Source organism: Hakea prostrata, unplaced genomic scaffold (genome assembly GCF_041222555.1).
Source record: "Hakea prostrata isolate BN-2017 unplaced genomic scaffold, UWA_Hpros_2 contig_111, whole genome shotgun sequence".
Classification (NCBI taxonomy): Eukaryota; Viridiplantae; Streptophyta; class Magnoliopsida; order Proteales; family Proteaceae; genus Hakea; species Hakea prostrata.
In genome coordinates, this window is record NW_028291230.1 from 39,624 (window position 1) to 179,383 (window position 139,760).

Here is a 139,760-nt window from a genome sequence, read left to right on the forward strand (position 1 = left end):
CTGTTGCCTAGGATTGATTTGCCGATAGATGCAACTGCAGGAAATGAAACCTTGAGTTTCATGGATGCTTACTCAGGGTATAATCAAATCCTCATGAGTAGGAAGGATGAAAAGTTTACGGCTTTCATGACTAATCATGAAAGTTTTTATTATAAAGTCGTGCCATTCGGCCTGAAGAATGCAGGGGCTACTTATCAAAGGGCCATCAACAAAATATTCAAGGATTTGATCGGGAAAAATGTCGAAGCTTATGTTGACGATATGCTGGTAAAGAGCATTGCAAGAATGAAACATATTGAAGATTTAACAGAGGTATTTTCGGTACTACAAAAATACCAGATGAAGCTGAATCCGGAGAAATGCACCTTCGGACTCTCGTCAGGCAAATTCTTGGGCTTCATGGTATCACAAAGGGGTATTGAGGCTAATCTAGCCAAAATACAAGCCTTGATTAACATGGAGGCCCCCAAAACTGTTCGGGATGTACAATGCTTGATGGGGAGAGTAGCCGCTTTGAACCGTTTCATCTCACAATCAGGAGAAAAGTGTCTACCTTTTTTCAAGGCTCTCAAAGACTTGAGGGGAAACAAGGAGGCAAAATGGACTAAAGAATGTCAGAAAGCTTTCGAGGAACTAAAGGAGACACTAGGAAGACCACCGCTATTATCTCGACCCAAGAAGGGAGAAGTCTTGCAGCTATATTTAGCGGCATCCCCTTGGCAGTCAGCGCAGTTCTTGTTCGGGAAAAGGACAAGAAACAATGGCCAATTTATTATGTCAGTCACGTACTACTGGACGCGGAAACACGATATTCTCAGATCGAGAAGCAGGCTAGAGCTCTTATGATAGCAGCTAGAAAACTACGGCCGTATTTTCAAGCTCATTCCATCGAGGTATTTACTACTTTTCCTCTTAGTAAAGTTCTTCGTAAACCTGATTTATCTAGAAGAATGGTGGCATGGTCGGTTGAACTCAGCGAGTTCTAAGTAAGCTTTAAACCTCAAACAACAATCAAAGCTCAAGCACTAGCCGACTTTGTAGTAGAGACTACTGCACCCATGGAAGAAGTTACCGAGCCCACTATCCCAACAGTGTGGGAGGTATATGTGGATGGTTCAAGTAACAAAGATGGAGTAGCAGCTGGAATTCTCTTGAAGAGTCCAGCAGGATTTATTATTCGGAATGCACTAAGATTTGCATTCGAAGCAAGTAATAATGAGGCGGAGTACGAAGCCCTAATAGCTGGACTTAGATTGTCAAAAGCTTTGGCAATAGCAGACGTAACTATTTATAGTGACTCTCAGCTTATTGTCAACCAAGTACAAGGGGACTATGGTATTAAGGAACCCCGGTTACAGAAATATCAAGAAATTGAGCAAGTATTGCAGAAAGAGTTTAGAAATCTGAAAGTATGTCAGATTCCAAGAAAAGAAAATACAATGGCAGATGAGCTATCCCGATTAGCCAATGCCAAAGAGAAGAATTTAGACCCTTCGGTCTACATCGAAGAAATAACATTTCCAAGCTATCACGAGAAGGAAATTTCCTATATTGAAGCGGAGCGTTGTTGGATGGATCCAATAGTTGAATATCTGAGAGATGATAAATTACCTGAGGATCCGAAAGAGGCAAGATTAATCAAATTACGATCAGCATGATTCATTATGCCGAATGGGAGGCTGTACAGAAGATCTTACTCTGGACCCCTCTTGAGATGTTTGGGTCCCAAGGGATCGGAATCAGCCCTAGCTGAGGTGCATGAAGGAATTTGTGGTGCTCACATGGGTGGTCGAGCCTTGGCACACAAAATTCTAAGGCTTGGATTATACTGGCCTAAGCTCCAATAGGCTGCTATGGAATACGTTCACCAATGTAGTAATTGTCAAGTCCATGCTATGGTATCTAACCGCCCAGCTGAAACCATGACTTCGATTTTAGATCCCATCCCTTTAGCGATGTGGGGAATCGATATCATGGGCAAATTCACCAAGGCGTTGGGCGGAAGAGAGTATCTTATAGTAGCAATCGATTACTTCACCAAATGGGTCGAGGCTAGTGCCTTGGCAACCATCACTGAAAAAAAAAGGTGGAGAAATTCGTGCTCGAGTCAATTATATACCGGTTCCGAATGCCAAAAATAATCGTTACCGATCATGGACCCAATTTGACTATCCACAATTTGAACAATTCTGTGGAACTTATTTGATCGAGCATTGTATGTCATCAGCGGCATACCCCCAAAGCAATGGTCAAGTAGGGGTTACATACCGAACACTACTTGAAGGAATAAAGAGAAGACTCGAAGCTGATAAAGCCTTGTGGGTCGAAGAATTGCAGAATGTCCTGTGGGCCTACCGAACTACGGTTAGGACACCTACAGGAGAATCTCCTTTTAAACTGGCCTACGGATTTAAAGCATTGGCACCTGTGGAAGTAATGGCTGGAACACTACGGGACAGAATTTGAAGAAAAAGTGAATGAACAAGGACTGCTTGATAGCCTTGATTTATTGGATGAGGTTCGTGCAAAAGCAATAGCACGAACTCAACATTATCAACGAAGGATAGCGTCGCATTATAATTCCCGAGTAAAGAACCGTCGGTACTCAGCAGGAGAAATGGTATTGAGAAATACCTTAGCTTCAGATCCACATCATCAGAGGAAATTGGACCCTTCATGGGAAGGACCATATATGGTTATTAAATCAGTCGGTTCGGGGGCTTACAAGCTAAAGATCATGACAACCCAGAAAGAGTTGGATCGTTCGTGGAATGCCAGGCATCTAAAGAAATATTATCCCTGAAGATTACCATTTTCGTTCATGATGTAACCAATTTCAAACTCAATCAATACAATTCTCAGTTTTCAACATACTGTCTTTTGATTGGGGGCATCATACAACACACTCAAGAACAGATCCAGCAACAGAATCACAAGGCATCGGTTTAAAACCCATGTGGGACCTTCTACAAGGCATCGGTTTAAAACCCGAGTGAGTTCCTTCTCAGACTTATTGAATTTCTCCGAAAATTCTTAACTAAAGGCATCGGTTTAAAACCCAAGTGAGTTCCTTCTCAAACTTATTGAATTTCTTCGGAAAACTCAAAGTGAAGGCATTGTTTTAAACAACTAAGACCTACTGCAACAATGACTCAAGTGACTGACAAAGTTCAAAGATGAAGTTTAGTTCTTTATTTCTTTAAACAACCAGAAGAGGCCAACCTTTACATCAAGCATCCATATGAGACAACAAGTGTTGGGATACAATCTTCTCTCGGTCAAGGAAGAAAGACGTCATTAAGAAGTTAAACAAGATCAAAGGAGCTTTGCCAGAAGTAACACAGAGTCAAGAAGCAACACGAATACAGGAAGAAGAAGAAGAAGAACAGGATCGAGAAAACATATATTATCATTTGTTTTTTCCTCTTAAGGATTGCGAAGCATTCTGTAAGTACAAATCCTCTACAATTCCATACTCTTTATCCAGCTTGACCAGGAGAAGTCTGATCTTTGATCGAACCTGCAGTCAAGGCAAGATCTTCATAACTAAATCCTTGGAGAGGAGCATAAGGAGGAGAATCATCAAGATAATGCATGATATCCGGATCTGGAGGTGGAAGGTTTGTCATATCCTTGGTCCAGGTAGGCAAAGGAAGTCCCAGCTTGGCAAACACTTCAGGATGACAATTGGCACAGTGGGGAGTCGTGTTGAAATAAGGATTTCTCCTTAATATCGATTCCCATACTTCATTTTTGCCATCCTGGTATGCCTGCAAGTTATAAGCGTTCAGCATATCAACAAAAGGCTTACTCTGCAAATATTTGAAGATGCAGGCCCTACAAACATTAGTTGGGAGGGACTCGGGCAAAGGGATAACAGCTTGCCTTTGGGGTAACTCTTCTGACTCTTTCGCCCTTGACTTCCCTGCTTTCAGTTCCAGCCGACGAATCTTATCTCTAGCACCATCCAAATCCAAACGAAGATGCTCGATCACGGAATTCTTCTCTTTAGCAACCTCCCAAGCTAGGTTTCCAAGACGAGCAATCTCAGCATCTTTGGCTTTGGAGTCTTCCCGAAGCCTGGAAACTTCATCACTCAGTCTATTGAGTCTAGAGGCTGCTTCCACTTGGTTGAAGTTACCAGTAAGACTCCTGCAACAACTTCAGAGTTAGTCATGAGCAAAAGAAGAGTCTTCAGAACAAAAAAAAAAAAAAAAAAAAAAAAAAAAAAAGGTAATGAAGAGAAACTTACATCACCAGTGATTTCATAAAATCAATGTCTGGGATCGTGGAGAGGGCTCTACTCTGGGCAGGCATTTGAACAGCAGTACACCATTCCAGTGCTTTGTCAAAATCGCTTGTCATCAAGCCAGACCTCTTCGACGAACAAGAAGGATGAGCTACATCAACAGCCAACCTATGGCTCTTCCTAGTGGAAAAATTCTCCGGCTCCAGAGAAAGAGAGACGGAGGATGCCAAGCAAGCTCTAGAGTTGGAAATAGAAGTGGCACCAACAGGGACCGCATCTTCCTCAAATGCCAACATAGTTGCCTCAGATGCCCGAAGGGTCTTCATCAGGGAAGACTGAACAGTCTCTACAGCAGGGGCATCAGCAGTACAAGCAGCAACTGAGGGAGCCACATCATCCTTATGAGACCGAGCGGTCTCTTCAGGCAGAGGGAGCGTGGGAGAAACATCAGCAGAAACTGTGGGAATCTGATATGAAGATTCACCAACAGGAGTCTCTTCGCGTTTAGATGATTCGCCAACGGCAACCACCTCGGAAGAAGAAACCGTCGTCGGTGCAGAGGCAGTCTTCTTGCAGGAATTTGCCCTAATAAAGTCCAAGTTAATTCTGGGAGGCACTACAAAAAAAAAACAGTGTTAGTACAAGAATCCAACAAACATACAGAAAAGGGAAAACCCTAGATCTCTGTTAAAGCGTGAACTACTCTGAACTTCCGTCATAAGTAAACCCCAAGTATGAATGCTGTGGAACTTACTCAGGGAGAAGAAAAGGTTAGTAACATCAACAGAAAACAAGACTTACTCGTTCAGATTCTGATCGAAGATAGTGTTGGAGGACAAGAGTACGGACACAACAGAGGAAGACGGAATGTCGTTTTGCAAATCTACCAGACTAAAATAACTTGCAGATAGTGAGACAAGGGTGAAGTACCCTTGAGGGGTTTAAATAGCCTCAAAGAAGAATGCGATGTTTGAAAGCCTAAGGCAACCAAGGGACTAGATCGAAGAGACGCTTCGAATTCTTCAAAAGGCAGGATCAACGGTCAGGGGAAAACGGCGCTTCAAATTCGAAAATTAAACAAAGTTTCCACATGGAACAATATGCACTTGATACGAGGATACTACCAATCGTCGCACCACCATTAAATAAAGTATTTCCAACTCCTTGGGAGGAGTGATGGATATACGAATGCAGGGGAACGTTTGGACTTCGAAATAAATGAAGGAATAGTTGGGGGTAGTCAGAGGCTGAATGCATCTTCATGATATCCTGAACGTTATCCCCCATTAAGGCACAAGTTAATCTACGTGATAACTTGTATCATTTACGTTTTGTTCCCAGAACAATATCATGAATATGAGATGAAGAAGTATTAAGGCAGTCATTGAAAAAATTCGAGATAAAGAAGACGATTTATATTTCATTAAGATCGTGGAGGGCCAACCCTTACAAAAAGAAAGGAAAATATGATTTCCTATGATTCTTCCTCATTATTAGCTGAGGAGTCCTTATCAGGGTCTTTTTCTGAAGTAGGCTGTGGAGGTTCTTTGAGAAGAGGCGATGAATCGGCAAGAAACTCCTCAATATTCGGGTCTGCTGGAAAGGGATCCTCCTCTTCCAAGGCCCAGTCGGGAAATTCCAACTTAAGCTTTCTGAAGGTTTCCTTGTGACACACTTCTCTAAAGGGAGCTGTGTCGAAGGAGGGGTTAAATGCAAGAATTTTCTCCCAGACGTCATTTTGGCCCACTCAGTAAGCTTGAAGGTTGAAGGAGCCCAACAACTTGGAGAAAGGAACATTGTTCAGGTACTTCTGAATGCATTTCCTCTGAAGATCTGGCTTGATATGTTTGGGTTCGCTGGGAACTGCCATTTTCGATAGACGTTCATTTTCCAAGGACTTAAGCTCAAGGCTCTCACCAAGGGCAATAGCCTCCTTTTTATGCTTCCTAGCCTCACGTTCAGCAGCATGGGCACGAGCAATTGACAAGTCAAGTTCCTTCCTTAAGGAATTCAGCTCCTCATCCTATTTCGCCTTCAGCTCTTCGGCTGCTTTCTTCAGCCGGTCTACTTCAGAATTGGCCTTTGCCAAATTCTCTTCACAGGTCTGCAGTAAAGAGCCATTGCGACTAACTCGGTTCAGCGCTTCCATGCGTTGATAAAAGCTCAACACGGCATCAATGGAAGGCCAAGGAGATTATCAGAAAAGCTCATGAAAAGATTACAAAGCAATTGATGGAAGATCAAAGAAACAGTACCTTGTGGAGTGACGAACGAGAACGTCATCCTCCAAGGCTTCGAAGGCCTAACGATCGGCAAGCAAAAGACTGAGAGAGATCCATTCGGCGGCCTTCTCAGAATCCTGTGTTGCCCTATCGGTACGCGTCAGCGTCCATTAAGGCATAAAGATCTCCTCGGAGTCTTTATTCTTTTTGGATTTCTTCGGGGCGGAAGCATCTGCTGAGTCATGCTTCCTCTTAGTTCGAGCGGGAGAGGGGATATCTACCTCTTCCATTGGTTTCTTCCCTCTCCTTGAAGCCTCAACCACTGGCTTCAAATTCCTGATACCCTTGTAGGAAGGGATTGGAGGAGGTACAGAAGTTACCTGTTCAGCTGTTAAGGCTCGAGGGGACCATTGTTCAGCAGTCACAACAAAGAAGGACGAGAGTCAGAATTGAAAGAATTCACAGTATCATCAAGAAAGTAAAACTTGGTGGTTAGGAAGCTCACGCTGAGCCAACCCCCAATACTGAAGTATGGAGTTGTATTCCATCTCATATCCGTGTATCTCTTAATACCATGGAATTGACTTGATCTTCCTTACGACCATTCGGTCTTCTTCGGATAAGGGAAGGACCCGGTTACCCTCAGAGTATGAAGTATACTGTTTCCAGACGGTCGGGAAGTTAAGATCTGACTGAGGCACTCGGTAGAAAAAATACCGCTTGCGCCGTCCTTTATGATTGGAAGGGCAGGTTCCTTTGGCAAGAATGCTACCCGTCTAGTCAAGCTCCACTTTATTGCGCTTGGAAAGTACAACCCAACCGGGAGGATGGGAAATAGAAAGAACATGAAAATGTACAAAAAGAGGAAGAGAAGGCGTGATGCCAAGTTCAAAGCACAAACCCAAGAAGCCGACGATGAGACGCTAGCTATTGGGGAGAAACATTCTGGGACAAATGTCCCAATGATTCAAAATGGCTGCAAATAGTGGATTAAAGAAAGGAAAGTGAACCCCGCTTTCCAGAGCATCTATATACAGAGAAAACTCACCCGAAAGGGTTGAGTCGGCTCTCTCATTAGATTTGGGAGCCCTAAGATGGTATGAAGAGGGAAAGTCAAAACCCTGGACGGCTAAGGGAAGATTTTCCTCGTTATAGGATGAAGCAACAGAATCAGGTCCACCAGCGGATTTGGTAGGTGGTCTTGACTACCCAGAAGACTCAGCAATCACCTTAGGAGTCATGGATGGTCCAGACCCAGGAAGGGCGGAAAATGTCTCAGTTTTTTCTTCTACTCTTTGTTGGCTAACTTCTGCGAAGTCACACCAAAGAGCAGTTAGGGTTTTGTTGTCACTATTCGACTGCTCGGAGGGGAGAGAAACAAAGGCCTCATTGCCACTATAGCTTTTACCGGCGCTTGGCACAGGGGAAGTCTTAGAGGAAACCCTACTATCTTCCATTACTAAAAGGTCTGAGTGCGGTTTCCAGAGAAAAAGAAACCTGGAGCTAGAAAGTAAACTTTGCAAAGAGATCAGTAAACTTACTGATTCACTGAGGCAGAGAGCTCGAGAACGAAAGAATCGTAAAGGCGCGAAGAAGACAACGAGGTTTCAAAATTCCAGACAAGAAGAATGAAACCTACGAAGACAATGAACCACTTTTAAGCACCCGCACGAGTGTTCGAGGACGTGAACGATCGAGATTAATTCGGCATCAACGATCAAGATTTGAAGACGGTTCGAAAGTTTGAACTCACGAATCCAAAACAGGTGTTCAGAAACCGTCGTTTTGATTGCGTGAGCCACGATAGATTCAACTGCAGGAGGATGCGTAGTGGCACCCTCACAATGCTCGAGGAAAAAGCGACACAACCGCATTAAATGTGAAATGACGTTTAATGGGTTGTGCAAAGACTATTACTTGACGAAGAGCCCAGTTAAAAACCAAGCCCTCGGGATCGACCGAACGCTTGGTCTGGGGGGCTCGTGATATGGAGAAAATATGATCGAACTTGGTTCATTCTTGGTTCGACCCTTGACTCCGGTCGGGACGAAGGGAATCGACTCGCTTCCGAGCGAGCCGGGTTTAGGAGATAGCTTGCTGAGGAAGAAAACTAAATTAACCACAAGCACGCCTTAATCCAATACTTTTGAAGCGGGTTAATTAACCTAATGACGGCTAGCAGAGTTCGGCGGCTGTCAATCATCGCTATCATATGGATAACCACCAAATAACGATCGGGTTATCCTAAGGAGTCCTCTGCTAGTCCAAACTAGTAGAAATCTATCACTCAATGAATCTATCTGTTAAGATCCAACGATTATCCGAAGAAGGCTCAAATACATCCAACGAAGAAGATTCGAAGGTACACTCTATATAAGACATCACCTATTCACAAGGTGAGGACGGACGAAAACACTCAGATGCTTACTATCTGAATCGTATTCCAGTTATTCATTTCTTAGCTCTGTGTTCTATCAGAGCCGTTTGTGATTAAGTTCATCAACTGACTTAGCCTTAGGAGGTGGACTCCCGACCCCAACGGTCGGGCCACATTTAACGCTTTGTTTTGTAGGTCATTCTCAGGAGATCTAAGGGTTGAGCAGATTTTGGACGCATCAGTATGTCTAAAATGTTCCCTCGTTGTCATCATATCATCATCACTGTCAGCAATATCTAATACTTTTATTTTCTTTATTAACAGTAAAGAAATGTCAAGAATACTTGAAAAGAAAGGACATCATCTGAGGTGTACAATTGATAAAGTCAGAATCATTTGGGTATTCTTCAAAGAGATTTTCTTTCTTCTTATTTTCATTTATGCAATTTTTGCAGATGATATCATTCAACATGCTGATCTTCATCAACAAATGAGGTGGATTCCAGAACATCAACATCCACCATTTTGAAATTCTAGAGGTTTGCCCCAGATGAAATGAATTAAATCTAACAGGTACATCTTAATTTAACAGAACTATTCAAATTCAACTCAAGTGTTGTGGAAAAACAGCCTAACTCGCTGGTAATAGCATTTATCATGAATTGAGACTCCAGTCTTCTAGATTTAACTCTCTTGGGCTGTCAATGTGCTCTTCCAAATCCAATCCAATTCATAGCGTACTGCCGGGCTGTGTAGCCCCTACACCAATGGGAGGGGGTTAATGAGAATGCAAAAGGACATGCATCAAGGATGAGATTTTTCGTTTTAATAGAGGCAGGGTGGTCATTTAACTCTTCCAGTGTCTGGATACAGTTGCCATGGAGCCTGGAGCCTGACAACTTTTTCAAAATACATATGTAGGAATTTTGTATATAACCCACACTGCATCACGGAAGAAGGTTACAGATGAAACAGACAACCATACTCAATCATCCAGATGGCCTAATTAGCTTGAATTAAACCATAAACCAGCAACATCTGAGGGTTTATCAAAGACCATCAGCATAATCCAGCAACTTACATTAGTCATACAAAAAGACTGCGTTATTCTGTAAATGAAACTATGCCACAGCCTTGTGGGAGTAGTTCAGAAGAATCCCCACATCAGGAAGAATGACTATTGAGGTGATGAACCTCTAGGATAGATGTTTACCCACTACCTGTGGTACCTGTATCCTAATGAAAAGATGATATTTCTTGCAAACCTTTTATTATAACGACTTTTTCCTCCTTCTGCAACTATAATACAATCATGACCCAACACAATCAGTAAGGCCATTGCCTTCCAAAAATTGGAAACCTGAGCACTCAACTCCAGCTGTAGATGGATTAATGAATTCAAGAAAAAGAAAGAACAGATACCCCTTTAATGATTTCTCACCTCATTTATTTTCCTTTCTTTTTCTTTATAAGGAGGTTAGAAGAAAAAATAAATTTGCTATGAAGGTTTCTAAGAGTATTTCTGAAGAATACTCACATAGTCACATCACATCAGGAAAAAGATGATACAAGGCAATAATCATTTAATATAACTACCACCACTCTTCCTCCTTTGGTGACAACTATCATACACTCAACAATAATAATGCCATTTCAAAAACAAATAGGAACTCTCTTCTCTCCAGATTAATCAAAATTCAAGAAAATATGGTAATTTTAACAAAACCCACCTCTAATTGCCAAAATCTGTCTTAAGCCATCTTTCATCCACACCGCTTGGAGAGAAGAACAAGGAATACAATTAAGAAAACAATAGAAGAAAGCCCAATTGCCACTCCAAGAACTATCTTACTTGGGCCATGTCTATGATCACTCGAGGGTGGACTTGAATCATCATCTGAACTATCGTCGCTGCTGCTATCGTCAGAAGACCCAGTAGAATCGTATGAATCGTCCGGCGGGGGTGAGACAGGTAGCCCATCTTTATCGCAGGGAGCAATCCCAAGCTTTAACTTCGAAGATATAGTGGTGTGGTTGTAGCAGAGATTGCTGTTACCACCAATTTTGAATACGGCTAACCTCTTTATGAAAGAACCATTGAAAGGCATGACACCATTGAAGTTATTGTTTTCAAGATTGAGATATTTCAACTCTTTCATTTTGGTAAGGAACCTGGGAATCGTTCCATTGAACTGGTTTGAGCTCAAATCAAGATGAATTAGACCTGGTATGTCCGACAGAGAGTCGGGCACCTGGCCGGACAATGAATTTGATGCACACGAGACGTTTCTGAGCGACAACATGTCTCCTATCGAAGTGGGTAGCTCGCCAGTAAGAACATTCGAAGAAAGATTCAGGAATTCAAGATCCGAGAGAAGAGTTATCGAAGTGGGTACCTTTCCTTTAAGTCGATTTCCGGATAAATCGATGTGGGTAAGGTTCAAGTGCCATCTTTTGGGAAGAAAACCAGTGAGATTGGTGTTGGAGATTGTAACAGATCTGAGCTTTTTCATGTTCCCCAGAATGAATGATGGTCCGCGAGTATTAATCGACACTTGTGAAACCGTTAGAGATGTAAGATTCGCGAGACGGCTGAGCCAAACACCTGTTAACTTGTGGAGACTACTGATGCAGGTGAAGGAGCGTAGACTGGAAATAAGTTCCTGTGGAAAGTGAACAGGTGGGATTGGGCAGTCGAGAAACTGGAGATCTTGCAATGTGCTTAGGGATTTTAAGGCGGTGATGGACATTTGAACATCGTCGGAGCAGTTGATGAGTCGCAGTGAGACAAGGTGCCTGAAAGGTTTTCCAGAGTCGCAGAGAGTGGCATTGTGGAGGGAGGGTTGAAAGCAGGGATCTTTGGCTGTTGGGATATTGAGTGAACGGAGTGCCTGCAACTGTTTGGGGTCAAGCTCTGAACGAACAGATGGAGAAGGTGAAGATTCTGGAGGCAAAGGAAGAGAAGGGGAAGGTGAAGGTTTTGGGGGTTTTGACGGTGAGGGAGGAGAAGGGGATGGTGAAGGTTTTGTGGGTTTTGAAGGTGAGGGAGGAGAAGGGGATATTGAAGGTTTTGTGGGTTTTGAAGATGAAGGCGGTTTTACTGGAGAGATTTCAGGTGGTGGCGATGATGGATCTGGTGAATGTGAGGAGGAAGCAGAGTAGGAGATGTTGATGCTGTAAGATAGGAGGAACAGTACGATTAGGGAGGTTCTTGAGGTTTTGGGTTCCATTGCTCAGAGTTCAGATACACATAGGCTCTACCAAGATCAGCTCTAATGGATTCTTTCCATCTTGATTCTTTTCTTGGATTGATTTCAGTTGAGTGCTAAACAACAGCACACTGGGGGAGAGAGAGAGGGGGGGGGGGAAAAAAAAAAAAGAGGGGGGGGCGGCCTTTTTTTTTTTGGTGGGGGGGGGGGGGAGAGGGAGGGGGGGGGGAGGAGGCGGGGGGGGGGGAAGGAAGGGGAGAAGAGGGGGCGGCGGGGGAGGGGGGGAGGGGGGGGGGGGGGGGGGGGGGGGGGGGGGGGGGGGGGGGGGGGGGGGAGGGGGGACAAATGGAATTTGTTTTGTTTTTGTTGTTTTTGTGTTGTGGGGGGTGGGGGGGGGGGCGGGCCCCCCCTAATCGGACGGCTCGGATGATCCTTCTAATTAAATAATCAAAAAATCCCTTTACCCCTTTACGTTTACCGTGTGAACAGGGTTTTATGAGTTCGGTTCGGTCTGATGCAAACCAAACGGTCCATCTGAGCGGTTCGACTGGGTATAGTAAATGTAATTAAACGTGTATTCCATACTACCAGCCTATACGTATATACGGTTGTACAAGAACCGTATATACAACCAGACTCAAAATCGTAAGAAGCTAAAAACCAACCCGCCCATTTCATTTTCATTTCTGCCTTTCGTTGTTGGCTGATTCGAAGTTACAACGAAATCGCAGCAGAGAGAAGAAGAAGAAGAGGAAGAAGAGGAAGAAGAAGCAGGTGTTCATCGCAGAGGAAGAAGAAAGCAGGTGTTCATCGCAACGATTTCTTTTCGTTGTTGGCTGATCTCAAGTTACAGCGAAATCGCAGAGAGAGAAGAAGAAGAAGAGGAAGAAGAGGAAGAAGAGAAGAAGAAGCGGTGTTCATCGCAGAGAAGAAGAAGCAAAGCGGTGTCATCGTAGTTGAGAAGAAGCTTGAAGCATCGTTAGTTGAGTTCGAAGAAGAAGAAGAAGCAGCGGAGAAGAAGAAGAAGCATCGGAGAAGTAGAAGAAGCATCGGAGAAGTAGAAGAAGCAGCGGAGAAGAAGAAGAAGCAAGGAGAAGAAGAAGAAGGACACAGAAGCTCCATCTGCGATTTAGAGAAATCGATTTCGGATTCTGGTATTGTCTCGTCTCCTCTCGTCTCTGCGATTCTTCTTTCAAAAAGGTAATAACCAACTCATAAAACCCTTACCATGGAAATTCCTGATGATGTGGTCGAAACCCTGATTTGGTCGTTGCTTAAAGATGAAAAATGCTCTGTAATAACTTGATGTGGTCGAAACCCTGATTTGGTCGTTGCTTAAAGATGAAAAATGCCTCGTAATAACTTGATTTGGTCGGTTTTCTTTAGTATTTGTTGTTTTACCTTTTTGTGGGGTTGTGGAGGGGTTTAATGTTGTTGTTCTTTTAGCATTCAAATGTAAGTATAGATCAATGCAAGGTAAATCGTAAGTTTGTAAGTCAAATAATGACACTAATGTGTGGAATGGATATTGGAACTCCAAATATAGACAACAAATACTAGTCATAATACCAATGATTAGTAGTAGGTGCAGACAATTAGTAGACTGTACAATGAAAAAGAAACATATAAAACCACCTGGAAATAAGGAAGCAATGCCTCTTCTCTGGAGGCATTTTTGACTCATCAAAATCCTGAGCCACATTTGGAGACTGGTCTGTTGATGATCCTTTACCCCCAAAGAAGTTGATGATCCTTTACCCCCAAAGAAGTTGATTAGAAAATCAAGTTGATCTTCATGAAGATGCACTAGCATAGGAAGGAATGCAATGGTTAACCTGGATCGAAAAACCAAAACATAGCCATGCTTCAGAAACTTATAATCAGTTCACTGTCTACTGGACAACGAGGTTGGAATCTATATTGTACATCCAAAACTGTTGTCATGGTTTTCAGTAGGTCATATGGTACTCTATTATTGTTGTAAATGGAATCTGAAATCCAATTACACTAGCACCTTTCTGTGTACTGCATAAAATTGATGCATTTGGGTAAACTTTTAGAGTGTCTTAATGGTTCTCATTTCAATTGGTAAATCCTGTAGAGAGAATGGTTAGTTTAAATTTTTCGAGCTGCTATTTTGAACGGTGACCTTGTATAATGAAGGGTCACGGGTGTATCCGGGTTGTCATTTGTCTCCTTCTTCAAGTGGGTTTAATTGGTGCAATTTGTTTATCTATTTATTGTAAGTATTGTCTTCAACAAGTTTACCCCTGGGTCAGTTGTTTGATAGGTGTGGTTAGTGGCACATTTCCTTTCTAAAAGTATGTCAATAACACTTGTGCATGACTAGCATAACAGTCTTTTCCTTAGAGATGACATCTATTGCAGCTTGATGAAGTTTTATCTTCGCCAATTAGTTTGAGTTGGTATTATTGATGAAGTTTTATGCTGCCAATTAGTTTGGATTTGCATGTTGAATGTGATTAGCCAACTTAAAGTGTTCGAAAGTACAGATTAGCTTATTGGGGATAATTTTCTGCATCATCTTTAATGGAGCATCATTGTGGTCCCTTCCGAAAGAAGCCTGATCGGCTTATACTGAGATACCTGAGAGATTTGCTGCCAATTCTATTATGTATGGTTGATGCACATGGTTAGGTTGTTTCTATGAATAAAATTTTATGGTGCCGACCTTTGAATGACAAACCCTTTCCTACCACTCTTCCGATTGCCATCGTTTCTACGAGATGTTTAAATATGAGTTGATAGTGATCAAACCTGTTTTGTCAAGTAGTAGTTGTTATATATTGTATTCCAAGATCTCTTACTTTTGTGATATTTTTCTTATTCTTCTTTAATGTGGTGTCTTGTTTAACCATGTTGTTGAAGGAATGTGGTTCACTTGTATTTGCAATCTTTAGGATTTGTTTTCACCTTTGTATTGCTCCCTGCCCTTCCACCAAAGAATAGAAAACTTATCAGGCTTCAGAAGTCAGTAGAATGTTTGAGTGGAATAGAGCTGTATCATCCTGGGTACTGTATCAGTTGCGAATTTATCCCTAACAAATTCTATTTCCTTTGCTTTGCTGTTTCAGTGCGAATTTTGCTTCTTCTTAATTTTTTTTTGTTTATTTGAAATTGTTCACTTCCGGCTGCTTTGGTTTCTCAAAATATAGAAGTGGTTACTTTTGTGTCTATGTTAGTTTGTTAAGTTGTAGAGGTTATTCTACTTTTCTTGAGTGTGATTCGAGATACGTGTGTTAATGATTTTCTCATTGTGTGTTCTTTTATGTGGATTTCATTTTTTGACCTAAGTTTAAGCAGTTGACAGTGTATTTTGTTGAGTCGATTACAATGTTCACTAATATAATTTGTTTGTGGTTTTTAGACCTCCTAAATGAGTACGACTTGTGGTTGAATTAGTCTAAAATTTTATATTTCACTCGCACAAAGCCACAATTAGCTCCACCAAAGTTGTTGTATGTGAGAATTAGTATGGAAGCCTTTGCCGCCTCACTTTTGCCTCCCTCTATTCTTATTTAGGAAAAAGAAGGTTGGAGCTTCAACCCAGAATTCGTTTTTGAAAACCTTCCTCCCCATTGTCGTTACTATGAAGTCTTTGATCCACCCCGCTTTTGCTTGCTCTAGTAAAGGCTGGCAATTAACTGTTCCTCCCTAGTCCCTTGGCCCCTGATGCCACTACAAACCATTCCTCCCGTAAAATCCATTAATCCCTCCCTGTACCTCCCTGAACCACTCCCTTCACTCGCTGTACACCCACTCGGAATCTCCCGCCTACTTGTCACCCCCTTCCCTATCGGAGAGTCGAGTAGGGGAAGCCACCGACACCGTTAATGCCAGCAGAGTCATTGTCCATGGCTAGAAACAATGCATGGCCACTCTACCATTGCTTATGATTAGCTGCTACCCCCGACATTGCTCCATAGGGCCTTATCTCTTCAGCTGACTCCCTACGTATCCCTAAAAACAACCCTCTAGCGTACTGTATAGAAGGTTGGACTGCAACAGTTTATTGCAAAGTGCTGAGGTCAATCAGATTTCGGATTGCATCCGCCCCTGATGCCAGATTCCCCCGATACAAGTGTTTTTATCTCTTTGTAGGTTGTGACACCACTGAGTCACCGGCCTTTACTCTCCTTCAGGAAGACCATATTGCTATTAATTATCTCGTAGGATCTATTGCAATTTCAATTTTCAGCTCTCCCTCTGAAGAAATCAGTTCTACCTTATGAGACATCGTTGTGTCTTTGACCGAAGCACTAGTTATAGATGCTCCATTGGCATCTGTACCCTTGTCATCCACCTCAAAGAAGAATATCATGTTGGCCTTGTCGCCCCTGCAATCCTCAGTCCAGCACAAGGTTCGTGCAAGATTATTGTTGCTCCCCCATCCCTCCTTTCTCTCTCTCTCAAACACCCTATCTAACTTCTCGGGCTTCTTCCGTGTTGCGTACTGTCAATGGGCGTAACCCACAACCCCGCTCCTCCTCCCAACCCACGCATATTCATTTACAAAAAGTGTGTTGAGTAGGTTTGGTTTCAGTACACTTCTGTTGGATTCATAAACAGTTTCTTGTTCTATTTTGAGTTTATACAGTTTAATAGACCATATTTATAACATATATATTGGTATGTTCTACTTAAAATCACTATACTATACATGGTTTGGTTAGGGAATAAGTAATTTAGTACTTTACGGTTTGGCTTTTGCCTTAGATACTGAATCTATAATGAATTGTATTTGGTTTGGTTTTTGTTGGTTTTTGTTTTAAAAAGTCAATTCTGGTTCCAAATTTACTCCCATTGAATTACCTAATAAGAAGAGGTAGGCATCATTGTGAACACTGGAATATGTCATTTTCATGGAAACCGAGGTTGTCAAAATCGTTAGCATACTTCTGAGCAAGGGTGGGCAGATATACATACTTTTGTGGGATCCAATTGTATGGCTGGGCGTGTCTTTGTTTTTCGCATTCTCGGTATTATGTAAATTCATGGCCTCCTTATGGGGTCTATTTAACTGCATTTCATGTATTCATGTATAGGTTGACATCTTTGCTTTCTGGCCCTTGTCTGTTACTCTATCAGGAAAAGAAGAAACCCCTTTGTGGGCTGTATCCATTCTTTTGTTGTTTGTTGGTTGTACTGTTACTCTATCAGAAAAAGAAGAAACCCCTTTGTGGGCTGTATCCATTCTTTTGTTGTTTGTTGGTTGTATTTGGCATTTCTCGAATAGAATCAAAAAAAGTGTGTGTTGTTTAATAGGGAATACTTTTATCTCAGCCTACTGAATGTGTAGTTGAACTGTTGTATTGCACAAAGCAAGAAGCTGTTGAGATTGTTGGATGCAAAACCTTGACTTATTTATTGTGATTAGGTAGTTGGAAATCTTTCCATCAATTTCTGCAATTTGGAAAAATTTTACAGTTATGTAAGTTATTTAAGTCTTGATGTAAATGTCTCATCTTCTAGGGATTAGCTCATCTAGCAAGGACATACCTCATAATTAAAGAGGTCAAGAGAGAGAGGGGAAAAAAGATGTAGGCTTTTGATGTGTGCTACTAACAAGGTTCGAAATTTCTGTTTATCCTGCCATCTTGCCCTTCAGCGAAATGACTGAACCTTTTGATGATGCAACTTCTGTAGGACAATATTGAGATATATGTGGTTTTCATTCCCAGGGACCTTGGTCATCACCCATGCACTCATATTCTGGAAATTTTGATTTGGATGAAGTCCTTTCATGTGGATGGCTATAGTATAATTGATTTCTGTTAATGCATACCTTCGTATAAGATCCTATCTTTAGCATATTCATTGTTCAAACCAATGCATTTTATTATTTTGGATATACAACTATTTAGTGGAGTGTCGTAATTCTCAATGGAGTCATTTACAATGACGAGGTTATGAATAAATTTTGAAAACAGAAAATTTGAAACAATGATAACATCCATTATTGGGCAAACATAAGTTGGTTTCCCAGCAGGGGAGCAATAAAAATGGTGGTGACGAGCAATGTTGATGATATTGTGGCATTTAATAATTTGGTTGTTTGTTGTCATACCGATTTTGTGATTTGGACTTCCTTTATTATTTGCTTTTGATAGGTGATGATGCCGTGGATGTACTTTGGCCTAGGTTAAGATTATTATAAGTGCGAATAAATGTTTTATGAGCTACAAATTATAGTGATGTACCTTTAGTATCATGTGGAATGCTGAAGAAGTGGGGCCTCAGCCTAAGATACTGAAATGCTGATGTTGTTATGCAACTGTGGATATTTTATCACTTCATTCGTTAATGTTTAGAACTTAAAGTACTTCACTTTGATAATTTTGTGATCAAACCCGTTTTTGTGTTAATGGGTTTTATTTTAACTTGGTAGGGTTTGTACATTTGAAGCATTTTTGTTGTTAACATTAGAGGGTTATTTCCCGTGTTTGTGATGTGTTGAGTGTGGGTGGACGCTTGGCACATGGGCGTGGAAATGTTTGTCTATAATATGACTTGTTTGGGCTAGGTTTCAATCCAGGCCAATGGTTGGCATCGAATTTTGAATAACTAATGTCTAGACTGAATGTTTTTCATGCTTAGATTGTTTGTGTTCTCTCTTTAATGTTGTCTCATGACTCTCATCTCGTATAATTAGTATTTGTTTTGTTATACTTTAGTTTCATGTTAATAAAATGTTGTTTACCTAATACGTTTTGTTGCATCTATGCGAGCAAAACCACCATAAGTCTCACTTTGAAATGGCTCCTAAGGCAACCACACAAATGAAGGCCAAAGGGGCTAAAAAAGGGAAACAAAAGCAACAAAGAAGGCGAGGCTTCATATTTGGTGGATGACGAAGCAAAAGCGCCATTTATTCCGATTAATAAGCTAAGTATAGAAGAAGGAAGGGATGTAGACATCCCTTCTTTTTCGTAGAGGAGGTGTAGCAGATATGTTTAAGCAGCATTGGGTGGGATAACATCCTAAAGTTACCTCCTAAGTGTTATTACCAGTTGGTTAAAGTGTTTTATTCCAATTTGAGATTCAAGGAGGAGGAGGGAAACTTATATGCCCTGTCCAATGTTAAAGGGGTGGAGATTGCCTTGAATATTCAAGAGCTGGGTGAAAGGCTAGGAGTCTCAAGTGAAGGACAAAAATATTTTTGGGAGCCTAGGAAGAAGTTTGATCACCTCATTGATGTTGGTCGGACTTATAGTGATATAATGGTTCACTACACGGGTAACACCAGCGTGAAGTTGAAGGACCTGAAACCAATTCCTCATGCAATTGCTTACATAGTGCAACACAACATTATCCCACGAAGAGGTCACCGTGAACGGCTGAGTTCTTTTGAAGCCTATGTCACCCATTGCATTCATTCAGGGAGGCAGCTCAACATGCCGTACATTATTCTCAGAATGATGAAGTATGCAAAAGATGCCCACAATCGTGCTCTCCCATATGGTCGGCTGCTTACCCAAATCTTTACTACCTATGGGATTGATCTTGAGGGGGAGGATTGTGAAAGTGGGAAGAATAAGAAGAAGAACAATGAAGTTAAAATCCATGGAAAAAAATTCCATCTTGAGATGGCGGATGTAGGAGTGCAGCCTCCAGGTGTAGGAGCACAACCTGCTGTTGATCCATACATGACTGGAGATGATTTTGAGCGTGTTGAGAACAAATTTTCAAATATGTCAAGACATGTGCGGAAGATTCTTCGGCGCGTGGATCAAGTCGCCCATAAGCCGGGCATCCCGTATATTCCGGACTCCTCACCACCTTCTCGCTGAATCAAGGATTCGGATCCGAATCGAATAGGTTGACTATTCAGATTAAATGTAATTTGGATGTTTTGCTGAATGGGATTCTTTGTTTCAATCCTTAGAACAATGCTTATTTAATACACAGATAAGAATTTGTAGTAAGGTTCCCAGTTGCTGTTTCTTTATATTCCTTATATTTTGATATTTGAGTATACTATGTGTGATATTTCTTATATTTTGATATTTGAATATACTATGTGTGGAATTCATGGATTACATCCATATACACACCCAAAATTCCTGTTAAGCTAAGATTAAATGTAATGAGATAGGTTGATTGAGTTTATCTCCCCATACGGAATGTATGAAGTAATTTTAGGCAAAGTTGGGGTTTGTTACAGTTCAAGTGGTGTTTGGTAATTCGTATGGTTGGCAAGTGATGAAACCGTGCATTAACATGAGACTTTCACTACCTTGTCCGATTTCGGAGCAGCATTGTCCGATTTTTTCAAATTTATTTGCAATAAAATTGTGTTCTCCATAGAATTGTATGTTTTGCTTATAGTGATAGACGCGTCAATGCGGAAATGGAATTTTTTTCCTCTTGTGTAGTTAACACTAACATTGCTCCGTTCTTAAACGAACTAACCCCTCCAGTCTCGTGATCCGTTAAATTAATATGGTTGTTTCCGTTGAAAAGGGAATCAATAAGATACTCCCTCTTTCCATCAAAACTCCCGGGGTTGAAACAAGACTTCAAACATAATCACTCCATTTTCCACTTCGTGTTGAGAGTTATAAATACGTTGAGGAACTTTAAAAGGGAACCACCCCCTTTCATCCGATGAACAGAGAGCAAATGGGCCAGTTCCCTTTAAAGGGAACCAGCCCCTTTCATCCGATGAACACAGAGGCGAACGGGCCCGTTCCCTTTTAAAGGGAACCAGACTCGTAATATGATGAACACAGAGGCGAACGGGCCAGCTCCCCTTTAAAGGGAACCAGACTCGTAATCTGATGAACACAGAGGCGAACGGGCCGTTCCCTTTTAAAGGGAACCAGAGACCGTAATATGATGAACACAGAGGCGAACGGGCCGCTCCCTTTTGGAAAGGGAACCAGCCCTTTCGTCCGATGAACACAGAGGCGAACGGGCCAGCTCCCTTTAAAGGGAACCAGCACTCGTAATATGATGAACACAGAGGCGAACGGGCGCAGTTCCCTTTTAAAGGGAACCAGCCCCCTTAATCCGATGAACACAGAGAGGCGAACGGGCCGCTCCCTTTTAAAGGGAACCAGACTCGTAATATGATGAACACAGAGGCGAACGGGCCGCTCCCTTTTAAAGGGAACCAGCCCTAAATGATGAACACAGAGGCGAACGGGGCGTTCCTTTTAAAGGGAACCAGACCGTAATCCGATGAACACAGAGGCGAAACGGGCGTTCCCTTTAAAGGGAACCAGCCCCTTTTAAAATGATGAACACAGAGCAATGGGCGCTTCCTTTTAAAGGGAACCAGACCGTAATCCGATGAACACAGAGGCGAAACGGGCCGTTCCCTTTTAAAGGGAACCAGCCCCTTTTAAAATGATGAACACAGAGAGAATGGGGCAGTTCCCTTTAAAGGGAACCAGCACTCGTAATCGATGAACACAGAGGCGAACGGGCCAGATCCCTTTTAAAGGGAACCAGCCCCTTTTAAAATGAAGAACACAGAGAGCAATGGGCCAGCTTCCCTTTTAAAGGGAACTGAGACCCGTAATCCGATGAACTCAGAGGCGAAACGGGCCGGTTCCCTTTTAAAGGGAACCAGCCATTTCATCTGTGAACACAGAGACCAAATGAGCTGATTCCATTATAAAGGGAACCAACCCCTTTATTCAATGAAGAGACATGGTACAATATGACATGATGTCTCCTCCACTCTACTTATCTTTTATGGATCAAGAATGTTAAAATCAATATGAGTGCTTCCTTTAGCTTGTTGGATATCAAATTTATTTTGCTGACATTGCTAAGCCGGATAAGATGTAACCAAAATTCCAGCTGAAAGATCATCGGAATGCTTTAACAAAGTGTGTTTGAATGATCCAGACATCGCCCCTCATCCTTATATACAAAGTACTACCACTATGCATATACAAAAAAAAATTGTGAACCAGCCCCAACATAGTTGAATGATACAGATATTGTCCCTCATCCTTTGATACAAAGTACTACCACTATGCATATACAAAAAAAAATTGTGAACCAGCCCCAACCTAGTTGAATGATACAGATATTGTCCCTCATCCTTTGATACAAAGTACTACCACTATGCATATACAAAAAAAAATTGTGAACCAGCCCCAACCTAGTTGAATGATACAGATATTGTCCCTCATCCTTTGATACAAAGTACTACCACTATGCATATTAAAAAAAAAAGTGGTGTTGTAACCAATATAGTTGAATGATACAGATAATGTCCGTCATTGTTTGATACAAAGTACTACCACTATCCATATACAAAATAAAGGGGAATACAAAATGTTTGAATATGATAAACCCATGTATGTCCCTCATTGTCTGAAAATGAGACACTCGTTCTGCATCCTCAAATGTCACCAACGCAAAGATTGAATTTTGGGACGATGGTACGTGGCCGTATAATCCAACGACAAAATAGAAGCAAATAATAAGTTTGAAATTAAGATAAAAGAGCAATACAAACACAAAACATCAGCTAATGCAATTACCTTATATGAAGAATTATCGAATGACTTACACCAAGTTGAACCGAATTTTGGGAGGAAGGTACGTGCAGTATAATCCAACGACAAAATAGAAGCAAATAATAAGTTTGAAATTATTTGCATAAATGAGCAATAGAAACGAGAGATTATCACTTAATACATTTACCTTAGATGAAGAATTATCAGTACTCACACCAAGTTGAACTGAATTTTGGGAGGAAGGTACGTCCTGTATAATCCAACGACAAAATAGAAGCAAATAATAAGTTTGAAATTATTTACATAAATGAGCAATAGAAAGGAGAGATTATCACTTAATGCAGTTACCTTAGATGAAGAATTATCAGTACTTACACCTAGTTGAACTGAATATTGGGAGGAAGGTAAGTGCTGTATAATCCAACAACACAAATAGTTAAGAGTAATTGTGCAACATCAGTAAAATTATATGAACAATGTCAATGTTTGGCTGAAAAATAAAATAAATTTACCCGAGTTGAGCATGTGTTATAGCCGCCAAACATTGACAAATAATCGACTCGGCAATGATACTTGTATGGAGCCCCGTCCTTCAACTAGGTTGACAAGCCCTCTTCTTTTTACTTTTTTCATGCCAGGGCTTGATTCTTTTTCCGGATCCCCTTTTCTGAGACTGTTTTGGTTTTAACTGTAAAATTCTGTACGCTTCACCATTTACTTCGGAGGGTTGGTCAGTATGTGAAGGAACGTCTACATGTTCTAGATCGTTGACAATCCCATTCAGATGCTTACATAGTATGTTATAACCAAAACTTGTTTCACAAGCTTGGTTAATGACTTTCAAAAATGACGGAGTAATTAGCCTAGTTCGCTGTACGCAACTTACTTCTCCATCAGCCTCAAACCTTGCATCCCCTTCTCTTCGTGTCCCGTCAAGTATGTGCACATCTCGGGCTGATTTTCTCCATCTCATTAAAAAATATTTTATCGGAATGCACATGAGTTGGAGATAATGGAAAACTCTTAACATATGGGCACAACAGATCCCAACATTCTCAAATTTCTTACAACTACATGTTACGCTTTCGGTCTCTGTATTACGCAATACTCGTATGCTTTCCCCGTAAAGGAACCAGTTGCATCCGCCTTCAAAATCACATATTCAACATACATATTTGCGACATTCGGCTGTTGATAGCGTGACTATCCACCAACTCAAACTCCTTCAAAAACTCTTTGAATATAGTTGGAGTATATAATCGGTAAGCTTGATTCAACATAGGTTTCAACGAATGTGCACCCCCAAGAACTTCGTTACGTGCATCAAATTCCTTTTTCAATTCATTTGCACGTTTTGCGTCCACAACATCCTCGGAAATGTCTCATAAACCTTAGAAGATCAAGTTTGCGGCCAAGACATTGTTTCAAATCAGCATTCAAACTTTCAGCCAAACTGTGTGCTCCTCACACCTAGTGTGAAACAGCTTCTTCATGTAACAACATGCCCATTTCTCCCTTATTTCATATGTTCTATCTAGCCAACTAGTGTTTAGAACCCCTTGATTTTCTCTTAAATTGGTCCATGCATATTCAAATTCAGCAACTTCTGTATAATGGTATATGCATTTGTTCAAAATTTTGAAGAACCGTGACTTGTCACTCATCAAATATCCATGGTGTTTCTTTGCATTTTGCAATAGATGCCAAGTGCACAATGCATGGTGGTATTAGGTGCAACCTCAGTTAGTGCCCTCGCCATTGCAGCATCCTGATCAGTGAAGATTGTAATTGCCTTCTTATCACCGTTAACTCCAAAAAAAGTTCGAAATAACCATACAAATGACTCAGTGGTCTCATCATATAGCAAGGCAGCTCCAAATACGACCAGAGTCCTATGATGATTAAATCCCACAAACACACCCAATGGTCTATTTTCTTTGTTTGTGCAGAACGTAGTATCAAACACAACCACATCACCAAATAGTTGATAATCACATTGCATCTGTGGATCAGCCCAAAATATATTAGTCAATTTGTCCTCACTGTCCATCTGTACAGAATAAACAAATGCAGGGTTTAAGTTTCGTTGATTGTCTAAGTATAGCATCAAGCTCCCGGCATCCCCATATGCCAAATCACGCTGCCGTTTGTTATTCAAATAGTTTTGCAAATCTTTCTTTGTGAAGCCAAGATTTTCATTGCCCCCTGCTTGCAAACCCATCAAATTAAATGTCATTCTTGTTCCCATTCCACTTCTGTCAGCCATTGCTATTTCCGTGGCTTGGGTACTTGATATTGCACGCTGGGATCGCATCAAATGTGCAGCTTCTTCAACATGAAGAACATGGTTGTGTTCATCCACAAATTTGTCAACTACTAATCGTCCTTCATGATCTCTTTTTACAATCATCCTTGCTAAACAGCCTGTTCTAGTTTCAGGACGATGTTGTTTCCCTTTCCCCTCTCTTTCTATTCGGTATCCTTCTTTACTACACAAGAAACAGCGTTGCACGATGACACTCTTATCCGTCGTGCTCCCGTGTAAATAACTCTTCCGAACACTGAACCCACTCATGCGCCCATACTTATTATAACAGTCATAGGCTTCATCAAATGATTTAAATTCCATGCCTAATCGAGGTGTCACATTGTCATCCATTGTTTGATGAAACTTTCATAGTAAACCACAAGTACACATTAATAAAAGTTAGGAATGGCCCGAAGATTTAAGATTCATAAACAACAAAGATGAAGCCTTAAGGTACAATATGACATGACAACTTCCGGGAACACAAATTTCTCGATGCATAAAACTGATAAGTAATTAAGTCGATGAGACAACGGTGCAATTTAAAATCGTATCACAAATTCATTTAATAAACTGAATAACAACGACTTACACAAAGACATATGGACCCAAAACCAGGAAAATATAGAAGTCATTCGCTTTCATATGTAATGTGCACAATAAATATGGAAATGCATGAGAATTATAAATATCAAATTATCTAATATGAGAAATTTCCTTTATAATGGTAGCTCAGCTACAATATAACCATTTAACCATGATATAGTAGTAGACAAAATTGGGTTGTAGAATGAGTAAAAGTAGAATAACCAGTACAGATATGTTGAACACAAAATCCAAATAGATGTATAAACAATCCTACCGATACAATTTACGGTCATACAAAGAATTAAAACACCGTACAAAATGGTCATACAAACAAATCCCACGTAACATATATATAAATTGTTGGTCATGACGAGATTTGCGGGGAAGTATAACATACCAATAATGGTCGTAATAAGATCCGGACGGAAATACAACTAGGTGCAAACGTATATGTGTATTCAACATGAATAAAATAGGATACACATATATAAAATTCAATCAAATAACAAACCATATCATTTTGTTCAATGTTAACTAAACGAATTGATGTTTAAACTAATACATGCAACATCAACTTGGTCTACTTCTATTATCTACGAAAATAAATTAATCTTCTTAATCCTTAAACCAAGCCATATATATATAGTAGAGTATCAGAAATCACATCATATATTATTGTCCAGGAAAATCATTTAATGTGAATAGACGAAGTGAAAAAGTTGGGCATGTTGTGGACCAACGAATCAATGGATATTTGAAGTTTCATGGGTCACATTTCATAATATGTGGATTAAAGACAAATATAAATATGAGCAGCATAAATAGTGGCGTTTGTTATTCAAATATCAAAACGAAGCCACTCTCTATACCAAATAACAGAAACAAAATGATCGGACTCACCAACTGCAATTTGAATGAGGTAAACGCCACCACTGAGTTGTTACGAGCCTTGCTCCGCCTCAAAACAGAGGCTCAAATGGAGTTCGTTAAGATTGTAGTGGTACTTGAATAATATTGTGGGAGAAACGTGAGAGCAGCTGATAATATGTACGATTTTGTTGTGTAAAACTTTCTTCCAAATCCAGAGTGACACCTGAATAACCACCCACTGCATTCACTTCTTTTTTGCTTCAACGAATACAAGTTTACCCAGATAACCAAAACCAGTGCTTCAATCGATTCCAGAGAGCAAATGGAAAATCACTAATGTGTTTATACAGACAGAGAAGAAAATTTTCATTATACAGAAACCAAGACCAAAAATTGCAATTTTGCTTCTGAGGTGACAACTGACAAGTAATGGCTCCCCAGTTTGGCGCCATTTTTTTGTTCACATCATTGTAATAGTGGCTTACCATGGTTAGTGAAACCCAATCAAATTGATCGAATCACCGTCGGCCAGTCTGATGAGGGTAAAAGAGAGCAGGGCTGGACTAAATTTGGGCTCAATAGAGTACACAGTATGTGGACACATGAACAATTTGATTCAGTATTCATATGGGCCTGGGCCTAGCCCATATTTACAACAAATAAATAGCTCATTTAATGTTTCCTTCTCCATTTGAATTATCAAGTTCAATCGTATCCTCTCTCTCACCAAAGTTGCAGATTTCAGCCCTAGAAGCAGCAACGAGGAGGCTAAATGTAAATATTCCCGGTTACCATATACAAGGAGAAGAAGAAAGGTGTTAAGGTTATGAAGAAGGGGTCGGAACGTTTTAGAGCAAACGCTCCGGTATCTGGTGTTAAGGTTATGAAGAAGAATAAACAGCCCTCCACGGCTTCCAGATTCGACTCTTCCATCTTTCCTTGCGCTCTTACTTCCTCGCTTCTTCGTGTCTCACTTGTTAAGAATATTTTGTTCGGCTAACAGGTAAGATTTACCTTATCAATCCACATGTTTATCCGAGAATTTCGGAATGTTAACCTAAATTATTTTGGGTGTTGTTCAAGAATGGAATCGTGTATGGGAATTGGTGTCAAAATAGCATGTTTTATTAAGTACCACCAAAGATAGTTGTACATAGCATTCTTTAATTCCCATTACTTTTTAATTGATTAGAAAGTTAATCAAGATGAACCAAAGTCAGTGCACGTTTAAAATTTGTAAAAAAACTGTTTTTGTTCTGGATGAATTATTATAGTAATAATAATAAAATTACTAATAATTATAAACCAGTTCACTCATGCCTGTCATGGTTGTTCTTGGGTTCAAGTTGTTGTGTAATTTCTCTCAAACAATTACTTGGAATTCACTTCTCCTGATACCTGTGATTATGAGTCTACCAATATCAGAGCCAATCACATCCACTTTTGGTACAAACAATCTTCCCTTACTTTCCGCTGTGAATCAGATGCTTTTTGAATAATGTAAACCAACTCCCGTTGCATTTGGTTTCAGCTTCTTACTATCCCGTAACAATTCACACCGGGTTTACTCGCAATATCTACGTATATGTGTACTTGAAAGTCTGCGTTTAAAATAATACATTGTCTTCGCAAAGGGGCAACATTTGTATAGGTCTATATAAAACTCAATAACTAATGTGTTTTCAAATTTTCATTTTGCTGCAGTTCAGTGATACGAAACAAATAAATGGGTGGATGCTATTGTGAAGATGGGTCATCTACAAGTATGGAGCAACCAACTCCATTATGCTATTGCGGGCAAGGGAGGATGTTGCTCCTCACTTCACATACAAAAAAAAATCCAGGTCGGAGATTTTATAGGTGCCCAAATGGTGTAAAGCATCCATTTTCTTTTATTTGGGTAGATCAGATGTGTGGCGGTGAAGCGAAGAACGTATGTACATTCTACAGCTTCAACGTCTTACGAAAGTGTGAATAGTCGAGGACATGAGGTGAGAATGGAACCAAAATTTGACGACCGACGTCGCAATCCGATGAATTTGGATGCTGCAAGGCGAACCCTTAATCATGAACGGCAAAATCAAAGATTGTTGGACAAAATTACATTGGAACATCTTGTAATTTTGTTCTTATGTGTTTGGCTATTCTTACTTTCTTGTTATGTACTTTATTCAAGAAACATTTAACCCCCGGACGCTCAATGTCACTACTGTAACATATACGGTAGGACAATAATAAACTGGATGGGTAGTTCAGTACTTTATTTCAAAAAAATGTACTCTATCTATGTCAAACACTTATCACAATGTATTTGTAGGGTTGGAAGTAGTTGTCAAAACAAGTTCACCTCTAATGTATGATATTGCACCGAATCAATTATATAATACGTTGATATATATTGTCCATATGAGAGTTAAGCGGTGATGAAACACATAATTCAACCCATATATGGTTTAAATTTTTTAAATTATTGATTCCCTTTATTAGTGTTACATCTGTGGCTTTAAACATTACTGTAAGTCTTCAATTTATAATTTCAGTGACTATAACAGTGTGATGGAACATATTAATTTCACTACGAACCCAACTCAATTCACCGCTGCTTTGTTATGTGAACACATACCAAAGGGAATGATTATCTTTTAAACGGCAGGAACCCGTTTCGTCTGGGAACACAGAGAGCAAATGGGCCGATTCCCTTTTAAGGGGAACCAGCCCGCTTCGTATGTGAACACAGAGACAGAAATGGGCCGATTCCCTTTTAGGGAAAGGGAACCAGCCCGCGTATTTGAACACAGAACACAGAGAATGGGGCGCCCCTTTAAAGGGAACCAGCCCGTTCGTCTGGGAACACAGACAGAAAATGGGCCGATTCCCTTTTAAGGGGAACCAGCCCGTTCGTATGGATGAACACAGAGAGCAAATGGGCCGATTCCCTTTAAAGGGAACCAGCCCCCGTAACTGGGAACACAGAGCAAAGGGCCACCCTTTAAAGGGAACCAGAGATGTGAACACAGAAAGAAATGGGCGTCCCTTTAAAGGGAACCAGCCCGTTTCGTCTGGGAACACAGAGAGCAAATGGGCCGATTCCCTTTTAAAGGGAACCAGCCCGTTTCGTATGTGAACACAGAGAGAGCAAATGGGCCGCTTCCCTTTAAAGGGAACCAGCCCGTTTGTCTCGGGAACACAGAGAGCAAATGGGCCGATTCCCTTTTAAAGGGAACCAGCCCGCTTCGTATGTGAACACAGAGCAAATGGGCCGTTCCCTTTTAAAGGGAACCAGCCCTTGGGAACACGATGAACACAGGAAATGGGCCGATTCCCTTTTAAAGGGAACCACCCGCTTGCCCGATGAACACAGAGAGCAAATGGGCCGATTCCCTTTTAAAGGGAACCAGCCCGCTTCGTCTGGTGAACACAGAGAGCAAATGGGCCGATTCCCTTTAAAGGGAACCAGCCGTCTCGCCGTGAACACAGAGACAAATGGGCCGATTCCCTTTTAAAGGGAACCAGCCCGTTTCGTTCGTGAACACAGAGAGCAAATGGGCCGATTCCCTTTAAAGGGAACCAGCCCGCTTCGTCGATGAACACAGAGAGCAAATGGGCCGATTCCCTTTAAAGGGAACCAGCCCCCGTTTGTCCGATGAACACAGAGAGCAAATGGGCCGCTTCCTTTTAAAGGGAACCAGCCCCGTTCGTCTGAGGAACACAGAGAGCAAATGGGCCGATTCCCTTTTAAAGGGAACCAGCCCGCTTCGTATGTGAACACAGAGAGCGAACGGGCCGCTTCCCTTTTAAAGGGAACCAGCCCGCTTCGTGTGTGAACACAGAGAGCAAATGGGCCGATTCCCTTTAAAGGGAACCAGCCCGTTTAGTCTGTGAACACAGAGAGCAAATGGGCCAATTCCCTTTAAAAAGGAACCAGCCCGCTTGCCTGTGAACACAGAGACCAAATGGGCCGATTCCGTTTTAAAGGGAACCAGCCCGTTTCGTTTGTGAACACAGAAAGCAAATGGGCCGATTCAACATTTAAAAGGGAACCAACCCGCTTCGTTTGTCAACACAGAGAGAAAATACGTTGACGAACTTTAAAAGGGAACCAAGTACTCTCTTCATGAGAACACATACACCAATGGGGTTGGTTCCCATTTCATCCGGAGATCAATAAGTATCAAATTCCCTGTTACGAAAAAGAACAAATAACACTTTCAATAGGCGAAAATGCCGTTCACATATGAATGTATGCTTTATTTGCATTGTAACAAAAATGCGTGAACCTGTCGGTGCGGCAAGATATTCAATTCACTTGTTAACAAAGAAATTAACCGATCGGACAATGTAGTCAAATACTAATGTGAATGTGTTGTTTCATCTAAGTCCATGTAAGAGAATTTATTTACATTAACTACGGGGATATAAAAGAAAAGAATCCAATCAAGGAGAAGGTTTAGTGAACATATTAAAATGGATCCTAGATCAACTCAGAGGGGTAACAACGAATTGCACACATAGAAGAATCAGCTGTGGTGCCTTTCATGGGGTGGTGATTCAACGTGGTGTTGTATCTGGACACAGAGTGCAACACAAGTGCTGATCAAATATCCACAAGACAAATATTGAACCACATAAGGTTTTCCATGGAGGTTCAACTTTCTCCCCTCCTCGTGTGTCACCATCGGATTCACCACCTATCATAGAGAAAGAAGGTAACCAAGTACTAAATTGTTAGTACACGTAATGAATAGAAAAATCCAATAATCTGAAATGTAATGTGTCCGTATTAAAGAAACGCCCGCAACAGCAGAAGAACATTCTCACCACAATATCAAAGAAGAACACAAGTCACCCGGCCGATTCCCCGCTGGTAATCGAACATGTGTTAGCAAAAATTGGATTTTATAAATTAGACATATTGGAAGTATCATAATTGTTTCACTATGGCATTGAACATAATGATTTCTTCTATATTTGATAATTAGGTTGCTTTTTAGTTCCTACTTCTTAATACCGGACCACTAATGATGACAATATTGCATGGCAACAAGGATTCCTGATCAATGCAAGAAAACAAAAGACAATGTGTAACAACTATAATGAAGTCATTGTTGGAGGAAAGGCATGGTTGAAAGGGGTTGGTTCCATTCAAAAATACGACATTTGATAATGTTGATCCTTGAATAAATATATTGGAGAAAATAAGTGATGCTCCTACTTATCACCCAAATAGTAGATATCATGGTTTACCGCTGAATTAAACAAACTTTGTGAATGACACACCAAAAACCGGCAAGTTTAATGCAAAGAATGCGATGAATAAGCTCAACCAATTGAAATAGCAAGAAAAGGGCAAAAAGGCCAACAATCACAATAACCGCTTGGATATTTGAAGATGGGGATAATACAATCCTAAACCCGTAAGTTTGTAAGTCAAATAATGACACTAATGTGAGGAATGGATATTGGAACTCCAAATATAGACAACAAATACTAGTCATAATACCAATGATTCAATATTCTCAAGCAGAGGTGCACACAATTAGTAGACCGCACAATGAAAAAGAAACATATAAAACCACCGGAAATAAGGAAGCAATGCCTCTTCTACGATAGCACCTTCCTCAGAAATGACTGGTCTTCTCTCGAGGCATTTTTGACTCATCAAAATCCCGAGCCACATTTGGAGACCCGGTCTATTGATGATCCTTTAACCCCAAAGAAGATGATTAGAAAATCAAGTTGATCTTCATGAAGATGCACTAGCATAGGAAGGAATGCGATGGTTAACCCCGGATCGAAAAACCAAAACATAGCCATGCTTCGAAACTTATAATCAATCGCTCGGACAACGAGGTTGGAATCTATATTGTACATCCAAAACTATTGTCATGGTTTTCACTAGGTCATATGGTACTCTATTATTGTTGTAAATGGAATCTGAAATCCAATTACACTAGCACATTAAGGCCAAAAGTTGAAGGTCATAAATCACTACTCTTAATCTAGGGCCTTCTAGGTTCAAGATTCCAATTAAAATGCTTCGTGTGTTTTAATGATGCAAAACACAAAACAACTTCAATTCGAAATAGCCATTACCGTAAACAAGAATCCAATACCAATTCAAGCCATTATTGCACAACAGCTTTATCTTTCATATGCCAACTACCCCAATGAGGAACATTTAAGTATCTAAGCAAAAGATTTGAAGTAGAGGCTTTCAAGAGAAAACCCACAAAGTTAAGAGCCGCCCAAGATTGATTGGGGACATAATGCTTGAAAAATGTATTTAACCATATTAGTAATTGAGATGATGCCTCCAAGGTTCCAATGATGCAAAGTATTTATTATACCGTTTTTATAAAAGGACAAATCAAAAGGACCCCAAAAAAAAATTAAACCTCACAAACAGATTGTGAAAGGGATCATGGCCAAAATGGTATTTTGTTTTACGGTTAATGTAATTTACGTCTGTGTTTTCTTCTACGGTCAAACAATTGACTTTTTATGTTACATTTAGGCGGGCTAGGAGTAGAACCAAGGTTAGGGATAGGGACAGGGCAACCGCCCCCACCGGGCCTAATCAAAGAATATCAAAGTGTTTGGGCTTGCTTGGCCCGGTTGGGGTCGGGGGGGGGGGTGAACAAAGACAAGAATTTTAGGCCTTGAGTCAAGGCCGAGGCTGGAATGGGCTTTTAGCTAAGAGCATTTGGGGCTGGATTGGGTTTTAAAAAGCCGCACCAGCCCCGTCTCCTCGTTGCAGCCCCATATTCATGTTTTTATCATTACTTAAAACCCGGAACCGCTGGTAAATGCCTCAAAAATTGCACTTTACAGATGAAATTTTAAATTAAATATATCCAGCATCAAAGAGGTTAAAAGCTAAGTTGAGAGCAGAGAATAAACGAAAAATCTAAATCTGAACATACCGGTACTCCTCAACAGGAGTAGAAGGATCTGGTATGACAGATTCCAAATCCAACCTGAAAGCTTTGGCAGAGGACTCTCTAGGGTGATCCTTTGAATGATAATCTCCTAAAACCTTCAACATTAAAAGGATAAGCATTATTCAAATGTCTGAATCATATAAATGAGAGTGTCAGTATAAATTAAACTTCAAGCATAAAATGTGATAGAGATATACCAACTTCCAGGGTGCTCTCTTGCTGCTATCAAGAAGATGAAAATCCTGAACTGAAAGAGAAAGTTTTGACATGCATATTTCACCATCAGGAAACATATCATACCGAAGATCCATCTTACATAATTCAAGCTCTAAACAAACAAGAGCACTCTCGCCACTTGTATTCATGGTGCTTGTGGTAAAGTGCACTCCTCCCCGAGTCATCCCGACCGGCCCCATCATACATTCGCCACCTCATGCCAATATTCTTGAGAAGTAGTCTTCCCTTTGCCTTGGAGATTCCACCCGAAGTTGTAGATGGAACCTCACTTTCTAAGAACTGGAATTCTTCGAGATGGTCACCTACATGTGAAATATGGTTATCTAAAATTATCGGTGAGGTATCCCGATACCATCCACTACTTCCATTTCCACCTTGGGCCACACCCCTTGATTTGTATCCAAAGATTCGAGGCAAGGACCGGTTGGTTGCAGATAACTCTGATGGAGGGCATGATTCGGATAAGTAATAGCCTTCTCTAAATTCTGGAAAACCCTCACCATGTAGGGATGATGCATGAGGGATTCCCACCCCTCGTCCTGACATTGATTCATTAAAAGATAAACAATGTGAAAAAGCTCCAAAGATGACACATATGTAAATCATCTCCAACCAGCGCTCCATCAAGGGAAAAACAGAATTGGGATCCACAGGTATTACATGTGCTTGAACTGATCTTGTCAACATGAAATGCATCCTCACATATCTCATCCATCAGACCCACCACAGAACCACAGTTTGAGTCTAGACTTGAAGCATGGTTTCCAGGAGGTGATGAGGCAGCACTGCCTTCAGAGATTATTGTCTCAGAAATCAAATCATCCCTATCAAGTGCCTGCTGAACATCATTCCACCTAGACTGCAAATGCACAACTGATTCATCCACATCAGGTGCAAAAAGGTGCTGCAGTTGAGCAACCAAATGAAGAAGACCAGATGTTGTATCATGGCAAGTCTCCAAGTTAATATGAGATTCAGAACATTCTACTTCCCATAAGAGGCCATTCTTACAGTTTGTTCTCAACATTGCTTCTACAAGTGCCTCCCTAGCCACTTTAACATAACCCATCTTGCGAAGATGTTCCACACTGTAGGTACTTTTAGCATTCTTGGATCCAGATAATGCACAAAGAAGAAGCCCTAGATCTTGCACCCTTATTTTGTAATCACTGTCTATAGAATTTGACGTAGTTTGATTAGAAATATTCAATGAAGCAGCAGCCAATAGACATGCCACATACAGTTGTCCTGACTCTTCACCGGTCACCAAATTTTTTATGTAGGGCTCGTAACTCAAAGCAGCATCCACCAAGTTAAAGGCAAAAGTCACTTCATAAGGTGAATCATCCACAACTGATTCCTTGTTTGAGTTCTTGCTCTGTGTCATCAGAAGGTAAGCTGAAAAACTAGGTTATTGAATTCAACCAATCCAAACGACCACCTGGTGCACCTATTGTACCGCTTCTGATGGTTATAGACGTAATACATTGGAAACTCTGGGGGTCCCAGAAGTGCACAACAGCAGTACCAGCAGAACCAGCAGATAATACATTGGCACCTTCACCATCACCACGGCCAATTGTAGAGTTGCTACAAGAGATTAGCAGAAGCTCCTTAGATGGACCTCCCGTGATTGAACCCCAAAGTCCACATTCGCCATGGCCCAACCAAACAAAATTTAGCATCACTAATCCCTCCAATATTTGCAACAGATAATAACTCAAACTTCGTACTTTCAACTTCAAACTATAACAGAGCCCTGGAAGTTCCGTCTGCAAGGAAGATTTTATATCCTCCACCTTATCTTATCCACATCAATCAAGTATTTCGACTGCATTCACATTCAAGCAAGGATCGACAATTGTTCCTCGCTTCTCTCCTTGGATTGTCACATGGAGCAGCACTGTTATCACTAGCCATGAATGTTAAACCATCTAAAATCTGACTAAGAAGGCAATGTATATCCTTATACTGAGAATTGTTAAGGTGGATTGAAACAGAAGTAAGATGGAAATGCAGGAAAAATGCAGAGCTCAAAATCATCTCTTGTCGTGTATGAGAATGTGTATTCTCCACATCCTTCATAGTGGTTACAGATGCAAATTCAGAACCATAATCCATCACCTTATTTCGACTCATTGAACACTGGGCAGTAGCTAAGGACTGACCCTTCTTCGCCATCCAAGGACCAGTAACAGGACCCTCCTGCGAAGACATAGTAACGCCAGGATAACGACCTCTCCTGCTAATTACTGAGAAAAACTTATGGGCAGAGAAAGCATGCTTCTGGATGAGTGAGTCATTGCCAATAGGAACTTTACAAGAATTAATGAAATAAAGAAAAATATTCCCAAACTCCAAATGGATGGAACCAGAAGCCCTGCATTTAATCGCCTTTTGACTGCCATCTTGAATTTTTTCCTTTGTCACTGGTGTACAGAAGTCAATTGCAATAAACTGATCCCAGGAAGTATAGCATCCGAAATTAAGAAAATTGCAATTATTACCTGCAACTATTATTTAATAAGGAAAAGTGGATAGATAAATTCTTGTGAGCACAACAATTACCTGCAATATGAGAACTGCATCTCCACATTTTGCATTTACATAGTGTAAACTTTTGTCATCACATTCATGCTTTTGCTCTTCATCATGAAAGGAAAGTACAAGAGAAATCCCATTAACAGTTGCCTTTAGGTTTGTCTCGACATGCTTCTGATCTGCACATGTATATGATAATAAAATAGATAAAGAAATAAATACGCATGGGTTACCCCAGAACAATAATCAAGTGTCACATGTTAAGAACACAGGGACCTCAGGACATAAGATGACAGTGTGGATACCGATATTAGAATGTTGATCAAGAACATACCAGTGGGAATTTGCAATGATCCAGAAGCAAGACTGGATGCAGCAGTTATTGCGCTCAAAACAGAACATGTCAAGTTCCATATACCACTGTTGGCCAATGCTGACTGAGAATTCCTCATTCCATCAAAGCATTCAAAAAATTGATCTATGCTGCAAATAACAGAAAGGCATAATAACTTCTGTTAATAACTGGTGAGCTTGAGGTTATGCTAAACTACCCTTGACTAATACATAAACTACCCTTGACTAGGACTCAGACACTACAACTACTTGATGTATCTTCATGGTAAAATCTAACTTTCTCTTTGGGGTTTGCAAACTAGTCTCAGTTAGGCAGATGGACATTTGCAATTTTCTTTCAAATAATTAAGAGTAACTAAACATATTCAGCTCTAAGGCATATCTACTTAATCACATCATACAAATGGACACTGTTATTTAAATTAAACTTTATAAGCAGAAGGCTGCTAATAAGTTCCTTGCAAATAACATTACCTTATCCTTTTATGATTTGAGGAACTCAATCATTCAGCAAGCTATTTAAAGATTCAGCAAGCTATATAAAGAATCAGAAGAACCATCTGAGTGCTCCGATAAATCCGAAAGCTGCAAGTCTTTTGCAATTTGATCTACGCGCCGACGGATATACCGTACATCACCCCTGAGGATAGCAAATTCTCTCTCAAATCTTGACAATCTAGCTCCATCCGGCTGATCAACACCCTCACCAACCGGTGCTCCTACATTTGCACCCTCTGCTCCTACATCTCCCAATGGTATTCCAAACCGAAAATTACTGGCAGATATTTTTGCATCTTTCTTCTTCATCTTCTTCTTCTTCTTCTTCTTCTTCCCCACTTCAGAATCCACCGCTGACAGATGAATATGATAATGCTCAAAAATGTGTGTCGTCGATTTGCCATAGGGGAGAGCCCGATTAGGTGCCAATCTAGCGCATCGCATCATTTTCATAATGATGTACGGTAGGTTCAACTTGTTACCTGTATGCACACAATAGGTGACATAAGCTTCAAATGAATTTAAGGTGTCATGGTGACCACTGCGAGGTACAACATTGTGTTGCACAATGTATGCAATGGCGTGCGGAAGTGGTTTCAGCTGCCTCAACTTCACATGCCTCGTGTCACCCGTATAATTCAGCATTATATCCCTATATGTCACATCCACATTAATCAAGTCATCGAACTTCTTCTTAGGCTCCCAGAATACTTTTGCACCTTCATTTGAGATTTGTAGAATCTCAGCTAACTTACAAATATCAAACTTTATTTGCACCCCTTTAACTTTGCTTATGGCTCCAATCTCTTCCCCAACTCCTTGGACAATCAAATTCTTATAAAACTCTTTCACCAAGTCCTCATAACACTTGGTATTTACCTCAAGTATTTTTTCCCAACCGATCTCTCTAAATGGCTGCTAGACCTACAGACCTCGAAAGAAGGAATGTCCACTTCCCTTCCTTCAGCTATAGCTTGCTTATTTAATCTTCTGGGATTGCATTGGGGATCATCATCATTGAACCAGCCCCTTTCTTCATCAGCTTCTACCACTGATTTCCCCTTATCCTTTGCCATAGCCTTCCGCTTTGATGGCACATGCTTTCCAGTTGCTGCCATCTTACGGCCCATATACTACTCCAACTCTAATTGCTGCACATATCAAAAAACATATTGGATAATCAACATTTAACACAAATTAAAGTAAACTATAACAAATTTAACATGCAGCCCTAAACTGTAAAATAATAAACAAAAGGGTCCAACCAAATTTAACACAAATTTAACATGCAGCCCTAAACCGTAAAATAAAAAACTAAATGATAGATGCTGTGGCTAATCACATTCAACATGCAAATCCAAACTAATTGGCAGCATAAAACTTCATCAATAATACCAACTCAAACTAATTGGCAGCATAAAACTTCATCAATAATACCAACTCAAACTAATTGGCAGCATAAAACTTCATCAAGCTGCAATAGATGCTGTCTCTAAGGAAAAGACTGTTATGCTAGTCATGCACAAGTGTTATTGACATACTTTTAGAAAGGAAATGTGCCACTAACCACACCTATCAAACAACTGACCCAGGGGTAAACTTGTTCAAGACAAGACTTACAATAAATAGATAAACAAATTGCACCAATTAAACCCACTTGAACAAGGAGACAAATGACAACCCAGATACACCCAGTGACCCTTCATTATACAAGGTCACCGTTCAAAATAGCAGCTCGAAAAATTTAAACTAACCATTCTCTCTACAGGATTTACCAATTGAAATGAGAACCATTAAGACACTCTAAAAGTTTACCCAAATGCATCAATTTTATGCAGTACACAGAAAGGTGCTAGTGTAATTGGATTTCAGATTCCATTTACAACAATAATAGAGTACCATATGACCTAGTGAAAACCATGACAATAGTTTTGGATGTACAATATAGATTCCAACCTCGTTGTCCAGTAGACAGTGAACTGATTATAAGTTTCTGAAGCATGGCTATGTTTTGGTTTTTCGATCCAGGTTAACCATTGCATTCCTTCCTATGCTAGTGCATCTTCATGAAGATCAACTTGATTTTCTAATCAACTTCTTTGGGGGTAAAGGATCATCAACAGACCAGTCTCCAAATGTGGCTCAGGATTTTGATGAGTCAAAAATGCCTCCAGAGAAGACAAGTCAGTTTGGTGGGAGTGATATCGTAGAAGAGGCATTGCTTCCTTATTTCCAGGTGGTTTTATATGTTTCTTTTTCATTGTACAGTCTACTAATTGTCTGCACCTACTGCTTGAGAATATTGAATCATTGGTATTATGACTAGTATTTGTTGTCTATATTTGGAGTTCCAATATCCATTCCACACATTAGTGTCATTATTTGACTTACAAACTTACCAGTTACCTTGCATTGATCAGAATCCTTGTTTGATCAAGAAAACATTAATGTCTATACTTACAGTTGAAGGCTAAAAGAACAACAACATTAAACCCCTCCACAACCCCACAAAAAGGTAAAACAACAAATACTAAAAGAAACCGACCAAATCAAGTTATTACAGAGCATTTTTCATCTTTAATCAACGACCAAATCAGGGTTTCGACCACATCATCAGGAATTTCCATGGTAAGGGTTTTATGAGTTGGTTATTACCTTTTTGAAAGAAGAATCGCAGAGACGAGACGAGACGAGACGAGACGAGACAATACCAGAATCTGAAATCGATTTCTCTAAATCGCAGATGGAGCTTCCCGCTTCTTCTTCTTCTTCTCCGCTTCTTCTTCTTCTTCTCCCGCTTCTTCTTCTCCTCCGCTGCTTCTTCTTCTTCTCCGCTTCTTCTTCTTCTCCGCTCGCTTCTTCTTCCTCTTCGATCTCAACTAACGATGCTTCTTACGGAAGCTTCGAGTAGCCAAAAACGAAAACACCCTAACAGGTCTTCTTCTTCTTCTCTCTCCTGCGATTTCTCGTAACTTCAGATCAGCCAACAACGAAAACAGAAATGAAAATGAAATGGGCGGGTTGGTTTTTAGCTTCGTATATTTGTTACGATTTTGAACTGGTTGTATATACGGTTACCGTACAACCGTATATACGTATATTGGTAGTATGGAATACACCATTAATAACATATACTATACCCGCCAATAACCGCCCGGATGGACCGGTTGGTTTGCATCGACCGAACCGAACAGATGGAACTCGTTCACACGGTAAACGTATATAGGTAAAGGGTTTTTTTCATTATTTAATGAGAAGGATCATCCGAGCCGTCCGATTAGATCGGCCCGGGGGGGGGACGGCCCCCCCGCCGGGGGGGTAACCCCCGGGAAAAGGGGGGGGGGGGAAAAAAAAAGGGGGGGGGGGGGGGGGGGGGGGGGGGGGGGGGGGGGGGGGGGGCGGCCTCACCCCCACCCCCCCCGGGGGGGGGGGGGGGGGGGGGGTTTTTTTTTTTTTTTTTTTTTTTTATAAACAAAAAACCCCAAAAAAAAAGAAAAAAAAACCCCCACTTTATGTTTGAAAAACAAAGACACCCCAATGTTGAGTTTTGATTAAATACTTTAGTCCAAACTGTTAGCAAAGGCCGTTAAGTCTCTGTTTATAGTTTTTTAATTCCCAAAATAACCTTGCCAAAATCTGAAATCAGAATGGAGATGAGGTTCTTTGTTTTGGTCCTGGTTTCTAGGGCTTCACCGGCGATTGTGTTTTTCGTTTCTGCTTACTAATTGCTATTTTTGTTTAGTGAATCTACTGCTGCTTCGTTATTTTTGGTTTGAAAATTTGATTGTTGTTCTTAAATCGGCTCAAGGCTTTTTTGATTCGTGCCTTTCTCGGTTGGGATCTATATCTTCGTCTCCGTTTACTATGCAATCCTGCTTTGCGAGTCTGGTTCGAGATCTGGTGGAGTTACGCTTTGCGAGTCCGGGTTTGACATCCGGTGTTGCATTTTCTAGTATCAACACCGGCTTCTTTGGAAGCCCTGCAACCCTAGATCTCTGTTCTAAGGGTTACGGGGAATCTCTGCCTGAAGGAGGAGCTGGCGTCTGCCAAGTTCGCGGGTGAGAAATTGTTGGCGGTAGCTGCGTCATCCTTTTCTTCCTCTTAGTTCACCTATACAATTTGTTGCACCAGAAATGACTTTACTAATGGCCTACTTGCACACGATCAATTCTTCCATTTAGCTGTAGTTTGTGTGTAGACCTGATGATGCTTTGACCTTCTCTCCTTCGCCAATGACTATCTCAGACCCAGTTCTTTCAGCCCAAACTTCGAGCTGATCACTAGTGAAGAAGGTGAATTTGATCGAAGCAGAGTCCTAGTGAGGAAAATGGTGATAAATAAATCTATAACCTCGACCACAACGGCTAGATCCCTCATACCCACTTGGAATTTGCAAGAGGAACCTGAAGTGCAGCAGATTGGACAAAAATTATTTTTGATTCGGCACCATTCCTGCAACAAGGAGCTTGGTTAATAAGAACGATTTATTGGCCCTTCAAAGATGGAATCCGAACACTGTACCTCATCAACTGCAGTTTAATTCTTTTGAGATATGGGCAAGTCTAATCTACCACCAAATTTATATTCTATTGAGATGGCTAAGCTACTTGCAAACAAAATCGGATTATGCAAGAGAGCAAAAATCTTATCAAAACTCAATGACTTCAGCAGATCACTGGCAGTGGAAGTTCTTATGAGATTGGATGCTCCTATTCGTCCAAGAATCAAAATCAAGCCAAGAGAAGCTGTCTTCCTGCCTCCATTGAAACAAAATGCCATGATTAAAGCCGGTTTCCATAATTTTAGTTCCAGATTTAAGCTTCCCGGCATAAATGTCGTCTTGCAAGCGTTCTACGACCTTAATCGTGATTTTTGGACCAAAATCAGATACTGACGGAGCTTCTTTTATCTACAGATTCGATAAGTATCGGCAAGATTCCAGTAGAGAAGTAGCTACGACATCGATCTTTCTCTTCAAGTTCTTCGGTATATGCTAGGTTTTTTCTCATTTTAGAAAAACCAGAGAAGATTTTATCAAACATCTTTCTTCGCTTTCTCTTTGATCAATCAACCTAGCTAACATACATGAGGGTATAATAGTCTTTAAGATTATACAACTAACCATGTTAATGGAAAAGGACTTATGTGTTTTTCAAACATAAAATGGGGTGTCAGTGCTTTTACTCCTCCATTTTGGGGTGCCAATGCAATTTACTCTATTATATATAACTCTACTTAACCAGTTGCGGGGGAAAAATGTAATATATGACATGTGTTCATAACATGTAATGTTAAGTAAGAGAAACAGTAGGCACTTCAAGAAGTTTGACACTTCTTAGAAAAAAAAAAGGAAAATTTTAGGAACATCTCAAAATAAACAATAAAAATCACAAATATTCAATAATATATTCAGTTGGCAAGCACTCTAAAATGTCTCTTAAAATAGTACAATGGTACACTTCGTTAATAGATTCCGTATAGTTATGGTTAGATAATTTATAGTTCTTAAATTACTCTTAACGTTGTTACTTTTTTATTAAGGATAATTACTATTGGTCCCCTGTACTTTGATTTTATTACTACTGTATCCTTTGTACTTTTCAAAATTACTAATCCAACCTTCAACTTTGTCTATAATTACTATTGCCCCCTACCGTTAAGTTCCGTTAGTTAACTGATGATGTGGCATCTTTATATTTTCTCAAAAACCCCAAAATACCCTTATACTTATCTCTTTACTTATTTACCCTTTTGTCAAGTTACAGTAGTACCCTTAATTAACTGTGGACAAAAAAATAACTATAATCCGTATTATTCTCCAAAAAAAAAAACAAAAAACAAAAAAAACAAAAAAACAAAAAAAAACAAAAAAACAAAAAAAAAAGCAAAAAAAAGCAAACAAACAAACAAAACAAACAAACCACCAAATAAAGAAAGAATGATTGAATAAAACTCAAATAGAAACTGAAGATGAAGGAAAATCGAATTCAACTCAAATTGGAAACAGAATATCACCTAAAATTTTTTCAAAATAAATGAAGTTTAGTGAATGTGGGAAATCAAATCGGATTTGGATTTTTCCCATTTCATTAATTCAAAATAAATGAAGTTTAGGGTAAAATTGACATTTAATATGGTTTTATAAATGGGGTAGCATCGTCTTTTGATTTCTTAATTTTAATGAAGGGCAAATTAGACATTACATATTCAAACTTAACGGCAACTTAACACCATTATAAGGAAGGGGGGCAACAGTAATTTCGTAAAGAACAGGGTTTTATTAGTAATAAAATCAAACTACAGGGGCAACAATAATTATCTCTTTTTTTTTATTATTATTATTATTATTTAGTCTTGTGACTTTATAGTATTATCTTTAACCACTTATTTGTAATTTCTTATTTTATAATTTTAGGATGTTTTCTTTTGATACATGTCATCCATCTCCTTCATTTTATTACCAAAAACCCCCCAAAAAAAAATCATCTATGTTCCATTGTTCCGACTAAAATGAGGGGAGAAGGACGGTTATGAAATCTATCTTCTAACACTAGAAGAGATCAGAGAGGAAATGGAGATGGGGTCTGAAATTTAAATCTTCAAAAACAAAAGTTGAAAGAAAAAAGAAATTGTTAACTAATGAAAGAAATCAAGTGGGTACAATGATAAAGAGAAATTGAAAGTGCTTTCAGAGAACAGGTGAGAAAGGCTGTAGGAATTCTTCCAGTCAAAGCAATTGTGCTTCATTTGCATACTTAGATCCTTTTGGGTCAGTGACGGTTAGATTTTAGAAAATGCAGAGATTAGCAGTTACCAGACCTCTTCGAATATCATAGAGAACACCTGTAAGTGTAGGAGAGAGAGAGAGAATGGGGGTAGGTGGAGTTATATTAGTTCTACGAAGAAGAAGAAAAAAATAAGATCAAGTTCAAGCAGATAGGAAATGGGATACTTAATTTCATAAATTAAGGATGACCCATAAATATCTGGTCTGCCATGTTTTGGTACTGGACTGTATTGCTTTATCTGGTAGCAATTTGTCAATCGCCAAACACTTAGGCTGCGTTTGTTTGCTGAATATAGGTAGGGTGGAAAAATTCTTGAAAAAAGTGTAGATTTCTTACTTTTCATTTAAATCCCAAAATGGCAGATTATTTGGTTGATTGGGGTGGGAAAGTGAAAGACATGTGACAGCCCAACTTTCCCACCCCAAGCCATTTTAAAATCCCACATATTTGGTGGGACTTTGTCGGTGATACGGAGAAATTATGATCAGACCGGGTTCATACCTGGTCCGACCCTCGACCCCGGTCGAGACGGAAAGAACCGATTCGCTCCCGAGCAAACCGGATCCAGAAGATGGCTTGCTGAAGAAGAAAGCTTACTCGGCTGCAAACGTGCCCTAATCCTACTTATGGATTAGGGTAATCACCCTAATGATGGCACACTCGAATTGACGGCTGCGGATAATCATTATCGAAGGGATAAACATCGTATAACCTAAAGGTTATCCCAGGAGTCCTCTACTAGTCCAAACTAGTAGAAGTCTATTGCTCAACGGATCTCACTGATAAGATCCAACGACTACCCGAAGAAGGCTCAAGTGCATCCAACGAAAGAGATTCGAAGGTACACTCTATATAAACCTCACTACCATCAAGGTGAGGGAGATCGAAAAAAGGATACTATCTGAGACTCAGGTTCAGATACATACTGATAGACCTAAACTATCAGCGATCTGCTATCTAGATCACCTTTCCCAGTTCTTCATTCCGTAGCTCTGCGCTTCTAGCAGAGCCGTTTGTGATTAAGTTCATCAACTGACTTAGCCTTCGGAGGTGGACTCCCGACCCCAGCGATCGGGCCACATCTAACGCTTTCATTTTGCAGGACATCACGTGGAGATCCAACGGCTGAGCAGATTTTGGACGCATCAATTGGCGCCGTCTGTGGGAAACGACTTGAAAAGCCATGGTGACTAGATCAGCAGCCGCAGCAGCCGCTGCACAACGCAATTCCGGTGTTCAGATACCTGGAGTGAATAATCCAGATATTCCCCAGAAAAGTCAAAATCCTATCGAGGTGGATGGTGGCCAGGGAGGACGTAATCCTCCTCCTGATACAATCCAAGATCAATTGGATCAGGTAAAGATTCAACTCTTGGAGGTGAGCCAAGCACTCCGCATGCTCACCAGACGAGTGGTTTTACCACAAGAGCCTGATCAGCGTGATTCAGGGAGACATGCATTGCCACGTGACCAGAGACTGGCTGAAGACCGGAATATTGATCAGAATTTCCGTGAAGGAGACCGAGGACTTCGGAGGATCGATGATCAACCGAGGCGAGACGATCGGTTCGACAGACCGCAAGAGAGTACAACCGATTCAAACACAAGGTTGGATACTGGGGGTAAGAACTCACTCACCCACTGTCAAAAGAACCGTTCGTGATGATCGAGCAGTTCGTGACGAGAGGAATGCTCGGGAAGGACGGGCTGTTCGTGATGATCGAGTAGCACGGGATGATCGTGTTAATCGAGGTCGTGATCATATTGCTGAAGATCACCCGACCTAGATTGGTCAAGAATTGGCCAACATCAATGAGAAATAAGGGCAGTTGGCTAAGGGAAGAATAACTGAGGATATTTACTCAGTCATTCAGAAGACTCCCTTTGCTGAGCCAATTGCGGGATATCGGTTTCCCCATAACTTCCATTTGCCTACCTTCTCAACATTCGATGGCTCCGGAGATCCAACAGCTCACATCGGCTATTACCAATAGACCATGGCAGTTTCAAGTAATTCTGATCAAATTTTATGCAGGGTTTTTGGTTCTTCTCTAATTGGAGCAGCACAAAAGTGGTTTTCTAACCTCCCCTCTGGAAGGATCGTAAACTTTGACGAATTGGCGCGCCAATTCATAGGGCGATTCCCCGAGTGGAATACGAGTCAAGAAAACGGAAGAAACCTTGTTCTATGTCAAACAAGGAAAGAGCGAATCGATCAGAGAGTTTCTTAAAAGATTCAACAAGGTGACGATGGAGATAGAAAACTTGGATGAACAAGTAGCAAGAACTGCTCTATTCACGGGACTCACTAATCAGAAACTCCTGGAGTTATTACTACAGGATATTCCTGCGACTTATGCTTGAGTTGGTACAGAGATGCCGAAGCGTGCTGAAGTCATGGAGATTCTAGATGCGCGCCAAGGAGATAATAAAGTCTCCAATAAGGAACAAAAGGCTCCTAAGCAGAAGCAGAAGCCAAAGAAAAATGTTCGCGATCGAGTTGGAAAATCCCAGCCTTGGCGCCAAAGGTCCCCCAGTAAAAGTGAGTACACTCCATTGAATGCTCCTCGGGCTGATATTTTGAATATCCTCAAAAGAAAAAATATTTTAAATTGGCCGCCTAAAATTCTTTTGAAACCCGGAGAGCAGCAGGATCGGGAAAAGTATTGCCGATTCCACAAGGACTATGGTCATTATACTAATGATTATCGTCATCTGAAGGCAGATATTGAGAGATTGATATCTCAGGGACATCTGTCCAGTTTTGTTAGCAGGAGAAGGGAGGAGCCACGTGAGCCACGTGCGGCTGCTCCAAAGAGGGATCGTTCGGTTAGTTCGGAACGATCAAGGGAGGCCCCAAAGTCTAAGAAGGGCAAGGAGGTGATTGAAGCTACTAGGTCACCGATCTTTACCATCTTCGGAGGACCAGAGCCCGAATCACTCCGGAGTCTGAAAACAAAATCCAAATTTGTTGGAACCGGAGAGACGCAGAAGCGGAAGAAGCTGAATGGTGAAGATTCTATCACCTTTAGCGAGGAAGACGAAAGAGACGTTTGTTTACCTCATGATGATGCTATAGTCATCAAGGTAGAGATTGCACGGCGGGAAGTGCATAGAGTTTTGATTGACACAGGGTCTGCAGCTGACCTAATTTCTTACGAAGTGTATCAAAAATTGAAGGTGGATCAGGACTTGATGAAACCTTCATCCACACATCTATATGGCTTTGCAGGGTCATCTGCAGTGGCAGAAGGATCGGTCCAGCTGGATTTATCCATTGGAAGTTTTCCTAAGGAAACAACTGTCCGAATAAATTTTTTGGTGGTTCGAGAACTACCAGCCTATAATATGATTCTCGGGCGACCATCTTTATCCAAGATAGGAGCTATTGTTTCAACAAAACAAATGAAGATAAAATTCCCGACTGATATGGGAATTGGTCAAGTCTCCTCTGACCAAGAGATCTCTCGGCAGTGTTATGTTGCCTATTTAAAGGACAAGGAGGGTCCGAGGAAGGTAACTGCCCTCCCCATAGAAGTTCGAGATGATCGGGAAGAGACAGAGATGCAAAGGCCTGAACCAGTGGAGAAGCCGGAGCAAATTCAACTGTGTACCGAGGATAAGAAAAAGATTACTTATATCGGGTCCGAACAATTTGGAAGAGTTTAAAGATGAGTTGAAGTTATTTCTTCAACAGAATAAAGATGTATTCGCATGGTCTGCTGAGGACATGCCCGGAATCGATCGGGCCATTGCAGAGCACAAACTCTGGATAGACCCTAAGGCGAAACCAGTGATACAGAAAAAAAAGAAATTTCTCCATTGAAAAGTATGAAGCCGTTCAAAGTGAAGTTGAAAAACTTAAGAATTCTGGTTTCATAGAACCAATTGAGTGCCCAACTTGGTTGGCCAACGTGGTGATGGTGAAAAAGGCAAATGGGAAGTGGAGGATGTGTACAGACTACACGGATCCAAACAAAGCTTGCCCGAAAGATTGCTACCCGTTGCCTCGGATTGACCTCTTGATAGATGCGACTGCAGGATATGAAACTTTAAGTTTAATGGATGCCTACTAAGGGTATAATCAGATCCTTATGAATAAGGAGGATGAGAAGTATACGGCTTTCATGACTGATCGTGGGAGCTATTATTACAAGGTCATGCCTTTTGGCCTAAAGAATGCAGGAGCAACATATCAGAGGGCCGTCAACAAGATTTTCAAAGAGCTGATACGAAAGAATGTTGAAGCTTATGTTGACGACATGCTAGTGAAAAGCTTTACAAAAGCAAATCATATTGCAAATTTGATCGAGGTTTTCTCAAGACTAAGGAAACATCAAATGAAGCTAAACCCGAGAAAAATGTGCCTTTGGAGTCTCCTCGGGCAAATTTTTGGGCTTCATGGTATCACAGAGGGGAATTGAGGCTAATCCTGCCAAAATACAAGCTCTGATTGATATGGAGGCTCCCAAAACCGTTCGGGATGTACGGTGTTTGACAGGGAGAGTTGCTTGCTTTAAATCGATTTATCTTCAAGGCACTTAAAGAGACTGAAGGGCGGTAAGGAAGCAAAGTGGACTGAAGAGTGCCGAAAGCTTTCGAGGAATTAAAAGAAGCACTTGGACAACCACCGATCTTGTCCAGGACAGAGAAGGGGGAAATATTACAGCTATATCTAGCGACGTCCCTTTCGGCGGTCGGTGCAAGTACTTGTTCGGGAGAAAGATAAAAAACAGTGGCCGATTTACTATATAAGCCACGTGTTGTTAGATGCGGAGACGAGATATTCGCAGATTGAGAAGCAGGCTCTGACTCTCATGATGGCCGCCGGGAAGCTAAGGCCATATTTTCGAGGCTCATCCAATTGAGGTATTTACAACTTTTCCTCTTAGTAAAGTTCTTAACAAACCTGATTTGTCCGGAAGGATGGTGTCCCGGTCGGTTGAGCTCAAGCGAGTTCCAAGTGAGTTTTAAGCCCGAAGCGCAATCAAGGCTCAGGCATTAGCCGACTTTGTAGTAGAAACTACTGCTTTGGTGGAACCCACCATTGAGGATCCCATTATACCAACCACTTGGGAGGTATATGTGGACGGTTCGAGTAATAAAGATGGAGCAGGAGCTGGAATTCTATTAAAAAGCCCAAAGAGGATTCATTATTCGATATGCTTTGAGATTCGCATTTGATGCAAGTAATAACGAAGCGAATATGAGGCTCGATAGCGAGGACTTCGGTTGTCAAAAGCATTAGCTATTGCGAGACGTTACTATTTATAGTGACTCTCGACTTATAGTCAACCAAGTCCAGGGGGAGTATGGCATTAAAGAACCACGCTTGCAAAAATATCGGGAGATAGTGCGGGCATTTCAAAACCAATTTCGGAATTTGAAGATATCTCGGATTTCGAGGAATGAAAATTCAGTGGCGAGATGAGCTATCCCGACTAGCCAATGCCAAGGAAAAGAATCTAGACCCTTCGGTCTACATTGAAGAGATAACTTTTCCAAGTTATCATGAGAAAGAAATTTCTTATATTGAAGCGAACGTTGTTGGATGGATCCAATAATCGAGTATCTAAGGGATGACAAATTACCCGAGGATCCAAGTAGAGGCAAGGTTGATCAAGATTCGATCAGCTAGATTTGTCATTGCGAATGGGAGACTATACAAAAGATCTTATCTTGGACCCCTTATGAGATGTATAGGCCCCGAAGGAGCAAAATCAGTTTTGGCTGAGGTTCATGAAGGAATTTGTGGAGCTCACATGGGTGGCCGAGCCCTGGCCCACAAAATTCTAAGACTTGGGTTATATTGGCCTAAGGTCCAAGAGGCTGCTATGGACTACGTTCGTCGATGTGGTAAGCTGTCAAATTCATGCTACGATATCGAAGCGCCCGGCGGAAACTATGACTTCAATTCTAAATCCCATTCCCTTTGCAATGTGGGGAATTGATATCATGGGCAAATTCACCAAAGCATCAGGTGAACGGGAATATCTGATAGTAGCAATTGATTACTTCACAAAATGGGTAGAGGCCAGTGCACTGGCGGCAATTACTAAGAAGAAAGTGGAGAAATTTGTGCTTGAATCAATCATATATCGCTTTGGGATTCCAAAGATTATTGTCACCGACCATGGTACTCGGTTCGACTCGTCCACAATTTGAGCAATTCGTGGAACATATATGATCGAGCATCATATGTCCTCGGTGGCATACCCCCAAAGCAATGGACAGGTAGAGGTTACTAACCGAACGCTACTGGAAGGAATAAAGAGAAGACTCGAAGCCGACAAAGCTTCTTGGGTCGAAGAACTTCATAATGTCTTGTGGGCTTATAGAACTACGGTTCGAACACCCACAGGAGAAACTCCATTCAGGTTGGCATATGGATCCGAAGCATTGGCACCAGTGGAGATAATGGCAAGGACGTTACGGGATCGTGAGTTCGAGGAAAAAGCAAATGAACAAGGACTGCTTGATAGTCTTGATTTGTTGGACGATGTTCGGGCAAAGGCAATAGCACGAACTCAACATTATCAAAGAAGGATAACGTCTCATTATAATACTCGAGTGAAGAATCGTCGGTACTTAGCCGGAGATTTGGTGTTGAGAAACACCCTAGCTTTCGACCCGCGTCACCAAAGAAAATTGGACCCTTCCTGGGAAGGACCTTATATGGTTGTGAAACCGGTCGGTTCAGGAGCTTACAGGCTGAAGAACGTCAATACCCAAAAAGAGTTGGATCGTTCGTGGAATGCCAGGCATCTCAAAAAGTTTTATCCTTGAGGATGATTTCAATTTTGTTCGCGATGTAATCATTTTCAACTCAATCAATGCAATTTTAGGCTTTCAACAAACTATCTTTTGATTGGGGGGCATCATACACCACATTCAAGAACAAGATCCAACTACAAGGCATCGGATGAAAATTCGTATGGGTCCTTCAACACTTATGGAAATTTTTTGAACCTTCTTAAGTCGAGGCATCGGATGAAAATCCGAGTGAGTTCCTTTTGCAAGGCGTCGGTTTGAAACCCGAGTGACTTCCTTCGAGACTTATTGAATTTTTGAATTATCCTTAAGTCAAGGCATCGGTTTAAAACCCGAGTGAGTTCCTTCTCAGACTTATTGTATTTCTCCGGAAATCCTTAAGTAAAGGCATCGGTTTAAAACCCGAGTGAGTTCCTTCTCAGACTTATTGTATTTCTCCGGAAATCCTTAAGTAAAGGAATCGGTTTAAAACCCGAGTGAGTTCCTTCTCAGACTTATTGTATTTCTCTGGAAATCCTTAAGTAAAGGCATTGTTTCAAACAACTAAGACCTAATGCAACGGCGATTCAAGTGGCTAGCAAAGTTCAAAGATAAAGTAATTTCTTATTTCTTCAAAAGATCCAAAGAGGCCAGTATCAAAACAATTACAAGAGCTAGATACAATCTTCGATCAAAGAAGAAAGTCATCATAGGTGACTGTTAAGAAGTTATACAAGATCGACGCGACTTTGCTAGAACAAACATATGAGTCAATCATTGGTGGGGAGTCAAGGAAAAGAAGAGAAGAAATGAGGATTACAAAAATATTTCGGCATGCATAAAATCCTCCGCAATTTCATACTCTTTGTCCAGCTTGTCCAAGAGAAGAATGGTCCTCGACCAAACTCGCATTCAGTACAAGCTCGTCATAATTGACTTCTTCCAGCGGAGAATAAACAAGAGAATCTTCCAAATATTGCATAATATCTGAATCGGAAGGTGGAGGATCAATCTTATCCTTGGTCCAGTCGGGAGGAGGAATACCCAGGTCGGTAAATACTTCAGGATGGCAAACAACACTGTAGGGAGTCGTATCAAAATGAGGATCGTTCCTTAATATTGATTCCCATACTTCGTTCTAACCATCCCGGTACTCCTGCAAGTTATAAGCATTCAACATATCAACAAAAGGCTTACTGTGTAAATACTTGAAGACGCAGGCTCTGCGAACATCAGTTGGAAGGGATTCGGGCAAAGGAAAGACAGCTTGCCTTTCGGGTAACGTTTGAGATCCTTTGGCTCCGACTTTCCAACTGCTCGTAGCAGTCGCCGGATCTTCTCCCCGGCATCATCCAAGTCCGACCGAAGACGACCAATCATCGAATTTTTTTCTCCCTGCCACCTCCCAAGCTAGATTCCGAAGGCGAGCAATCTCAAGCATCTTTAGCTTCGAGAGATTTCCGAAGCCTAGAAACTTCATTGCTCAATCTCATCGAGCCTAGAAACCTGCTTCCACTTGGTTGTGGAAGTTAACAGCAAGACTCCTGCAAACAACTTCCGAGTTAGCAAGGAGCAGAAAAGTAATTTTTCAGAATTAGAGGATAATGAAGAAGACTTACATCACCAGTGACTTCGTAAAGACTTCATCCGGAAGTTTGGAAAGAAGCTGCGCTCTCGAAGTCATTCGAGCAGCAGTACACCATTCCAACGCTCTGTCAAACTCGTTTGACACTAATTCGAGCAAAGGATGAGAAGGATGAGCTACACCAAGAGAAGGATGAGCTTCATCACTTGTCACCCGACGGCGCTTCCTAGTGGCAAAATCCTCCAACTCGGAAGGCGAGGAGGAGGATGCCAAACAAGCACTAGAGTTAGAAATAGGAGCAGCACTGCTGGGACCACACCTTCATCGACGCCAACATAGTTGCCTCGGATGCCCGAAGAGTCTCCTTCGGGGGTGCACCAATAGGCTCACCAGCAGGAGCGCCGGCAGTACCATCGGCAACAGAGTGATCAAGATCTTCCTGGGAAAGACGAGCGATCACTTCGGGCAAAGGAGGCGCAGGGACGGCATCAACGAAAGCTGCGGGAATCGACTTGAAGATTCACCGGCAGCGATCGCCTTATGCTTGGAGGATTCACTAGCTGAAACCACCGCACGGCCCCAACCACCACCGACGGAACGATTTTCTTGCAAGATTTTGCTCGATAAAGTTCGGGTTGATCTTGGGAGCCACTATGCAAAAAAAAAAAAAAAAAAACCAGCCGTATCGATACAGAAATAAACGACAACAACAGGGGGGAAACCCTAGTTTTCTATAACTTCTGACAAAACAATAAACTAAACCCCAAGTATAACTACTATGCAGTTTACTCAAGGGGGAAGTGGGGAAAGAGATGAGTAATCAAAAAACTCACTTTTTCAGAAGTTGATAGAGCTGTTGTTAGAGTACGAGGAATACGGAAGCAGGCCGAAGGACGAAAGGTCGCTTTGGCACTTTAGCAAATCTAACTTGCAGAAGTCAGGATAGATGGAGAGTACCCACGAAGGCTTTAAATAGCCTCAGGTACTAAGACGACGGTTGAAGGCTAAGGACAACCGACGACCTAGATCGAAATGACGCTTCGAAATCCGCAGAAAGCAAGATCAACGGTCGAAGGGATGCCACATGGAAACATGTGGAAGCGAGCACCTGATGCAGAGATACCTCCAATCGTCGCACCACCATTAAAATAACGGATGTATTTCCGATTCATTGGAAACAGTGAATGGTATACAAAGGCAGGAAAATGTTTGAACTTCGCAGAAGGGAAAACGTGCGGACTTTGCAATAAATGAAGTAGTGGGGAAGATTAATGCATCTTCCCGAAACGCATCTTCACAATTTTTCTACAAGATTATTATTCGGCGAGGAATGAAAAGTAAAGTGATAAGTTTTATCATTAATACTTTGATATTCAAGGCAAGATTTCGGCAGGAGACGGGGAAATTTAGAGGCCAACATGAAAAAAGAAATGTCTATTCATTAAATTGAGGGTAAATCTTTACAAAAAGACAACTCCCTAAGCCTTTTCTTCATTGTTGCCCGAGGGACCCTGGTCGGGAGAACTTTTCTCAGGATCATGAGAAGAGCCTTCCTCAAGAGTAGCATCGGCTGAGTCCTCTACAGCAACAACTTGAGACTCGGCTTGTGATTTCTCCTCTGGAAGTGCCGGCTCGTCATTCAGGTATGCCTCATATTGAGGGTCAGCTGGAAAAGGATCATCTTCTTCCTGATGTCACGCCCTCCCAGCCGGTACCCTATCTGGCATACCCGAGAGTGTGATCCATAGCCCGAAGATCAGGTATCGAGTGATCAACCTCCCACATAAACAATAACATAATCATGAACAATCATAACAAGAGTGCGGAAGATAAATCATAGATCCAATAAAGAAAGAATGAATCATAAATGAATCAGAATAATAGATATAATCAGAGTATCAAACAGATAAGTAAAGTGAGGCAAAAATCCCACTTTACAACCAGCGGAAAAGTAGCTCTAAAGAATAAACTAGACAAAACCTAATCCCAGTAGCAAGTACATTGGGTAACTAAATTGTTCTCCACTTTATAGACAACATCCTTGTAAGTGTAAATCTCATAAATGGCACAAGGACGCTTCCACTCAATGGTCGGACTAAGCATCGTACGGAGCATAACTACTCGCGGGATCTTCAGAGTAATTGTGGTAACCGCAATCACCTTCCCCGGAGATATGCCTCTTCGCCTTGCGCTTCTTCATAGGGACCGTCATAGTACTCGGTACTGCAGGATAGTCTAACAACATTGTACAATAAAGGAATGAGTTTCAAAGAAACTCAAGAAGGCGATTAAAATCCATAATAACATAAATGGCAGGATTCAGAACAAACATAAATGCAATATGATATGAGACAAGCAATGAATGAATGAATCTAACTCTATGTATGCTGGTCTCTATTGGCAGACATGCTTTAAGTCATAGCACCATACTTCTTTAGGAAAGTCCACTCACATCCTCAACCATTAAAGATATCTTGGATTCTCTCACGGATCATTTCACCGGTCTTGAGCAGCCGATTGGTAATGGGTCCTTCATCCCTCGGGACAAACCTTGGCGGGGGTTAAGTCAACACACTCTCTCACAACCATTTGGTATAAATACTGGCGCATGTCGGGGTAAAACCTAGCCAAATGCAAGTCTTCTACTTAGTTACATCAAGTCGGATCCAGATACGTCCATTCCTCATCCCTGACGATCCTTTCCGGTATCCTTCACACTAGAGTCCTCATAGTCCCTGACTACGGACTCACCAACCCTATTGATCATCCACATATGGTAAACGGGAAGCTCTCACGTCCTCTCACGGGTTGGTTACCGGTCTTAAGCGCCCGTGAGCCCAAGTCTAACCATATGCAACCCTACCAATAAATGGCCCCCACAATGTGATTCCTGTCCTCTCACGAGTTGGTTACCGGTCTTGAGCGTCCATGAATCCCCATTGCTACTACGGGTCGTTCGGTCTCAATACCCCTCCGATTAGGGTCTGACATAACAGGACATCCTAGCCAAACACTACTAGACAATCCTAGATATGTCATCCAACAGTTTAGGAAGGTGTCCGGAGGGCATCTCCGGGAAACATCCCATAATATTCCCGTAGTAGTCCAAGGACAGAAGTGTCAAAAGGACACCTCTCCTTTCCAAACCATACTTAAGCATACACATGCATCAATTCATATCATCACATATATGGTAACTTCATATATGGAAAGAAATCAATAATTACAATAACTTGTATAACATTGGTAAGTAAATCATACATGAATCAATTCAATATGAATAAGTAATGCTACTGTAATCAAAGTTATGCAACAGTAGTATATCATTGTAAGAATCTAATTTAGGAATCATATCTATGATATTCAAATATAGAAACTAGATTCATGCTATCTATGTAATTAAGGAAATAACCATCCTTACCTTTTATAACTCGCAAAGGAATCCTAAGAAATCAAGTAAGATCTCGGCAAACTTGAGAAGAAGGTCCTAAACAAGTATATACAACATATTAGGAAAGATCCCTAACAGAAAAGATACCAAAACATCCAACATAGACCAATTCTGGAGTTGCTGTACTCATTGGTCGAGTGGATTGGTCGACTGGTCCAATCGACCAATCAGTCGACCAATGCAGACAGTAGCCTAAAAAAAACAGAGTTTTAAGATATGAAATCCGAATTTGGTGGTTCAAAAGGGTACTAATCAAGGGTAGACTACATCAGTAGTATTCTAACATATAGGGGACCTCAAAACACTAATCCAATCAAGATATCAAGATCCAAATTAGGAAACAAAAAGTTACCATAATTAAATCAACCATGGATCTTGATGAATTTGAAATAGAAAACAAAGACAAGAACAATAGGAGGATGGATCATTGCTTCAGGTAAAGGTATCATGAAAACATACTTAGATCTTCATGGAATAAGGCTTAGAAGCATAAATCTAAATAAGGAAATAAAACCTACCATATATGTAACTACCATGCATCATGAAGAACACATAGTAAGGTAGAAGAGAACAACTAGAGATTTATAGATTATGGATCATGGAAGGAAAACACAGTAATTAACTACTAACATGATCAACATAGAAGATCCAAAGAGATCAGAATTCAGATTAGAAGTTTAACAAAGATTAGATCATGGTTTGATCATGATTCCTTCAAAAGCTTGCAATGATCATGGTTAAGATCATTGTTCTAGCCTCAAATCCTTAGGATGATCAGGAGAACATGTTCAGAGATGTTTGCAACAGAGAATGCAGCATCTCTTCTACTGTCTCAACTCAAAAAGAAAAGAAAAACAAAGATGGAGGAGAAGAAGAGAGAGTAGACATACCTTTTGATGCAAAAAGAAGAGTTTCGACGAAGATCCGTCAAGAAAACACCAAGGATGCAAGAGAGATGACTTGCAAGAGGTCTTTGTCTGTTCAGAGAGTTTGGAGGCAGCAAATACGAAGTGGACTTGAGATTGGACTTAAATAGAGCAAGAACAACCTAATTGCCAAAGACAACACTCATTGGTCGAGTGGATTGGTCGACTGGCCCAATCGACCAATCGACCGACCAATGCCGACAAAGAAGACCAAAACAGGAATTGAAGGTCCAGATCAAATCCAATCCTAAAGGGGTTTTGCACACAAGTCAAGTGACTTACCTAATAGGTAGAAATGCCTTCAAACCACGATAGAGAGCACTCCAAGTCCATCAACTAATCAGATCTTCATCAGGATTCAGTTTCCATAAATAGAACCTCATCATCAACTTTCATGGATTCAAAGCCGACACCAAGTCCTCTACCGGGATGGCCCAAAGCTGACTTCTTACTTTACTTCGGGTCATCGGACCTACAAATAACAAGGTTTCCGGGTCAAGGTTAGGGCTGGGTTTTACATTCTCCCCCCTTAAAGAAATTTCGTCCCCGAAATTGAAAGCGTACCTGTGCTTCCAAAGAGGTAAGGAAACTTCTCCTTCATATCTTCTTCCTTCTCCCAAGAAGCTTCTTCAGGGGTATGGTTCTTCCACCGAATCCTCACCAAAGGAATGGTGCGATTCCGCAGCTGCTTGTCCTTCCTATCCAAGATTTCGGCCGGTTCTTCATCATAGGTCAAATCAGCACTAAGTCCTTCAGGTGCTTGCTGCAAAATGTGTTCCGGATTCTCTATGTATTTTCGGAGCATCGAAATATGAAACACATTGTGCACACCAGCAAGAGGCGGAGGTAATGCTAATCGATACGCAACAGGTCCAACCTTTTCCAAAATCTCGAAAGGTCCAATGTAACGAGGGCTAAGCTTTCCCTTAACATTGAATCTCATCACACCCTTCATTGGTGAGACCTTTAGAAAGACTTTCTCTCCAACTTGAAATTCCAAATCGGTCCTTCTCTTATCAAGCATAAGATTTCTGTCTCGATCAAGTACTTAATCCTTTCTCTTATCATATCTACCATAGCACTTGTAGCTTCAATCATCTCGAGACCTAAGACTTTTCTTTAACCTATCTCTCACCAAAGACAAAGGTGTCCTACAAGTACTGCCATACAAAGCCTTGAATGGAGCCATGCCTATTGTTGCTTGATAACCGTTGTTATAGGCAAACTCAACCAAAGCTAGGTGTTCATCCCAATTACCACCCATATCCACCACACAAGATCCGAGCATGTCTTCCAATGTCTGAATTGTCCGCTCGGATTGTCCATCGGACCGTGGATGATGAGCTGTACTCAAGTTCAATTGGGTTCCCAAGGCCTTCTGCAAACTATTCCAAAACCTTGAGGTGAACCTAGGATCACGATCCGAAACAATACTCAATGGCACACCATGCGACGAACCACATTATCCACATAAAGCCTTGCTAGCTTATCCAGAGTATGAGTGATCTTCATAGGAATGAAATGGGCTGATTTGGTCAACCTATCAACAATCACCCACACAGTGTCATTGCCTTTACTTGTCCGAGGCAAGCTAGTCACAAAGTCCATGGAGATATCCTCCCACTTCCAACTAGGAATAGGAAGAGGCTGAAGTAATCCAGATGGAGGTTGTCGAACGGCTTTCACACGTTGGCAAGTCTCACACTTGCAACAAAATCATCAACATCCGCCTTTAGACCAATCCACCAAAAATGTTCCTTCAAGTCCTTGTACATCTTGGTGCTTCCCGGGTGTACACAAGAAAGACCGACTGGTGTGCTTCCTTCAATATTTCTTTCTTAACTTCTTCGTTTGTGTGCACACACAGTCTTCCTCTAAACAACAAAGCACCATCCATGGATATACCGAAGTCGGGGTCCGACTCAGGATTCGAAGAAATCTTCTCAACTTTGATCCAAAACTCTTGATCAGAACTCTGCAGAGCAACAATCTTATCTCTAGGACCAGATCTTGCCGTCATGGCAGAAAGAATAAATTCAGAATTCTCAGGAACGATTTCCAAATCAAAACTCTCAATAGAAGACCACAATGGTAAACTCAAAGCATTCAAATCCAAAGTCTTCTTCTGGTTCTTCCTACTAAGAGCATCAGCAACAACATTTGCTTTCCCAGGATGATACCGAATATCACAATCATAATCAGAGACTAGTTCCAACCATCTCCTTTGTCTAATGTTCAACTCCTTTTGGGTAAAGAAGTATTTCAAACTCTTATGATCCGTGAAAATGGCAATCTTCTCACCGTAAAGATAATGTCTCCAAATCTTCAAAGCAAAGACAACGGCGGCAAGTTCTAGATCGTGAGTGGGGTAATTCCGCTCATAATCCTTCAATTGCCGAGAAGCATAGGCTACGACCTTGCCATGTTGCATCAGTACACAACCCAAACCAATCTTTGACGCATCGGTATAAACTGTCATACCACCGGAACTATCAGGTATAGTCAAAACCGGGGCACTTGTCAATCTATCCTTCAACTCTTGGAAATTCTTCTCACAAAGCGTCGACCAAACAAACTTGTCTTCTTTCCTGGTCAACTTAGTCATAGGAGCAGCCAACCGAGAAAAGTTCTCAATAAACCTTCGGTAGTAACCCGCCAATCCAAGAAAACTTCTTATTTCCGTTACTGACTTCGGTCTCTCCCAATCAGCCACAGCTTGGACCTTTTCAGGATCGACACGAATACCTTCGGCTGAAACTACATGACCAAGGAATACCACTCTCTTAAGCCAGAAATCACACTTGCTAAACTTAGCGAACAACTTCTTTTCTCGCAACCTTTGCAAAGTGAAACTTAGATGACTCGCATGCTCTTCTTCGCTCTTCAAATAGATCAAGATGTCATCAATGAAAACAATCACAAACTTATCAAGCACATCATGAAATACTCGGTTCATGAGGTCCATGAACACCGCAGGAGCATTGGTCAATCCGAAGGGCATGACTCTAAACTCGTAGTGACCATACCGCATTCGGAAAGCTGTCTTGAAGATATCACTAGACTTCACTTTCAATTGGTGATATCCGGACCTTAAGTCAATCTTTGAGAACACAACTGCACCCTTCAACTGATCGAAGAGATCATCGATTCTGGGCAGCGGATATCTATTCTTGATAGTCAACTTATTCAACTCACGGTAGTCGATGCACAAGCGCATACTACCGTCTTTCTTCTTGACGAACAAGACCGGAGCTCCCCAAGGTGACACACTAGGCTGCACGAAACCTCTATCTATGAGCTCATTCAACTGATTTTGCAACTCTTTCAACTCAGTAGGAGCCATCCTGTACGGAGCTTTAGATACCGGAGCAGCACCAGGGACGAGATCAATAGAGAATTCGATATCTCTCGTCCGGAGGCACCCGATAGATCATCGGGGAAGACATCAACAAAGTCGCAGACAACTCGACTTCATCGACTCTTTTCTCCACTATACCCTTGCCTTCAGATGAAGCATCATCCACTAGGGCATAGACTTGCATCAAGTGCAGAAAGCACCTTCTTATAAACCCTTCTCTTTTCACCCTGAAATTCAAAGACCGGACTTCCACAAATATGGAACTGAATCTTCTTTGAGTAACAAAGGAACACAGCTTTGTGGGCTGTCAACCAGTCAATCCCCAAAATAACATCGAAGTCCTTCATGTCAAGAATCACAAAATTGGCTTCCAAGTTCTTCTCACCAATCAACACAGGTCATTTAGATAACCCCTTATCTAATTTCACAACAGACCAGTAGGGTGTACTAATCAATAAACAACTAGACAACTTCTCGGGGCTTAGGTTAGTCTTCTTGATGAATGCAGATGACATGAACGAATGAGATGCACCCGTATCAAATAAGACAAATGCGGAAATAGAAGCGACTAACAATGTACCTGTAATCACATCATGGCTTGGATCCGCTTAGCACCGGAAATACTGAAAACTCTACCGGAGGGAGGAGCAGGAGCACTCTTCACCACCGGGCAAGGCTGCTGGGCAGGCCGCTTCGGACAGCACGAGCAAAATGACCAGCTTGCTTGCAGAGAAGCAAACAGGATTGCTGGATCCAACAGGGGTGGCTGCAACAGAGGGCTTCGAACAAAAGGCCTTGCACTTGCACTTGCACTTGCACTTGCACTTGCTGGTGGTCGGTTTCCGCCATACCGTCTAAACCGGCCGGGCTGCTGAAAACCCGTGTTCGACCTACACTCTTAGCCCGAAAGGTAGGAGTGGGGTAGGGTGTAGGTCTCACAAAACGATGGTCATTACGATCCACCAAACCAGAATTCCTTGACTGCCAAGGCTTTTGCACACGAGCACTTTCCTTCTCTCGTTTCTTCCAACTTCTTCGATTTCTCGCACCACTTGAGCATAGCTCACTATAGGCTGGACCGTGAGGTAAGCTTTAATGGCAGAACGCAGTCCTTTGAAGAACTTCTTTGCTTTGGCGAGGTCTTCCTTCAAAGAATCTGGAGCAAAGAAATGAAGCTCCTCGAACTTCGTTGGTACTCCAACACAGACAGAGTTCCTTGAGTCGGAATCATAAACTCAGCTTCCTTCGCATCCTTCACCGCCTCGGGAAAGTAGTTCATACAAAAAGCCTCTTTGAATAACTCCCCAAGTTACAACTCCCGCATGCAAACCTTCCAAAACAGACGAGTGGAGATCCACCATGCATCAGCCTTCTTGTTGCAACTTCGTTCAAAGCAAACAAAATCTTCCGAGCTTCCGAGCATTGCAGATGTCGGAAAGCCTTCTCCAACTCACGAAGCCACTTGTTAGGAAACAAGGGGTCCTTGGTAACTCCAAGAAAGTGGGTACTTGCATCTTCGGAAAACTCTCCATCGAAGCAGTATGAGGAGTTCCAGCTAAACCTCCCGCATTCAGATGCGGCATGAGGATTCACATTAGCACCAGCCCGGGTCTCATTATGCGGAGTCATGAAACCCACCAACATCTCGGTTGAACCGAGTCGCTTGTTGCTGCATCATATTGCCCATAATATTGGCAATATCTCCTGAAACTTCCAACATTCGGGGCACCAGGTATCTCATGGGTACCCCGATCAACATTTGGTATCCCACCACCTCCATGAGGTACTTCACCACCTCCCCGAGGTACTTCACCACCTCCATGACCACTGGATTCACCACGCCCACTTCTCAAAGTAACCATTCGCAAAACCGAGAACATCAAAATACCGAATTTCGAAGATTCAACATAAACCACAAGTCCAAATGATTTGAAAACTTAAATCATGCTCAAATATATCCATATAGTCATCAAACAATATTCCATAAGGAAAAAAATCACATTTTCCAAAAATTCAACAGCAAACGAGGTCTCTGTGACCATTGGTCGAGTGATTGGTCGACTGACCCAGTCGACCAATGAGTCGACCAATGCAGACATGCAATGCGAAAATTCGCATTATAAGCCTCATTTTCACATTCCAACCTCATTCTAACTTCTTCCAAAGGTGAGAGAGCTCTAGGGAAAAATCTCCAAGAGTTCCCACAAGTGTTCTTGAGGTGATTTAGTGCTTCAACAACAACACCACAACACACCATCTTCACAAACAAGGTAAACCTCTTAATCTTCCTTCCATTTTCATCTTCTCATGCTTGCATTTCAATAAAACCATGCTTTACTTGTATCCAATGCTAGAAATCATGCTTAGGAATGCTTAGAAACATATTCCTTAGGTTTTAAACACAATGCCATGCATAGACAACAAGTTTTAACACATTGGTGCTCATCTCGCAAAGTTTTATACCGAAATCGATATCTTTAGAAAAATTTCGTTTTCTCTCAAATCGCTTGAAATTTTCGCACGAGATCAAATGCTACATGCTCAAGATGACATTGTAGATAGGTCCACACAATTTGATTTAACCAATTTCAACTTTTCAAAAATCCAATTTTGACCTAAATTGCAAAATCCCCAAATTTCCTTCTTGCTGAATTTTTCGCTTTAATCCAAGTTTTCGATCCATTTTCATCAAACAAACTTCATAGACATGAAATTCCAAGTATTGCGCACATGCTAGTATGTTCAAATCAAATTTCCCCCAAATTTGATATTTTTCAAAAAATTACGAAAATACCCTTTTGGCTCAAATCTTAAAATAGCACTAATTGGAATTGTCTCTTGTCTCTTTCACAGATACACTATGCAAAGGGGAGGGCGAGGACGCGGTAGAGGTCGTGGTCGCATCATAGGTGATCTTAGGGGCAGAGGTCAGGTTCCTTCCGAGCCTAGACAGGAGGTTAGGAGACCAGACATGTTTGACACACCTCAGGCCGAGTTCCTGTACGAGGCCTACTTCAGTCATCGCAATATCGAGATGGGACGTCTACTTCACTTACGCCAGCTCGTAGCCTTTAGGATTCGGCAGAGGTTCGACACATTGCAGTGGACTCATCTCTTCACCGAGGATCTATCGGTATACCCGGAACTAGTGAGGTTGTTCTTCAGCAACCTTACTTACACAGAGGAGGCTCGAGGACAAGGACATCCACTTAGACTTGTCCTCGGGAGCGTGGTCTTCCAGACTCAGATTCGCTTCTCTACCCGGACACCGGCTGAGATCTTGCGGGTTCCTTACTATCCACAGCAGTGTGTGTGGATACCGCAGGAGCAGATCCGGACAACCATCCGATGCCGTACGAGCTTCGCGAGATATGCTCTACGCTATGGGATAGCCGTCGATGCTTCACTCCGTGGACTAGCGGACGGATGACGGGTTCTGCACGGATTATCGGTCGCATAGTCGGCCGAAACATCATGCCGAAAGCCGGACATCACCATCGGGTCACAGTGATGGAGGCCTTAGTCATCTACCGCATCTACATGGGCTTCGAGATCGATCTCTCCTACATCATTCAGCAGGTCATGCTGGACTTAGTTCTGCGGCCTAGCATGCGGAACCTTTGCTATGGGAGGCTACCGACCTTGATCTTCGGGCATTTCGGGGTGAGTTTCGAGGATACACCAGTGGACACTAGATCACAGGGATACCCTATTGGGACTCGGACCATTCGTCGGATGAGACTACAGCAGCCGAGAGAGATCTCCGGTCCGGAGGGTGAGGATGATGATGAATCGGAGGATGAGGATCGGGGCTCGAGAGGATGGAGGAGAGGATATCGGTCCCGATAGTGATGATCGGGCCGGAGATGATGCAGATATGCACGAGGCTGAGCCTCGTGCATCACGAGTTTCCTTCATCACACTTCGAGGAGGTGGCCCTTCACATGCGGTTCCGGAGACTTCGGATCTTGGAGCACGGATGAGATCGATGACTTCCATGCTAGTGAGAATGGAGGTCGGACAGGGAGCAGATGTACGAGAGGATGGAGTCACGACAGGATAGGATAGAGCATCGGGTGACTCAGCTAGCAGAGGAGTTCGGAGCATACGAGAGATCGGAGAAGATCACCTAGATAGACTGTACCTTAGGATTTCCATTTATGCATTTCAGATGTAATCATTGTGAAAACTTTTGAAATTAATGAAGTTCATTTTGTTCCTCTTTAATTATTGTATGTTATGCAACTTTCTTTTCCTCGCATTAGTGACATTTGTTCAAGTATAATTATGGTATGTTATTCGGAAATGTTCTGTTATGCCTCAAAGGTCAAGTTTCTAATCGGGGGTCCTTTAATTCACTCCTAAGAGTAGAAGGGGGTTTTGAGAATCATGGGGTGGGGATTGTTGGTTTGTGGTTTTTTTTATTTGGGCCTCCCCCCCCCGGGGGTCAGATACCAATCTGTCATGCCCTCCCAGCCGGTACCCTATCTGGCATACCCGAGAGTGTGATCCACAGCCCGAAGATCAGGTATCGAGTGATCAACCTCCCACATAAACAATAACATAATCATGAACAATCATAACAAGAGTGCGGAAGATAAATCATAGATCCAATAAAGAAAGAATGAATCATAAATGAATCAGAATACTAGATATAATCAGAGTATCAAACAGATAAGTAAAGTGAGGCAAAAATCCCACTTTACAACCAGCGGAAAAGTAGCTCTAAAGAATAAACTAGACAAAACCTAATCCCAGTAGCAAGTACATTGGGTAACTAAATTGTTCTCCACTTTATAGACAACATCCTTGTAAGTGTAAATCTCATAAATGGCACAAGGACGCTTCCACTCAATGGTCGGACTAAGCATCGTACGGAGCATAACTACTCGCGGGATCTTCAGAGTAATTGTGGTAACCGCAATCACCTTCCTGGAGATATGCCTCTTCGCCTTGCGCTTCTTCATAGGGACCGTCATAGTACTCAGTACCTGCAGGATAGTCTAACAACATTGTACAATAAAGGAATGAGTTTCAAAGAAACTCAGTAAGGCAGTTAAAATCCATAATAACATAAATGGCAGGATTCCAGAACAAACATAAATGCAATATGATATGAGACAAGCAATGAATGAATGAATCTAACTCTATGTATGCTGGTCTCTATTGGCAGACATGCTTTAAGTCATAGCACCATACTTCTTTAGGAAAGTCCACTCACATCCTCAACCATTAAAGATATCTTGGATTCTCTCACGGATCATTTCACCGGTCTTGAGCAGCCGATTGGTAATGGGTCCTTCATCCCTCAGGACAAACCTTGGCAGGGGGTTAAGTCAACACACTCTCTCACAACCATTTGGTATAAGTACTGGCGCATGTCAGGGTAAAACCTAGCCAAATGCAAGTCTTCTACTTAGTTACATCAAGTCAGATCCAGATACGTCCATTCCTCGTCCCTGACGATCCTTTCCGGTATCCTTCACACTGGAGTCCTCATAGTCCCTGACTACGGACTCACCAACCCTATTGATCATCCACATATGGTAAACGGGAAGCTCTCACGTCCTCTCACGGGTTGGTTACCGGTCTTAAGCGCCCGTGAGCCCAAGTCTAACCATATGCAACCCTACCAATAAATGGCCCCCACAATGTGATTCCTGTCCTCTCACGGGTTGGTTACCGGTCTTGAGCGTCCATGAATCCCCATTGCTACCACGGGTCGTTCGGTCTCAAAACCCCTCCGATTAGGGTCTGACATAACAGGACATCCTAGCCAAACACTACTAGACAATCCTAGATATGTCATCCAACAGTTTAGGAAGGTGTCCAGAGGGCATCTCCGGAAACATCCCATAATATTCCCGTAGTAGTCCAAGGACCGAAGTGTCAAAAGGACACCTCTCCTTTCCAAACCATACTTAAGCATACACATGCATCAATTCATATCATCACATATATGGTAACTTCATATATGGAAAGAAATCAATAATTACAATAACTTGTATAACATTGGTAAGTAAATCATACATGAATCAATTCAATATGAATAAGTAATGCTACTGTAATCAAAGTTATGCAACAGTAGTATATCATTGTAAGAATCTAATTTAGGAATCATATCTATGATATTCAAATATAGAAACTAGATTCATGCTATCTATGTAATTAAGGAAATAACCATCCTTACCTTTTATAACTCGCAAAGGAATCCTAAGAAATCAAGTAAGATCTCGGCAAACTTGAGAAGAAGGTCCTAAACAAGTATATACAACATATTAGGAAAGATCCCTAACAGAAAAGATACCAAAACATCCAACATAGACCAATTCTGGAGTTGCTGTACTCATTGGTCGAGTGGATTGGTCGATCGGTCCAATCGACCGATCAATCGACCAATGCGAGACAGTAGCCTAAAAAAAACAGAGTTTTAAGATATGAAATCCGAATTTGGTGGTTCAAAAGGGTACTAATCAAGGGTAGACTACATCAGTAGTATTCTAACATATAGGGGACCTCAAAACACTAATCCAATCAAGATATCAAGATCCAAATTAGGAAACAAAAAGTTACCATAATTAAATCAACCATGGATCTTGATGAATTTGAAATAGAAAACAAAGACAAGAACAATAGGAGGATGGATCATTGCTTCAGGTAAAGGTATCATGAAAACATACTTAGATCTTCATGGAATAAGGCTTAGAAGCATAAATCTAAATAAGGAAATAAAACCTACCATATATGTAACTACCATGCATCATGAAGAACACATAGTAAGGTAGAAGAGAACAACTAGAGATTTATAGATTATGGATCATGGAAGGAAAACACAGTAATTAACTACTAACATGATCAACATAGAAGATCCAAAGAGATCGGAATTCAGATTAGAAGTTTAACAAAGATTAGATCATGGTTTGATCATGATTCCTTCAAAAGCTTGCAATGATCATGGTTAAGATCATTGTTCTAGCCTCAAATCCTTAGGATGATCATGAGAACATGTTCAGAGATGTTTGCAACAGAGAATGCAGCATCTCTTCTACTGTCTCAACTCAAAAAGGAAAGAAAAACAAAGATGGAGGAGAAGAAGAGAGAGTAGACATACCTTTTGATGCAAAAAGAAGAGTTTCGACGAAGATCCGTCAAGAAAACACCAAGGATGCAAGAGAGATGACTTGCAGAGGTCTTTGGTTCGTTCCAGAGAGTTTGGAGGCAGCAAATACGAAGTGGACTCGAGATTGGACTTAAATAGAGCAAGAACAACCTAATTGCCAAAGACAGCACTCATTGGTCGAGTGGATTGGTCGACTGGCCCGGTCGACCAATCAGTCGACCAATGTCGACAAAGAAGACCAAAACAGGGAATTGAAGGTCCAGATCAAATCCAATCCTAAAGGGGTTTTGCACACAAGTCAAGTGACTTACCTAATAGGTAGAAATGCCTTCAAACCACGATAGAGAGCACTCCAAGTCCATCAACTAATCAGATCTTCATCAGGATTCAGTTTCCATAAATAGAACCTCATCATCAACTTTCATGGATTCAAGGCCAGACACCAAGTCCTCTACTGGGATGGCCCAAAGCTGACTTCTTACTTTACTTCGGGTCATCGGACCTACAAATAACAAGGTTTCCGGGTCAAGGTTAGGGCTGGGTTTTACACCTGAGCCCAGTCCGGGAGATCCATACCAACTTTCCCGAAGACCTCTTTGTGGCATACCTCACGAAAAGGAGCGGTGTCGAAGGCGGGGATCGATCCAAGGATTCGCTCCCAAACGTCGTTCTGCCCCATGCGATAAGCTTGAATGTTGTAGAGACCTAGCAGCTCGGAGAAAGGTACGCTGTTCAGGTATTTCCGAATGCACTCCTTCCGAAGCTCTGGCTTTATATGCTCGGGCTTGCTAGGGATCGCCAACTTCAGATGTTCTTCAAGCTCCCTACTTTTGATTTCAAGGCTGTCACCAAACAACGTGGCAGCTGCTTTTTGCTTCCTGGCCTCGCGCTCTGCAGCAGCGGCGCGAATCTTCGACGCTTCGAGGGCTTCCTTGAGGGAGATCACTTCTTCCTCATGCTTTTTCTGCAGCTCCACGGTAGCTGCAGTCAGCTGGTCTATTTCAGAATTGGCCTTGGCCAATTTCTCTTCACAAGTTTGCAGCAAGGAGCTGGTGCGACCAACCCGGCTCAATGGTTCCATGTGTTGATAAAAGCTCAACACAGCATTCCTAGGGAGGCGGAAGATATCAGAAGAAGTCATAAGAAATTATGAGAAAATAACTAAGCAAGAAGACCGGTACCTTGTAGATTGACTAACAACGGAGGTGTCATCCAGGGCTTCAAACTCCTGGCGATCAGAAGGAGCAAGACTAAGGGAGCTCCATTCTGCAGCTTTCTCGGGATCCCGAGTAACCCTGTCGGTCATCTTCAAGGTCCACTGGGGGGTGAAGACCTCCTCACCATCCGTCGAAGCTTTGGATTTCTTGTTGGAGGGAGCATCAATTGTGTCATGCCTCCTCTTGGTTCGGGCGGAGGAAGAGACATTAGACCTCTCCACCATCGGTTTCTTCCCTTTTCCCGAAGCATCAGCTACAGGCCTGATATTCCTGATACCCCTATAAGAGGGGTCGGGAGAGGGAAGAGAAGCCTCTTGATCTACGGTCAAGACCCTGGGCGATCGTTGCTCGGCTGTCACAACGGCCCTAGCGGCCTTCACCCGCAGGCTTTCAGGGTTCATTCTGGGAGGCACCGCAAAGAAGAAGGACAAGAGTCGAATTCAAAACATATCACTTCAGTCAAATCAATGGATGATGGTTAGAAGCTCACAATGAGCCAAGCCCCGAAGATCAAGGATGGAGTTATACTCCACTTCATATCCATGTATCTCTTGATACCACGGAATGGATTTGATCTTCCTGATGGCCGCCTCGTCTTCTCTGGATAAGGGAAGGCCCCGGTTACTCTCGGAAGAAGAAGTAAACCTCCTCCAGGTGGTTGGGAAGTTAAGATCTGATGGAGGCGCTCGACAGAAAAAGTATCGTTCGCGCCATCTTTTGTGGTTAGAAGGGCAAGTTCCTTTGACAAGGATGCTGCCCCTCCAATGAAGTTCAGCCTTATTGCGTTTGGAAAGAAAAACCCATCCGGAAGGATGGGAGATAGAAAGAACATGAAAATGTACAAAGAGAGAAAGAGATGGCGTAATGCCAAGCTCAAAACACAAACCCAAGAAGCCGACGATGAGACGCCAGCTATTGGGGAGGAGCATTCCGGGACAAATGTTCCAGTGATTCAAAACTGCGGAGAACAAAGGATTAAAAAGGGAAAGCGAACCCCGCTTCCAAAGTGCATCTATATACAGAGAAAATTCACCCGAAAGGGATGAATCAACCCTCTCATCAGATTGGGGAGCCCTAACCTGATATGAGGAAGGAAGATCAAAATCTTGGACAGCTGAAAGAAGGGTTTCCTCATTGTAAATGGAGGGAACAGAGCCAGGTCCACCATTGGACCCGGAGGTTTGAGGCTGCCTAGAAGACTCGACAATCTTGGAAGATCCAGACTCAAGAGGGACAGGGGAAGTTTCGGTTTTTCTTTCAAAACCTTTTTGAGAAACTTCAGTGAACTCTTGCTAGAGGACAGTTAGGGTTTTGTTATCACTATCCGACTGTTCGGGAGCGAGGAGAGGCAAAAGCATCACCGCTATTACCAACAAGGGGTACTAAAGAAGCCCTATCGTCCGCCATTACTCGTTTCGAGTAAACTACAAAAAGAGAAAAAGACCAGTAAACTTACCGATTCAGTGGGACGGAAGCTTGAGAGCAGGGAAGGCGCGAAGCGGACAACAAAGGTTCAAATTCCAGACGGGAAGAATGAAACCTACGAAGACAACGAACCGCTTTTAAAACTCCTGCACGAGTGTTCGGGAATCTGAACGATCGAGATTGATTCAAAATCAGCGATCAAGATTGAAAGACGTTTTGAAAGTTTGAACTCACGAATCCGAAATAGGCGTTCGGAAACCGTCGCTTGGATGACATGAGCCACGACAGATCAACTGCAAGGAGATATGTGGCCTTACACTCACAACGCTCGAGGAAAAGTGACCACCGCATTAAATGTGATATGACATTTAATGAAACACACAGAGATTATCATCTGACGACGAACCCAGTTAAAAACCAAGCCCTCGGGATCGACCGAACACTTGGTCTGGGGGGCTCGTGATACGGAGAAATTATGATCAGACCGGGTTCATACCTGGTCCGACCCTCGACCCCGGTCGAGATGGAAAGAACCGATTCGCTCCCGAGCAATCCGGATCCAGAAGATGGCTTGCTGAAGAAGAAAGCTTACTCGGCTGCAAGCGTGGCCTAATCCTACTTATGGATTAGGGTAATCACCCTAATGATGGCAGACTCGAATTGACGGCTGCGGATAATCATTATCGAAGGGATAAACATCGTATAACCTAAAGGTTATCCCAGGAGTCCTCTACTAGTCCAAACTAGTAGAAGTCTATTGCTCAACGGATCTCACTGATAAGATCCAACGACTACCCGAAGAAGGCTCAAGTGCATCCAACGAAGGAGATTTGAAGGTACACTCTATATAAACCTCACTACCATCAAGGTGAGGGAGATCGAAAAAAGGATACTATCTGAGACTCAGGTTCAGATACATACTGATAGACCTAAACTATCAACGATCTGCTATCTAGATCACCTTTCCCAGTTCTTCATTCCGTAGCTCTGCGCTTCTAGCAGAGTCGTTTGTGATTAAGTTCATCAACTGACTTAGCCTTCGGGGGGGGGCCCCCGCCCGCGGGGGGGGGGGCCCCGGGGGGGGGGGTGGTGGGGGGGGGGGGGGGGGGGGGGGGGGGGGGGGGGTGGGGGGGGAGGGGGGGAAAGGTAGGGGAAGCAGAAGAAGCAGCACCACCAAAAAAAAACTATTAAATCCCCTCTCTTCCTTTCCCCCCCCCCCCCCCCCCCCCCTACATATGGGACTCACATGTTTTTGTTCCCACCCCACCTTTGCAAACAAACGCAGCCTTAACATAGAGTTGAGGAGATCTCACAAGGGGAGTCTACAATTTGATCTCGACAAATTTACTACTTCTTTCACAGTTATTTCTTCTACCATTTGATCACTCGATTTGTCTTCCCTTATTTTACAGTTATTTCTTCTGCCATTTGATCACTCGATTTGTTTTCCCTTAAATTGATATAAGTAATTTGTTAATGCCTTCGTGGCTGAGGAAATTCTGATTGAAATTCAGTTAATGGGCTACTGTGATGGGGTATTTTCAGTGGATTTTTGTTTGCAGCTGCACGGATATCGTCCGCGCAGCCGTGAAATCGTGACACATGTCATTAAGATATCTAACAGACCAAATGTAGGGCAGTGGAGTAATTAAACATGTGAAATGGGTAATTTTTCTAAATTGCATAAATCCACCCCCAATTGAATCATATTTACAAATAGAGGGCCTCTTTTTGCAGCCCTTTCCACATGATCTCACAAGAAGTTCCAAAATTGTCTCACCAATCGAGTGAAACTGCTTGGAAAAGGGTTTTTGTTTCATACTGGGAGCAGGCTTAGCTTGAATAATGCATCAGATGCTGGAGTTGCATCTTTGACATTGGGAACTCTAAGGCTATGGTGTGTTCGAGAAAAGGAGTTGCGAAGAATTCTTTGTCGTTGTTGGTTGATACAGGTTCCCATATGGGTTTAAATTTCCTTCATTTAATGGAACCAAAGTAGAAGAAGTGTGGAAGTAAAACTAGCCACCTACTAAGGCAACATATTGGGTAAAAAAACCCAATCATTTAGAACGGCAATTTTCAATTGATTCTTTAAACACACTACATACTATTTTTTTCCATTAAAACGATCTTTGCAATGCTTTAAAATTGTTTCTCCATTCTTCTCAATCTCAAAGATGACTAGGAGAAAACGAAATCACGCAAACCCTAAACTTGGAACCCCAACCTTGAAATGAAATCGATAAGGAATCAAGGAATCCTAGTTTGAACCCACAAAACACAGAAACGGAAGTAAAGTTAGAGTAAGATTGTGAAATGCAGGATAGGGATTCGATCGATTTTATTTTCTCAATCATGAAAGAAGCCCTCTTTTTTTAATATGATTAACTAAGAGTGGATTTCTGTTTAGAAAAACTTATCCATTTAACACATTTAATTACTCAAATGCCCTTATTTTTGGGCCGTTGGATATCCTAATGACATGTGTCAGGATTTCACGGCTGCACGGACGAAATCCGTGCAGCGGCAAAAAAAAATCCATTTCCATTGGTTAACGACAACAATTGCATTGTTCCTAGTCATATAATTTTCTCAAAAAGATGAAGAGGGTATAATGGTCTTTTTAAATTAGAATACATAAAATAGAATGTAATTATACATTTAAAATTTAAAATTTAGCACGTAAATATTGTCATATGTTATAAATAATATTTATTTATGGATGTCCATTACCCCCAAAGAAATTGTACTTCTAATTGAAGATCTCAACTACCTCATGATGCAATCTTGGTGATTCATATTCCTATATTATTGAAGATCACAGCCATCTCATTACACAATGTTGGCAGTCAATATTTCTATTCAATGCACCTTCTATCTTGGGCGACAATCTATCTTTCGATATCAAGATTATCTTATTGTGTGTGAGAATCATATATTGTATTTCTTTGTAAGCTCTGATATTACCATATCAGAGAAGATGCTAGTTCATTATAAAAATGTAATGACTAACTCAATAGAATAGTTTAACTCATCTTGTCTTTCTTATTTGTATTCAATATATCTCCTTTATTTTATAACACGTTATCGCAACTGTAACACCCCCCCATATTTCTAACCCGAGATCCGTATTCCAAGTCCGAGAACCCGAAGGTCTAGTCGGGTGAACTTGTGGAGTATCCAGATTGAAGCCCATGATTCATACCCAGGACCCATGGATCTGGATCCTTTATCTGAAGAGCCTGCCCTGGCTGGAATTTGGAATTCTGGAAGTCAGGTGTTGTTCAGAGATGTCCGGATTGAAGGTAAGATCTCCCCCATTTCCTATTTTAGGCTAGGTTGGCCTTGGGTATCAACCCCCTAGTAAAAGCACACTTGTATGGCAAATTACATGGGGGCAGTTACTAGTGGCAGTCGCTCAACCTAAGTGACCGGCCCAAGCGACCGCCTGGTCTATTTTCAGGGATTTTGCCCTATTTTGCCCCCTGACTTTTATAAAAGGCAACCTCCGTCTAATTAACGAATACTTTATTCGTGGTTGCTTATTTGGGAGGTTAGACGGCTGCGGGGAAGATCCGAAAGAGTCTCTGGGGTACTGACAGTGACTTGGAAGATCAGTTCTTTCCTTCTCTGACTCTTTGGCGTGAGGTATTGAATTAACCCTTCGTTCTTTACTCTCTTTGTCCGTTAAATTAGTATTACCCTTTTTCCCTCATCTTTGTGATTACCCCCTTGGATATTTTAACTCTCTTTTTAATCTACTTGAGATGGAATAACCGTAAACGGAACCCTGTTTCCGTGAGATGGTTAATCCAGTCAAGGGGAGGGTTATGGGTAATCTATTGATGGTAATGGTTAATTTTCCCTCACCCTTTTGGCTTAGGGAGTGTTTGATTCGAGAATTAGGTCAAGATTACTCAAAATCCGGATTGAAATTGAGTAATCAGAAGCCTGAGTTTCGGATTGAAACTCACTGTTTTTGGGGCGGTCACTAGTGGCGGTCGCTCAACCTAAGCGACCGGCCCAAGCGACCGAGCTGGTAAACAAAGTGGACCAAATGGATTTTGGTTCTGATTCAAATTGATTCATGTGACTTATATATTCTAATAACCCTGTGTATAGGTGTTTACTGTTTGAAAGAAAAGTCTTCTAATAGTTTCTGGATTCCATTTTACAGACATTTCAATTATATGCAAGTAAGGACAATCTATCTTATCTATCTACATATACTTGAACATGTTAATCTGATAGTTGTTAGTCTTAATTTCTATTGTTATATGCTGCTGTAGTTGTATTTAATTCTGATATACTACTGTTGTTTGCCTTGATTTCATAATTACCTGGTGAATTGTGAATGTTATATGATTATGGTAATTGGTATATGGTTATGATAGTTGGGGTGTTCCTTTTGGGATATCTTGGCTGGTGATATCAGAAGGCTGTGGAATGGGACACATGCCTGCTAATACCTTCAACACTATCATGATTAATTGATGACATTATTAGGATGAGTCTAGATTGCATGGCTAGGTACCCCACATGCTACTACCCTATCGGTAGGGGGATTGAAACCGAGTGACCCGTGATGATAGTGATGTGACTTGGTGATCCACTGTTAGTCATATAAATGGTAGGGTTGCATATGTTAGGGTTGGGCTCATGGATGTCCAAGGACCGGACCGGGTGTCGTGAGGAATCATGAGAGCATCCGCCCCAATAATATGTGGATGACCATAGGGTTAAGAAGTGGAGTCCAACAGAGGTAGCCAGTCCGTGAGGATTCTTACTCCTAGGTTGCGAAGGATACTGAACCAAGTTGGTTGGTGCCATAGGGGATGTATCTGGACTTCATGTAGACATGTAACCATTATGACCTTGCATTGGATTAGAAACCTTGACATGCGCCAGTACTCATTACCAATGGTCGTGGTGAGAGAGTGTTGACTTAACCCTTAACCATGGTTTGTGAGCCAGGTGTGGACTTTCCCTTTTTCCCTGGATCCCTACAGAGGTAACCAGTCCTTGCCGGATCAGAGTGTTGAGACTTACCCAAAGGAGGGCCGGTGTTTATCTTAAAGCATGTCAACTGTTAAAGACTTGCATAGTTAGAAATCATAGTATCATTCATATTTTGCATTCATTCATATTACTTTTGTATCATGGCATTATTAGATGATGGATGAGATTTATGATTGTTCCTTACTGAGTTCTTTAGAACTCATTCCTTTATTCTTTGTATGTTTATAGCCTGCACAGAAGAAGTGTCACCTCCCCCCGGGGGGGCCCTCCGGGGGGGGTGGGGGGGGGGGGGCGCACGGGGGGAAGGAAGGGTGGGGGAGTGATCAGCCTCCCACATTCACAATAACATAATCATGAACAATCATAATAAAAGTGCGGAAGATAAACCATAAATCCAATAAGGAAAGAATGAATCATAAATAAATCAGAATGATAGATATAATCAGAGTATCAAACAGATAAGTAAAGTGAGGCAAAAATCCCACTTTACAACCAGCGGAAAAAGTAGCTCTAAAAGATAATAAACTAGACAAAATCTAATCCCAGTAGCAAGTACATTGGGTAACTAAATTGTTCTCCACTTTATAGAGAACATCCTTATAAGTGTAAATCTCATAAATGGCACAAGGACGCTTCCACTCAATGGTCGGACTAATCATCGTACGGAGCATAACCACTCGCGGGATCTTCAGTGTAATTGTGGTAACCGCAATCACCTTCCTGGAGATATGCCTCTTCGCCTTGCGCTTCTTCATAGGGACCGTCATAGTATTCAAGACTGCAGGATAGTCTAACAAACATTGTACAATAAAGGAATGAGTTTCAAAGAAACTCAAGAAGGCGATTAAATCCATAATATCATAAATGGCAGGATTTCAGAACAAACATAAATGCAATATGATATGAGACAAGCAATGAATGAATGAATCTAACTCTATGTATGCTGGTCTCTATTGGCAGACATGCTTTAAGTCATAGCACCGTACTTCTGTAGGAAGGTCCGCTCACATCCTCAACCATTTAAGATATCTTGGATTCTCTCACGGATCATTTCACCAGTCTTGAGCAGCGGATTGGTAATGGGTCCTTCATCCCTCTCAGGACAAACCATGGCAGGGGGTTAAGTCAACACACTCTCTCACAACCATTTGGCATAAGTACCGGCGCATGTCAGGGTAAAACCTAGCCAAATGCAAGTCTTCTACTTAGTTACATCAAGTCAGATCCAGATACGTCCATTCCTCGTCCCTGACGATCCTTTCCGGTATCCTACACACTAGAGTCCTCATAGTCCCTGACTACGGACTCATCAACCCTATTGATCATCCACATATGGTAAACGGGAAGCTCTCACGTCCTCTCACGGGTTGGTTACCGGTCTTAAGCGCCCGTGAGCCCAAGTCTATCCATATGCAACCCTACCAATAAATGGCCCCCACAATGTGATTCCTGTCCTCTCACGGGTTGGTTACCGGTCTTGAGCGCCCATGAATCCCCATTGCTACCACGGGTCGTTCGGTCTCAATACCCCTCCGATTAGGGTCCGACATAACAGGACATCCTAGCCAAACACTACTAGACAATCCTAGATATGTCATCCAACAGTTTAGGAAGGTGTCCAGAGGGCATCTCCGGAAACATCCCATAATATTCCCGTAGTAGTCCAAGGACAGAAATGTCAAAAGGACACCTCTCCTTTCCAAACCATACTTAAGCATACACATGCATCAATTCATATCATCACATATATGGTAACTTCATATATGGAAAGAAATCAATAATTACAATCACTTGTATATAATTGGTAAGTAAATCATACATGAATCGATTTAAGCAATGCTACTGTAATCAAAGTTATGCGACAGTAGTATATCATTGTAAGAATCTAATTTAGGAAACATATCAATGATATTCAAATATAGAAACTAGATTCATGCTATCTATGTAATTAAGGAAATAACCATCCTTACCTTTTATAACTCGCAAAGGAATCCTAAGAAGTCAAGTAAGATCTTGGCAAACTTGAGAAGAAGGTCCTAAACAAGTATATACAACATATTAGGAAAGATCCCTAACAGAAAAGATACCAAAACATCCAACACAGCACCAATTCTGGAGTTGCTGAACTCATTGGTCGAGTGGATTGGTCGATTGGTCCAACGACCAATCATCGACCAATGCAGAGATAAAAGAGCCTAAAAAAACAGTAGTTTTAAGATATGAAATCCGAATTTGGTGGTTCAAAAGGGTACTAATCAAGGGGTAAACTACATCAGTAGTATTCTAACATATAGGGGACCTCAAAACATTAATTCAAACAAGACATCAAGATCCAAATTAGGAAACAAAAAGTTACCATAATTAGATCAACCATGGATTTTGATGAATTCAAAATAGAAATCAAAGACAAGAACAATAGGAGGGATGGATCATTGCTTCAGGTAAAGGTATCATGAAAACATACTTAGATCTTCAAGGAAATAGGCTTAGAAGCATAAATCTAAATAAGGAAATAAAACCTACCATATATGTAACTACCATGATTCATGAAGAACACATAGTATGGTAGAAGAGAACAACTAGAGATTGATAGATCATGGATCATGAAAAGAAAACATAGTAATTAACTACTCACATGATCAAAATAGAAGATCCAAGGAGATCAGAATTCAAATCAGAAGTTTAACAAGATTAGATCATGGTTTGATCATGATTCCTTCAAAAGCTTGCAATGATCATGGTTAAGATCATTGTTCTAGCCTCAAATCCTTAGGATGATCATGAGAACAAGTCCAGAGATGTTTGCAACAGAGAATGCAGCATCTCTTCTACTGTCTCAACTCAAAAAGGAAAGAAAAACAAAGATGGAGGAGAAGAAGAGAGTGTAGACATACCTTTTGATGCAAAAGGAAGAGTTTCGACGAAGATCCGTCAAGAAAACACCAAGGATGCAAGGGAGATGACTTGCAGAGGTCTTTGGTCTGCTCCAAAGAGTTTGGAGGCAGCAAATACGAAGTGGACTCGAGATTGGACTTAAATAGAGCAAGAAAAACCTAATTGCCAAAGACAAGACTCATTGGTCGAGTGGATTGGTCGATCGGCCCGCCGACCAATCAACGACCAATGCCGACAAAGAAATCCAAAAAACAGGGAATTGAAGGCCCAGATCAAATCCAATCCTAAAGGGGTTTTGCACACATGCCAAGTGACTTACCTAATAGGTAGAAATGCCTTCAAACCAAGATAGAGAGCACTCCAAGTCCATCAACTAATCCGATCTTCATCAAGATTCAGTTTCCATAAATAGAACTTCATCATCAACTTTCATGGATTCAAAGCCGTACACCAAGTCCACCACCGGGATGGCCCAAAGCTGACTTCTTACTTTACTTCGGGTCATCGGACCTACAAATAACAAGGTTTCCGGGTCAAGGTTAGGGCTGGGTTTTACATTCTCCCCCCCTTAAAGAAATTTCGTCCTCGAAATTGAAAGCGTACCTGTGCTTCCAAAGAGGTAAGGAAACTTCTCCTTCATGTCTTCTTCCTTCTCCCAAGAAGCTTCTTCAGGGGTATGGTTCTTCCACCGAATCTTCACCAAAGGGATGGTGCGATTCCGCAGCTGCTTGTCCTTCCTATCCAAGATTTCGGCCGGTTCTTCATCGTAGGTCAAATCAGCACTAAGTCCTTCAGTGCTTGCTGCAAAATGTGTTCCGGATTCTCTATGTATTTTCGGAGCATCGAAATATGAAACACATTGTGAACACCAAGCAAGAGGCGGAGGTAATGCTAATCGATACGCAACAGGTCCAACCTTTTCCAAAATCTCGAAAGGTCCAATGTAACGAGGGCTAAGCTTTCCCTTAACATTGAATCTCATCACACCCTTCATTGGTGAAACTTTCGGAAATACTTTCTCTCCAACTTGAAATTCCAAATCGGTCCTTCTCTTATCAAGATAAGATTCTCGTCTTGATCAAGGCGGACTTAATCCTTTCTCTTATCATATCTACCATAGCACTCGTAGCTTCAATCATTTCAGACCTAAGACTTTTCTTTCAACTGCCTCACCAAAGACAAAGGTGTCCTACAAGTACTGCCATACAAAGCCTTGAATGGAGCCATGCCTATTGTTGCTTGATAACCGTTGTTATAGGCAAACTCAACCAAAGCTAGGTGTTCATCCCAATTACCACCCATATCCACCACACAAGATCCGAGCATGTCTTCCAATGTCCGAATTGTCCGCTCGCATTGTCCATCGACCGTGGATGATGAGCTGTACTCAAGTTCAATTGGGTTCCCAAGGCCTTCGCAAACTATTCCAAAACCTTGAGGTGAACCTAGGATCACGATCCGAAACAATACTCAATGGCACACCATGCAGACGAACCACATTATCCACATAAAGCCTTGCTAGCTTATCCGGAGTATGAGTGATCTTCATAGGAATGAAGTGGGCTGATTTGGTCAACCTATCAACGATCACCCACACAAAGTTGTCATTGCCTTTACTTGTCCGAGGCAAGCTAGTCACAAAGTCCATGGAGATATCCTCCCACTTCCAACTAGGAATAGGAAGAGGCTGAAGTAATCCAGATGGAGGTTGTCGAACGGCTTTCACACGTTGGCAAGTCTCACACTTGGCAACAAAATCATCAACATCAGCCTTCGGACCAATCCACCAAAAATGTTCCTTCAAGTCCTTGTACATCTTGGTGCTTCCCGGGTGTATAGTAAAGACCGACCGGTGTGCTTCCTTCAATATTTCTTTCTTAATTTCTTCATTTGCGTGCACACACAGCCTTCCTCTAAACAACAAAGCACCATCCATGGATATACCAAAGTCGGGGTCCGACTCAGATTCAAAGAAATCTTCTCAACTTTGATCAAAAGCTCTTGATCGTAACTCGCAGAGCAACAATCTTATCTCTAAGACCAGATCTTGCCGTCATGGCGTAAAGAATAAAATCAGAATTCTCGTGGACGATTTCCAAATCAAAACTCTCAATAGAAGACCACAATGGTAAACTCAAAGCATTCAAATCCAAAGTCTTCTTCTGGTTCTTCCTACTAAGAGCATCAAGCAACAACGTTTGCTTTCCCCAGGGTGATACCGAATATCACAATCATAATCGGAGACTAGTTCCAACCATCTCCTTTGTCTCATGTTCAACTCCTTTTGGGTAAAGAAGTATTTCAAACTCTTATGATCCGTGAAAATGGCAATCTTCTCACCGTAAAGGTAATGTCTCCAAATCTTCAAAGCAAAGACAACGGCGGCAAGTTCTAGATCGTGAGTGGGGTAATTCCGCTCATAATCTTTCAATTGCCGAGAAGCATAGGCTACGACCTTGCCATGTTGCATCAAGACGCAACCCAAACCAATCTTTGACGATCGGTATAAACTATCATACCACCGGAACTATCGTGTATAGTCAAAACCGGGGCACTTGTCAATCTATCTTTCAACTCTTGGAAATTCTTCTCACAAAGGCGCAAACCAAACAAACTTTTCTTCTTTCCTGGTCAACTTAGTCATAGGAGCAGCCAACCGAGAAAAGTTCTCAATAAACCTTCGGTAGTAACCCGCCAATCCAAGAAAACTTCTTATTTCCGTTATCGACTTCGGGTCTTTCCCAATCAGCCACAGCTTGAACCTTTTCAGATCGACACGAATACCTTCGGCTGAAACTACATGACCAAGGAATACCACTCTCTTAAGCCGTAAATCACACTTGCTAAACTTAGCGAACAACTTCTTTTCTCGCAACCTTTGCAAAGTGAAACTTAGATGACTCGCATGCTCTTCTTCACTCTTCGAATAGATCAAGATGTCATCAATGAAAACAATCACAAACTTATCAAGCACATCATGAAATACTCGGTTCATGAGGTCCATGAACACCGCAGGAGCATTGGTCAATCCGAAGGGCATGACTCTAAACTCGTAGTGACCATACCGCGCTCGGAAAGCCGTCTTGAAGATATCACTAGACTTCACTTTCAATTGGTGATATCCGGACCTTAAGTCAATCTTTGAGAACACAACCGCACCCTTCAACCGATCGAAGAGATCATCAATTCTGGGCAGCGGATATCTATTCTTGATAGTCACTTATTCAACTCACGGTAGTCGATGCACAAGCGCATACTACCATCTTTCTTCTTGACAAACAAGACCGGAGCTCCCCAAGGTGACACACTAGGCTGTACGAAACCTCTATCAATGAGCTCATTCAACTGATTTTGCAACTCTTTCAACTCAGTAGGAGCCATCCTATACGGAGCTTTAGATACCGGAGCGGCACCAGGGACGAGATCAATAGAAAACTCGACATCCCCGTCTCTGGAGGCACTCCCGATAGATCATCGTGGAAGACATCAACAAAGTCGCAGCACAACCCTCGACTTCATCGACTCTTTTCTCCACTTTACCCTTGCCTTCGCATGAAGCATCATCCACTAGGGCATAGACTTGCATCAAGCATGACAAACACCTTCTTACAAACCCTTCTCTTTTCACCCCGAAATTCTAAGACCGGACTTCCACAAATATGGAACCGAATCTTCTTTGAGGAACAAAGGAACACAGCCTTTGTGGGCTGTCAACCAATCGATTCCCAAAATAATATCGAAGTCCTTCATGTCAAGAATTACAAAATTGGCTTCCAAGTTCTTCTCACCAATCAACACAGGACATTTAGATAACCCCTTATCTAGTTTCACAACAGACCAAAGAGGTGTACTAATCAATAAACAACTAGACAACTTCTCGTGGATTAGGTTAGTCTTCTTGATGAATGCAGATGACATGAACGAATGAGATGCACCCGTATCAAATAAGACAAATGCAGAAATAGAAGCAACTAACAATGTACCCGTAATCACTTCATGGCTTGGATCCCGCTCAAAGATCGGAAATACCGAAAACTCTACCAGAGGGAGGAGCAGGAGCACTCTTCACCACCGGGGCAGGCTGTCGGGCAGGCCGCTTCGGACAGCACGAGCGAAATGACCAGCTTGCTTGCAAAGAGAAGCAAACAGATTGCCGGATCCAACAGTGGGTGGCTGCAACAGAGGGCTTTCGAACAAAAGGCCTTGCACTAGCACTTGCACTTGCACTTGCTGGTGGTCGGTTTCCGCCATATCTGTCTAAACCGGCCGGGCTGCTGAAAACCCGTGTTCTCGACCTACACTCTTAGCCCGAAAGGTAGGAGTGGGGTAGGGTGTAGGTCTCACAAAACGACGGTCATTACGATCCACCAAACCAAAATTCCTTGATCGCCAGTGGCTTTTGCACACGAGCACTTTCCTTCTCTCGTTTCTTCCAACTTCTTCGAGTTCTCGCACCACTTGAGCATAGCTCACTATAGGCCGGATCGTGAGGTAAGCTTTAATGGCAGTGGCTAGTCCCTTTGAAGAACTTCTTTGCTTTCGCGAGGTCATCCTTCAGCAGAACTGGAGCAAAGAAATGAAGCTCCTCGAACTTCGTTGGTACTCCAACACAGACAGAGATCCTTGAGTAAGAACCATGAACTCAGCTTCCTTCGCATCTTTCACCGCCTCGGGAAAGTAGTTCATACAAAAAGCCTCTTTAAACAGCTCCCAAGTTACAACTCCCGCATGCAAACCTTCCAAAACAGCCGAGTGGAGATCCACCATGCATCAACTTCTTGTTGTAACTTCTGCTCAAAGAACAGAATCTTCTCGAGCTTCCGAGCATTGCGGATGCTCGGAAAGCCTTCTCCAACTCACGAAGCCACTTGTTAGGGAACAAGGGGTCCTTGGTAACTCAAAGTGAAAGTGGGTACTTGCATTTTCGTAAAACTCCCCATCAAAGTAGTATGAGGAGTTCCAGCTAAACCTCCCGCATTCAGATCTGCGGCATGAGGATTCACATTAGCACCAGCCCGGGTCTCATTATGCAGAGTCATGAAACCCACCAACATCCGGTTGAACCGAGCCGCTTGTCGCCGCATCATATTGCCCATAATATTGGCAATATCACGGAAACTTCCAACATTCGGGGCACCGGGTATCTCATGGGTACCCTGATCAACATTAGGTATCCCACCACCTCCATGAGGTATTTCACCACCTCCTTGAGGTATTTCACCACCTCCTTGACCACCGGATTCACCACGCCCACTTCTCGTAGTAACCATTCTCGCAAAACCGAGAACATCAAAATACCGAATTTCAAGTTTCAACATAAACCACAAGTCCAAATGATTTGAAAACTTAAATCATGCTCAAATATATCCATATAGTCATCAAACAATAATCCATAAGGCAAAAATCACATTTTCCAAAAATTCAACAGCAAATGAGGTCTCGTGACCATTGGTCGAGTGATTGGTCGATCGACCCAGCCGACCAATGAGTCGACCAATGTGCATGTAATGCGAAAATTCGCATTATAAGCCTCATTTCCACATTCCAACTTCATTCTAACTTCTTCCAAAGGTGAGAGAGCTCTAGGGAAAGTCTCCAAGAGTTCTCACAAGTGTTCTTGAGGTGATTTGGTGCTTCAACAACAACACAACAACCCACAATCTTCACAAACAAGGTAAATCTCTCATTCTTTCTTCCATTTTCATCTTCTCATGCTTGCATTTCAAACAAAACCATGCTTTGCTTGTATCCAATGCTAGAAATCATGCTTAGGAATGCTTAGAAACATATTCCCTAGGTTTTAAACACAATGCCATGCATAGACAACAAGTTTTAACATATTGGTGTTCATCTCGCAATGTTTTTATACCGAAATCGATATCTTTAGAAAAATCTTGTTTTCTCTCAAACCGCTTGAAATTTTCGCACGAGATCAAATGCTACATGCTCAAGATGACATTGTAGATAGGTCCATACAATTTGATTAAACCAATTTCAACTTTTCAAAAATCCAATTTTGACCTAAATTGCAAAATCCCCAAATTTCCTTCTTGCTGAATTTTTCGCTTTAATCCAAGTTTTCGATCGATTTTCATCAAACAAACTTCATAGACATGAAATTCCAAGTATTGCGCACATGCTAGTATGTTCAAATCAAATTTCCCCCAAATTTGAAATTTTCCGAAAAATTACGAAAATACCCTTTTGGCTCAAATCTTAAGGTGGCACTAATCGGAATTGTCTCTTGTCTCTTTCACGTATACCCACTATGCAGAGGGGAGGGCGAGGACGAGGTAGAGGTCGTGGTCGCATTGTAGGTGCTCTTAGGGGCAGAGGTCAGGTTCCTTCAGAGCCTAGACAGGAGGTTAGGAGACCAGACATGTTTGACACACCTCGAGCCGAGTTCCCGTACGAGGCCTACTTCGGCCATCGCAATATCGAGATGGGACGTCTACTTCACTTACGCCAGCTCGTAGCCTTTAGGATCCGGCAGAGATTCGACACATTGCAAAGTGGACTCATCTCTTCACCGAGGATCCGCCGGTATACCCGGAACTAGTGAGGTTGTTCTTCAAAGCAACCTTACCTACACAAAGGAGGCTCGAGGCCAAGGACATCCACTTAGACTTGTCCTCGGGAGCAGTGGTCTTCCGGACTCGATTCGCTTCTCCACCCGGACACCGGCCGAGATCTTGCAGGTTCCTTACTATCCACAAGAAGTGTGTGTGGATACCGCAGGAGCAGATCCGGACAGCCATCCGATGCCGTACGAGCTACGCGAGATATGCTCTACGCTATGGGATAGCCGTCGATGCTTCACTCCGTGGACCAGCGGACGGATGACGGACTCGCACGGATTATCGGTCGCATAGTCGGCCGAAACATCATGCCGAAAGCCGGACATCACCATCGGGTCACAATGATGGAGGCCTTAGTCATCTACCGCATCTACATGGGCTTCGAGATCGATCTCTCCTACATCATTCAGCAAGTCATGCCGGACTTAGTTCTCGCGGCCTAGCATGCGGAACCTTTGCTATGGGAGACTACCGACTTTGATCTTCGAGGCATTTCGGGGTGAGCTTCGAGGATACACCGTGGACAGGGACACCGGTTCACAGGGATACTCTATTGGGACTCGGACCATTCGTCGATGAGACTACAGAAGTCGGAGAGATCTCCTGGTCCGGAGGGGTGAGGATGATGAGGAATCGAGGATGAGGATCGGGGGTCGGAGGATGGAGGAGAGGATATCGGTCCCGATAGTGATGATCAGGCCGGAGATGATGCAGATATGCACGAGGCTGAGCTCGTGCATCACGAGTTTCCTTCATCACACATCGAGGCAGGTGGCCCTTCACATGCGCTCCGGAGACTTCAGATCTTGGAGCACAGATGAGATCGATGACTTCCATGCTAGAGAGGATGGAGGTCGGACAGAGCAGATGTACGAGAGGATGGAGTCACGACAGATAGGATAGAGCATCAGGTGACTCAGCTAGCGGAGGAGTTCAGAGCATACAGAGATCAGAGAAGATCACCTAGATAGACTGTACCCTAGGATTTCCATTTATGCATTTCAGATGTAATCATTGTAAAAACTTTTGAAATTAATGAAGTTCATTTTGTTTCACTTAATTATTGTATATTATGCACCTTTCTTTTCCTTGCATTAGTGACATTTGTTCAAGTATAATTATGGTATGTTATTCGAAATGTTCTCGTTATGCCTCTAAGGTTAAGTTTCTAATTCAGTGTTCTATTATTCACTTCTAAGAGTAGAAGAGTCATTTCAGATCCATGACTCAGGAATGTTCAGTTATTGTCTTTTGTGGTTAGGATCTCCTCGAACCTTGGGCTCGATACCAATCGACACGTCCTCCCGGCCCGGTACCCTATCTGGCATACCCGAGAGTGTGATCCACAGCCCGAAGATCAGGTATCGAGTGATCAGCCTCCCACATTCACAATAACATAATCATGAACAATCATAATAAAAGTGCGGAAGATAAACCATAAATCCAATAAGGAAAGAATGAATCATAAATAAATCAGAATGATAGATATAATCAGAGTATCAAACAGATAAGTAAAGTGAGGCAAAAATCCCACTTTACAACCAGCGGAAAAGTAGCTCTAAAAGATAATAAACTAGACAAAATCTAATCCCAGTAGCAAGTACATTGGGTAACTAAATTGTTCTCCACTTTATAGACAACATCCTTATAAGTGTAAATCTCATAAATGGCACAAGGACGCTTCCACTCAATGGTCGGACTAAGCATCGTACGGAGCATAACCACTCGCGGGATCTTCAATGTAATTGTGGTAACCGCAATCACCTTCCTGGAGATATGCCTCTTCGCCTTGCGCTTCTTCATAGGGACCGTCATAGTATTCAGTACCTGCAGGATAGTCTAACAAACATTGTACAATAAAGGAATGAGTTTCAAAGAAACTCAGTAAGGCAGTTAAATCCATAATATCATAAATGGCAGGATTTCATAACAAACATAAATGCAATATGATATGAGACAAGCAATGAATGAATGAATCTAACTCTATGTATGCTGGTCTCTATTGGCAGACATGCTTTAAGTCATAGCACCGTACTTCTGTAGGAAGGTCCGCTCACATCCTCAACCATTTAATATATCTTGGATTCTCTCACGGATCATTTCACCGGTCTTGAGCAGCCGATTGGTAATGGGTCCTTCATCCCTCTCAGGACAAACCATGGCAGGGGGTTAAGTCAACACACTCTCTCACAACCATTTGGCATAAGTACCGGCGCATGTCAGGGTAAAACCTAGCCAAATGCAAGTCTTCTACTTAGTTACATCAAGTCGGATCCAGATACGTCCATTCCTCGTCCCTGACGATCCTTTCCGGTATCCTTCACACTAGAGTCCTCATAGTCCCTGACTACGGACTCATCAACCCTATTGATCATCCACATATGGTAAACGGGAAGCTCTCACGTCCTCTCACGGGTTGGTTACCGGTCTTAAGCGCCCGTGAGCCCAAGTCTATCCATATGCAACCCTACCAATAAATGGCCCCCACAATGTGATTCCTGTCCTCTCACGGGTTGGTTACCGGTCTTGAGCGCCCATGAATCCCCATTGCTACCACGGGTCGTTCGGTCTCAATACCCCTCCGATTAGGGTCTGACATAACAGGACATCCTAGCCAAACACTACTAGACAATCCTATATATGTCATCCAACAGTTTAGGAAGGTGTCCAGAGGGCATCTCCGGAAACATCCCATAATATTCCCGTAGTAGTCCAAGGACAGAAATGTCAAAAGGACACCTCTCCTTTCCAAACCATACTTAAGCATACACATGCATCAATTCATATCATCACATATATGGTAACTTCATATATGGAAAGAAATCAATAATTACAATCACTTGTATATAATTGGTAAGTAAATCATACATGAATCGATTTAAGCAATGCTACTGTAATCAAAGTTATGCAACAGTAGTATATCATTGTAAGAATCTAATTTAGGAAACATATCAATGATATTCAAATATAGAAACTAGATTCATGCTATCTATGTAATTAAGGAAATAACCATCCTTACCTTTTATAACTCGCAAAGGAATCCTAAGAAGTCAAGTAAGATCTTGGCAAACTTGAGAAGAAGGTCCTAAACAAGTATATACAACATATTAGGAAAGATCCCTAACAGAAAAGATACCAAAACATCCAACACAGACCAATTCTGGAGTTGCTGAACTCATTGGTCGAGTGGATTGGTCGATCCGTCCATCGACCAATCATCGACCAATGCAGAGATAGAGCCTAAAAAAAACAGAGTTTTAAGATATGAAATCCGAATTTGGTGGTTCAAAAGGGTACTAATCAAGGGGTAAACTACATCAGTAGTATTCTAACATATAGGGGACCTCAAAACATTAATTCAAACAAGACATCAAGATCCAAATTAGGAAACAAAAAGTTACCATAATTAGATCAACCATGGATTTTGATGAATTCGAAATAGAAATCAAAGACAAGAACAATAGGAGGGATGGATCATTGCTTCAGGTAAAGGTATCATGAAAACATACTTAGATCTTCAAGGAAATAGGCTTAGAAGCATAAATCTAAATAAGGAAATAAAACCTACCATATATGTAACTACCATGATTCATGAAGAACACATAGTATGGTAGAAGAGAACAACTAGAGATTGATAGATCATGGATCATGAAAAGAAAACATAGTAATTAACTACTCACATGATCAAAATAGAAGATCCAAGGAGATCGAATTCAAATCAGAAGTTTAACAAGATTAGATCATGGTTTGATCATGATTCCTTCAAAAGCTTGCAATGATCATGGTTAAGATCATTGTTCTAGCCTCAAATCCTTAGGATGATCATGAGAACAAGTCCAGAGATGTTTGCAACAGAGAATGCAGCATCTCTTCTACTGTCTCAACTCAAAAAGGAAAGAAAAACAAAGATGGAGGAGAAGAAGAGAGTGTAGACATACCTTTTGATGCAAAAGGAAGAGTTTCGACGAAGATCCGTCAAGAAAACACCAAGGATGCAAGGGAGATGACTTGCAGAGGTCTTTGGTTCGTTCCAAAGAGTTTGGAGGCAGCAAATACGAAGTGGACTCGAGATTGGATTTAAATAGAGCAAGAAAAACCTAATTGCCAAAGACAGCACTCATTGGTCGAGTGGATTGGTCGACTGGCCCAGTCGACCAATCGGTCGACCAATGCCGACAAAGAAATCCAAAACAGGGAATTGAAGGCCCAGATCAAATCCAATCCTAAAGGGGTTTTGCACACATGCCAAGTGACTTACCTAATAGGTAGAAATGCCTTCAAACCAAGATAGTGAGCACTCCAAGTCCATCAACTAATCCGATCTTCATCAAGATTCAGTTTCCATAAATAGAACTTCATCATCAACTTTCATGGATTCAAAGCCAGACACCAAGTCCACCACTGGGATGGCCCAAAGCTGACTTCTTACTTTACTTCGGGTCATCAGACCTATAAATAACAAGGTTTCCGGGTCAAGGTTAGGGCTGGGTTTTACAAGAAGGATTTATATCTGAAGATGGGCTGGTTTCCTATGAAGGAACCATCCCGTATGGAGAAGATGTGGCACCGCCAGTGGGAGATGGAAATAGCATGTGCGGGAGTTTCTGCGGGTGCATGGAGTGCGCTTATCGCACCGGTTGATGGTCAGAGGCGAAAGGTGGTCAGGCAGTTCGCACAGAGACTGGAGTAGAATTGGAGGACCCCTCACCTTATTAAACTTGAGTCTAAGTTCATTGACTTAGAAAAGCAAACTGGAAAGAAACTGATATAAACACTTTTGAATTATTCCGCTGCCCTCATTTTTGTTTTATTTTTTATTCTTTATTTCTTTCCTTTGATATTGGAGTATTTTGGACTCCTGTAATTCATTTAATTCAGTTATTGAATATTCTTTGCTCTTGATTATCTTTAATTGTCTTAAATATTGTTGATAGACTAAAACCTTGGATCTTGTGACAGATCGCACCCACTGGTTGTCGGGCGGGTAACCGAGACCGACGGGTGGGTTGTGACAAGCACGATTTCGCTCAAAGTAGTTGTGAAAGGCTCCACTCAAAGCATTGCATTTTGAGAAGAAAGACAACAAACTATGTATCATTATGTTTTCTATTCCAAAGTGAAAAGAATAATCGACCTCCTCGCACATTTTTGTAAACAATGGAGTTTACCTTGTCCATCTTGTAATGTAAGTGCATCGTGATAAAAAAGGTATGTATTTTATTGAATCTAAGAATCAATTAAGATATTAGGTTGCCTTAACAATTAAGGTTTGTGATTAACCAACAATAATTTTATTTATTGTATATAGTGGCTGTTAGACTTGCACCACAAATATTGTTAAATGCACATGAAGTTGCAAGATTTGAAACTGTAAATGAGTACAGTTCTGCAGATGCACATGAAGTTACAAGATTTGAAATTTTAAATGATACAGTTCTGCAGATGCACATGAAGTTGTAAGATTTGAAATTGTAAATAAATACATTTCTGTAGATGCACATGAAGTTGAAAGATTTGAAACTATAAATAAATACAGTTTTGTAGTTTTTAAATTTAATTCTCTATTAAAATTATGTAGAGAAAATATTATTGATGAAGATTTGCCAGCAAATTTTCAAGCTTAAAATCTTGTTACAATAGCAATATTGTAAAAGGAGTTTTAAGAAATACTCTGAATGATATCATGTCTATTTGTAGCTGAGTAAAATAATGGACTATTAATAAAAAATCATGAAGCTCGTCTTATTGGTTCTGCTCCATTCCCTGAAGTGAATGCAGCAATTTATAATTTTGCCTTCAAATAGTAATATTGTAAAAGGAGTTTTAAGAAATACTCTGAATGATATCATGCCTATTTGTGGCTGAGTAAAATAATGGATTATTAATGAAAGGTCATGAAATTCATTTTATTGGTTTTGCTCCATCTCTGAAGTGAATGCAGCAATTTATGATATGCCTAAAAGAAAGCAAAATTATAATTATGGTCATGCTGTGGAAGATGACGAAGCAAAAAACGGAATAATTATCATTTCCATTATTGAAATAAATAAGAGAATAATAAAGATTCTCAATATAATTCTTTAAGAAGTAAAAATAATATGTCATCGATGTGATATGAAATATTATTGGATGTATCTGTCATACTCTACAATATTTTGGTCATATTTTCAATTAAATAAATGAAGATAATATGGAGATGAATATGATTTTTCAAAGTAATGACACTGAAGCAAATTTTGCCCAAAACGCAGATGATTTTGATGGCCTTATAGATACTACACATCTAGATGCTGCAGACTCTTTTGAATATAATAATTGAAGATTTGGTTATGTTACTAGAGTTCAAGTAAAATAAAATTGATATTATATTACTTTGTAATTCTTTTCCCCTCAAATCTCATCTCATATTATTAGTTTATTTTAAATTAATATTTTTTCTTTCTAATTTTTTTTTATTGATTTCTATATATCTTTTGATGTATTTTCTTTCATTTTGATGAATAATGTGAATATTCTCTAATATGCTATGACACATATTATACTAAGAAGAAAAAAATTATTTATATTATTTGTGACGCAGAAGCCAATGTTCATAAAAGAATTGATAGTACAACATTGATTGAAGGCTCTGAAAGAACTAATCTATTATTACATGGGAGATCAATTGGCTATTGATAATACATTATTTTGTAGTAAGTCTCAAATAAACTTATTAAGTTTTGAAGATATATGCCAAAATGATTGAAACTACAAATGATGGTAAAAGTGAATATTTATGCATTACTATAAAAGTTTTAGACATTTTTTCTCAGTTTGTACTACATGGATATTTGCATGGTTGAAACACATGCTTGAGTAAATCAAAAGAACATTGATTCCAATAGTTTTATTACTTGGCATGACTAGTTGGACCATCCTGGATCAAATATGATGTGAAAATTTATTGAAAATTCATTTGTCATCCATTGAAGAACCAAAAGATTCTTCAATTAAGTGGATTTTCTTGTGCTGCTTGTTCTCAAGGAAAATCTATTATTAGATATTCACCAGCTAAAGTTGAGATTGAACATTCTTCGTTTTTGAAACGTATACAGGGTGAAATATATGGGTATATTCACCCATCATGTGGACCATTTGTGACACCCAGCCCAAATCTAGCCCGAAAACCCGATCGATTTTGGGTCAAGTAGGGTTTGTTTAATGTTGACTTTGAAGTTGGACCGTGGTTTCAGTTTTACTATCTTTGAAAATCTTAGGAAGCCATGTCAGACCTTTCCCTTAGGATTGATCCAATTTTCCAAAATGAGGAAGATGTCTTTGTGGGCCATCTCAGTAGAAGATATGGTGTTTGACCCAAAACCAATGGATATTGATGATGGTGTTTCTTTATGGAAACTTTTTTTGATTTGGAGTTGAACTATTTATTTGTGATGAAGAACTTGGTTGATGGACCTAAAGCCTAGTTGGACCTGGTTTGAAGACATCCCTCCATACTAGGTAAGTAGTATGATGTGTTGAAAGAAGCCCATTCAAAAATATTGAAGTTAGGCCCATTAAATCCTTTGTTTTGAATAAGCCTGTCCGGTAGTGGCATTTTTGTTTTGAAGGTTTTTAAAAGTTTTATTTCTTTTAATTTCGTGGTAAGCTATCCCACCATGTTTCTAAACCTCTTGATGGCGTGGGAAGGACCTTAGAACTTCCTCTTTGGCAACCAATCAACCAACAGGGTCAGTTTGGTCAGTTTGGTGAAATCCTAGTAACTCTTGAACTCTTTGTGCTACTTAAAAGGGGGAACTCCATGTTTTTCACTCTAAATCTGTTTCTAAGCCTTGGAGAACGTGGGAAGATCCCTAGAACCTCTCCTTCGAAGCCAAGGAAGATCCTCAAGCATCTGTTCAGGTTTCTTTAGCGGTTTCTCTTCTAAAAGGTTAGTATTCAATTCGTTTCTTCTTTAATTCATTCTTTCTTCTCTACTTCTGATTTTCTGATCATGAGAGGGGTATTACACTACTGTAATGACCTCTTCTCTAATTCTTTTAGCCCTAGAGTGAATCCCCCAATTCACTCTATGATCTTGAAGCCATATGGCGATGATCCTTGAATTTGACTCCACCAATGATCTTGATGACACTTTCCCTGAATTTTCTACCTATCTTTATGATTGTGGGGAAGGTCTCATACTTTTACCATGACCTTCCCTTGTGTCCTCATAATTGAGGAGTTGATCCCTGATATTCCTTGGACCATTGGAAACCAAAAAGGGAGAGATTTTGAGGGGAAATTCTTGGGTAACCTTCATGAGAGGGTAACTAACTGGGAACCCTTTTATTTCTGTTAATTCATTTGGACCCTCCCCAAAACCTTTCTTGATTGTAAATTCTTTGCCCTAAGGGGGAATCTTTATTCTCCTTAGTCTTTCTATGGGATACACGGATTCTTGTTAGTAAATCCCTAATCGTATGATTATAATTTCTTTCCTTTCACTTTAATTGAGAATCTTATTCTTCTCTCATTGGTAGACCCTTCCCAATTCCATTCTTTATTTTTAAATACTAATGAGATGTTCCCTTATCTATCTTGGGTTATTTTTGTGAGAATTAATTATGGGTAACTGTGAAACCCAGCCCTAACCTTGACCCGGAAACCTTGTTATTTGTAGGTCCGATGACCCGAAGTAAAGTAAGAAGTCAGCTTTGGGCCATCCCCAAGAGAGGACTTGGTGTCTGGCTTTGAATCCATGAAGGTTGATGATGAGGTTCTATTTATGGAAAAAGAAACCTGGGGAAAACCAAATAATTTTATGGACTTGGGGGCCCTTTTTTTTGTTTTTGGGGGGGGGTTTCTACCTACTAGGTGAGTCACTTGACTTGTGTGCAAAACCTCTTTAGGTTTGGATTTGATCTGGGCCTTCAATTCCCTGTTTTGGCCTTCTTGTCTGCATTGGTCGACTGATTGGTCGACTGGGCCAGTCGACCAATCCACTCGACCAATGGGTGCTGTCTTTGGCAATTAGGTTGATTCTTGCTCTATTTAAGTCTAACCTCGAGTCCACTTCGTATTTGCTGCCTCCAAACCCTCTGGAACGAACCAAAGACCTCTGCAAGTCATCTCTCTTGCATCCTTGGAGTTTTCTTGGCGGATCTTCGTCGGAACTCTTCTTTTTTGCATCAAAAGGTATGTCTACTCTCTCTTCTTCTCCTCCATCTTTGTTTTTCTTTCCTTTTTGAGTTGAGACAGTAGAAGAGATGCTGCATCCTCTGTTGCAAACATCTCTGAACATGTTCTCATGATCATCCTAAGGATTTAAGGCTAGAACAATGATCTTAACCATGATCATTGCAAGCTTTTGAAGGATTCATGATCAAACCATGATTTAATCTCTGTTAATTTCCTAATCTGAATTCCGATCTCTTTGGATCTTCTTTCATTGATCATGTTAGTGGTTAATGGTTGTGTTTTTCTTTCTATGATCCATAATCCATAGAATTCTAGTTGTTCTCTTCTACCTTACTATGTGTTCTTCATGATGCATGATAGTACATATATGGTAGGTTTTATTTCCTTATTTAGATTTATGCTTCTAAGCCTTATTCCATGAAGACCTATGCATGTTTTCATGTTTTCATTACCGAAAGCAATGATCCATCCTCCTATTGTTCTTGTCCTTGTTTTCTATTTCAAAATTCATCAAGATCCATGTTTGATTTATTTATGGTAACTTTTTGTTTCCTAATTTGGATCTTGATACCTTGATTTGATTAGTGTTTTGAGGTCCCCTATATGCTAGAATACTACTGATGTAGTCTACCCCTTGATTAGTACCCTTTTGAACCACCAAATTCGGATTTCATATCTCAAAACTCTGATTTTATAAGCTCTTGTCTGCATTGGTCGTTGATTGGTCGTTGGACCATTCGACCAATCCACTCGACCAATGAGTACAAGCAACTCCAGAATTGGTCTGTTTCGGATGTTTTGCTATATTTTCTGTTAGGGATCTTTCCTAATATGTTGTATATACTTGTTTAGGACCTTCTTCTCAAGTTTGCCAAGATCGTTCTTGATTTCTTAGGATTCTTTGCGAGTTATAAAAGGTAAGGATGGTTATTTCCTTAATTACATAGATAGCATGAATCTAGTTTCTATATTTGAATATCATTAATATGTTTCTTAAATTAGATTCTTACAATGATATACTACTGTTGCATAACTTTGATTACAGTAGCATTACTTATTCATATTGAATTGATTCATGTATGATTTACTTACCAATGTTATACAAATGATTGTAAATATTGATTTCTTTCCATATATGGAGTTACCATATATGTGATGATATGAATTGATGCATGTGTATGCTTACGTATGGTTTGGAAAGGAGAGGTGTCCTTTTGACATTTCTGTCCTTGGACTACTACGGGAATATTATGGGATGTTTCCGGAGATGCCCTCTGGACACCTTCCTAAACTGTTGGATGACATATATAGGATTGTCTAGTAGTGTTTGGCTAGGATGTCCTGTTATGTCGGACCCTAATCGGAGGGGTATTGAGACCGAACGACCCGTGGTAGCAATGGGGATTCATGGGCGCTCAAGACCGGTAACCAACCCGTGAGAGGACAGGAATCACATTGTGGGGGCCATTTATTGGTAGGGTTGCATATGGTTAGACTTGGGCTCACGGGCGCTTAAGACCGGTAACCAACCCGTGAAAGGACGTGAGAGCTTCCCGTTTACCATATGTGGATGATCGATAGGGTTGGTGAGTCCGTAGTCAGGGACTATGAGGACTCTAGTGTGAAGGATACCGGAAAGGATCGTCGGGGACGAGGAATGGAAGTATCCGGATCGACTTGATGTAACCAAGTAGAAGACTTGCATTTGGCTAGGTATTACCCCGACATGCGCCGGTACTTATACCAAATGGTTGTGAGAGAGTGTGTTGACTTAACCCCCTGCCAAGGTTTGTCTGAGGGATGAAGGACCCATTACCAATCGGTCGCCCGAGATATCTTAAATGGTTGGAGGGAATCCAAGATATCTTAAATGGTTGAGGATGTGAGTGGACTTTCCTAAAGAAGTACGGTGCTATGACTTAAAGCATGTACGCCAATAGAGACCAGCATACATAGAGTTAGAATCATTCATTCATTGTTTGTCTCATATCATATTGCATTTATGTTTGTTACGGAATTCTGCCATTTATGTTATTATGGATTTTAAGCGCCTTCTTGAGTTTCTTTGAAACTCATTCCTTTATTGTACAATGTTGTTAGACTATCCCTGCAGTACGGAATACTATGACGGTCCCTATGAGGAAGCGCAAGGCGAAGAGACATATCTCCGGGAAGGTGATTGCGGTTACCACAATTACTCCGAAGATCCCACGGGTGGTTATGCTCCGTACGATGCTTAGTCCGACCATTGAGTGGAAGCGTCCTTGTGCTATTTATGAGATCTACACCTACAAGGATGTCGTCTACAAAGTGGAGAATAATTTAGTTACCCAATGTACTTGCTTTGGGATTAGCTTTTATCTAGTTTATTCTTTCGAGCTACTTTTCATTTGGATGTAAAGTGGGATTTTTGCTTCACTTTACTTATCTGTTGACACTCTGATTATATCTATTATTCCGTTTCGTTTACGATTCATTCTTTCTTTATTGAATCTATGATTTATCTTCCGCACTCTTGTTATGGTTGTTCATGATTATGTTATTGTTTATGTGGGAGGTTGATCACTCGATACGATCTTCGGGCTGTGGATCACACTCTCGGGTATGCCGGATAGGGTACCGGCTGGGAGGGCGTGACATGATTGGTATCGAGCCCAAGGTTCGAGGAGATCCTAACCACAAAAGGCAACAACTGAACATTCCTGAGTCATCGATCTGAAGTGACTCTTCTACTCTTAGAAGTGAATAATAGAACACTGAATTAGAAACTTGAACTTTGAGGCATAACAGAACATTTCTGAATAACGTACCATAATTATACTTGAACAAATGACACTAATGCAAGGAAAAGAAAAGTGCATAACATACAATAATTAAAGAGAAACAAAATGAACTTCATTAATTTCAAAAGTTTTACAATGATTACATCCGAAATGCATAAATGGGAAATCCTAAGGTACGGTCTATCTAGGTGATCTACTCGATCTCTATATGCTCCGAACTCCTCTCGCTAGCTGAGTCACCCGATGCTCTATCTGTCTGTCGAGACTCCATCCTCTCGTACATCTGCTCTGTCCGACCTCCATCCTCTCTAGCATGGAAGTCATCGATCTCATCTGTGCACCAAGATCTGAAGTCTCCGGAACCGCATGTGAAGGGCCACCGCCTCGAAGTGTGATGAAGGAAACTCGTGATGCACGGGCTCGGCCTCGCGCATATCTCAGTATCATCTCCGGCCTGATCATCACTATCGGGACCGATATCCTCTCCTCCATCCTCTCGATCCCTCATCCTCATCCTCGATTCATCATCATCCTCACCCTCCGGACCAGGAGATCTCTCTAAGCGATGTAGTCTCATCGTCGAATGGTCCGAGTCCCAATGGGGTATCCCTGTGATCTAGTGTCCATCGGAGTATCCTCGAAACTCACCCCGAAATGCCCGAAGATCAAAGTCGGAAGCCTCCCATAGCAAAGGTTCCGCATGCTAGGCCGCGAGAACTAAGTCCAGCATGACCTGCTGAATGATGTAAGAAAGATCGATCTCGAAGCCCATGTAGATGCGGTAAATGACCAAGGCCTCCATCACGTGACCCGATGGTGATGTCCGGCTTTCGGCATGATGTTTCGGCCGACTATGCGACCGATAATACGTGCGGAACCCGTCATCCGTCCGCTAGTCCACGGTGTGAAGCATCGGCGGCTATCCCATAGCGTAGAGCATATCTCGCGAAGCTCGTACGGCATCGGATGGCTGTGTCCGGTGCTGCTCCGGCGGGTATCCACACACACCTTGCTTGTGGGTAGTAAGGAACCTGCAAGATCTCGGCCGGTGTCCGGGTAGAGAAGCGAATCCGAGTGCGAAGGACCACTGCTCCCGAGGACAAGTGCGAGTGGATGTCCCGGCCCCGAGCCTCCTCTGTGTAAGTAAGGTTCTTTGAAGAACAACCTCACTAGCTCCGGGTATACCGGCAAATCCTCGGTGAAGAGGTGAGTCCACTTGTAAAGTGTCGAACCTCTGCCGGATCCTGAAGGCTACGAGCTGGCGTAAGTGAAGTAGACGCCCCATCTCGATGTTACAATAGCTGAAGTAGGCCTCGTACGAAACTCGGCTGAGGTGTGTCAAATAGGTCCGGTCTCCTAACCTCCTCTCCTGGGCTCGAAAGGAACCCGACCTCCGCCCCGAGAGCACCTACGATGCGACCTCGACCTCTACCTCCTCCTCGTCCTCCCCTCTGCATGATGTATCTGTGGAAGAGACAAGAGACATTTCCAATTAGTGCTATTTCAAGATTTGAGCCAAAAGGGTATTTTCGTAATTTTTCGGAAAATTTCAAATTTGGGGGAAATTTGATTTGAACATACTAGCATGTGCGCAATACTTGGAATTTCATGTCTATGAAGTTGTTTTGATGAAAATCGATCGAAAACTTGGATTAAAGCGAAAAATTCAGCAAGAAGAAATTTGGGGATTTTGCAATTTAGGTCAAAATTGGATTTTTGAAAAGTTGAAATTGGTTAAATCAAATAGTATGGACCTATCTACAATGTCATCTTGAGCATGTAGCATTTGATCTCGTGCGAAAATTTCAAGCGGTTTGAGAGAAAACGAAATTTTTCTAAAGATATCGATTTCGGTATAAAACTTTGCGAGATGAGCACCAAATGTGTTAAAACTTGTTGTCTATGCATGTCATTGTGTTTAAAACCTAGGGAATATGTTTCTAAGCATTCCTAAGCATGATTTCTAGCATTGGATACAAGTAAAGCATGGTTTTATTGAAATGCAAGCATGAGAAGATGAAAATGGAAGAAAGAATGAGAGATTTACCTTGTTTGTGAAGATGGTGTGTTGTGTTGTTGTTGTTGAAGCACTAAATCACCTCAAGAACACTTGTGGGAACTCTTGGATATTTTCCCTAGAGCTCTCTCACCTTTGGAAGAAGTTAGAATGAGGTTGGAATGTGGAAATGAGGCTTATAATGCGAATTTTCGTATTCTGTCTTCATTGGTCGGCGATTGGTCGGCTGGGTCACTCGACCAACCACTCGACCAATGGTCACAGTGACCTCATTTGCGGTTGAATTTTTGGAAAATGTGATTTTTGCCTTATGGAATATTGTTTGATGACTATATGGATATATTTGAGCATGATTTAAGTTTTCAAATCATTTGGTCAAGTGGATTTTGATGATTTTAAGTAAAGAGTGGAAGCAAGTTGTTGATGATGTTCTTGGATATCTTGCTTCTGATTTGGAAACCAAGGTGACACACTAGGTGGGAAAAAGTTAAAGAAGAGAAGGGAGTTTCACCTTGGGGAGCTCCGGTCTTGTTCGTCAAGAAGAAAGACGGTAGTATGCGCTTGTGCATCGACTACCGTGAGTTGAATAAGTTGACTATCAAGAATAGATATCCACTGCCCAGAATCGATGATCTCTTCGATCAGTTGAAGGGTGCAGTTGTGTTCTCAAAGATTGACTTAAGGTCCGGATATCACCAATTGAAAGTGAAGTCTAGTGATATCTTCAAGACAGCTTTCCGAACGCGGTATGGTCACTACGAGTTTAGAGTCATGCCTTTCGGATTGACCAATGCTCTGCGGTGTTCATGGACCTCATGAACCGAGTATTTCATGATGTGCTTGATAAGTTTGTGATTGTTTTCATTGATGACATCTTGATCTATTCGAAGAGCGAAGAAGAGCATGCGAGTCATCTAAGTTTCACTTTGCAAAGGTTGCGGGAAAAGAAGTTGTTTGCTAAGTTTAGCAAGTGTGATTTACGGCTTAAGAGAGTGGTTTTCCTTGGTCATGTAGTTTCAGCCGAAGGTATTCGTGTCGATCTGAAAAGGTCCAAGCTGTGGCTGATTGGGAGAGACCGAAGTCGATAACGGAAATAAGAAGTTTTCTTGGATTGGCGGGTTACTACCGAAGGTTTATTGAGAACTTTTCTCGGTTGGCTGCTCCTATGACTAAGTTGACCGGGGAAAGAAGAGAAGTTTGTTTGGTCGGGCGCCTTTGTGAGAAGAATTTCCAAGAGTTGAAGGATAGATTGACAAGTGCCCCGGTTTTGACTATACCTGATAGTTCCGGTGGTATGACAGTTTATACCGATGCGTCAAAGATTGGTTTGGGTTGTGTACTGATGCAACATGGCAAGGTCGTAGCCTATGCTTCTCGGCAATTGAAGGATTATGAGCGGAATTACCCCACTCACGATCTAGAACTTGCCGCCGTTGTCTTTGCTTTGAAGATTTGGAGACATTATCTTTACGGTGAGAAGATTGCCATTTTCACGGATCATAAGAGTTTGAAATACTTCTTTACCCAAAAGGAGTTGAACATGAGACAAAGGAGATGGTTGGAACTCGTCTCCGATTATGATTGTGATATTCAGTATCATCCTGGGAAAGCAAATGTTGTTGCCGATGCTCTTAGTAGGAAGAACCAGAAGAAGACTTTGGATTTGAATGCTTTGAGTTTACCATTGTGGTCTTCTATTGAGAATTTTGATTTGGAAATCGTTCCTGAGAATTCTGATTTTATTCTTTACTGCCATGACGGCAAGATCTGGTCTTAGAGATAAGATTGTTGCCTGCTGAGTTCGATCAAGAGTTTTTGACCAAAGTTGAGAAGATTTCTTCGAATCTGAGTCGGACCCCGACTTTGGTATATCCATGGATGGTGCTTTGTTGTTTAGAGGAGAAGACTGTGTGTGCCTGCAAACGATGAAGTTAAGAATGAAATATTGAAGGAAGCACACCGGTCGGTCTTTTCTTGTACACGGGAAGCACCAAGATGTACAAGGACTTGAAGGAACATTTTTGGTGGATTGGTCTAAAGGCGGATGTTGACGATTTTGTTGCCAAGTGTGAGACTTGCCAACGTGTGAAAGCCGTCCGACAACCTCCATCTGGATTACTTCAACCCCTTCCTATTCCTAGTTGGAAGTGGGAAGATATCTCCATGGACTTTGTGACTAGCTTGCCTCGGACAAGTAAAGGCAATGACCATTGTGTGGGTGATTGTTGATAGGTTGACCAAATCAGCCCATTTCATTCCTATGAAGATCACTCATACTCTGGATAAGCTAGCAAGGCTTTATGTGGATAATGTGGTTCGTCTGCATGGTGTGCCATTGAGTATTGTTTCGGATCGTGATCCTAGGTTCACCTCAAGGTTTTGGAATAGTTTGCGAAGGCCTTGGGAACCCAATTGAACTTGAGTACAGCTCATCATCCACGGTCGATGGACAATCCGAGCGGACAATACGGACATTGGAAGACATGCTCGGATCTTGCGTGGTGGATATGGGTGGTAATTGGGATGAACACCTAGCTTTGGTTGAGTTTGCCTATAACAACGGTTATCAAGCAACAATAGGCATGGCTCCATTCGGGGCTTTGTATGGTAGTACTTGTAGGACACCTTTGTCTTTGGCTAGAGGCAGGTGAAAGAAAAGTCTTAGGTCCTGAGATGATTGAAGCTACAAGTGCTATGGTAGATATGATAAGAGAAAGGATTAAGTGCCTTGATCGAGACAGAAATCTTATCTTGATAAGAGAAGGACCGATTTGGAATTTCAAGTTGGAGAGAAAGTCTTTACTGAAGGTCTCACCAATGAAGGGTGTGATGAGATTCAATGTTAAGGGAAAGCTTAGCCCTCGTTACATTGGACCTTTCGAGATTTTGGAAAAGGTTGGACTGTTGCGTATCGATTAGCATTACCTCCGTCTCTTGCTGGTGTGCACAATGTGTTTCATATTTCGATGCTCCGAAAATACATAGAGAATCCGGAACACATTTTGCAGCAAGCACACTGAAGGACTTAGTGCTGATTTGACCTATGATGAAGAACCGGCCGAAATCCTGGATAGGAAGGACAAGCGGCTGCGGAATCGCGCCATTCCTTTGGTGAAGATTCGGTGGAAGAACCATACCCCTGAAGAAGCTTCTTGGGAGAAGGAAGAAGACATGAAGGAGAAGTTTCCTTACCTCTTTGGAAGCACGAGTACGCTTTCAATTTCGGGGACGAAATTTCTTTAAGGGGGGAGAATGTGAAACCCAGCCCTAACCTTGACCCGGAAACCTTGTTATTTGTAGGTCCGATGACCCGAAGTAAAGTAAGAAGTCAGCTTTGGGCCATCCCGGTAGAGGACTTGGTGTCGGCTTTGAATCCATGAAGGTTGATGATGAGGTTCTATTTATGGAAACAGAATCCTGGTGAAGATCTAATTAGTTGATGGACTTGGAGTGCTCTCTATCTTGGTTTGAAGGCATTTCTACCTACTAGGTGAGTCACTTGACTTGTGTGCAAAACCTCTTTAGGTTTGGATTTGATCACGGGCCTTCAATTCCCTGTTTTGGCCTTCTTCATCATGCATTGGTCGACTGATTGGTCGGCTGGGCCAGTCGACCAATCCACTCGACCAATGGGTGCTTGTCTTTGGCAATTAGGTTGATTCTTGCTCTATTTAAGTCTAACCTCGAGTCCACTTCGTATTTGCTGCCTCCAAACCCTCTGGAGCAGACCAAAGACCTCTGCAAGTCATCTCTCTTGCATCCTTGGAGTTTTCTTGGCGGATCTTCGTCGGAACTCTTCTTTTTTTGCATCAAAAGGTATGTCTACTCTCTCTTCTTCTCCTCCATCTTTGTTTTTCTTTCCTTTTTGAGTTGAGACAGTAGAAGAGATGCTGCATCCTCTGTTGCAAACATCTCTCGAACATGTTCTCATGATCATCCTAAGGATTTAAGGCTAGAACAATGATCTTAACCATGATCATTGCAAGCTTTTGAAGGATTCATGATCAAACCATGATTTAATCTCTGTTAATTTCCTAATCTGAATTCCGATCTCTTTGGATCTTCTTTCATTGATCATGTTAGTGGTTAATGGTTGTGTTTTCTTTCTATGATCCATAATCCATAGAATTCTAGTTGTTCTCTTCTACCTTACTATGTGTTCTTCATGATGCATGATAGTACATATATGGTAGGTTTTATTTCCTTATTTAGATTTATGCTTCTAAGCCTTATTCCATGAAGACCTATGCATGTTTTCATGTTTTCATTACCGAAAGCAATGATCCATCCTCCTATTGTTCTTGTCCTTGTTTTCTATTTCAAAATTCATCAAGATCCATGTTTGATTTATTTATGGTAACTTTTTGTTTCCTAATTTGGATCTTGATACCTTGATTTGATTAGTGTTTTGAGGTCCCCTATATGCTAGAATACTACTGATGTAGTCTACCCCTTGATTAGTACCCTTTTGAACCACCAAATTCGGATTTCATATCTCAAAACTCTGATTTTATAAGCTACTGTCTGCATTGGTCGTTGATTGGTCGTTGGACCATTCGACCAATCCACTCGACCAATGAGTACAGCAACTCCAGAATTGGTCTGTTTCGGATGTTTTGCTATATTTTCTGTTAGGGATCTTTCCTAATATGTTGTATATACTTGTTTAGGACCTTCTTCTCAAGTTTGCCAAGATCGATCTTGATTTCTTAGGATTCTTTGCGAGTTATAAAAGGTAAGGATGGTTATTTCCTTAATTACATAGATAGCATGAATCTAGTTTCTATATTTGAATATCATTAATATGTTTCTTAAATTAGATTCTTACAATGATATACTACTGTTGCATAACTTTGATTACAGTAGCATTACTTATTCATATTGAATTGATTCATGTATGATTTACTTACCAATGTTATACAAATGATTGTAAATATTGATTTCTTTCCATATATGGAGTTACCATATATGTGATGATATGAATTGATGCATGTGTATGCTTACGTATGGTTTGGAAAGGAGAGGTGTCCTTTTGACATTTCTGTCCTTGGACTACTACGGGAATATTATGGGATGTTTCCGGAGATGCCCTCTGGACACCTTCCTAAACTGTTGGATGACATATATAGGATTGTCTAGTAGTGTTTGGCTAGGATGTCCTGTTATGTCAGACCCTAATCGGAGGGGTATTGAGACCGAACGACCCGTGGTAGCAATGGGGATTCATGGGCGCTCAAGACCGGTAACCAACCCGTGAGAGGACAGGAATCACATTGTGGGGGCCATTTATTGGTAGGGTTGCATATGGTTAGACTTGGGCTCACGGGCGCTTAAGACCGGTAACCAACCCGTGAAAGGACGTGAGAGCTTCCCGTTTACCATATGTGGATGATCGATAGGGTTGGTGAGTCCGTAGTCAGGGACTATGAGGACTCTAGTGTGAAGGATACCGGGAAGGATCGTCAGGGACGAGGAATGGAAGTATCTGGATCGACTTGATGTAACCAAGTAGAAGACTTGCATTTGGCTAGGTATTACCCTGACATGCGCCAGTACTTATACCAAATGGTTGTGAGAGAGTGTGTTGACTTAACCCCCTGCCAAGGTTTGTCCTGAGGGATGAAGGACCCATTACCAATCGGTCGCCCGAGATATCTTAAATGGTTGGAGGGAATCCAAGATATCTTAAATGGTTGAGGATGTGAGTGGACTTTCCTAAAGAAGTACGGTGCTATGACTTAAAGCATGTCTGCCAATAGAGACCAGCATACATAGAGTTAGAATCATTCATTCATTGTTTGTCTCATATCATATTGCATTTATGTTTGTTCTGGAATTCTGCCATTTATGTTATTATGGATTTTAAGCGCCTTCTTGAGTTTCTTTGAAACTCATTCCTTTATTGTACAATGTTGTTAGACTATCCTGCAGTACGGAATACTATGACGGTCCCTATGAGGAAGCGCAAGGCGAAGAGACATATCTCCAGGAAGGTGATTGCGGTTACCACAATTACTCTGAAGATCCCACGGGTGGTTATGCTCCGTACGATGCTTAGTCCGACCATTGAGTGGAAGCGTCCTTGTGCTATTTATGAGATCTACACCTACAAGGATGTCGTCTACAAAGTGGAGAATAATTTAGTTACCCAATGTACTTGCTACTGGGATTAGCTTTTATCTAGTTTATTCTTTCGAGCTACTTTTCCGCTGGATGTAAAGTGGGATTTTTGCTTCACTTTACTTATCTGTTGACACTCTGATTATATCTATTATTCCGTTTCGTTTACGATTCATTCTTTCTTTATTGAATCTATGATTTATCTTCCGCACTCTTGTTATGGTTGTTCATGATTATGTTATTGTTTATGTGGGAGGTTGATCACTCGATACCTGATCTTCGGGCTGTGGATCACACTCTCGGGTATGCCAGATAGGGTACCGGCTGGGAGGGCGTGACAGTAACTCTCATGAGAGGTAACCAACTCTCATGAGAGGCAACCATATCTGAAACCCTAATGTTCTTTTATCTGTTGGAAACTCCCCAACACCCTTTTAGATTGTGCACTCTTTGTTTCTCTTTCCCTAGGGTGAATCTTGATTCTCCCTAGCCCTTCCATGAGAGCCATGTTTGATGAAACCCTAACCCCTTTATTATTGACCTATTGAGATTCATTTTCGGACTAAGATCTCCCCCATGTCTTCATTTGGGTTAGGTTGTACTTGGTCTTCAACCCCATGAGCAAAGCACCCTTGTATAGCAATATACATGGGGGCGGTTGCTTGTGGCGGTCGATCAAACCAAGCGACCGCCCAGTTCTGTTTTCGGGGTTTTGCCCTATTTTGCCCCCTGTTCGTTATAAATAGCATCCCTCACCCTATTAACGCATTATTATGTTCGGGATTGCTATTTTGGGCGATTAGGCAGCAGTGGAAACATGCTGGAAGGTGGGCAAATTGCTGTTAATGATATTGAACCTTTTCTCTTCTATTCTTGGTGATTCTGGTTAAGGTAATGAATCTCCATCTGCAATTCTCTTCTTTTTAACCTCTAATTGATATGAACCCATCCCCCTTTTGTTAGTGGTTACCCAATTGATTTGTTGTATCTCCCTTTCCAATGTTCTTGATGAGATCCTGTCCAGAAACGAATCCCTGCATTTGTTAATGGATAGATCCAGTCAAGGGGAGAGTGTTTGGGTAATCCATTTATGATGATTGTTAGGTTTCCCTTCAACTATTGTCTTTAGGAGTGTTAGATTCGAGACTTAGGTCATGATCACTCGAAATCCATATTGAAAACGGATGATCAGAAGCTGAGTTTCGGATTGAAACTCTCTATTTTTGGGGCGGTCACTAGTGGCGGTCGCTCAACCTAAGCGACCGGCTCAAGTGACCGGCTGGTTTCCAGTGTCTGTGTAAGTTTGATTTTGGATTTGTTTTGACTCTTGACTCTTATATATTCTTGTAACCCTATGCCTAGGTGTTCTCTATTTCAAGTAAAAGTCTTATAATAGTTTCTGGAATTCAAGTTAGAGGAATTTTACATAATTACAGGTAAGGACATGCATTCTTGTTTATATGCAATTACATATACATGATGATTCAGCTATTCTATTTACTATTCTTTGATCATATAACTTGTTGTAATTGTATAAAGCATGTGAATCTTATTGTATACTCGTTGTTTGTGGTGTTCCTTAATGTACTTCATCTTTTATGATATTGCACAACTGTTCATGATATGATAATGAGTGATGTAGTGTAGATGTGATGGAATGGATATTCCATTGGGATATCTTGGCTAGAGATATTAGAGGGCTGTAGTATGGGACACATGCTCACTGATGCCTCTAGCACTATCATGATTACTGGATGACATACTTAGGAGAGTCTAGAATTGCATGGCTAGGTACCCCATATGTTATTACCCTTTCGGCAGGGGAATTGAAGCCGGGTGACCCGTGACAATGGTGACGTGACTATGTTTCATCCTATAGTGGTAACCAGTCCGTGCGGAGAATCAGTGGTCCACTATTGGTCATGTAATGGTAGGGTTGCATATGTTAGGGTTGGGCTCATGGACGTCCAAGGAATGGACCGGGTGTCGTGAGGAGCCATGAGAGCATCTGCCCCAATAATATGTGGATGACCATAGGGTTAAGGAATGGAGTCCAACAGCGGTAGCCAGTCCGTGAGGGTTCTCACTCCTAGCTTGCGAAGGATACTGAACCGAGTTGGTTGGTGCCATAGGGGAAGTATCTAGACTCCATATAGTATGTTACCATTATGACTTGCATTGGATTAGAAACCCCAACATGCACCAGTACTCATTGCCAATGGTCGTGGTGAGAGAGTGCTGAGTTAACCCCTAGCCATGGTTTGAGAGCCAGGTGTGGACTTACCCCTTTGCCCAGGATCCCTACAAAGGTAACTAGTCCTTGCCGGATCAGAGTGATGAGACTTACCCAAAGGAGGGCTGGTGTATATCTTAAAGCATGTCGGCTGTTAGAGACTTGCATAGTTAGATCTTAGTAGCATTCATATTTCTGCATATCATCCATATCATTTCATAAATGCATTTGTGGATTGTATTGACATATATATGAGAATTGTCTGTTCCTTACTGAGTTTGTTGGAACTCATTCCTTTCATTGTATGTATTATATAAACTGTACAGATGGTTGCACAATGTCGGAAGTTGGAGATGATTCATATGAAAAAACATTCTCGTATGAAGCTGATGTGACACAGACAGTGATACATGAACTTGCAGAGCATGAAGCCTCCTGAAGATGCTTGTGTGCACTTTTAGCACCATTGATGGCCGACGGAGGCAGATTGCCAGAATTTTGATGATCGTATGGAGAAAGATTGGAGGACCCCTCTGCTTGTTAATTTAGAAAAAAAAACCCGTTTTTAGATTTAGAAAAGAAAACCAGAAAGAAGATTATTTAGTTATTTATTTTGCTTCCACTGAACTCGATATTACATTCGATTCTTGATTCTTTCCTTTGATTCTTTCTTGGATATTTATTGGAGTATTTGGACTGTTGTAACCTTTTTATTGATTATTGCACTTTTCTTGCTCTTGATTATCTGTATTTGTATATATTATTGTTGATAGACTAAAACCATGGATCCTGTGACGGTTCGCACCCACGGGTTGTCGAGCGGGTAACCGGGCCTGGCGGGCGGGGTGTGACACCATTCATATAATTATGATATTTAGTAGATGCATCTATAAAGTGGTCACATGTATGTTTATTATGAACTCGCAATTTGATATTTGCGAGATTGTTTGCTCAAGTAATGAAATAAGAGCATAATTTAAGGATTATAAAATAAAGACGGTTTGTCTTGATAATGCTGGTGAATTTACATTTCAGGCTTTATGATTATTGTATAATAATTGAGATCACAATTGAATAGTATGTTGCTCATATTTATATCTAAAATGGTTTGGTAAAATCATTTATTAAATGTATCCAAGTAATAGCTAAACCATTGTTTATGAGAACAAAGCATCATTTGTACGCATCAGGCCAAAATGTTGTCATAAATTCTCTCTATTACAATTGGTTTATGGTCAGAAGCCAAATATTTCTTATCTTAAAATTTTTAAACATGCAACTTATGTTCCAATTGCTCCATCACAGTGCACAAAGATGAGTCCCCAAATAAAGTTAGGAATATATGTTAGATATGAATCTCCTTATATAATTCAATATCTTGCCAATAATAGGAGATTTATTTAAAGCAATATTTACTGATTATTATTTTGATGAATTAGTTTTTCCAACATGAGGGGGAGAAAATAAAAAGTTGGAAAAAGATATTGATTATATTGCATTATTATTACCTCATTTAGATCCTTGTACTGCGCAATGTGAACCTGAAGTTCAGAAGATAATGCATTCACAAAATATTATGAATCAACTGCCAGATTTGCTGACTTGCTAAGAGTTATTAAATCTCATATTCCAGCTGTAAATGCTCCAATTAATGTCCCAGTAGGACAATCTATCAGTGTAAATGAAATTAAATCACGTTTAAAAAGGTGGAAGATCAATCGGTTCTAAGGATAAAATCCTAGAAAATGAAAGGAATAAATGATCAAGATGGTCATAATATGGAGACAATTGATTATGAAGATCTTGAAGGCATAATTTTCTATAAAACCCCAAAAGAGGTTCAGGTACCTGAAAATAATGAAGAGATCTCGATTAGTTATGTCATTGCAGGAAAAAGATGGAACCAAAAATATAAAGTTGTCAACAACATTTTTGCATATTATATTATTATTAAAATAATGCAACAAGACAAGGATCTTAAACACAAATTTGTTGATGAATGTAAATGAAGAAATGATTGGCCAACGTAAAGACACAATTCAATCAGTATTGAATTCATTTGAAAAATTAAAGTTTTTAGACTTGTAGTTCAATATCTGAAGGTATAAAGCCAGTTGGGTACAAATGAGTTTTCATGCGAAAAATGAAATGAGAAAAAGAATGAAATTGCGATATATAAAGTGTGAATTATGGCACAAGAATTTTCGCAGAGGTCTAGCATTGAATAAACGGAAACATGTTCTTTTGTGGTGGATGCAATAATCACCTTCAAATATCTTATTAATTTGGCAATATATGAAAATTTTGACATGCAGCTATTGGATATTATTACAGCCTATTTATATGGCTCACTCGAGTGTGAAATTTATATGAAAATCCCTGAATGATTCAAAATGACTGAAGCATATAAAAATTTATAGAAATTTATTCATTAAGGCTTTAAAGATGATCAATGCATATATGGTATAATCTCCTTAGTGGATATTTACTAAATGAAAAGTATAAAAATGATCCAATTCATTATTGTGCCTTTATTAAAGGATATGTATTTAATTTTGATAAGTGTATAAGATGATGATTTAAGTATCATTGAAATTCCTGAAGAGCTTCCAAAATCATTATACTATTTGAAGAAGGTATTTGAAGTGAAAGATCTTGGAGAGACAAAACATTGATCATTTGACGAATAGAATATTCGTTCATCAATTAACTTCTATAGAGAAGGATTTGAAGCGATTTTACATGGATAAAATATATCTATTGAGTACTCCAATGGTTGTAAAATCGTTTAACATAAATAAAATATTCATTTCAACTCCATGAAAACATGAAGAACTTATTGGTCTTGAAGTACCATATCTAAGTGCAACCAAGACATTAATATATCTTACTAATAATACACAATCGGATATATCATTTTCTATAAGTGTATTAGCGAGATTTATCTCTTCTCCAATATGAAGACACTGAAATGTTATAAAACATATATTCGAGAAATTATTGACATGATATTATTTTATTAATGTGGACATCAACTTATTTGTTATGTAGATGTAGGATATTTATCTGATCTACATAAACCTAGATCTCAAACATGCTATTTATTTTCAAGTAAATGTTAGCTATTTTATGGTGTTCAAAAACTATAGTTGTCACTTCTTCAAATTATACAGAGATAATATTGATTCATTAAGTAAGTCAACAATATATTTGGTTAAGATCAATGATACAACACATTCAGAATGCATGTGGTCTTCTACTAGAAGAAGGAGTTTCAATAATATTATATGAAGATAATGCAGCATGCATAGCTCAATTGAATAGAAGATACATCAAAGGAGATAGAACAAAACATATTTCACCGAAATTCTTCTTTATTCATGATCTTCAATGAAATGGTAAAATTTATGTTTATTGAATTCGTTCAAATGATAATTTGGCAAATTTATTTATTGAAGCATTGTTGAGTTCAAAGTTTTAGAAGCTATTATATGATATTGGAATGTGCGTATTCAAAGATACTCAATGATGTTATCATTAGGGGGAGTAAAATAAGTGCTGCACTCTTTTTCCTTTAACCAAGGTTTTGTCCCACTGGGTTTTCCTGGTAAGGTTTTTAATGAGACAGCTACAAATACGTATTATTTAGATATGTATACTCTTTTTCCTTCACTAAGATTTTTTCCCAAAAGATTTTTTTCTTAGTAAGGTTTTAACGAGGTACATTATCTAGTGATGGACATCCAAGGGGGAGTGTTATAAATAATATTTATTTATGAATGTACCCCCAAAGAGATTTTACTTCTAATTGAAGATCTCAACTACCTCATGATGCAATCTTGGTGATTCATATTCCCATATTATTGAAGATCACAACCATCTCATTATACAATGTTGACAGTCAATATTTCTATTCTATGTACCTTCTATCTTGGGCACAATTTATCTTTCCATATCAAGATTATCTTATTGTGTGTGAGAATCATATATTGTATTTCTTTGTAAACTCTGATATTACCATATCAGAGGAGATGCTAGTTTTATTATAAATATGTAATGATTAACTCAATAGAATAATTGAACTCATCTTATCTTTTTTCTTTGTATTCAATATATCTCCTTTATTTTATAACACCATTTATATATTTGCCTCTTTCTCTAATTCAATTTACTATTTTCACAAAAAAAAAAAAAAGGAGCGGTTGCCATTTTAAGAGACTTTTGGGGTGTCTATGACTTTTGTTTCTCATTTCAAGGTGTCCGTGAAATTTTCCTCAAAAAAATAAAAAAAAATGAAGAAGAAGACATGCACAACCATAGATGAATGAGAGAGAACAAGATGGAAGCAAATTATTTTTCCCAACCCGAAGACAAAATGAGTAAGATTTTAATTAAATAATGCAACTAAATATAAACACCTGTCTTTATTACAATGAACGAAGATATCTTCCTTCTAACTTTCTTTTATTACAGAGAATAAAGTTCGTCTTACTTTCTTTTATTACAATAAAATGAAGGAGATCTTCATTTTAGATATATATACTTATTCCTAGAATAAATTGTGTAAAAAAGTTACTACATTGGTTTTTTTTTTGGGGGTAAAATCTATTACATTGGATTGACCATCGGACAGAGCAAATCAAATTAAGCACAAAAAACTTCCCCCCCTTTAGAAAGTTCTTGCAAATCTTCAACCAAAATTTTCTATCTGGTTCCGCAAGCTCCAAACTTAATTTCACATTCTCAGCAAATTCTTTCTGTAAAAGTAAAATAAAAAAATGAATTAAGTTTTTCCTTCAAAAGGGTATGAACCGTGCTAATGAAATAGCATAACAGAAGCAATTATTTACCTTTATGGAGTTGTTGCTAGTAAGACGATCGATTATATTACATAAGATGTCTTTGGTGTATTCAGGATGGCCTTGAATGCCTAATATGTGGTGGTCAAGCACAAACATTTCCACTCCTGTTTGGTCAGAGAAGGCAATCACTTTGGCACCCAATGGGACCTCCCTCACCTGTTCCATTGAGTTAAATCTTATTAGTAGCTACATAAATTCTACATTCATATGAAATGAAGTGATAAATCAACAATAGCAACAACACAAACTTTAAATTGACTAAATAGGGTCAGCTACATGGATTCTTGCTTTCCAATAAATTCTATAGGAAAAATAAAGTAGGGGATTGAGTGGAGTCATTGAGTTTTAAATCTCTATGTTCCCTTCAATTTGTTTTTTGTTTATGTTTGTGATTTCTTGGTATTCATTTTAACACCTTAACCCAATAAGCAGTCAACCCAATAGAATGATCAAAATCACAGGCTATACCATAGAAAATTTGGAGCTATGTACACACAAACATAGTAGAGAGAGAGAGAGAGAGAGAGAGGGAGGGTGACCAAGGTATGTACCTCATCTTGGTGACACTCAATAATGGTGAGAGCGGATGGAATCTCTTGTAGGCCATCAAAGATGCTATAGGGGGGCAACTCCCCAACCATGTTGACTTCCCTTAACCCAAGGTCCCATCCACCACAAGCTCTATCAACCTTACCACCCAGTGCTCGGCACAACACCTAGTCAATGAAACAAGCAAAACACAAGATGTAAATGCCAAAACAAGAAAGAGAAGAACTTTTTGAGAAAGTACAAGAAGTAACTCAAGTAGGGGCAGAGTCAGGATTAAACATTGAGGGGGGCAAATAATGAGTCCGGAATCCGGATCACTTCCCCGTCGGGCAAGCACAAATGCATGTTCATCATATATTGTATGGGCCCATGTGGGTCTTATTTCTAAATTATTTTATCATATTTGGATGTGGGGTCTACAATAAATATAGGTAAGTTAATAAGAAAATTAAAATATTAATAACACAATCATAAGTAAATTATTAAAAATATATTCAAATAAAGCATAGGGGCTAAAATTATATGATTAAATTTGTTATCATTTAAAACTTCAAAATATCATGAAAGAGAGAAGGCAATGGAGAAATTGTATGAGAAAATATAGATTTGAAGTATATTAACTAAATATAGGAAAACAATCAATTTCCATTAATTAAAAAAAAAAATTCAATGGCTATGATTGGATTGGATAAAATCAATGACAAATTCTAAATGTCCAACTAATAAAACCTAAGATCGAAATTATTATTAAAGGAATCGAAATGTTAGGGATTCTTGAAAAATGAGACCAAATACTATACTTTCACACTTCGAAAATAAAGTTAAGGGGGAAAAAATCAAGAGAGTACAAAACTTTAAAAAAAATCTAGCCCCCCCCCCCCCTAGTTGCTCAGCCTCTGAGCTCAACCCCGATAAAAGGGTACCTGATGGCCAAAGCATATCCCCAGCACCTTCTTCCCCATGTAGTTCAGTTTACGCAGCAGAGAGCAAAGCTTCAAGACCCATGAGTCATTTCCATAAGCATCATAAGGACTACCAGTGATCACAAAACCATGATACTTATCAAGACCATCAAAGTCAGGGAACACTCCATCGACAACGCTAAACATATCCCATGTTTCCTCTTCATCTGCAAATGCATTCTGAAACACATTGAAGTACCCACCATACACTTTCTTCACATAGTCTGAGTCCCTGGCAGCCATCAGTAATGCATATCTCTTCTCCCCAGTAGCTTCCATTTTCAAGAAACAGAAAGAAAACAAGACAGAGATATATAGAAAGGAATGGGGACTATAGGCTTCTGTAGAAGATTCAGAAATATTTTTGAAGTGAAAAAGAGGGCGATCGAGGTGGTATTTGTAGAGATGTGAAACATAACGCGGTTTGCCCAACACAAGGCAGACAAGGTCGCTCTCTTCTCTCATTCTCTTCTATCAAATCGTGGTCGCTGTTCCCGTATTACTTTTTCTTGGTTTCTACTCAACCTATTTGAAAAAGATAAATTAACTCAGTCAATTGGACGTCTTATTCCAATAAGCCTGCTTCATCTTTTTATTATTATTATTATTATTATTTTTCGATTACAAAATGATATGGGTTCTCCATTACATCTCAAACAAACTAATTCTTTCTCTTGAATTCTGTTTTCGTTTTTGAGAGTACGCTTTGATTTGATATAATTTTAGAGACAAAGACGAGTTGCGAAGGAAATTTTAGGATTTATAAGAGAAATAGATTTTAGAATTTGAATGGGAGCTTTTAAAGATCCAAGTATAGATTTTTAAAGGATAGATTTATTTGGGATTCCTTCTTAATTAATAGGTAATACGAACACTTGTGAGATATTTATAATTCTCAAGAACTTGGAGGAATTTTCAATTCATACAATGTTTTCAATGGTGAATGAAATTCAAGGAACTTTCGAGGAACTCCAATTTTCAAGCAAGTTTCTAAGAACTTCAAGGAACTTTCACTTTTTCTATTTTTTTTATTTTTCAATTCATATAATGGTTACATCATGGATGATGAAATTCTTAAAAGGGATTTTGTATATAATATGAACAGTTCAAATAATGATAAGTCATAGGGTTTTTTACGAGTGGTCCCATTAGTGGACCACAAATTAATGTTGGGTCCCCCTTAATACAATATATTACGTCTGGGTCCTAGTCTTTGTTAAGTATATCCAAATTTCAAACGTAGAGGGACCAAAGTGCCTCCTGGTTATTAATACATTATGTTATTGTATTTTTTTTTCACTTTTTTTGGATGTATATATTTTTTAACCATATAATTAACACTTAACGACCAATTATCTCTTTTTAAAAGCATATATTAGCACAATGTATTAAATAACTTGAAAGATACTTTGATCATTTCACGTTTGAAATTTGAACATACTTAACAGCGGCTAACGGTGTTAGTGTACTTGGGACCCACACGTAGTATATTGCATTAAGGGGACCCAACATTAGTTTATGGTCCACTAAAGGACCTACATGTAAAAAACTCTATTTATATTTTAAATCCTAAATTTATTTATTTATTAGTTTTCTTTTTTGGATCTTAGGTTCATCTAGCCAATTTACACGTACATTTATATAAAACTTACAGGCAAATTACCTATAGACCCTGAATTTCTTATCAATTACATCAACTATACCCTTGAAAAATTAATTACAAATGCCCCTTGTTAAGTGTTGGGGTCAAATGATGATGTCATCGATTAATAAATATATCAGATACCCATTTTACCCTTTTTTCTTCTGGTGCCATTCAAAGGGAAATTGCATAGACTTCCTGAATTTTGAATCAATTACATCTACTACCCCTATATTAAATACCTAATTTACCATTCTTACTTCTGGTGCCCTTCAAAGGGCAAATTACATAGATCCTTTGAATTTTGAATCAATTACATCTAGTACCCCTGAAAGACATAAATTGATGTAATACATTAATATCATTTAATCTCAACACTTAATAGTAGAGGGGCATTTGTAATTGATTTTTTTTCTTAGGATTAGTAGATATAATTGATTCGAAATCCAAGGGGTTTGTATGTAATTTTTCCTTTAAAAGGCACCACTAGAAAGAAGGGTAAATGTGTATTTAATATATTTGTTAATTGATTACATCATCATTTAACCCCAACACTTAACAACAGGGGGCATTTGGGTTTGATTTTTCTAGGAGTAGCATATGTAATTGATTCAAAATCCAAGGAGTTTATATTTAATTTTTTCATAACTTAAAATACAATAAAACTTCACACCTAACCCCAAAGAGATTTAAACTCTTATTACCCAAAAAAAATAAATTCTAAATTATTTATGTACTTATCTATTTTTAAAGATTATTTGGACCAAAAAGAAAAAATATTATCATGGATACCCAGTGGAAACTAGCTGACAGGAAGAAGAAAATTTCAAATTTAACTAGTACATGTGAATGATATAATCTGTTTCCTTACCCAAAAAAAAAGAATGATATAACCTATTTGGAAAGTTAGAATAAATTACATATATATTCTTGGGTTTGCAAGTTAATATGTTTATATTTTCTGAAATTTATTGTATTGCATAATGATGAACACATTTATGTGTGAAATCTTAGGGCATAAAGCATACATTTTATACACTTAGAATGGAGTTACCTTGGGTTTTATGTTGTTTTTGCAGATTTTAGGACTTTTCAAGACTTAAGCAAATATTTGGAGTTTTGGGCTTGAATCATGCTATTTCACACGTCAAGAAGTCCATTCAAATTCTCAAATGCGAAAATGGGCCTGATCTGGAGCATGATGGGCTAGAGATGTGTGATTACGGGCCAACTCCGAAATATTGAAGAGATAAAGAAGGCAAATTTGATCTACGGCTGAGATTTTAAATCAAATCTACAGAGATATTATTGAGAGAGTCCAGATGGAAAAGAGTCCTTGCATACCTCAATATCTTATTTTCTATTTGGGATTTGATTAAAGAAAGAAAAAGAGGAAAAAGAATTATATTCAGATAAGGATGAAGCAAAAATCCCGTTTTTGAATGCCTCTGTCCAGTTTCGATCAAACCCTTCATCGAACGGTCACATAACATAACCCTGTTACCTTTAAATATAAAAGGTTGTATTTACCTTGTTGAATCTTCATGAGAAAAAAATTAAAAAAAGTTATTGAAAAATAAGTTATGGTTGCTCCTCATCCTTCCCTCTTCTTTCTTTCTTTCTTTTTACTTTTTTTTCCCCATAATGTCAAAATAGGTTTGAGGGTAGAAGAGGCTGACTTGTGAATTTTAATAGTATCGTGAATGTTGTTGAGTCATCACTTAACCTATTATTCAAACTTTTTTTTTGGTAAAATGTTAAAGACTTAATTCATAAACTCAAAAGAAATACGAACACTCACAAAAAAGGAAAGAAATACAAAAGACAGATGCATGAAAACACGAGGTTTAGTTTGAACCAAGAAGTGAAAATTGACCAAGCTTTCGTACATGCAATAGACAGGGTCATCAAGGTTAAGGGATGGATCGAGCCCAATAAACCCTTAGAATAATGGTTGTAACAACCACAACAAAAATTAAACACAATGGATATGATAAACGTATCCTCCATCACCAATGCCAAAGAGGTGGAGACATACCACAAAGGCGGAGACGGACGAACTACAAGGGCAGAGATACAACACGCCACAAGAGCAGAGCAAAACACGCGACAAGGGAGGAGATAAAACATGCAACAAAGGCAGAAACTTGGTTATTGTGGTGGTGGCACTAGTATTGTGAAGAAGGCTGTGGCTGCGGTGGATCCAAAAGAGGATGAGTTCATTCAGGGCAAACAAGGCTAGATCTCGGTTCCGAACTTCGCCATAGACATAGAGACCAGCAGCAGTAGGAAACCACCAACTGAAGCTCGCCACAACAGTTCTTCCAGATCCGTGGGAGGCACTTCCAAATCTGGAGTAAAAACTCCAGATTCACATGACCAAAGCTCGCATCAACCTGTTGTTTTTATTTTTTTTAACCGGAAGCTTCTACCGGTTAGGGGAAAAAAAACAGATGGAGAGAAATGGAGAAAAGAAAGAAAACAGAAAGAAAACAGAAAGACAAGGAAGAAGAAGAGAAAGATACAGAGAGGAAAACAAGAGAGAGGCAGTGAGAGAAAAACGGAGAGAATGCAAGGAGAACAGCGCGAAGCGAAGAAAAACACAGGGAGAAGATAGGAAAGAAGAGAGAAACAAAAAGGAAAAATGATGAGAGAGGAGATAGGAGAGATGAGGTAGATGAAAAGAAAGGAGAAAGGCGGAAAGAGGAGGAGAGGAAGAAGAAGCAGAGGCAGAGATCCGCCTCAAAAATGCGGCGCCTTAGGGTTTCTCCTTTTCGTTCAGCCTGAACAAGATTGGGGTTTAAAATTCTAGCAATGGATGGCTCCGCACAAATTCTATTACTCTAACAGTAAGGGTGCATTTGATATATAATTTGAAACATAGAGAGTGCAAATGTAATACAATTATTTCCTGGAAATGTGAAAATAGTAGTTTACAGACTAGTGGTGTAAATAAATTTCCTCTTTAAATATGAAACCTTTATTTGTGAACTGCAAAAAATCTGAAATTTAATTAAATCACATATGAGTATATTGAAATGATGACTCCTTGGAGAAAAATATACGGTAGAAGGAAAATAGACAGTTTGATGCTGACAAAGAGACCAGCTGAAGAAAAGCAAAGAAAACATTTTGGAATTGAAGAAGAAGAATAATCCATCCATGTTTTCTTCAATAGTGAAAAACATTGAATGAACGGAAGTCATTCCAAGTTATGAAGAATGACTCTGATGCTGTTGCTGTCACGTTGTTGCTTAATTTAAACATTAAAACTCAGAAAAATACTGAGAGGTATGCAAGGCAAAAAGCCCAGCCAATCTGATACAACCGAGTCAAAAGCAAGATTTTATACGACAAATGTTGAAAGTAAACCAATATGAACCAATTCAAGCTTAGGGCGTCATGGGGTCAAGGCACATCTCATAAGAAAAGTCACTATTTGCATTGCACCAATATGAACCAACTCATTGGCTGGCTAACGTGTCTCTCTTGCAATTCACGCGAGAGAGTCTTTATCATAACATGGTATCTGTCTGAACTGGTCGGTCTCTGGTTTCTGTTTCTTGCTTTCTTCATTTTGGTTCCTTGTTTTGTCTTGGGCACAATTTGACAAAAGAGAAGAAAATACTGAAGAGGCAGAGAGAGAGAGAATATTAATTGCAAATTTTATGAGATGGTGTTGGGTTTAATAAAGTTAATATGATATTTAAAAAATAAATGTTAACAATGGTTTGGGGGTTTAAATCTATATTTGTTAATTTGCTTAAAACTTGGATTATGTTTCTAAAATATAAACTTGGCAAGCATCTGCCCATGTGGATGGAATGTGGTGGAGGATCTGGACTCAATCTTTAGTGCAATTTTCCACCCTTGGAGCAACACACACATGGTGATCTTTCATCCTTGAGCTATTAAAGTTCAAACCAACTTGGCGAAATTGTAGAATCTTGACACCTAGCAAGGATGATGTCAGCAATGATGTCAGCGATGATGTCAGCGATGATGTCAAAAAGTCAAAGAACTTTGATGAAACAAGAAGAAGATTGAAGAAAGCATATAATTCTGAAGAAAGTAGAAGAACCTTGAAGAAGTTTGTAGAACCACCACTACAAGAAAAAAAAATCAATGGAGGCGTTTAAGAACTGCTGCCATAAATCTAAAAATGCCGCAGTAGACTTTTCCCGGCGCTTCAAAAACGCCGCATAAACGCCGGCCAAAAGTAGTGCCATATTGTTATAGCGGCACTAAATGCAAACGCCGGTAATAGTAACTTACGACGACACATTTACCGGCATTTAGGAAGTGTAGTTATAAGGTTCTATTTGTGGCATTTATTAACTGCCGCGGTTGAAAAAGGAAGTGCCATAATATTGCTAAACGCCGGTAAAATAAGTTATTGTGGCGCTTAAGAAACGCCGCTATAGAAGTTTTTCTCTATTACCGGCGTTTTTAATAAACGTTGTCATATGTTACTATTGCCGGCGTTTATTAAAAACGCCGGCATATAATACTTATTGCGGCGTTTTTAAAATGCCGGGATAGGTTTTTTTAATTAAAAAAAAATTGGTTCCAAAAAGCCAAATTCAATTTTATAAATGAATATCCAATTCCATCAATCCAAATTCAAATTTTCAAATGAATATCCAATTCCATCAATACAAATTCAAATTTCCAAAATGTACAGATTAATCATGTAATCAACAATCCTGAGCTTTCCAATTGCCCTATTGTCCTTGCTGATGTCTTTCCCATGCTTCTTCTTGATCAATGTGATGAAGTACTCCATAAACCCACCTGCTGGTTATATCTTTCTGAGAGATGAATTTTCAGTGGCCAATGACCCTGATAAAGTTCCTGAAGCATCAAGTGCTCGCAACAAAGAGAAATTTTCTTGTGTCAAATCTTCAATATGCTGCATGAAAAGAGAAATAACATAAGAGAGAGAGAGAGAGAGAGAGAGAGAGAGAGAGCGAGAAGAGGGTGTAAAGAAGGTTAAGTAAAGATAGATTCTTGCCATGACATGAGTGTGTAGTTATGTTCAACAGAGGTAACAAAATGTCTATTCTTGGGGAAATACCACTTGACTTTCAAGTCATCCACATCAAAAGGCACAAAAAACGGAGCTAGTACTTCAACAATTATATATAAAATATATTGTTCACGAGAAAGGAGAAAAGATTTGTACTTGCTCTAATGCTGTGAAGTCCTCATTGTGCTTCAATGAAACGAACTCAAGCTTCTTCTTAACACTATCATCCTCTGCATTCTGCCTTAGTGATTCCCCCTCATTACTGCTAGGAACTGGATAATTCACTGGCGATAATTCATATACCTCATGTATATTGAGGGTTCCTGACTTCGAAATAGGACCCAGAGTCGCAGATCCTTTAAATTTCTGGGGAGAAGTAAATGATGGCAGACCATTGTCACCATCCACACTGTGAACTCTAGAACTTTTAGGGAAAGATGGTACAACTTTTCCTGATTTAGGGATTGGGAAGTGAGAAACAGAAGAGACTCGGGCCACATTAAGAGAGTCAAGGAAAGATGGACGAGATTGCCGACTGGCAGCTTCAGATAAGGCTGAATCTTGAGAAACATGACCAGAAGAACCTCTAGTATCTAAACCATAATCTGTAGAAAAAGACTTTGATTGCCAAGGTGCATTTTCCACACGATGACCATTAGAGCTGCGAGGTTCAGGGAAGTTTGAATAAGGTGACACATTACCATTCATGGATTGTTTAACTTCAGTAGCTGAATTTATTGAGTTGGTTGTTGAGTGTATGGAATCTAAAATGTAACCCAAAAGCAAAGAATAATTTTTAGTATTTCTCCATACATTGAAAGAGAAAATTAAATAACAAACAAAAACGAAAAATGAACATGTAGGGTGCAGAAAATTAAAGCATGAGTCACCTGTGGAATAATAACTAGATTGAAGAGTGCTCCTATTGACATTATGGATGTCATGTCCCAGATGAAGAGCACTAGATAGCTCTGTAGTAATTCCAAAGGCTTGTCCTCCATGATTTCCAGAATAAGCATCCAGCTCACTCTTGTCTTTCTGGTGCTGATCATAATAACCATATACACATCTAGAAAGACTAGAATCGTCGGAGTGCTTGGAGTCCTGATCTTTATAAGGCTCCTGAACTCTATGAGCAGAAAAAAAATCATAATTCTTGGCTGAAACAAGAGGCTCATTATGTGTCCCATTAGATGAACCATGATCAGCTTGGGCATCACCTTCTGTGATGAACCCAGATAGTTCGGTGCTGAAAATGCCATCTCTTTCAGATTTGACAGCACCATCTGAATCTGTAAGTCTTAGGCATTCACTATCCTGTGGCTGTCTATCATGTTGACCAAGATCATTAGATTGTTGCTGCTCTATAGGTGTAGGCTTCTTAGCATGCCCTTCTGCCATTTTCTTGGGAAACTCCTCCAACTGCAAAGTTTATCCAGACAAAGTTAAACAATAAATAACCCCCAGCTAATGAAGAAATAGAGAAAGGAAATACCAGCCCATGTTTTTAATGTACACCAACTTAAGCAAGCAGTTGAGCCAAGACCAAATAATGTGAAACAAATATCTATAAACCTTCTAAGTTTCATCAATAATAAATCTAAAAATAAAAAACAAAAAACTCATGCCTTATAAAGTTATAATGCATCAAAGATTCAAAGCTACTCTCTTTTTCAAGGTATAAAATATTAGTGTCAAATACCATATCAATAGGGTTATTTTTTAAATCTTCAAGGATATTTTCTATCACTCACCTCATTAATTGCTTTGAAAAACCCACTCGTTGACATTACTTTATTCTATCAATTAAGTAACTTTTCAGTTCATTTTAACATATGGTAATCAAGCTGAATAAAGAATTGGTTTACTAATTTTGCTCATACAGCTGAAAACAAAACAATGGAAATAACTAGAACAGGCATTATTACTCAAATAAAGAATAAAATAGTCACAAGGGGGAATAGGGAAGACCAAAGAAAGGAAGATCAAAGGAAGCGCAAAGTCTTAATAGAGATTATGGCATAAAAGACAATAACAAGATTAAAAAAATATATAAAAAATAAAAACTCTAATGCTGATCGGTTCTCTAGATAACAATGTTCAACTGAGTAATAAGAAATATCATAAATGATAAACAATCTTAATTACCTCGTTTATAGTTGAGCTTCAAATGCTTTATCAATTCAGGCAATGACCTTTGAAACATAAGAACCAACATTACAGAATGACAATATTGTTGACAGTAAAAGTTTATAAGAACCATGAATCTGGATTCAATTTTCAGTTCAATTTTTGCAGTCCAACTCTAGCAAGGACCTCAACGGCTTCCATTATCAGCTGTACAAATAAAATATCAATAATTTATAACATAAAGAAACCAATAAAATTCATACATACATTTCACACTTACATAAGTGAAATCTTAATAATACTGTTCACAATGAAATAAGATCTTATCAGGGCTAGAAATATATGCTTTGCACACATTTATGTGTGAAATCTTAGGACATAAAGCATGCATTTTACACACTTTGAGTGGAGCTACCTTGGGTTTTATGTTGTTTTCGCAGATTTTATGAATTTTTAGGACTTTAGCGAATATCTGGAGTTTTGGGTATGAAACATGCGATTTTACCGTCAAAAGGTCCGTTCAAATTCTCAAGTGCGAACGTGGGCCTAATTTGGAGCATGATGGACTAGAGATGCAATTATGGGCCAACTCCAGAATATCTTGTAAAATTAGATTAGAATTTTTTTTTTTTTATTGTAATTGAAAATTTTATGGGGCCCACAAGTAGTCAAAGACTAAGATTTTCTATTTTTTTTTAGAAAATTTTATTTTGTTAGATTTTATTTCTCTAATTAGTTTCTTTCTCTCTCTCCCGGCTTTCTATTTTTTTTACTTTCTTATTTCCTTAATAACCAACCCACTTATATTTTTTATTTTTTTATTTTCTTTCTCTTTCCTTTTCCCACTTTGTCTCCACGTTAATTTCAAAATCAAAGTTTTTTTAGTTTAATTTCTCCACTTTCCCTTTTCACGTGTCACTATTTTTATCTTTTCATTATTTTTTTTTCCTCCACAAAATCTCTCTCTCTTTCTCTCTTTTTATTTCTAACGAATTTAGCTCTTTCTTTATTTGTTTTTCTTTTTCTATTTTACTCTTATTATTATTATTAGTATTATTATGTATTATTATTTTATTTCCTTGTTTGTAAATTATTCTCCTTCTCTTATAAATATTACCTCAATCTTAGGTCTAGTTTACATTTTATTTTCTCTTTAGTTTACTTTAATCTTACACTTTATTTTCTCTGTAGTTTACTTTAGTCTTGCACTTTCTATTCTCTTTAGTGTGCTCTAGGTTTTCACTAGTTCTTTGATTAATTTGTGGGTTCTAGTTTTTATATTAAATGTTTAAGAAGATTGAAGTTGTGTAATTTTTTATTTATGCAAGTGTAATTCCTTTAGTTTTATCAATGCAATTTCAAATTCAAGTTCAAGTTTCAAGTTTGAGGATTCACTTTCTCTCTGAGTCTAGCAATTGCAGATCTAGATTGTTCTAGATCTAGTTGTTAGGGTTGGTTGAGATTCGAATCGTTTATTCAAGTTTTTTTTGGAAGATGCAAGTAAGTAAGATTCTTCAATAATCTTATCTCCTCCCCTCCATTCCCACTTCTATCTACCCTTCCATATTTTTAATTTAGGATTTAAATTTCAGTATTTATTATTGTTCTCCCTTCCCCTTGGGTCCTTGATCAAAGATGCCTACAATCGTGCCTTTCTTTGGTTAAGGTTTCCCTTTTGCTTTTATTATTTTTGCTTTGTTATTTACTTTATGTTATTTCCTTTCTACAATTTCTTTTTCTTTAGGGTAAATATCACTTACCTCCCCTCTTAGCTAGACAAATAGCACTTACACCCCCTCTTAGTTGGATAATATCACTTACCTCCCCTCTTACCTAGCAAATATATCAAACACCTCCCCTCTGTTAACTTTTTCCGTTAAATTTAACTTTTACCATTAAATATTTTTCTAAAATCCCAAACTACCCTTAGCTAAAAATATTTTTTAGTTTAAACCCTAAATTACCGTAATCACCCTAGCAGTTAAAATACTAAATTACACTCAATTAAAATAATTTTTAAAACTAAAACACCATATATAATTAAAACTCAAATTATCTTTAATTATTAAAAGCCCAACATACTTTCTTTTTTTTAATATTCATCAAACAATTAAAAAAAAAGCTAATGAGTTATTTAATCAGTTAAATTTAGCGTGTAATGTTCACGTTAATTTTTACCTAGTGTGTAATACTCTTTTTAAAAAATATTTATCAAACAATTAAAAAAAACCCTAAATAGTAGTAAGTGTTTAATTTATCAACATACCTTTTTTTTTTTTAATTGCATTTTTAATTTTACTTGATAGTAGTACATGTTTTTTTAATTGTTTGATAAAATAAAAAAATTAAAAAAAGGGCTTTTAATAATAAAAGATAATTCAAATTTTAACTATGGTGTTTTGGTTATAATAATTATTTTAATTGAGGGTAATTTAGTATTTTAACTATTAGGGTGATTACGGTAATTTAGGGTAAATAAAAAAAAAATATTTAGCCAAGGGTAGTTTGAGGTTTTAAAAAAATATTTAACGGAGAAAGTTACCAGAGGGGAGGTGTTTGATATATTTACTAGGTAAGATGGGAGGTAAGTGATATTATCCAACTAAGAGGGGGTGTAAGTGCTATTTGTCCAGCTAAGAGGGGAGGTAAGTGATATTTACCCTTTTCTTTAATATCCTTTCCCCCGATCGGTAGACTGTAAGCTATGGCAAAGGGTCCACGATCAAAGTCATTATTATTACTCCCCTTCCCTCGATCCAGAGCTGACATTCGGATCACTTCCCTTTTATTTTTATTGTTCGCATTATTTTTCCTGTCTTTTATTTATGCGTTGGTTATGTTTGCTTTATTTTTCGTCTTAATTCAATTGCATTACATGTATGGATTAGGATCGTTGGTTTAGTTTAATTAATTAGTTATCAAAATTTGAATTATTCCACTCTCGCATTACCATTAAGAAGTTGAATTCTAAGTGGCTTGCGGTTATTTGCAAACAATATGCTCTGCTACGACACCAAAATTTATGTATTGGGCAAAGACAATTGCACAATCTACGTATTCTCATATCTTTTTCCAACGATATGTTTACCACAATGAATTTATCCTTCAATTTTGTGCTTTATTACTCGAACATGAGTTATTTCTAATTTCTTTTTGTTAAGCAAGATCATGAAATTTATTGATGATGTTCTTCATCATCTTTCTCAGATTTTCGGTCTTCAAGCTTGTGAACCAGGAATGCTTGCAGTTGAGTCTGTCTTTTCAATTTTATGGCAGTTACTGGACGCAACATTAGATGATGAAGGACTGCTGGAACTGACACCAGAAAAGGAGCCCAGATGGGCTACTAAGCCACAAGATATGGAAATAGATGATAATGATAACTTTGATGGGAAGAGAATTGAACATAATGAGAGACTTCAAAAGACAAATATGAATATTGCTATTGATCTAATTAGACAATTTCTGCAAAATAAAGTAACTTCCAAGCTTCTTTACCTGGCATGCCAAGACATGTTTGATCTTTGTTCCCTAATGATTTTTCTGCTGTTTATGGCAAATATACAATTATTTGTATGTCTAGTTCGTATCCACCATCTATCTGGCATGCAATCAGTAATCTCAGCATGTGTTTAGTGCTTCTAGGGGTTTAATTGAGTGATAGGTGTTTGAAGCATTACACTTCCCTACTTCTCAGGCCATTGCCTATTTGTATGTCTAGTTCATAATAAACATTAATTTGCCAGTCACTTTTAGCACTTGGAAGAACTCTGAAAACAAAGCATCCAACCCCCAAACAAAATCCAATAAACAAAAATCAGAAAGTCACATTGACCTGCGGCTATAGAGAAGTTCAACCTAGAAGACTTGCAAAGCAAAGCTAAGTTGTGGAGGAGAGAAAAACATCCCAGGGAGCCTAAAAACATGACTATCACACTAACGATCCTTGCATTTTCATTGTCAAGACTCCAGACACTCTACTGAATTACCAAATAGATTGGGAGTTTACAAACCCCAACATTTTGACTCCTCTAGTTCTTGCCTTAATGCTTCCTAGAAATTATTCCAATCTGTTCAGAACAAGTGAACAACCTACCTCCCTGTTTACTTATGGGTTAAGAAAGATCAAGCCAGATGGCTCACTTCATTTCTGATGTATGCTTCATAACACATGCTTGTAAGACTGCACACAACTGCGACTAATAATCATGCTAAGTCGAACTTAATGAAAAATCTGTCTGAAGCGAAACATGTGTTTTAACAGAATAAGTCGTCATTTTTTTTTTAACTTAACAACGAAATTTTATACATGCTTCAAAGATAGGCCAGATCAGAACAGAAAATCCAAAGAGATGTAGTATGACTTCAAAAACAGAAACATAAAATATCAAAAAGAGCAACAAGATTTATGAGACATTAGGTCAAGGTTTCCATATTGAGCAAAACTGAAATGCGATAGTAGGAAAAACAAAAAATGAACAAATGAATGGAGACAAATAAATATATCATTGGAGTTATCCATGGAAGAACATAGCAGATGTAAGACAAATAAATATATCCAGAGCTCCTAAAACATAAACACCATAGCTAAATTTCATTTCAATATCTGCAACTGTAAGTCACATTTTCATGTAGTTCTGTAAGTGATACACTCCAACCAGATTAAAAACAAATTACTCCATAACAAACAATAGAAGAAAACACAGATTTATCACAGTAATCATTCATCAATTATGGGTGTGCGATTCTAAATTTCTAACAAACATAAATTTCCAAATCAACTCATTATGATCTAACAGACGTAGGAGGAGGGAGTCTCAGACCTAATGAAATCTCCGAAAAAAGCTCCTTACCTGAGATTCAACGAGCAAGAGCAAGAGCAAGAGAGACAGCGAGAGAATCCGAAAGTTCCCTGAAAGCTCCAACTCGAGTCTTAAGCTTTAGAAAACTGCTCTATGAAAGCTCCAACCTGTAGAAGGCTTGCTTTAGAATGTTCACTCCGATCCAGTAGCTGACTGAACTGACGAAAGCTCCAATTCGAGTTCGATCTCTCAGAATGCTTGCCGGAGTGAGTGAATCGAGAAGCAGCCGTCCATGGAGGTTAGAATCAGGCTTACGAAAGCTCCAACTCAAGTTCGATCTCTCAGAATGAGCGAGCAAGATGCGAGCAATTTAGAGAACAAAGGGATTGAGAAAGAGAGAGAGAGTGTGTGTGTGTCACACCCCACCCACCGGTCTTGGTTACCCGTCCGACAACCCGTGGGAGTGGTCTGTTATAGGATCCACGGTTTTAGTCTATCAACAATAATAAATAAAAATAAAGACATTCAAGAGCAATAACAGTTCAATAAATGAATTAAAGGATTACAGGAGTCCAAATACTCCAATAAAAATAATCAATGAAAGAATAATGAATCAAATGAATACGAGTTCAGCGGAAGCAATCAAAAATAGTTATATTATTTTCTTTCCAGTTTCCTTTTCTAAGGCTAAATAATGTTTCTCATGAATCTCAAGAAAAGGCGTCCTCCAGTTCTTCTCCAGTCATCACGGGTCACTCGGTTTCAATCCCCCTACCGAAAGGGTAGTAGCATGTGGGGTACCTAACCATGCAATTCTAGACTCTACCTAAATAATGCCATCAAATAGTAAAGACAGTGCTGGAGACATCAGCAGGCATGTGTCCCATTCCACAGCCTTCTGATATCCCTAGCTAAGATATCCCAAAAATAGATACCTCATCCATCAGAACCATATACCAACTATCATCAATACATAACATTCATAATCAACACAGTATGTATGTAAGTAAGACAAACAGCAGTAAAGTAACATGATTTATATTTAAGACATAAGAACAACAGCATATATAAAGAAATATGATTTCAAATAGACACTAGATTAACATAATTACAAGTTTATTCAAGAGATAGGATGAATTGTCCTTACCTGCATATAAGTAAAACTGTCCGTAAAATGAAATCCATTAACTATTATATGACTTTTCTTTCAAACAGTGAATACCTATACGCAGTGTTACAATATTATATAAGTTAAATGAATCAATTTGAATAAGAACCAAAAGTCATTTGGTCTCTGTTTACCGGCCGGTCGCTTAGGTTGAGCGACCGCCACTAGTGACCGCCCCAAAAACAGTGAGTTTCAATCCGAAACTCAGGCTTCTGATTACTCGTTTTCAATCCGGATTTCGAGTAATCATGACCTAAGTCTCAAATCTAATACTCCCTAAGACAAAGGGTTAAGGAAATCCTACTAATTACCATCATTGGGTTACCCAGAACTCTCCCCTTGACTGGATTATCCTTCTCATGAAAACAGGGTTCTGTTTACGGGTAATTCATCTCAAGTAGATTGGAAAGAGAGTCACAATGATAAAAGGGGGTAACCATAAAGACGAGGGGATGGGTTAACACTAATTTAACGGACAAAGAGAGTAAAGAACAAAGGATTAATTCATTACCTCACGTCAGAAAGTCAGAAAAAGGGAAGGACTGATCTCCTAGTCACTGCCAAGCCTCCAGAGTCTCTTTCGGAACTTTCCCGCAGCCGTCTAACCTCCAATTTTAGCAATCACGAATAAAATATTCGTTACTTAGACAAGGGTTGCCTTTTATAGAAGTCAGGGGGCAAAATATGGTAAAATTCCCGAAAACTGACCAGGCGGTCGCTTGGTTTAATCGACCGCCACTAGCAACCGCTCCCATGTAATTTGCCATACAAGGGTGCTTTTTCTAGGGGGTTGATAGCCAAGGCCAACCCAGCCCTAAAGAAGATATGGGGGAGATCTTAGCTTCATTTTGGACATCTCCGAACAACACTTGACTTCCAGAATTCCAAAAACCAAGCAAGGCAGGCTCTTCAGATAAAGGGTCCAGATCCATGGGTTCAGGGTATGGATCATGGACTTCTATCTGGACACTCCACAACTTCACTCGACTAGACCTTCGGGTTCTCGGACCTGAAATACGGATCTCGGGTTAGAAATATGGGGGTTGTTACAACAAAGGTGGTAGTTAAAATCCAAATCGTGTTTCTATCGTTCTAAAATCGCTCTATCCAAGCGCCAACGGGCTGTTATCTGTAGATGAATGAGGGGGGCACACCCACTTCTACGAAATTTGACAGAGTTTTCAAGTAACAAAGCATCCTAGCCGTACATCATTTCCCGTTATGTAATCTTCCACAAAATATCAATTTCTCTTTTCAAGAAAATGTGCAACCAATCATTCCTTAAACATCATCCCAATCTCCATCTTGGACAACCTCTTGTGCTCAGTTGGCCATCTCATCAGGAAGTGCCATCTAGCATGGTCCTCCCAACTCCCTTTACTCAATAACATATCTCCAGAGCATCCCCACTTTCTATTACACTTTCTCATTCACCACCGTCCCCTGTTCTATCTAGTGAGCTTTTTGTTGATCCTTGCCAACCACACACAAGAAATCAAGATGGCAAACGCGTCCAATGGTGTATACTATAGTCTCAAACATTTTTCCAAAATCGCAGAAGGCCATGGTGATAAGTCTATCTCTCTCTTCCAAAATGGCACTTGGACATTAGTCATCCATGTCTAAACATGAATATTGTTGGTTGCAAATGGGTTTTTACAATCAAACCAGAAGTGTTTGACACCATTGATAAATACAAGTCCAACATTATTACAAAAGGTACGATCAATAAAATGTACGATCAATAAGAAGGGTTGGACTATACTGAAACATTTAGTTGTGGTAAAACGAACAGAGTTCACTTTTTGTGCTCTCTATTACTTTGACTAAATTTTGTCCATTCGTCAATTTGATGTCCAAAAGGCATTCCTACATTTGGCACTAAAGAAGAGATTTTATGTCCCTGCCTATAGGGTTTGTTCCTAGATTACGCCCTACTCGTGTTTTATTACATCATTCTCTTTATGGTTTAAAATAGGCTCCACGTGCTTGATTTGAACGCTAGAGCTCCTTTTCAACATTTTCTTCAAACTATGGCCTCCATTTTTGTCAACAAGGACTTGTAATCGCTGCACCTCTTCTTAGTGTCAATGTTCTTCGAACTCATACATGAATAATCCTTTCTCAGTGCTAGTACCTCTCAGGTTTGTTACAGAAGGTTCACATGTCAAATTGTAAAGCAGTCCCCACTCAAGGTTCGAAATGTCCCCGACATTTTGGGGTGTTGATGGTGTCAACATTTCGCCAACATTTGGCATTGTGTAGATGAAAAATCGACCCCCAGTTTTAGGGGGTATTTAGGGTCATTTTGGCCTGAATTTTGTTGTGTAGAATAATTTGAGGCCAATAAACACATTTGGAGCATTATTTTGACCTAAAACATCAACTAAACTAATGATCCTGGTTGGCACATGTCTGACCATATGCGACCAAAACTGGAAGTCTGGAAAACTTATATAAACCAATGTAAAACATGCAAAGAGAACACAAGTATACAACTAGTAAAGAGAAGTACTAAAGTCTATAATTCATTATACAATTACAAGATACAATACTACTACAGAAGAATAGTAGTGTAGGAAAGTACATAGAGTCATCCAATCATCTCAAATTCTCAATACCAAGTACAGTGGATCCACATCCTCCTGACTCTCCTCTGTCAAGCCCATAGTGGCAAGTACCCTCTTGGCCAACCATCTTACACACTCATTCCATCTCATTTGATATCAAAAGTTGCCCAAATAGTCTTGAACTGCAGTTCTATAGTGATCATTGTCCACCTCCAAGAGAACTCCCATAAGGTGAGCTAGATACAACTCCTAAGACGCAAGTGTATAAGCCCAAGGTGAAAAAGGAAAAGGTTGAAGAAGAAGAAGAAGAAGAGGAAGAACCGATGGAAGACGTAGATTAGATATAGACTTCCTTTACTTTTAATCAGTTGTAAAACATTAGAGTTTGATCTACCTTTCTGCTTTGACTATATAGTTGTTTCCGCTATACTCTATACTTTGATTTACTATTGGTATCATTTATTTTGCGCTCTGATATTTGTTATGATCTATCTTAAAATCCTTTCTTGATTGTTTCCTTAAATATACTTATACAATATTATTTCTTGCTCTTGATTATATTATTGTGCTATGTGGGAGTATGATTACCTTGAATTGATCTTCAGGGTTGTGGATCACACCTCCGGGTATTGCAGTTAGGGTACCGGCTAGAGGGATGTGACAAAGAGAGCCTCCTTTTGCGAATAATCTTTATAGTTTCGTTGACTTTCAAATCCTAAGTGAAGGTAAGTCTAACCACTCTCTTAAACTATTTAATTTCACCTAATTAGAGAGTAGTTATTCTTATGCTAGTTCTATTGTGGTGGTTTGGATTAATATATCTCTTTCCATTGATGACCTTATCGAAGAAGATTATGTAAATCTATATTTTTCCTTTTGAGATCCATAGTTTTCAGTGGCTTCTTTGGTAATCTAAGGATATGGTTCAAACTTAGATTGACACAAATAGGATCGAACATGGGTGATCAAAAGTCTGAATTTCGGACTTGGAATTCTGCCCGAGACCGAAGTGGTCACTTAGGCCAGTTAGTTGGTTTGACCAACCGCCTCAAGTGATCGGCTCGGTTCCAGAAGTTGTTTTTGAGTTGTTTATGCTCAATTTGAATCCTAAAATCTAATGTCACTTTGTGATCATAATCTAGGGTAATCTGGGATCTACTAGAGTATTTTCTTGAGAGGACTTAGCACATTTAATTGTATTTTTCTCGCTAAGTCAGGTAAGGACACAATTGCATATGTAACTGGGTTGTTTAATATGATGATTTGTTAATTGTTATAGGCATGTTAGTGACTCTATAACTTGCTATAATTATTGTCATGCTTGTTCACTCATTGATTACGATTTTTGAATAATGTTTATTGCACTTTACTTCTTTTGTGGAATTTTGTGGTTTGGTGTGACTATGAATTGAAGAATACCTGGCTTGGTACTCCTAGTTTGGGATATCAGGGGCTATGGCATGGGATATTGTCCTCTAATGCCTCCAACACCTTTCATGGATGTTGTCCTTCATGAATAGGACGTCTGGATGCATGGCTAGATTACCCATACATGCTATTACCCTTTCAATAGGGGTTTTGAAGCCGACTGATCTGTGATGGTAGTGACTGGTCCTGTGGATATCCAGTAGAGGTAACCAGTCCATGAGGAGACATAGTGACCCATTATTTATCATGTAATGGTAGGGTTGGGCTTATGAGCGTCCATAAGACGGCTTGGGTGTTGTGAAGAGACATGAGAGACATCCACCCCAACAATATGCAGATGACCATAGGGTTAAGGAATGTGGTCCAAAATAGGTAATCAATCAATGATAATTTACATTCCTAGGTGGAGAAGGATACTAGACCAAAAGGGCACTAGGTGTGAGGAAAGGTATTTGGACCATATGTAGTGTGTCATCATATGACTTTGCATTGGGTTTAGAATCCCTGACATGAGCCAGTACTTAGACCAATGGTTGTGGTGAGAGAGTATGGACCTGTACCCCAGCCATGGTTGATGATGTGGACCGTATCCCCCCCGGGATCCCAATAGAGGTAGCCAGTCAATGAGGGATCAGAGTGATTAGACCTACCCAGATGAGGGCTGATGTATATCTTAAAGCATGCATGTCTAGATAGAGACCCATATAGTTAGATTTCTTATATGCTTTCATAACCTAGAACTTCACTTATTCATTTTCTTATTATTTTGGTGATTGTGGTATATGTATGGAGTTGTTGCATGCCTTACCGAGTTCATTAGAACTCATTCCTTGTGATTTCTAGTCTTCTTTCTCAGGATGGTTACACAAGAACCGAAGAAGCCCAAAATCTATGGGAGAACCACACTGAAGAGATACTGGAGACGCTAGTGAGAATTAGTTACAATGAGCACAAAGCTTCCTACAGATGCATGAAGTTCTCTTATGACACCCATTGATGGGATAAGAGCCTTGGTTGTCCGCCACTTGGATAAGGGGATGAAGGAGGGTCTTGTGACTCATTTGATAGAGATATTTGAAGTAGAATACCCTAAACAATTGAAAAACAATAGAAAACCATAATAAGAAATATTGGTTATTTTGTTTCCACTTATACTTCCTATTTATTCATTCAGTATTCATTCTTTAGATTTTGGAACCTTTATTTCCTTATTTAATTGCAGAATTGTTCATTTGCCTTTGATTATGGGATTGTGTATATCTTATTTTTTATTGATAGTGTAACTGAGATCTTGTGGCCATGGATCACACCCATGGGTTTTCAAGGTGGATTGATACCGTCAGGTGGGGTGTGACACCTACCTATTTCAAGAGACCATAAACTCATCCACATCAACCCCTACAGCTCAAGCTAGCTCTAGATCAGGCCTCCCTCCAAGCTAGTCCAACACTAGCTCACTCCTGTCCAATAGTCACTAAGTGAGGGGACGCTACTCATCTGTACCCACCTCAAATATATCATCAAGATCGATGTCCTAACGACTACTCTCATCCTATTCCCTGGTGTGTTGTATCTTCAACCTAATATTCTACTGGAAAAACCCTAGACAATTTAGGCGTTGGCTTGCCAACTGGTTCCTCGTCTTGGAATAGATCGGGTTAAATGTACTCCAATTCTTCTTGCACCTTAGAGGTAGAGCAAGTTTGAGACAGGATCCTGATCACTAGTCTCGGGAGGTTGGATGCATTATTCCCATAGAGATACCACTATTAAATTGCATTATCACAAATAAATTAAGTCAGAACTTTAATACTTAACATAAATTCAGCTTATCTATAATTTGTAATGCATTTTTGCATCTAACATCAAATGTGGGTCATTGTTTTCTTTACCTTGTATTGTAGCATCGCACTAGAGGACCCAACCCTAAACAACTTGATCTACAATCATTTGTATTGATGGTTAGCTAAATTTTTTAAGGAATAAATACAAGTTCTAACCATTCAAAATCCTTGATATCTCACCTCGTTGTGGCAAAATGATTGGACCATCAAATTTGACTCCATCCTCAGAATCACATGCAATAGGGAATCCAGCAGGTTGGTGTTCAACCCCGAATTTTCACTATACTAATTTTAGGGTTTAGAAAATAGGTTGTACAATTAAAAAAGCTTACAATTAGAAGTTAGAGTTAAGATTGAATGAACTACCAAAACCTACAAGTCAAATATTTACCAATACCTATGCAAAGGATGCATCAGATGAGCGGTCTATCGTTCATGTACAGATGCCCCTTTGAGGTTTGCTCTTTCTATGGCAACCTTCATATTCTCAAGGGCTGCATACGGGTGAGGCATAGTGGGTCCCCTCAAAGAGGAGTCCATCATACATTATACCTTTATAATGGGCTCCAAGGTTTGCAACCCCACAGTCACATTTCTCCAAAACTAATCAAATGATATTGTATTCAATGCCTCGCACCCATTGTTCGTACTAAATTGTCACAAATTGACTAAGTCAGTAGATAGTAGATATAAAATTTTCATAGTGTAATAGTTTATAAAATCAAATAGTAGATAGTTATCTTACTTGGATCCAACCCAATCAAACCACTCTTGGGATGCAAACATGGATGTAAGGCCCAACTTCTTCTCCTGTATATTGCTGAAGGCGATGAAATTTGTTGCAAATCTCGTCGGACTAGTTCACACCAACTCACTTCTATATGATCTCCTCATCATGTCTAAAGCAATGTCTTGATTGTAGATGAAGTTGGTTACCTATTTAGCCCTTCCCACTGTGTTTTGGACCATGCTAATTTTTTTCAATGTCCTTCAGCATGAGGTTGGTAGAATGAGCTGTACAGGGTGTCCAAAAAAAGATGATAGTCTGGCGAACTCATCAACACCTCATCGACCTTCTTAAAGTTGGAGCCATTGTAGGTGATGATTTGCACCACATTCTTCTTCCCAACCTCATCTATCACATCCAATAGGAGACCAATTACATATTTGTAGTCTTTTGTATGACCAATAGCATCCACAAATTTTAAGAAAATAGTCCTCCTATCATAGTATCCCATAAAGTTGATGATGGACTTTCTCATCGAACCGGTCCATCCATCAGATATGATGGTGCATCCATATGTATCCTAGAAGGGTCTTATACTATCTTTATACTATTGCAGCTCCTCCTTCTCCTCTTGAAGGAAGGTGATCATCTACTCTATATGGGTGGGACCCTCATATGCAAGACCTGCATCTGCAATAGCATCAATCATGTGCCTATAGTTTGGAACCTGTGTTGTGTTTGCTAGAATGAAACCTGTAGTACATCCACTTTAACCACTGCCTTTTTAGCCTTCTTAGCCATATATTTCCATGCACTAGAAATCTTGGGCTGTTTGGCCTTCTTCCTCCTAAAAACTTCAGGATCCTACTCTAGGATTTAGTCCCCACAACAAGGATAATTAGATGGTGTTGGATCTCTTGTATGAGTGGCCCTCTAACTCGGTGATCTGCTAAACATGCCAAAAAAACCACCAAATCGGGGGCGCCAAACCCCTAAGGGGGTAGGGGGGCAAGCCCGGGGGTTTGGCTGCCGCCCCTCCTTGCGGCTGGTGGGGTTTGTTTTGTCTCTTGCGCCTTCTTTTGGTTGTCGCCCCTTGTTTTTTCCCCTTTCATCAGAACCATCGGTAGGGGGCCTTGCTTTGGGGTCCTTGCGTCTGTTTTTGTTCTCCTCCTCTCCCCTCCTAGGGGTTGTATGGTAACCATTACTGTGCCAAAATTCCCACTTGACACCGAGAATCCATTTTTTATGCTTCGTGCTTTGAAGTGGGCAAATTTGGCACAGAATCATTGCCAGAATCTTGTATGGTAACCTACAGATGGGCACATTTCTTTGGCCCATCTTGGCATAGAATCTTGTATGGTATGTACAACTTCTGTGCCAAAATGGGTACACTTTTTTATTAAAATATTTAAAAAGATAAATATAAAAGACATTAAAAAAAAACTAAACATGCATGTTCAATTCATACATAAGTGCTTATATAAAATCAAGTGAGATTATAATTGATGTTTTCAAGTGATTAATGGGATTCTCGCTCTTGCTGCCAATTCATTTGCAATTTTCTTCATTTTCTCTTCCATTTGTCTTGCTTCGATTGGGTGTTATCGCGGGGATCCGATATTACTTCTTCGGATATCCAATGCGAGTTTCTGAATTCTTCAAACTTTTTGTCTGCAATTTGCTCATCGCGGATGAAGTTATGAATAGCACAACAAGCAATGACAATTCTGGCTTGAGTACGTAATGTGAACCCGTGACGCATTTTACTCAAAATTGGAAACCTGCTCTTTAAGCATCCAAAAGACCTTTCTATAACATTCCTTACTGAAGAGTGCCTGTGGTTGAAAAGTTCAATAGCAGTCCTAGGCCCTCAACCTCTCCCCCTGAAATCTCGCAAATGATACCGAGTACCCTTGAATGGTGTCATGAATCCAGATAAAGTCGGGTATCCGGAGTCAACCACATAATACTTACCTACGACAATTTAAGATAATAAAAGTTAGTCCCATAAGTTTAATAGTCCCATAAGTTTAAATATAATGAAGGGATAAAAAAATTATCAATGAAGTAGTTGTATTAAATTTACCTGCAGGAGGATGAGGAAAATTTATCGCAGGGTCTGTAATCGCTTGTCTAAAAACTCTGCAATCATTTGAAGAACCTTCCCAGCCAGAATAGACAAATATGAATTTCATGTCAAAGGAACACGCACACATGACATTTTGTGTGGTGATTCCTTTCCTTCCACGATATGGTACTTGTTTTCCAGCCGGTACCATTGCATGCACATGGGTGCCATCGATTGCACCAATACAATCCTAGTACAATGAACATTCTCAAACCCATTAATAGAAGTGGTGAGGAGCATAAAGTATGCATGTGGGAGATTGTATTCTAAGTACGTAAAAGCTTGTATCATACCTTAAAGTAAGGAAAGTGTTTTGGATTTGTGAGTATCTCTGGCGGAATTGCATCAAGGTTAGGAGGCATTATGTTTTCCCTGCTTAACATCACAAAAGCTTTTAACACTCTCTTGAATACTCTTGTGATTGTCTCAGGCGAACGTTGGAAATCTTCGGCCACATCTCTATATTTAAAGTCTCGACCAAGTAATGTCATAAATATACCAAGTTGCTCATCAACACGAATATAGCTAGTATCATCTAACCATCCTCGATGCCGCATCTTCACCTCTAAGTTATAAAACACATGTCGTTCCATCTTGAATCTCTCGAAGACACGATCTACGTGTCCGTCTAATATTTCTCTAACACGTTCCGGTCCCGTGAGTTTGCTATCTCTTATTGGCTCAGGGACACGGGTCACTTGTGTTTGATCCGCCAGTAGCAATTCCAAACCTAATAACTCGATAAGATCATCTTCATCAGAAGATGAAGAACTTGACATATTATGACGATAGTCCCTGAAAATAATCATATAAATCATGTTCAAATAGAAAGCACAATTATTATCTTCACAATGGAATATCCTCCATACCCTATTTAAAAGCAAACACATGCATACACTGCAAATTCAAAGTATGAAGAGCCATACCATATTTCAAAATACTTATCATCCATACAATCCATAACTAAAAATGAAAAAAACACACCAAAAGAGTTCTAGAAAAATATAAGTCCAAACATAAAACACACCAGGTCTGAATATTATCCTCAAAAACATACTAGCAAATATGTCATTAAAAGCAAACACAAACGGTTCAACTTTGAGTAGGATCACGGGGTGGCTGGGTAGGCTGAAGCAACCTTGATAGTGTAAGATGTCTGACTTCAGGGGGGCACATATTATCATTTCTCTGAAAGTTGGATCCGACTTAACATGCAAGATTGCATCGCCTAATGTGTCGGGATCCAAATTCATTGACATCAGAACATCAAAGGTCCTAGCAATGTTGAAGTCATTACTAGGACCTGATGTTGCTGTAGTCTGAGCCAGGTACTTGTCCCGCTTTGCCGAACACATCTCTAAGAAGCTCTGAACTGCAGTAGAATTGCTTAATCCACGGGCCTTGAGCTCTTTCTCTTCCTTCTCTTTGCATTTGGAGTCCTGTCATGTCTTTCATTTGGAGGGACCGGTCCACTGGGTGTTTGAAGCTGATGGGAAGATGACATCTGAGGATTGACATTAGAAAATATATTCATGTTATCTTCATCTGAGCTACCAACACCCACAATGTCATCATTATCCATGCTCAAGTTCACTGAAGGCTGGTATGCAGTCTCAGGAGTCATTGCTTCCTCGCCGGTAGCATAAGTACCTCCAAAAATCTTACACAAGTCTTCCCACTCGGTAAGGCCATGCTTCTTAAACTTAGCCCAGCCTGGATTGTCCTGTAATAAACATTGCAAGTCATTGTACATTAGCATACAGTTCATATTCAATTCACGAATTTTAATCAAATATTATAAACAGTGGCACCATAACCGAAATTACCTTGATGTGCATTTCCCATAATGAATCGTCCTCAACAGGTGGCGAGTTTGGTGGCAGGATTCCCACCCAAATCTGATGTTTCCATCAATTTCTTGAAACTAGCACTATCTTGCCTTAACTTGTTGAATTTGTTTGTCAGTTGCTTCATTTCATAATTGATGTTTGATCTACTTCGAAATTTCTCCAAAATATTTTTCCACCCTACCTTGTTGAATGTGGATGTTGTTCTATTCCACGCCTTAACCTCCTCAACCATTATCTCTATAAAAATCTGTGTATTTTGTTGGCTCCAAGTGGCGCAGTTTGAGTGTTTGATGTTGCAACTATAAAATTTTTGAAACTACTAATTCATACAAATAATGATGATATGTTGTACTACTTAACAACTAGTAAATTGACAATGTTCTAACATTTAAAAATTACATAGAATGTTATAATATCATTAAAAGTCCATAACAACATCACAAACTACTACCACTGCAAGTGAACCAAATAAGAAAAAAATACACCACATAATACGGCTACTCCTATCATTAAATGTTTAATTAACATTACATCCTTTTCTATGCTCTCCATGTGTTTCATTCCCCTCTTTTGGGACTTCAACAATTCCCTAACTAGTGGGTCATCTTGGCTTCTTTCAATCCCATGTGAAGGAGTGGCTGTCCGCACTTCTCCTATTGGTTCACACCATCTGAAAAAACTACATCCCCTAGGAAATGATGCACATACTTGATATAACCTATTAGGATGTCGGACTGATGTTGAAATTTTGACTGCAGACTAGGTGCCCACAATTGCAATTTGTATTGTTGAACTTTAAATAAGAACTTCTGACATCATTGACACTGGATGTTGACATCCTGATACAATGTCTTTGTGTTTAAAAAATAGACCATAAAGTAAACATTTCACCCTTTCACCTTCAAAAGCCATAGCTTATATAACCTGAGAAAAAGAAACAATGGAAGGACTACCGGAGACTTCAAAGTCAATTAAACAGTTTAAGAGCTTCGTTCACATGCAATTTAATATACTTAATAATCAAATATTGTCTTATTCTGTATAGAGAGAGAGAGAGAGAGCCTATGAAGCTCTCTTATATTTAATTTTATATCTTCTCTTTGATGATCTTACCTACAAGATGACGAACATAAAGAGTTTAAACTAATCATAAGGACAGACCTATAGAACAAAACCTTGGAGGAGAAGGAACAATGGAGAGGAGAAAGACAAGAGTTAATACTGCCACTTCAAGCTACCCGGAAGGAAGGATTAAGAAAAATAGACCGACTAATTACTTTAATGAAAAGCACATCCAACCTTAAGATGGTGGGTTTCCACGTTAAAGTACTTTTGCCACCGCATGCCCATGCAACATTAAAATTGGGTTAAAAGGGTTCAAGGGAACATAACCTTTTCAATTCTACTATGATATTTGCTGAAAAGAAAAGAAAAAGTTGGTACAGTGGCAGTACATAAAAGAAATAACTCACCCCTGATCAAGTATCCTTCATGCCTTTAATTCGTTCCTCACCTTTCTTTCTTGATCACATGGTGATTTTTTGGAATCCAATGGTCCCATTCTTGTGGTGATCAATACCTTAGTTTCGGTTAATCAAAAATATAAAATTGATGATTCTTATCCTAAAAAAAATTTTCATAGGGGAAAAACCAAGACTCCAAAAAGAAAAAGAAAGTCATTTCATCATGCTTATCCAGTAAACATAATTTGAAAAACTTTGAAAATGCACCATC

General features: G+C 40.1%; 3 protein-coding genes, 1 long non-coding RNA gene and 1 pseudogene across 4 annotated transcripts; all 5 read right to left on the reverse strand.

Annotated features, from left to right (window-relative positions):
• Positions 1-9,232: 9,232 nt before the first annotated feature.
• RLP51 (receptor like protein 51) lies at positions 9,233-12,199 on the reverse strand. The gene has a single exon (XM_089141671.1). The coding sequence runs from the start codon at positions 12,076-12,078 to the stop codon at positions 10,612-10,614; it is 1,467 nt and encodes a 488-aa protein (XP_088997797.1). The 5' UTR covers positions 12,079-12,199; the 3' UTR covers positions 9,233-10,611.
• A 19,659-nt stretch (positions 12,200-31,858) lies between these two features.
• On the reverse strand, positions 31,859-36,096 carry LOC148998846 (autophagy-related protein 2-like; annotated as a pseudogene).
• An 18-nt stretch (positions 36,097-36,114) lies between these two features.
• LOC148998847 (uncharacterized) lies at positions 36,115-39,621 on the reverse strand. The gene is made up of 3 exons (XR_016171096.1): positions 39,549-39,621; positions 36,376-36,524; positions 36,115-36,220 (listed from the first exon to the last, which is right to left on the reverse strand). It is a non-coding gene; the product is annotated as an uncharacterized LOC148998847 (long non-coding RNA).
• A 1,449-nt stretch (positions 39,622-41,070) lies between these two features.
• LOC148998848 (gamma-glutamyl peptidase 5-like) lies at positions 41,071-113,046 on the reverse strand. The gene is made up of 6 exons (XM_089141669.1): positions 112,670-113,046; positions 111,749-111,913; positions 111,186-111,353; positions 110,995-111,092; positions 41,273-41,345; positions 41,071-41,208 (listed from the first exon to the last, which is right to left on the reverse strand). The coding sequence occupies exons 1-6, from the start codon at positions 112,985-112,987 to the stop codon at positions 41,071-41,073; spliced, it is 960 nt and encodes a 319-aa protein (XP_088997795.1). The 5' UTR covers positions 112,988-113,046.
• Positions 113,047-119,151: 6,105 nt separating this feature from the next.
• LOC148998849 (uncharacterized) lies at positions 119,152-121,169 on the reverse strand. Its single transcript, XM_089141670.1, has 4 exons — positions 121,134-121,169; positions 120,270-120,801; positions 119,536-120,143; positions 119,152-119,262 (listed from the first exon to the last, which is right to left on the reverse strand). Exons 1-4 carry the CDS (start codon positions 121,167-121,169, stop codon positions 119,152-119,154), a joined length of 1,287 nt encoding a protein of 428 aa, XP_088997796.1.
• Positions 121,170-139,760: the final 18,591 nt, after the last annotated feature.

Coding starts and splice junctions, on each gene's coding strand:
- RLP51 (XM_089141671.1), bottom strand. CDS start 12,078: ATGGAACCCAAAACCTCAAGAACCTCCCTAATCGTACTGTTCCTCCTA.
- LOC148998848 (XM_089141669.1), bottom strand. CDS start 112,987: ATGGAAGCTACTGGGGAGAAGAGATATGCATTACTGATGGCTGCCAGG. Junction 111,093..111,185: donor CTAGCAACAACTCCATAAAG/GTAAATAATTGC, acceptor TTACTTTTACAG/AAAGAATTTGCTGAGAATGT. Junction 41,209..41,272: donor CTCTTGCAAATTCCAAGTGG/GTATGAGGGATC, acceptor TTTCCTCACTAG/GACTCTGCTTCGATCAAATT.
- LOC148998849 (XM_089141670.1), bottom strand. CDS start 121,169: ATGTCAACGAGTGGGTTTTTCAAAGCAATTAATGAG. Junction 120,144..120,269: donor ATCTAGTTATTATTCCACAG/GTGACTCATGCT, acceptor GTTACATTTTAG/ATTCCATACACTCAACAACC. Junction 119,263..119,535: donor ACTTCACAGCATTAGAGCAA/GTACAAATCTTT, acceptor CTTTTCATGCAG/CATATTGAAGATTTGACACA.